Source organism: Ovis aries, chromosome 3 (genome assembly GCF_016772045.2).
Source record: "Ovis aries strain OAR_USU_Benz2616 breed Rambouillet chromosome 3, ARS-UI_Ramb_v3.0, whole genome shotgun sequence".
Classification (NCBI taxonomy): domain Eukaryota; kingdom Metazoa; phylum Chordata; class Mammalia; order Artiodactyla; family Bovidae; genus Ovis; species Ovis aries.
Genome location: NC_056056.1, coordinates 92069596 through 92213774, shown reverse-complemented (window position 1 = coordinate 92213774; position 144179 = coordinate 92069596). Strand labels below are relative to the sequence as shown.

General features: G+C 40.9%; 2 protein-coding genes across 5 annotated transcripts; one reads left to right on the top strand and one right to left on the bottom strand.

Moving 5' to 3' along the window:
* The first annotated feature begins 23082 nt into the window (after nucleotides 1-23082).
* Nucleotides 23083-23843, top strand: LOC114113944 (elongation factor 1-beta). Its single transcript, XM_027966968.3, has one exon. The coding sequence runs from the start codon at nucleotides 23163-23165 to the stop codon at nucleotides 23838-23840; it is 678 nt and encodes a 225-aa protein (XP_027822769.1). The 5' UTR covers nucleotides 23083-23162; the 3' UTR covers nucleotides 23841-23843.
* A 10133-nt stretch (nucleotides 23844-33976) lies between these two features.
* Nucleotides 33977-84625, bottom strand: SRD5A2 (steroid 5 alpha-reductase 2). 4 transcript variants are annotated; one of them, XR_009600170.1, is made up of 6 exons: nucleotides 84308-84625; nucleotides 55105-55268; nucleotides 45698-45799; nucleotides 41904-42054; nucleotides 36032-36186; nucleotides 33977-34833 (listed from the first exon to the last, which is right to left on the bottom strand). XR_009600170.1 is itself a non-coding variant. In XM_042246313.2 (6 exons), the coding sequence occupies exons 1-5, from the start codon at nucleotides 84586-84588 to the stop codon at nucleotides 36050-36052; spliced, it is 723 nt and encodes a 240-aa protein (XP_042102247.1). In that variant the 5' UTR covers nucleotides 84589-84625; the 3' UTR covers nucleotides 33977-34833; nucleotides 36032-36049. The 4 variants fall into 4 exon arrangements, 3 of the variants coding, with proteins under 3 accessions (XP_042102247.1, XP_060269889.1, XP_060269890.1); XM_042246313.2 differs by having other exon boundaries at nucleotides 42016-42054; XM_060413906.1 differs by having other exon boundaries at nucleotides 33977-36186.
* Between the last annotated feature and the right edge of the window lie 59554 nt (nucleotides 84626-144179).

Sequence of the window (144179 nt, the reverse complement as noted above, 5' to 3'; positions counted from 1 at the left end):
AGGGGAAGTTCAATGCAATCAAGTACTTATTTTACAAAAGGTTTTCTGCTAGTCACAAGAAGCTGATATCAACATGAAGGGATTTAGTGCTTTTCTAGATATGAGGAGATACAAGGATTGGGATCATGAAATCAGTTCCTGACATCATCTATCTGAAGACCTGTTTCACCAGTTTTCCTGGAGCACAGAGTGCCTCCTTCTCCACCCCGAACCCCTTTTGGGGCATGTCAAAGGTCAACAGCTGCTGCAGCACAAGATGCAATCTACACAGAGAAAGTCGGCAAATGTCCTTGGCAATCACCAATTTGGAATTGACAAGGGCGTGAGTCACCGGACTCCTTGCATGGCCCTGCAACAGAAACTTTTCTGCTCCAAACTCTGACATTTCGGTTTGTTTGGCCTCACTGTGGATCAAGCACACAAACTTGCTCTAAGAGCATCTCTGGGTCAACACTTCCCAGCTCTGTCTTGGAAGTCCAGTTACATTTTCTCATTAAGCATGGACTTCTAAGATTTGCTGGTTGAGGACCTTCACCTCTCTACCTAAGGCAAGATTAAGATGCCAGAAAAAAAAATGCTAATATTCATATCTTCAAAATACATAGGAGTGACTTGAAAAACAGATGCAGTGCTAAAAACCAAGTCTAGAAATTACAGAGAATTGTTACTCTTTTGGTGGAGGCTGCAGGATTAAAATCCCACAAGGTAATTTCCAAAAGAATTTTCTTACTGACTCATCTGGGCTCCTCTCCCTGCTTTCTGCAGCTCTTTCACATTTACAGTAAATTCCACCTGATTGGCAGGCAGTCTGTATCAGCAGAGAGAAAACATCCTCTGCTCCAACAGGACTTCAGCTATACTTGTTAGCACTAACCTCTTGATTTCAGAATCCTTTTGAACTAACTTACGACAACTGCCCGTGCTTCCCTGTATTCGTACTATCTAGAGCTCCCAAGGGCTTCCTGGGTGGCTCAGTGGTAAAGAATCTCCCTGCCAATGCAGGAGTCAAGGGTTTGATCCCTAGGTCTGGAAGATCCCCTGGAGTAGGGAATGGCAACCAACTCCAGTATTCTTGCCTGAAAACGTCGTGTACAGAGGAGCCTGGCAGACTACATTCCATGGGCTCACAAAAAGTCCGTCGTCACTGAGCATGCACACGTGCAGAACTCCCAAACTTGCTGCTTGTTCTCAACCTAGAACTTCTCTCATCTGCCTAGAACCCATAGGCAATGTCTAAATGCTCATCCAGTGTTTTGACAGTTCTTTTTTTGGCTGTGTTGGGTCTTCATTGCTGCACAGGCTTTTCTCTAGTTGTGTTGCACAGGCTCACAGGTTTTGTTGCTACAGGGTATGTGGGATTTTCCCCCATCTGGGATGGAACCCATGTTTCCTGCATCAGCAGGCAGATTCTTTACCACTGAGCCACCAGAGAACCCTGGCAGTTCTTATTTGATATGCAGTTCTGATTAGACTTAGTACCTGATTTGTAACACATTAGTATTAGATTATGGTAGGTTGTGATTTGATCATGAAAAGCAAAGAGAAACTAAAGAGCCTTTTGATGAGGGTGAAAGAGGAGAGGGGAAAAGCTGGCTGAAAACTCAGTGTTAAAAAAACTAAGATCATGGCATCTAGTTCCATCACTTCATGGCAAATAGAGGGGTAGGGTGGGGAAAGGTGGAGGCAGTAACAGATTTCCTCTTCTTGGGCTCTAAAATCACTGCAGATGGTGGCTGCACCCATGAAATTAGAAGATGATTGCTTCTTGGAAGGGAAGCTATGGCAAATCTAGACAGTGTGTTAAAAAGCAAAGACATCACTTTGCTGACAATGGTCCACATAGTCAAAGCTATGGTCTTTCCAGTAGTCATGTGTGGATGTGAGAATTGGACCATAATGAAGGCAGACACCCCATAAGTGTGTGGGAGATAGTCAAGACAGTGGAGGACAGAGGAGCCTGGCGTGCTGCAGTCCATGGGGTCACAAAGGGTCAGACACAACTTAGGGACAGAACAACAACAAGTAAGTGAGTCTCCAGCCTCTGATGTCTTCTTTGCCCCCTGCTTCTGAGACTTAACCTGTAGAAGTGTTCTTAGCCATCTCACTCCCTGCAAGTTCCCTGCAGCCTCTGTGAAGTTTACAAACTGATTTCAGCTCAAGCCTCTGGATATGTGTTATTTACCTATGCCTGCTTAGAATGGCTGGCCTTCCATGCTCATGAGAATCTGACTGGCCCCCCTTTTGCCCTGTCTGCGTGTGTGCATGCCAAGTCACTTCAGTCGTGCCTGACTTTTTGGGACCTGTGAACTGTAGCCTGCCAGACTCTTCTGTCCACGGATTCCCCAGGTAAAAATACTGGAGTGGGACACCTTGCCCTCCTCCAGGGAATCTTCCCGACCCAGGGCTCAAGCCCATGTCTCTTTTGTCTAACCTACATTGGTAGACAGGTTCTTTACCACTAGCACCATCTGGAAGCCCCTTTTCCCTGTTTGAGGGTCACCTGCTAGCCTGGATAATATCAATAGTATCTAATAAATGAGATCAGAGATAGGCAGAGGCCAGATTTATCTACTTTGTGAGCCATGGTAAGGAGTTATATTTTATTGTAAAAAAATTCTGTGTGTGTGTTCATGGGGATGTGGAAATTAAAATATGGAAACCAGTTAAAAAGCTATTGCACTGATCCTGGTAAGAAATAATTGTGCATGTAGTGGGTTGAATGGTCTTCTCTAACACCGCAGTTCAAAAGCATCAATTCTTCGGTGCTCAGATTTCTTTATAGTCCAACTCTCACATCCATACATGACTGCTGGAAAAACCATAGCTTGACTAGATGGAACTTTATTGGCAAAGTAATGTCTCTGCTTCTGAATATGCTATCTAGGTTGGTCATAACTTTTCTTCCAAGGAGTAAGTGTCTTTTAATTTCATGGCTGTAGTCACCATCTGCAATGATTTTGGAGCCCCAAAAAAGTCTGACACTGTTTCCATTGTTTCCCCATCTATTTGCCATGAAGTGATGGAACCAGATGCCATGATCTTCGTTTTCTGAATGTTGAGCTTTAAGCCAACTTTTTCACTCTCCTCTTTCACTTTCATCAAGAGGCTCTTTAGGTCTTCTTCACTTTGTGCTATAAGGGTGGTGTCATCTGCATATCTGAGGTTATTGATATTTCTCCTGGCAATCTTGATTCCAGCTTGTTCTTTATCCAGTCCCGCGTTTCTCATGATGTACTCTGCATAGAAGTTAAATAAGCAGGGTGACAATATACAACCAGTTTTTTGTTCCATGTCCAGTTCTAATTATTGCTTCTTGACCTGCATACAGATCTCTCAGAAGGCAGGTAAGGTGGTCTGGTATTCCCATCTCTCTCAGAATTTTCCACAGTTTATTGAGATCCACACAGTCAAAGGCTTTGGCATAGTCAATAAAGCAGAAGTAGATGTTTTCTTGGAATTCTCTTGCTTTTTCGATGATTCAACGGATGTTGGCAATTTGATCTCTGGTTCCTCTGCCTTTTCTAAAACCAGCTTGAACATCTGGAAGTTCACGGTTAACATACTGTTGAAGCCTGGCTTGGAGAATTTCGACCATTACTTTGCTAGTGAGTGAGATGAGTGCAATTGTGCGGTAGTTTGAGCATTCTTTGGCATTGCCTTTCTTCGGGGTTGGAATGAAAACTGACCTTTTCCAGTCCTGTGGCCACTGCTGAGTTTTCCAAATTTGCTGGCACATGTTTTATCAGAACTCTCCACCATGGCCCATTCGTTTTAGGTGGCCCCACATAGCATAGTTCATAGTTTCATAGACAAGGCTGCATGAGTTATTTTATGACAGAAGAATTAGAGAAAGCTCAAAAGGTGATGCCACATTTCCTACCACCTCCTAGAATCCTTTTTGGGTTCCATCTTGGCTGAGTAATGCATGCACCACCAGGAAGGACCCCGAGTCAGAGTAATTGGCCAGAGACAACCTGGAAACTGATCCCATTACCACAAAACCTGAGACTTCGAGCCACGGAAGTGTTCAGAACAGTTCTCCTGGGTTCCTTTACCCTCCTGATCTCTACCTGGTTGCCCCTTCCCAATAAAGTCTCTTGCTTTGTCAGCACCTGTGTCTCCTCAGACAATTCATTTCCAAGTGTTAGACAAGAGCCCCTTTTCAGGCCCTGGAAGTGGTCCCCCTTCATGCAACAAAATCTGCCAGCACTTTGATCTTGGGCTTCCCAGCCTCTAGAACTATGAGAAATAATTGTTTGCTGGTTAAACCAATCAGTCTGTGGTATTTTTTTGTTATAGCAGCCTGAATGCATAGGCAGAATATAAGTGATATTTTAAATTATGCCATTATTTGAGATCACCTGTTAAATGAGCAGAAAAACAATCTTAAGGTTGAGCGCTAGGGAATTCCAGGATTTAAGGTTTGGAATGTGAAGTCAAGTGGGCCTTAGAAAGCATCACTACGAACAAAGCTAGTGGAGGTGATGGAATTCCAATTGAGCTGTTTCAAATCCTGAAAGATGATGCTGTGAAAGTGCTGCACTCAATATGCCAGCAAATTTGGAAAACTCAGCAGTGGCCACAGGACTGGAAAAGGTCAGTTTTCATTCCAATTCCAAAGAAAGGCAATGCCAAAGAATGCTCAAACTACCACACAACTGCACTCATCTCACATGCTGGTAAAGTAGTGCTCAAAATTCTCCAAGCCAGGCTTCAGCAATACGTGAACCGTGAACTCCCTGATGTTCAAGCTGGTTTTAGAAAAGGCAGAGGAACCAGAGACCAAATTGCCAATATCTGCTGGATCATGGAAAAAGCAAGAGAGTTCCAGGAAAACATCTATTTCTGCTTTATTGACTATGCCAAAGCCTTTGACTGTGTGGATCACAATCAACTGTGGAAAATTCTGAGAGAGATGGGAATACCAGATTACCTGACCTGCCTCTTGAGAAATCTGTATGCAGGTCAGGAAGCAACAGTTAGAACTGGACATGGAACAACAGACTGGTTCCAAATAGGAAAAGGAGTACGTCAAGGCTGTATATTGTCACCCTGCTTATTTAATTTCTATGCAGAGTACATCATGAGAAACGCTGGACTGGAAGAAACACAAGCTGGAATCAAGATTGCCAGGAGAAATATCAATAACCTCAGATATGCAGATGACACCACCCTGATGGCAGAAAGTGAAGAGGAGCTAAAAAGCCTCTTGATGAAAGTGAAAGAGGAGAGTGAAAAAGTTGGCTTAAAGCTCAACATTCAGAAAACGAAGATCATGGCATCCAGTCCCATCACTTCATGGCAAATCAATGGGGAAACAGTGGAAACAGTGTCAGACTTTATTTTTGGGGGGTCCAGAATCACTGCAGATGGTGATTGCAGCCATGAAATGAAAAGACGCTTACTCCTTGGAAGAAAAGTTATGAGCAGCCTAGATAGCATATTCAAAAGCAGAGACATTACTTTGCCGACTAAGGTCCGTCTAGTCAAGGCTATGGTTTTTCCTGTGGTCATATATGGATGTGAGAGTTGGACTGTGAAGAAGGCTGAGTGCCAAAGAATTGATGCTTTTGAACTGTGGTGTTGGAGAAGACTCTTGAGAGTCCCTTGGACTGCAAGGAAATCCAGCCAGTCATTCTGAAGGAGATCAGCCCTGGGATTTCTTTAGAAGGACTGATGCTAAAGCTGAAACTCCAGTACTTTGGCCACCTCATGCGAAGAGTTGACTCATTGGAAAAAACTCTGATGCTGGGAGGGATTGGGGGCTGAAGGAGAAGGGGACGACAGAGGATGAGATGGCTAGATGGCATCACGGATTCAACGGACGTGAGTCTGAGTGAACTCCGGCAGTTGGTGATGGACAGGGAGGCCTGGAGTGCTGCGATTCATGGGGTCGCAAAGAGTAGGACACGACTGAGCGACTGAACTGAACTGAACTGAACTGAAGGTTAGAGTCAGCAGAAGCCAGACAGGAGATGAAGAAGGAATGGCTGGAAAGCTGGAAGAGAAACCAGTAGAGCGTGGTATCCCAGAACCAAGTGAAGACAGGGTTTTGAGAAGGATTAGTGAAAACTTATTTCAAATATTGTTGAGAATCTGAGTCAGATAAGGAAAGAGAACTGAATATTGACAAAACAAGATGAAAGTCTTTGTTGGCCTTCAGAAGAGTGGTTTCAGTGGAGGGATGGACTGGAGATGGATGAGGAGAGAATGGGAGGAGAAAAACAGAGAAAAGTCTTTCAAAGAGTGCTGATATAAGAGGTCAGTAGCCGAAGTTGGTGTGGAACCATGGAGGGTTTTTTGAAAGAGGAGTCTTAGAGAGAAGCAAGAGTTGTTTACACACAGACATAGAAGGGAGAGTATTTTCTCACTGAAATAAGAAGTAATGTCATAAGTGGATGAAGAGCAAGGGCTTGGGGGTTGAAAGTTCACAGAAGGGAGGAAATGTGGACAAGCTGACTCAAGTAAAAGACCAATTGATAAGGGAAATACGGTTAAGATGACCAGGGAGCCATTTGTAATGTGTGCTCCTCAATTTAGAGCGAGACCAGGCTGCAGGCTGCTGTGGAGGCCCAGATAAAGCAGAGAGATTTCCCTAGAACTGGGGTTTGCCAGATATGTAATGGGCTGGGGGAGGGCATAGCAAGAAAATCACCAGTGTGAGTAAGGAGCTAGTTATTGTGTTAATGACAATCAGCGGAACCAGGTGGGATATGGAGGGAAGTAAGGCTATGAGTGGGGATGAGAGAAAGTAAAAGGTGATAGAGTCCATGGTTCTTAACATGGTTGAAGAATTGTTCTAATGGAACTTCTGAGGTAGGTCAGAAGTAAGATTTGGGAAGAAATGAATTCTTCTGATGACAGAACATGTTTGACTGAAGATACTCTAGAACAGTGGTCAGGAAACCATGGCATTTGTCCAAGGGAGTAAAATACTGAAGTTCTATAAGAGTCTAAGTTTTATTCCAGGACATCACCAAAATGTGAAGATCTATGTAAGAGTGAAAGCGTCCAGGAGAATAAGACATTAAAGACTCTGTGTTGGCTGAGATTTAGAATCAACTGGAACTGGCTTGGGCAGATTGGAAAGGAAGCTCATGCTACATAGATGCCGCATCTAAGTGCTTAATTACTCTGATTCATTGACCAAGAAACCCACCAGTTTGCCAGATTATTCAGCCAAAAGCAAGAGAAGCCTCTGAAATTAGTCCAATTAATGAAAGCTCCCAGCCACTTGGGCCTTGTAACTCAGAAGATCCTGGGATGAGCACAGTGTCTGCAGCAGATAAGGATACTACACAGAATTTCTGTCCAGCCCCAGAATCATCCAGAACCCAAAGGTATTGGAGCAAAGTCATGTTCTTCTCATCAAATGTCTATTTTCCTATAAGAAGCAGTATCTGGCCAACTAATGAGCCCTAACTGAGACTGAATGCCTGACCATGGAACCCAAACTAAAATTTCATCATGGCTGTTCATTAAGAGCTGAGGATTATCCGAATCCAAGTTTACAGCACTGGGCACGCACAACACCATGCTGTAATTGAGCTGAAATGGTTCTAAAACATAAGGAAGTTGGAAGAACAGGTGGCTCAGTCTTCCAAGGTACCTACTCCAGCTATATTGGCACTACAGTTGGAATCACATCTGATTAACTTTCCAAAAATACACAGTCATTCTCCAAGACCCATCTGCCTTATGGCTAGACCAACAGACAAATTAAGTGAGGATACGGAAGGAATCACCATTTCTGTGTCTTTCAAGCCTTCGATGGTGGTACCAACTATTGCAGTTCACCCAGGATTGGTAGGGAAAAGAAGTCCCAGGGTCTTCTGCTTGGATCTCCCTACCTTATTAGCCTTCAGTCCACAAGTGAAGGTGGTGATTCTGCCAGTTACCAGTGGGCCTATTTCAATCATGCATTCAAGAACTTAGGGAGAACTCAGGTTGGGATAGAAAAACTATCATATCTAGTGGTTATTCAAGTGAAATTATTGGGAAGACAGATGAACGCACAAGTTTGAAGACACTGTATATGATTTGGATATCAGGGCTGGAGGTATGTACAGCAATGAGTTGTTGTTTTTCAGTTACTAAGTCATGTCCGACTCTTTGCAACCCCAGGGACTGCTACACACCAGGCTTCCCTGTCCTTCACTATCTCCCACAGTTTGCTCAAATTCATGTCGAGTCTGTGATGCCATCTAACCGTCTCATCCTCTGCTCTCTTCTGCTTTGGCCTTCAATCTTTCCCAGTATCGGGGTCTTTACCACTGAGGTAAATTTAGAGACTTCGGTCCACTGTAAGGCTGATTTAGACTAAAATTTTGCTTATCACCCAACCTCCATGGCCCCCACTCTGACAGGCTATGGATGTATTTCAGGTTCACAGGGATTAGCATTTTCTGCTCCTTCTATAATCCCTTGGGAAACACGCCCAATCTTACAAATTTAAATGCCATACATTTCTGTATGTATGACAAACCTAGACAGGGTATTAAAAAGCAAAGACCTCACTTTGCCAATAAAGGTCCATATAATCAAAGCTATGGTTTTTCCAGTAGTCACGTATGGATGTGAGAGTTGGACCATAAAGAAGGCTGAGTGCAGAAGAATTGATGCTTTCGAATTGTGATGCTGGAGAAGACTTTCGAGAGTCCCCTAGACAGCAAGGAGATCAAACCAGTTAATCCTAAAGGAAATCAACCCTGAATATTCACTGGAAGGACTGATGCTGAATCTAAAACTCTAATACTTCGGCTACCTGATATGAAGAGCCAACTCACTGGAAAATACCCCAATACTGGGAAAGATTGAAGGCCAAAGCAGAAGAGAGCAGAGGATGAGACGGTTAGATGGCATCACAGACTCGACATGAATTTGAGAAAACTGTGGGAGATAGTGAAGGACAGGGAAGCCGGGTATGTAGCTGTCCATGGGGTTGCAAAGAGTCGGACATGACTTAGTAACTGAAAAACAACTCATTGCTGTACATACCTCCAGCCCTGATATCCAAATCATATACAGTGTCTTCAAACTTGTGCGTTTTCCCAATAATTTCACTTGAATAACCACTAGATATGATAGTTTTTCTACTCCAACCTGGACTCAATTCCTCCTCTACCTTTTTTTAAAATTAATTTTTATTGGAATGTAGTTACTGAATCAAATATATATATATGTAAATGTGTGTGTGTATATATATATAATATATATAGTATATATCCTCTTTTTTTTTATTTCCTTCCCATTCAGTTCACCACAGAGCACTAAGTATAGTTCCTTGTGCTTACAGTGAAAGGAAAGTGAAAGTGAAGTCACTCAGTCGTGTCCGACTCTTCGCGACCCCATAGACTGTAGCCCAGGCTCCTCCATCCATGGGATTCTCCAGGCAAGAATACTGGAGTGGGTTGCCATTTCCTTCTCCAGGGGATCTTCCCAACCCAGGGATCAAACCCTGGTCTCCTGCATTGCAGGCAGACGCTTTAACCTCTGAGCCACCAGGGACTCTGCTTATAGCAGGTTCTCATTTATCTATGTTATACATCAATCCCAATCTCCCAATCCATACCACCCACCCCCTCTCCCCCCTTGGTGTCCATATGTCTGCTCTCTACATCTGTGTCTCTATTTGCTTTGCAAAAAAAATCATCTGTACCATTTTTCTAGATTCTACATATATTTGTTAATATACATTTAATTGCTCAGGTCAAAAAAATATCCCAGCATTATCCCTGACTTCTCTCCTTGTCTCACATATTACCTCTGATCCATCAGCCATGATATTGGCTCTACCTTGAAGATATAATGTAAATTCAACCACTTTTCACTCTCTCCATCGCTACCACTCTGGTTCTTGCCATCACCATATCTCAGCTAGACTACTTCCCTAACCCTTAGGCTGTTTGCTTTTTTTTTTGTAATTTGAGTCCTTATTGTCCATTCTCCACAAAGTAAGCAGATTTACTTTTTTAATACTTAGCTCATGTCTGGCACTTGTCCGACTCCTGCTCCTTATTGAATAGAACACACTGCCTTCTTCATCACTCCCCATTCACTGAGGTTAAGTCAAAGAACCACAGGATTCTTCCAAACACTCTAAAACCATCAAAATGTAAGTCTAGGCTTCAGGAGGTTTGCCAGACCTTGTATCTGAACCTTGTATGTGATTCTCAGCCTTTTAAAATGATGCTTCCTAAGCTTTCATTCTCACCTAAGCCCTTCAGTTGAGTTCAACACCTCTCTTGCACCAATTTCTCAACAAACCCCTGAGGTGAATGGGTTATAATCTTTCAAACTTGTTTCTTCTCACGTTTTTATTATTCTCCAAGTAGTAATAGAAAGAAAATGGATTTGGTAGTCAACCAGGCAGTCTTTCAAATCTTGTATCTTTCATCAGTAGTATGGACACAATACCAATTTATCAGGATTTTATGACATAAAAAGGGACAAAATATACAAAATGCCTGGCTATAGTCAGATCTCAATAAATGCTTCCTTTACCCTAATATCTGCTTAGTTTCCCTTCTTTTTCTTTATCCTGCTTTCTTCTTGAATCAAAAGTCAACTTTGTATACACTCAGCCAAAGGAAATCTGCCAAGATAAAATGGAAATTGAGCAGATGGCCAAGCTGCTTTGACATTCTCAAACCCAGCTTTTAATGATGGGAAGTAAGATTTTCAAGTGAAAGCAGCAAATGGTGCCATTTGAGACTAACTTAATTCTTTGGCTTCACTTGATTTGAGGAGACCAGGTTTTACTCCCCAACCTGTCCAGCCTGAAATACTGTAAAAAGGACCCGTTTCTTCTGGTGCCAAAAGTAATAAGATCTCAGAAATACAGTGGCTCAGAGAAGGGAATTCAATGTGGAGTTGACTTCATTTGATAAGATAGTTAAACCTCAGTGCCTGCAGAGAAACTCTGTTTTGCTGAAATATGAGTGTATTTGGCTCACACCATGTTTTCATTTATATACTATACCGTAGTCTAGTAAAAAAGAAAAAAAAACAATTTCTTTTCAAAGAAACCTGTTCTTAAAATGTGTCCCCCATTTTATGACAGGAAACAGGGGAGTGGTATATATACTGCTGGAGAGTTCTGAAAAAAATAGGCTCCTGGAGATCTTTATATGTGGGGAAAATATGATCATAAATACAGCCAGCAGTCTGCAGGCAGACAAGGTGATTTGTCTTTCAGTTTAGCAGCGCACATCTCTGATTACACCTGCAAAATGTTGCCAGGGAACTGGAACCAACCAGAGCATCTATCACTTTGGAGCAGATTTCTTTGCTCATAAGCTATTCCTTGTTGCTGTTTAGTCACTGAGTTGTGTCCAACTCTTGGAGACCCCATGGACTGCTGCCTGCCAGGCTACTCTGTCCACCAGATCTCCTAGGCAAGAATACTGGAGTGGGTTGCCATTTCCTTCCCTGGGGGAATCTTCCCAATCCGGGGATCAAATCCATGTCTCCTGCCTGAAGACTTTATCACTGAGTCACCTGGGAAGCTCCTATCTATTCCTACATGTTAATTATCCCTGATTAAAAATAAAGTAAATTCTTGTTTGGAGTGTCTAACAGCATTATTTTTTGTTTCATTTATAGAGAAACAGTTGTTGCAGCTCAACGGGCCCTTGAGAACCCTGTTGCATGGAACTGAGGCTGCTAACCCACCACCAGTGTTTCCATAGCTGACACACTCTACTACCTGGAAACACAGCTCAGAAAAGAGCTAGATCTCAGGAAAGGGTGAGTGACTGCCCCGCCCTTCCTGAGCACTTGATTCCACCTCCTCTGGAATAAATCTGTGGCATAGAAAAGTGACACATAGCTTCTATCAAAACGGATGAACTGGAGAGCTGTATTCAGCAACCACCCAAGCAACTCAAGTAAGTGGGTCCAACCAAGAGAGCAGAAATCACTGAGCAAACTTGAGTGGCTTGTTCATTGAGCTCAGGTGAGATCTTACTGCAGTCTTTGGACTAAATATGCTGGTTGTTGTTCAGTTGCTCAGTCCTGTCCAGCTCCTTGTGACCCATGGACTGCAGCACGCCATGTTTCCCTGTCCTTCACCATCTCCCAGAGCTTGCTCAAACTCATGTCCATTGAATCAGTAATACAATCCAGCTATCTTGTCCTCTGTCATCCCCTTCTCCTCCTGCCTTCAACCTTTCTCTGCCTTCAGTCTTTCCCAGGAAATAAGTATGCTGGATCAGGCAGCTTATGTGCCATGTTTCATTAACAACATAAGTGAAAACAGCAGGGGCAGAGAGCAGCTACCACAGGTACTAAAAGGAACCAATGTTCACTCATCATCTCAGTTCAGTGGCTCAGTCGTGTCCGACTCTTTGCGACCCCATGGACTGCAGCACACCATGCCTCCCTGTCCATCACCAATTCCCGGAGTTTACCCAAACTCATGTCCATTGATTCGGTGATGCCATCCAACCATCTCATCCTCTGTCATCCCCTTCTCCTCCCACCTTCAATCTTTCCCTGCATCAGGGGCTTTTCCAATGAGTCAGTTCTTCGCATCAGGTGGCCAGAATATTGGAGTTTCAGCTTCAGCATCAGTCCTTCCAATGAATATTCAGGACTGATCTCCTTTAGGATGGACTGGTTGGATCTCCTTGCAGTCCCAGGGGCTCTTAAGAGTCTTCTCCAACACCATAGTTTAAAAGCATCCAATTCTTTGGTGCTCAGATTTCTTTATAGTCCAACTCTCACATCCACACATAACTACTGGAAAAACCATAGCTTTGACTAGATGAACCTTTGTTGGCAAAGTAATGTCTCTGCTTTTTAATAAGCTGTCTAAGTTGGTCATAACTTTTCTTCCAAGGAGCAAGTGTCTTTTAATTTCATGGCTGCTGTCACCATCCGCAGTGATTTTGGAGACCAAGAAAATAAAGTCTGTCACTGTTTAATTTATTTCCCTTCACTTAGAGGTTAAGTTGGAGCCATGGTAAAGCCCAACATTCCCTATACTAGTGCAATAGTGTCTATATTTTTTCCATATGCAATAAATAATTCTGCAAAAGCACCATCAAGTTTCCACGCAAATCTATGACACACCTTACTACAAGGTCTGTGCAAATAATAATTTTTTAAAAATCAAAAGAAAAGAAAAAAAGGAAAGTATCTTGTTGGAGATCAGTAGACACTAGCGGGGACCCTGACAAATTACATAGCATGTTGAATGGCATGTGCTTAGAATAAAAGGGGTGGCTGCCAATCGGTTCCCACTTACTGTTGTCATATGGAAATTCAGGTTAAGGATAAATGGATTTTTGTTATTTTTCATTTATTTCAAACCCTATTTAGTTTAAACAACCAAAATATTCCCGAGGCTCCATAATTTGCAAACTCCAATTCAGCCAATCACTCTGACTTGGCAGAGACCCTTAATGTGGGGGGAGCCGCTGAGGTCCCAGGGCAGTCCTGACATGGTGACCAAGAAAGGCAGGGTACGAAAGGAAGATTATGAGTTCAGCATGGGGCCACCAGGCTTGGGAGAGGACGCCAGAGGCTTGAGGGCATTTTCCTGGGAGCCCACCAGAGCTCAGGAAGCATGAGAAGGAGGAGTGGGGCCTGAGAATTAACCACGCAAGAAGTGGGAGGGAAGCCAACGCAGGGGTCAGTCACAAATGTAAGGAGGGAGTGGACACTTGAGAGAGACCCTGCACAGGGTAAAATCCTTTATTTGGTGTGTTAGTCCGTTTGGGCTGCTGTCACAAAAATGCCATAGTCCTGGTGGCTTAAACAACAGAAACCTTCTTCTCACAGTTGCGGAGATTGGGAAGTCCAGGATTAAAGGGCCAACCTATTCGGTTCCTGGTGAGAAGTCTTCCTGGTTGTGTCCTCAGATGGGAGAGTGAGAAAGGAAGCAAGCTGCCTTGTTTCTCTTCTTAAGGGGGAACTAATTCCATCATGAGGGCTCCATCCTCATGACATAATCACCTCCCAAAGGCCCCACTTCCTACTACCATCACAATGGAGACTAGGGCTTCAACATATGAATTTTGGAGGGACACGAATATGCAGTCCACAGTACTTGGAAAGGACAGTTAAATGCTTGCTGTATCTGGCCAGTACGAGGTCCTTAGCAGTGCTCTTAGTGAGTGTGGTGAACAGACTAAAAGATGGACCCACAAACCACACCTGCTGGTATTCACACCCAGTGTGATCCCTCTCACATTGTGCTAGGGTGGTCTGTGTGTCAGAAGGAAAGATGAATGTATGGGTGAATAAACGGATGTGTGGGCTGACTGACAAAGAAAACAGCTCTGGCAATTTGGTCTGTCCTTGGAGCACCCCATAAGTAGAATGCTGTATCCCTTAGGATTATCTTACTTCACTTCTGTGTATCTGTGGGGAACATGTGAGACAATCACATTAAAGGTCATTTTCAGATCTGATAGCCGGCTGTCACTCGTTGGGTACTAGTTGAAGGTCATCCTGATACAAACATCTAATATTTCTGCAGTTCCAGTTCTTGGTTTCAGAGGCCCTCATGGCTGCGTGTTTTCCACTGCAAACCTGCCAAAATGAGAACAAGTCCCATGAATCAACTGCTGCTGAAGAGGCCAGAATCTATCAGCATTCAGAGAAGGCTTTCCTTCTCATCACGATTTGTTTTCATAGCTACTGTGTGAGATCAGTTAGGTAAGTGTTAACCCCACTACACAATAGAGCTGTGATTAAATTCCACTCTGCCAAAATAGCTGTACTCATTATGCTAGTAGCTTTTCACTTTTCTTAGGGACACAGTCACATGCGTTAGTGGTGTTATTCTTATTTGAGCAGAATTCTGCTTCTCCTGGCTTTAAAGTAAGGGGGGAAATCTGGAGGTGCATGGAAGGTCTCAAACAAAAAGGAAGAGAGTGTATTTTTTGTTTAACATACTTTGCATAACATTCCATAACTATGTTTTTGAGATTTCTCTTTGTTTATATTTTCAGCTCTGATTTATTTAACTCTGTACTGTATAGGATTTCATTTCATTTCATGGAGACAAATTAGTCATAGTCATATTAATTAACATAGAGGTTATTTCTAAATTTGTCTTTGCAAGCAATGCTACTACAAGCATTCTTGTACATACCTTCTCAAGTGGATGTATGGGAATTTTCCTAGACCAGCACTGTCTAGTAGAAATATAATGCAAGAAACATTGTAATTTAAAATTTTCCAGTAGCCACATTTTAAAAATTAAAAGTAACAGGTTAAATTTTAATTCAAACAATATATTTTATTTTACCAATATATCCAAAGTATTATCATTCCAATAAGTAATCATCATATATAAAATTATGAATTAGATACTGTACATGCTTTTTCTTATACTGTCTTTTCAATCTGTAGTTTATTTTACACTTATTTTTGTTGTTGTTTAGTCGCTAAGTATTGTCCAACATTTTTGCAACCCCACTGACTGTAGCCTGTCAGGCTCCTTCGTCCATGGGATTTTCCAGGCAAGAATACTGGAGTGGGTTGCCATTTCCTTCTCCAGGGAATCTTCTCAACCGAGGAACTGAACTTGAGTCTCTTGCATTGAAAGCAGATTATTTTTTACTGCTAAGCCACTAGGAATTTCATTTCACACTTAGATTACATCTCAATTTTTCAAGTGCTCAAATAGCTACATGTGGCTAGAGATTACTGTAACAGAGGGTGAAACTATAGTCACCACGCCGAAAAGTAGAATTGGTGAATTGTATGGACATCACCAGATGGTCAACACTGAAATCAGATTGATTATATTCTTTGCAGCCAAAGATGAAGACCAGGAGCTGACTGTGGCTTGGATCATGAACTCCTTATTACCAAATTCAGACTTAGATTGAAGAAAGTAGGGAAAACTGCTAGACCATTCAGGTACAACCTAAATCAAATCCCTTATGATTATACAGTGGAAGTGAGAAATAGATTTAAGGGCCTAGACCTGATAGATAGAGTGCCTGATGAACTATGGAATGAGATTCGTGACATTGTACAGGAGACAGGGATCAAGACCATCCCCATGGAAAAGAAATGCAAAAAAGCAAAATGGCTGTCTGGGGAAGCCTTACAAATAGCTGTGAAAAGAAGAGAAGTGAAAAGCAAAGGAGAAAAGGAAAGATATAGGCATCTGAATGCAGAGTTCCAGAGAATAGCAAGAAGAGAAAAGAAAGCCTTCTTCAGTGATCAATGCAAAGAACTAGAGGAAAAGAACAGAATGAGAAAGACTAGAGATCTCTTCAAGAAAATTAGAGATACCAAGGGAACATTTCATGCAAAGATGGGCTTGATAAAGGACAGAAATGGTATGGACCTAACAGAAGCAGAAGATATTAAGAAGAGGTGGCAAGAATACGCAGAAGAACTGTACAAAAAAGATCTTCACAACCCGGATAATCACGATGGTGGGATCACCAATCTAGAGCCAGACAGCCTGGAATGTGAAGTCAAGTGGGCCTTAGAAAGCATCACTACAAACAAAGCTAGTGAAGGTGATGGAATTCCATTTGAGCTATTTTAAATCCTGAAAGATGACGCTGTGAAAGTGTTGCACTCAATATGCCAGCACATTTGGAAAACTCAGCAGTGGCCACAGGACTGGAAAAGGTCAGTTTTCATTCCAATCCCAAAGAAAGGCAATGCCAAAGAATGCTCAAACTACTACACAATTGCACTCATCTCACACGCTAGTAAAGTAATGCTCAAAATTCTCCAAGCCAGGCTTCAGCAATATGTGAACCATGAACTTCCTGATGTTCAAGCTGGTTTTAGAAAAGGCAGGGGAACCAGAGATCAAATTGCCAACGTCCGCTGGATCATGGAAAAAGCAAGAGAGTTCCAGAAAAACATCGATTTCTGCTTTCTTGACTATGCCAAAGCCTTTGACTGTGTGGATCACAATCAACTGTGGAAAATTCTGAGAGAGATGGGAATACCAGACTACCTGACCTGCCTCTTGAGAAACCTATATGCAGGTCAGGAAGCAACAGTTAGAACTGGACATGGAACAACAGACTGGTTCCAAATAGGAAAAGGAGTACGTCAAGGCTGTATATTGTCACCCTGCTTATTTAACTTCTATGCAGAGTACATCATGAGAAATGCTGGACTGGAAGAAACACAAGCTGGAATCAAGATTGCTGGGACAAATATCAATCACCTCAGATATGCAGATGACACCACCCTTATGGCAGAAAGTGAAGAGGAACTAAAAAGCCTCTTGATGAAAGTGAAAGAGGAGAGTGAAAAAGTTGGCTTAAAGCTCAACATTCAGAAAACGAAGATCATGGCATCCGGTCCCATCACTTCATGGGAAATAGGTGGGGAAACAGTGGAAACATTGTCAGACTTTATTTTTTTGGGCTCCAAAACCACTGCAGATGGTGACTGCAGCCATGAAATGAAAAGATGCTTACTCCTTGGAAGAAAAGTTATGAGCAACCTAGATAGCATATTCAAAAGCAGAGACATTACTTTGCTGACTAAGGTCCATCTAGTCAAGGCTATGGCTTTTCCTGTGGTCATGTATGGATGTGAGAATGGACTGTGAAGAAGGCTGAGCACCAAAGAATTGATGCTTTTGAACTGTGGTGTTGGAGAAGACTCTTGAGAGTCCCTTGGACTGCAAGGAGATCCAACCAGTCCATTCTGAAGGAGATCAGCCCTTGGATTTCTTTGGAAGGAATGATGCTAAAGCTGAAACTCCAGTACTTTGGCCACCTCATGCAAAAAGTTGACTCATTCCAAAAGACTCTGATGGTGGGAGGGATTGGGGGCAGAAGGAGAAGGGGACGACAGAGGATGAGATGGCTAGATGGCATCACTGACTCAATGGACGTGAGTCTGAGTGAACTCTGGGAGTTGGTGATGGACATGGAGGCCTGGCGTGCTGCGATTCATGGGGTCGCAAAGAGTCGGACACGACTGAGCGACTGAACTGAACTGAATATAAGCAAAGTAACCTAACCAAGTACTGCAATATCACCCTTTGAAGTGATTGTCCCAACTTCACTCCCAGCAAGAATGTACGAAAGTTTCCATATTTCCACATCCTTGCCAACAATTCAGTTTTGAATTTGTTTTAGTGTTTGAAAACTTGATAATTGCAAAGTATCTCATTTTTGTTTGTTTTTCCCTGATCAGTAATGAAGTTGAACCTCTAGCTTTCTTCTTCCATGAACTGCCTGTTTAAGTTCTTTGTCACTGGGGAGTATTGATTTGTGAAACTAGTGCATACATTCCTGATCAGATATATTCACTGCAAATATGTTCTTCCAAGCTATGGCTTATCTTTTTACTTTCTCTATGTTATCTTTATTTTGAAGAAGTTGACGGGTATTTTTAAAAAGCTAAGAAGTTATCGATTGTTTTATTTCTTATACTTTTGGGGGGATTTTTTAAAGAAATTTCTTTCTAAAAAAAAAGAAATTTCTTTGTATCTCAAATTCATAAATATATTATTCTATTGTTGTTCATTCGCTCAGTCATGTCTGACTCTTTGCAACCACATGGACTGCAGCACACTAGGTTTCCCTGTCCTTCACTATCTCCCACAGTTTGCTCAAACTCACATCCATTGAGTCATTGATGCTATCCAGCCATCTCATCCTTTGTCGTCCCCTTCTCCTCTTGCCTTCAATCTTTCCCAGCATCAGGGTCTTTTCCAATGAATCAATTATTTGCATCAGGTGGCCAAAGTATAGGAGTTCCAGCTTCAGCATCAGTCCTTCCAATGAATATTCAGGACTGATTTCCTCTAGGATGGACTGGTTGGATCTCTTTGCAGTCCAAGCGACTCTCAAGAGTCTTCTCCAACACCACAGTTCAAAAGCATCAATCCTTCGGCGCTCAGCTTTCTTTATAGTCCAACTCTCACATCCGTACATGACTGCTGGATGCTTACCTTAGTATCACTACCTTCAAAATAACTTTTATTTCTGCGTAGGAAAGGCTTCTAAACATGTTCTTCAAAACTGTCTTTCCTTCAATTCTGGTATCCTCAGTGTGTATGGCCAGCAGTGGGATTGCTGGGTCCAAGTTCGATGCATGAAACAGGGCTCTCAAAGTCAGTGCATTGGGAGAACCCAGAGGGATGGGATGGGGAGAGAGGTTGGGGGAGGGGGTTGGGACAGGGGGACACATGTACCCCCATGGCTGATTCACGTCACTGTATGGCAAAACCACCACAATATTGTAAAGTAATTAGCCTCCAATTATAATAAACAATTAAATTGTCTTCCCTTATATTGGCCTTTTCTTGTTTGTTTCCTTTGAATTTTAGAATCATTCCATAAAGCTCCATGAAACACCATGGAAATTATTATTTTATAATTTCTTCTAAAACTTACCTTTCCCACATTTAGACTTTAAATCCATGTGTAATGTTTTTGTATGAAGTGAATTAGGAATCCATTTTTTTCCCAAATGGGCAATTACTCGATTGTCCTAGAAAAGTATTTTATTTTATTTTTTTAATTTTAAAATCACTTTATTTACATTTTAAACTTCATTTGTACTTTCAATATATTTGGTTTCTTTAAGCCATTGTGATTATCAAATATAATAACTAGATACTTATTTTAAAGAGCTCATCTTTCCCCCATGTATAAGAACTGCCATTTCTGATTTTATATATATATATAAATGGCATCATCACCACCACCACCATCATCATCATGAATTTATGTTTCAGGGTCCACATCCTATACCAGTAACCTAGTTGTTTCTCCCCAACTCTGTGCATGCTTACCTTAATAGATGTACCTTCAAAATAAGTTTTATTTCTGCTTAGGAAAGTCTCCTAAACTCTTTCTTCAAAATTGTCTTCCCTCATATTGGTCTTTTCTTGTTTGTTTCCTATAAATTGTAGAATCATTCCATAAACCTTCATGAAAAATCATTCTAAAAACCTCCTGTTGCCATTTTTACCAAAAATGCCCTGAATTTGTGAAGTGATAGGTAGACACGTGCACAGGGAGGCCTGGCATGCTGCGATTCATGGGGTCGCAAAGAGTCGGACACGCCTGAGCGACTGACCTGAGCTGAATGCAGACACTTGACATGTTCATACATTTTAGTCTTCTTATCTAGGAACACAGTATATCTCTGTGTCTGCTCAGATATAATTTGGCCTTCAATTTGTTTTTTAATATTTTCTATACAGGGCTCATACATCTTTCATTTTTAATGAGAGTTATCTCTAAATGCCTTTAGAGTTTTGTTATTACTATCAATGCCTTTTTCTTCTATTAAATATTGATTATGCCTAGTGTAAATAAAAGCTATTAATTTCTGTATGTAAATCTTTTAACCAACAAATTTGCTTAATTCTCTTTTTTGTTTCTACTCATTGTATTTAAATTCTTTTGAATTCTATGTGAACAATAATATATCTGTAAATAAAGATGGCTTTGTGCTTTCCATTTCAGTTCTTACATCTTACGTTTTTTCCTATTTTACATTACTGGCTATAACCTCTAATACTACATTGAATTGTAAAAGCAAGCACACTTCTCTTCTTCCTGAGTCTTAGCTCTTAAGTCTGACGTTTTCTGTAGTATTCAAAAGGCATTATTTGTCAAATTGGGGCTTCACAGGTGGAGCTAGTGGTAAAGAACCCACCTGCCAATGCAGGAGACTTAAGAGGTTCAATGCCTGGTTTGATGCCTGGGTCAGGAAGATCCCCTGGAGGAGGGCATGGCAACCCATTCCAGTATTCTTGCCTTGAGAATCTCATGGACAGAGGAGCCTGGTAGGCTACAGTCCATAGGGTCACAAAGAGTTGAATATGACTGAAACTACTTAACACGCACTCAAGCTCATTTGTCAAATTAAGAGAGAGTTTCCTTTTATTAGTTTGTTAAGAGTTTATTTTTAATCATGGATGAATGTTGACTTCTCAAATGTCTTTCATGCACTTATTTATATCATCATAAAGCATTTCCCTTCATCTGTTAATGTAAAGAATTATGTTAGTAGATTTGGATGTTGAACCATCCTTGTATTTGTGGAATAATCCCTCTTCTTGTGATGTATGATATAAATAAATATATGATATGCAAACATTTTCTTTGAGATTTTTGTATCTATACTTACAGATACAATTTATAATTTTGATAGCAAGGTTACTCTAGCCTCATAAAATGAGATGTATAGCTTTCCATTTGATACAATTTTATGAGATAGAAATAATCTGCAATTTTTTTAAAAGAAAGAGAAAAAAAAGAATTCACCTGTCCCTTCAAAGTTCAAAAACCTGATTGTTAATCTCTCTGGGTACATTTTGAGTATGGCAATGTTCAACGTGGTCCGTGAGATCAGATTGGTTAGTTGTCTGTGATTTCAGTGTCTGCCCTCTGATGCCCTCTCTCAGCACCTACCATCTTACTTGGGTTTCTCTTACCTTGGACGTGGGGTACCTCCTCATGGCCACTCCAGCAAAGCGCAGCCGCCGCTCCTTACCTTGGATGTGGGGTAACTCCTCTAGCCGCTGCCCCTGACCTTGGATCTGGGGTAGCTCCTCTTGGCCATGCTTGTGCACCATCACAGCCATGAAAAAGTTGGCTTAAAGCTCAACATTCAGAAAACTAAGATCATGGCATCCAGTCTCATCAGTTCATGGGAAATAGATGGGGAAACAGTGGAAACAGTGGCTGACTTTATTTTTCTGGGCTCCAAAATCACTGCGGATGGTGATTGCAGCCATGAAATTAAAAGACACTTGCTCCTTGGAAGGAAAGTTATGACCAACCTAGACAGCATATTAAAAAGCAGAGACATTATTTTGCCAACAAAGGTCCATCTAGTCAAGGCTATGGTTTTTCCAGTAGTCATGTATAGATGTGAGAGTCGGACCATAAAGAAATCTGAGCACTGAAGAACGGATGCTTTTGAACTGTGGTGTTGGAGAAGACTCTTGAGAGTCCCTTGGACTGCAAGGAGATCAAACCTGTCAATCCCAAAGGAAATCAGTCCTGAATATTCATTGGAAGACTGATGCTGAAGCTGAAACTCCAATACTTTGGCCACCTGATGCGAAGAACTGACTCATTTGAAAAGACCCTGATGCTGGGAAAGATTGAAGGCAGGATGAGAAGGGGACAACAGAGGATGAGATGGTTGGATGGTATCACCGACTCAATGAATATGAGTTTAAGCAAGCTCCGGGAGTTGGTGATGGACAAGGAGGCCTGGCGTGCTACCATCCACGGGGTTTCAAAGAGTCGCACACGACTAAGTGACTGAACTGAACTGATGGCACTGGTACAAAAACAGACACACAGATCAGAGGACAGAATTGAGAGCCCTAAATAAACCCATACATATATAAAATTAATATATGACAAAGATCAAAGAACATTTAATAAGGAAAGGATAGTCTCTTCAATAAATGGTGTTGAGAAAAACAGACAGCCACATGCAAAAGAATGAAAGAAGGCAACTATATTACACTGTACACAAAAATTAATTCAAAATGAATAATTAAGCTAAGATCTGAAACTACAGATGTTTGAAAACTATGTTTTCAGAAGAAAACATAAGCATAGACATCCATCTCTCTGATATTTTTGACTCCAAAGGCAAGGAAGACAAAAGCACTAATAAACAAATGGAACTATATCAAACTAGAAATTTCTGCACAGAGGAGGAAACCATTGTCAAAAAAAGAAAAGTGAACTTACTGAATGGGAGAAGATATTTGCAAATCATATATCCAATAAGGAGTTCATATCAAAACATATAAAGAACTCAGTCATATAACTCAACACAAACAACCAGATTTAAAAATGAGTAGAGAATCTAAACAGACACTTCTCCAAAGAAGACATGCATATGGCCAACAGGTATATGAAAAGATGTTCAACATCACTAATTATTAGAAAAATGCAAATCAAAACCACAGTGATATGTGGCCTCCCACCTGTCAGAGTAGCTATTAGTATTATTGAAAAAACAAGAAATAACAAATGTTGGATAGGATATGGAGAAAAGAGAACCCTCATCCACTGCTGTTTGTACTGTAAATTGTTGTAGCCACTATGGAAAACAGTGTGGAGGTTCCTCAAAAAATCAAGAAGAGCTTTTTTTTTTCCTCTTAGCGCTGGGCGCTGACCGGTTGCGCGCCTCTTTCTTCGCTGCCTCCCAGTTCGAGATTAGCCGTCGCCATGGGTTTTGGAGACTTGAAAAGCCCCGCTGGCCTCCAGGTGCTCAACGACTACTTGGCGGACAAGAGTTACATAGAGGGGTATGTGCCATCACAAGCAGATGTGGCAGTATTTGAAGCTGTCTCCGGCCCACCACCTGCCGACTTGTGTCATGCCCTCCGTTGGTATAATCACATCAAATCTTATGAGAAGGAAAAGGCCAGCCTGCCAGGAGTGAAGAAAGCTTTGGGCAAATATGGCCCTGCTAATGTGGAAGACACCACAGAAAGTGGAGCTACAGATAGTAAAGATGATGATGACATTGATCTCTTTGGATCTGATGATGAGGAGGAAAGTGAAGAAGCCAAGAGGCTAAGAGAAGAACGCCTTGCCCAGTATGAGTCAAAGAAAGCCAAAAAACCGGCACTTGTCGCCAAGTCTTCCATCTTACTAGACGTGAAACCTTGGGATGATGAGACCGACATGGCAAAACTAGAGGAGTGCGTCAGAAGCATTCAAGCAGACGGCTTGGTCTGGGGCTCTTCTAAACTAGTTCCGGTTGGGTATGGCATTAAGAAACTTCAAATACAGTGTGTAGTTGAAGACGACAAAGTTGGGACAGACATGCTGGAGGAGCAGATCACTGCTTTCGATGAGTATGTACAGTCTATGGATGTGGCTGCATTCAACAAGATCTAAAATCCATCATGGATCAGTGCCCTTAAATAAAAGTTTGAAAGACAAAAAAAAAAAAAAAAAAAAAAAATCAAGAAGAGAGCTACCAGCGATTCCACTTCTGAAGAACAGAAATAGGTATGTATTTATCTGAAGAACACGAAAGCAGCAATTCAAAGAGACGCATGCACCCTTATGTCCGCTGCCGCGTTATTTACAATAGCCACAATACAGATACAACATAGGTGTCCATCAACAGGTGAACGGATAAAGAAAATGTGGAATGCATAGACAGTGGACTCAGCCATAAAAGAAGAATGAAGTTCTACCATCTGCAACAACATGAATGGACCCTTGGAGATAAAACGTGAAGAGAAATAAGTCAAACAGAGAAAGACACGTACTTTATGACTCCACCCATATATGGAATCTAAAACAAACAAATGAATAAACAAAATAAATAAAAACTAAGGTAGATAAAGCGAACAGATTCGTGGTTACTGGAAGACAAGGGGGGGTTAGAGGGTGGGCAAAATGAGTGAAGGGGGTCAGCTGTACGGTGACAGATGGTAACTGGATTTGTGGTGGTGACCCCTCTGTAGTGCACCCAGATATCAAACTATAATCCTCTCTACCTGAAACTCAGATAAAGAAAAAGATCAGAGAGTTAAGAGAAGAAGAGTGCATTGAGGGAATTCTGAAGCAGTCTATCACCATATCAGTTACTGAGACCTGTACAGCTTCACATAGTGCTTTGTGCTAAAAGGATCCTGAAGTGTGAGACACAGGCTCTGGACCTCAGAGGGGACAAGACTCGCATCCATGAAATGGTCAAGAAACCATCCTAGACGGGACATAAATCATGACCAGGCTGCGTGGGACCACTGGGAAATGCATGAACAGAAAGCAGCAAAGGGAGGGAGTCTGGGGAACTCGAAAGAAGGGAGTGAGACTGGGGCAGGATTTGGAAGAAGAGTTGGGTTAGCTGAGGAGTATGAATGCCGTGGGGGAGGTATTCTCAGTTTGGACGGGAAAGAAACAAAAAGGAACAAAAACTCTGAGAGGTAACTGAGTGCTGAATGTCCATGTGACCAGAGGAGGTAAAGTACAGAAAAAGAGGATAAGGGGTTCATAGGAGGAGCTGTTAGAAAATCTTGTAAACTGAGAAGTCCGTTTGAGTCCACATTTGGGGAAATACAAAGCCTTGTTAGCAAATGGTAAATAGAAATCTATCAATTCAGCTGCTATTGGCCCCAGGACTAGAGTGAAGCAAATGAGGTGAAACAGGCATTTGCTTTTCTATTGTAAAATTTAAGAGGGCACGAAAAAACTCAGCAATGAATATAAATAATATTCTGGGCAACTAAGAACATTTAAAGGGCATTTAAAGAACAAAGCAATGTACAAAAATTTATTGTGAACAAAATATCGAGGTTTTAAACAAAGGCAGAATCAGTGATGGTGGCACACTAAGCCATATTAAAGCTTGAGACAAAAGCAAGAATAAGTAATATCTTGTCCTCTTTTTGAAAACACAGAATATGTATTAACATATTAAAGGCTTTGAAAAATACTGCAGGAAAGAACCCTATTCAACTTTGTTTAATCCTACAGATTCTACATATATTTAACCACACAACCTTTTTGCAAGGAACATTTCTTTTCTCCGTAGGATACTTTTCAGGGCAGACCAGGATAGTCTAACTTTTAAAAAAAACTGATAATGAAGCCAAGGCATCGAGAGTCTAGTTAAGTAGGAGTAAAATCAGTGAAAATGATTTGAGTTCTTTGAAATTTGAGTTCTTGAAAATGCATGAGATCTTTTCTTCATTAACAAGTGTGATATAAGGAATAGTTTTAAATCTTTAACTGTTTTTACAGACCTTAGGTCATTATTATTATTATTAGTTCATTGAGAGCCATCTGTGAAAATGATTGTATAAATTGTGAGTGGTTGGGTTAAACCCATGCTAACTTCAAGGTAAAATACTACCTTTAGTTTCTGCTTACTGTATTGCAAAATGACCCGAAAACCTGAACTTGCTGAAATAAGAGTTGTAAAGTCTGGACAAAATATAAAAACAACTGCCTGAGACTCTAGAGATGTAACAAAAGCAGGCAAGTTTTGGGGGAGAGTTGAAATCTGTTGCAAGGAACGCAATGGAAAACAATAACGTCCCCTTTTTTGTGACTTTCTTCTGAAGGCTGTAATTTAAAGATGGATCAATAGAAAGTATACAATCTAAACAACAGGGAAAAAATCAACACAGCTTCTTGGATATATGGAACAATTTCAAAAGGTCGATATATGTGTAAATGCTAAAGAAGGGAGAGAAAAGGGAGCAGAAAAAAGTATTTGAAGAAATAACAGCCCAAACTTCCAAAATTTAGTTAATAATTTAAATTTAAAAATTCTGTAGTTTCACGAACCTCAAACAGGATAAAGTTGAAGAGAACCACACCTAGATACATCATTTCTCAAACAGTTGAAAACCAAAGATAAAGAGAAAATCAGGAAGTATGATCTCTAAAAAACAAAAAAATGACACATAAACATAGCATTCAACAATTATTTGAACGATCACAACTTCTCATCAGGAAAGGTCAATATACAGTGAAAAACATCTTTACAGCACTGACAATTAAAAAAAAAACTGTTTACTAAGAATTCTATATACCACAAAAATGCTTTTCAAGAATGAAGATGAAATAAAGATGCTTCCAAACAGTGGAATGGTCCTCATCTCTGCTGATCCACACAAGCACTTGGATGAGTCTCATGGCTGCCTTGTGATGCCCAGTGAAGAAATCAGCACATAGCAGAGTGCATCCTGTAGGGTTCCATTCAGATACAATGCAAATGACAAAGAGGTGGACGCAACTCAGCACACAGGCAGGCAGTCTCAGAAGGATGGGCTTACTTGCTGTCATCCAACCGGTCTGGTGACTCTGACAGTAAAGAATCGATCTGCCTGCAATGCAGGAGACCCGGGTTTGATTCCTAGGTCAGAAAGATACCCAGGAGAAGGAACTGGCAACCCCCTCCAGTACTCTTGCCTGAATAATCCCATGGGGAGCCTGCGGAGCTACAGTCTGTGGGGCTACACAGAGTTGGACACGACTTAGAGACTAAAGAACAAAACTATGGTGAAGAAAATCACTTCGGTGGTTGTCTGTGACTAGGGTTGGAGGGGAGAGTGGACTACAAAGCGGCATAAGGAATCTTTAGGATGAGGAAAGATTCCGTACCTTGATTGGAGTTGCAGTTTCATTGATGTATAGCAAACTCATCATACCTATACTCAGAACAGAGGCAGTTCTTTGTAAATAAATGATTCCTTATCAAGTTGATAAGGAAAAAACATCTCTAATACCATTTTGCTTTCTTATGTTTTTCTTTCTCCTAAAAATGTATGAAAAAGAAAAATTTGTCTAATAAAGTGATTAACATAATCAAGTCACCCATATTTTTCTTAGTTGCTTCTCCTCTATCACAGTTTCTCCATTCTTTTCTCCACTGGTTCCTTTAAACGCAAGTAGTGCAAGTGTTTGGGAGCACTAACCCCACTTCTGTAGGCAGAACGTCTGAAGCTGTTGCCCAGAATTTGGTGCTCCAGAAGATAAGGCTGTCCCTGGAACTGGGGTAAACTCCTTGAGCCCTGCATTTTCCCATCCACTCACATCCAGGTGTTAGACTCAAAGCCCAGTGCAACTGAATTGTTGATGCCTTGAGAGCTACTAGGTGGAGCTAGATTGATTTCCTAAGGTACCAGTTGGGACCGTAGGCCAGGTTAGCCCAGCAAAATTTGTCAACCAGGAATTGTGTCTTCAATGCCTAGCACTTCGGAGAAGGCAACGGCAACCCACTCCAGTACTGGAAAATCCCATGGATGGAGGAGCCTGGTAGGCTGCAGTCCATGGGTCGCTAAGAGTCGGACATGACTGAACGGCTTCACTTTCACTTTTCACTTTCATGCCCTGGAGAAGGAAATGGTAACTCACTCCAGTGTTCTTGCCTGGAGAATCCCAGGGATGGGGGAGCCTGGTGGGCTGCCGTCTATGGGGTCGCACAGAGTCGGACACGACTGAAGCGACTTAGCAGCAGGAGCAGCCTAGCACTTAGAGTCGTAAACTCTGAAGAGGGCTTAGAGAATATTAGTCGAAACCCTAGCTTCTGTTCAACCTGACCTTCCCCCAAATTATCTTCCATTCTCTTCCTAAACACTCCAGCGATGGGGAACTCACAGCCAGGTTCTTTGTCTTCCTATAGCTAGTCAAATCTCTCTCCCTTAAGATTTACCCCTTGCTCCTTTTCTGGCCTCTCTTCCCAGGCCAGGGGTGCCCTAATTCTCTTCCCAGTCCCCAGGTGCCCACAGCACCTATTGCACTTCTAAACAGTCCCCACCAGAGGGCACTCCAAGCACTGCTCAGTCTTTCCTCTCTTTGGGTTCCTCCTCTACAACCCTGTGGAAAGGGTTCAGTCAAACTAATTCCTGCCAAAAGGTATTTAATCAGTTGTCTTTTCGGGTTACTTGCTGCTTTAACCCAACTAAAAGAAGGTAAATACCTAACAATAGAATTTCTGAATTATTAGGTAACCTATCTTTAACATTTTCAGGAACATTTCTGGAACCACCAAACTGTTTTCCAAAGATGCTGCACCATTTTATCTTTCCACCAGCAAATGTTTAAGGGCTCTGATTTATTACCTTTTTTATTATCATCATTCTAGTGGGTGTGAAAAGCATCTAATTGTGATTGTGATTGCATTTCTCTAATGACTAATAATGTTGAGCTTCTCTTTATGTCCTTTTTGGGCATTTGAATATCTTTTCTAAAGAAATGTCTTTTCAAATCCTTTGTCCATTTTTAATTAGGTTATCTGTCCTTTTATTATTGAGCTGTAAGAGGTTTTTATATTCTGGATATAAGCCCCTTATTAGATACATGACTGACAACCCAGTCTGTGGGTTGCCTTTTTACTTTTTGGTGGTGTTCTTTGAAAGAAAAACTGAGCTGAAGAATTGATGCTTTTGAACTATGGTGCTGGAGAAGACTCTTAAGAGTCCCTGGGACTGCAAGGAGCTCCAACCAGTCCATCTTAAAGGAAATCAGTCCTGAATATTCATTGGAAGGACTGATGCTGAAGCTGAAACTCCAATACTTTGGCCACCTGATGCAAAGAACTGACTCATTGGAAAAGACCCTGATGCTGAGAATGATTGAAGGCAGGAGGAGAAGGGGACGACAGAGGATGAGATGGTTGGATGGCATCACCGACTCAATGGACATGAGCTTGAGTAAGCTCCGGGAATTGGTAATGGACAGGGAGGCCTGGCGTGCTGCAATCTGTGGGGTCCCAAAGAGTCAGACACAACTGAGCGACTGAATTGAACTTGAGGTACAAAAGATTTTGATTGTGATGAAGTTCAGGTGCCAATCTTCTCTAATATCCCTTGTGCTTTTGGCATCATATCTAAGAAATCACTGCCTAATCCAACATCATAAAGATTTATTCCTGTGTTTGCTTCTATGGGGTTTTATAATTTAATCTCTTACATTTAGCTTTATGATTCACTTGGAGTTAATTTTTGTTTGTTGTACAAGGTAAGGATTCAAATCCCTTCTCCTGCATGTAGATATCCAGTTTTCTCAGTATAAATTTGCTTAATGAATGAAAAATTTGCTATGATGCGTCTTCAGCAATCACCAGGCATTTGGGTTTTCCTTACAGTGCTTACAGGCTAAAGCAAGATAATGAATCTATCAAGGCAGATTTGTCACAGGACAGAACAAATCTTTTACCTAACGTATTTCTATGGCTTTTAGGATGGAGGAGAGTATATTAGAACAGTTGACAAAGTGTGGTGGTGTTTCAGCTACATTAGGCTCTGCTGGTAATCCTGCTAGTTGCCAAGTTAGGGGGTGGAGAGTTAGAGCATTCCTAGCACCTACAAATTTCAGAATAGGAATGCATCATATGTCAGTGAAGAGTTGACTTCAGTTGCATGTAAGACCAGATAAGGATTAGGTAGAGCCCCTAGAGTCCAAATGACTACTATACAGAAGGCTACAGGACTTGTTTTCTTCTTTTACATTTTTCTATCTCAAATTTTCAATAAAATATGTTGAGGGTTTTGCCCATATTTAAAGTTCATCTCTAGTTTCATAATGTGACATGGTGAGGGCTCAGTTGATGTGACAGCCCCTCCGAACCCTTCTCAGGCTCCCTGCAAATACCATCTCACGATCTGCTATTTTTCCCTTCTGGTTTTTTTTTTTCCTTTGTTTTCATTTCTTCTACTTTTCCTGTGTTATTTGGGGATTAAGGATTAACTGTTTTTTGTGATTGCTTTTCATCTTTTCTATTAGTTTATTATTTATATCTCTTTGTTAAATTGTTGCCCTAGAGCTTGTGCAATATGTATCTTTAACTTAACACAGGTTATGTCTATACCTCTATAGTGTAAGAATCTTACATTAAAGAATTAATTAACAAAATGAATTACTGGATTAATGAATTAATAAAATTTGACTGATTTTTATGGTACTTGCTTTCTGCTAAGTCACTTCAGTCGTGTCCGACTCTGTGCGACCCCGGAGACGGCAGCCCACCAGACTCCCCCGTCCCTGGGATTCTCCAGGCAAGAACACTGGAGTGGGTTGCCGTTTCCTTCTCCAATGCCTGAAACTGAAAAGTGAAGTGAAGTCGCTCAGTCGTGTCCGACCTCAGCGACCCCATGGACTCCTCCGTCCATGGGATTTTCCAGGCAAGAGTCCTGGAGTGGGGTGCCACTGCCTTCTCTGACTTGCTTTCTAGTCAGTGCTGAAAAATGCACCACAAAAGGATCGTCTTCTTCGGGGCCTCTGGAGTAAAGGAAAACAAAGACGGTGCCGAAGGGAAGCCTGCCCACTCCGGTTCCCCTGGCTGCTGTCCTCTCCCCGCACTGGCCTCCCAGAACTTGGATGCTGCCGCGCGCTTCTCGGAACACTTCCCTCACCTCTTTCTGACAAGTGACACTGCTCCGCAGACTTAAAACCATCTTTATGAGGTGAGCGGACAGAAATACAATTAAACTATTTATCTCAAGGCACAGCCATATGGCTTATGTTTTAAGAAACTCAGCTTCTTCCCCTATAAAAAAGGAGCTCTGAGAAGGGCTTACTTTCTCTCTCAGAGGGAATTTGTTTTCCCCTGGGAGGGTAAGGCAAGGATCTGGATTATACAGACCTGGACACCAGGGAAGGGAGGAAACCATTCTGTCAGAAGGCCCCACTCCCAGGACCATTTGCCCCACTTCCAGCCCACTCCTCCCAGGAAACCCTACCTTCTCCACCCCTCCTTCGCTTTGTCTCTCTGTTCTCCCCTCCTCCCAGCCAGCCTGCCAGGTGGAGAGGATAATGGAAATCCTTCACCTGGACTCCGACTACACTGAGCAAAGCTGAGCCCTGTACCCACGAAGGTTAGGACAAAAGGCATTAATATGGTATAGTACATACTCTGGCCTTTTCGCAAAGAATATTTCACTCATCCAGACCCTAAGCTGTGGGGAGAAAGAGGACACGATACAAATGACATAGAACCTTTTAAGATCACAGCTCAGTGGACTTATAGAGAAAAAGAGTGAATCTCTTGTTTAGAAATTAAATCTACTCAATGGCTATTAAATCACCCAAGCACCTACTTGACTGTCTGGCACCATACCTCCTTTATCATGGGAGAGTATAGATGCTATAAAACAATCAGCAACCTTCTCTAGAAGGTTTTGCTTTACATGTATTGTTACCCTGTGTATTTGCCATGCCTGGACCTCAGCCCACAGCTTAGTAGATAATCAAAAAGCTGGGCAAGAAAGGAAATGACTCCTCACAAATCCATCCCTTCACAAGCCAAGAGTTTTCGCCCTTGCTTCTTGGCGAGTTGTCGTGAGGTTACCACGAGAAGTCAAGACAGTGATTGCAAAACTGTGGGACAGTAAAATCATAGGTTTATTAATTGGTTTTTGAAAGAGTTTAAACCACCTAAATCACTATTTAATCGCAAACTTCTCATTAGCAGTCCTTTCTTCTTCTGAACAAGGCAGAGCCGATGTTGCTCCATGTGAAGGCAAGTGTAGGGAGCGGAGAAAGTTGTGACATTTACTGAACACACGTGTCCTCTCTCCTGCACCTTCATTTTATCAAATAGGTTCAAGATAAGGGCAGCAGCTGGATCCTCCCCACAGAGTGAGGAGAACAGTTTCCCCCAAAGCCCATAACAATCTGTGCATCTGAACTGCGGCACTGCAGTTAAGCTCTGGCTATTTCTCTCCTGCAGTAGCTCTTCAGAAATCAGCCCGTAAAGGGCAAGAATAATGTCTAATTCAACACTATGTCCCCACTTCTCACCATTTTCACATCATAAGCATCGATAAACGATCGCCGAGTATGTTCAGGCCTTAAATCCACACCTATCTAGGAAGGCTCTGCTGGGTCTCTCTTATAAAAGCCTGCTGTGCTTAACGAAGAGAAAAAGACTTCTGACCCTTAAACGGACAAGATAAAACCACCTTGGAAGGCATTTAACACTGGGTCTTAGTGTCTCCATCTGTAACACGAAGGGGTGGGACTAGCTGATGTCCTAAATGTGCTTTATCTCTTTAACTCAGAAAGCAAACAAAATATTACAACACCTCCTACAGGTCAGTAGGAAAACATTGCCTCCATGAACGTTTCAGGAAGAGCAAGACAGAGTAGCTGGTTAACTAAGCCAGTCCTATTTTAGCCCTGATTTGAAAAGAAAAAACACTCCACCTAAAATAACCATATTTTTGCTGCACTTCAGTGTTAGGAGAGAAGGGGAATATGTTTAGGGATGAGCATACCTTCAGACTTCATTGTATTCCTTCTGTATGCAAATCCTAGACCTAAAGAGAGAAAGCGAGTTGAAAGCAATAGCCCTAGAGCACTGAGAATACCTCGGCTATCAAGAGAATATTTAAAATTACAAGAAGCTGGGACTTCCCTGGGGGCCCAGCGGTTAAGACTTCCCCTCCCAGTGCCGGGGGTGCTAGTTCAATTCCTGGTCAGGGAGCTAAGAGCCAACATGCCTTGAAGCCAAAAACACCAAAGCAGGAGAAACAGTGACAACAGCAACAACAAAACCAAAGCATACGCTGGAAGCAATATTGTAATGAATTCAATAAAGACTCTGAAAATTGTCCACATCAAAAAAAATCTAAAAACAAATAAAATTATATGAAGTTAATTCTACTCTATATTTAAATTAAGAAATCATTGTAAGCTGTAATTATAAGTTTCTTAAATTTCAAACATGTGAATTAGACCGAAGTATAATAAGAGTTGTCCTAAATAAAATTCTAAAGAACACCCTCTAGTGGCAAGAACATGAAACTGCTGAACAGCAGTTTCATCCTGAGATTGCACACACTGAGCAAATAATAGCTACCATTTATTGAGCATTCAGGAGAAGGCAATGGCACCCCACTCCAGTACTCTAGCCTGGAAAATCCCATGGACGGAAGAGCCTGGTAGGCTGTAGTCCATGGGGTCTCGAAGGGTCAGACACGACTGAGCGACTTCACTTTCACTCTTCACTTTAATGCACCGGAGAAGGAAATGGCAACCCACTCCAGTGTTCTTGCCTGGAGAATCCCAGGGATGGCGGAACCTGGTGGGCTGCCGTCTATGGTGTCACACAGAGTCGGACACGATTGAAGCGACTTAGCAGCGGCAGCATTGAGCATTTATTACAAATCAAGGACTGGTCTGGGTATATATATATATATAGTGATAAGATAAAGGATCTCATAAAGGCAGTTTTAAGTGTCACAGAGAGAACCAGAAGTCATTTCACAGAGGCCAAGCTACACCTTAAGACTGACTTCACTGAGTGTGTTTTCCCCACTCCTCTGTGTATTCCTGAACACCTGGAGGGGCATCCAGCCTTAGTACATTCTCCTGCACCTTTATTGTACCCGCTTGGAGTTCTCAGCTGTAGTTGACAAGCTCTATAAGTCATATTTCTCTTTTATTTTCAGCTCAGGGCCCTGAATTTCAATTTGGCAAAATAGAGAAGGAAAGAAAGGAAGCAACACTCGGGGGGCGGGGGGGAAAAAAACACAGAATAAAAGGGAACAAACACAGCTCAACGCCTTAAATATTTATAAGTTTGGGGGTCTTTTAATTTTAAAAAATTACTTATCCATAATTCAAGAGTCATTTAAACAGCAAAACATGTATGTAAATGATTACAATTTATATTTTTCAGTCATATACATTTTCAGATCTTTTGAGTGTCCTATGTATTTTATCTAGTGAATTTCTGCACTTAGCACTACATCTGATGAAACTGGTGCTCACTTCTCAAAGAGATTTGCTAAAGATTACCAATGCTGGACACAAACCTAGACCTACAGAGACAGATATCATCATGCATTCTGATTAGGAGGGTTCAGTCCCTTCCTTACAGAGCCCAAAGTTTCAGCATCCACTTGAGGGTGACCCCCCTCCACTGAGGTTGCAAATTCTGATGTCTACCAGCTGACCAGTCCCAGTTCTTGGCAGGCTCCACAGGCCCAGATTCTCCAATGTTCTAAAAGAAACTGGAAAATGAAAAACCTCCTAATTTTTAAATTTTTGAAAATTTAATGTAAAAAGAAAAAGAAAACCAAACTATGTTAAAACATTGTTGGGGCCAAACAAAGCAGGTTGTCTGCCTAGAGGTGTCCCTCTGGTCGTGATTTCCAGCCTCGTCTCCCAGGACTTCTAAAGACTGAGGTTCAAGGCGCCTCTTGGGGATTCCTTCTTGAACAGATCCTGGGGACTGTGGTGCAGAAACTCCAGAAGGGAAGAGATGCTGGGTGCTTCTGAGATGCTTCACCATCACTGTACACGTCTGGTCAGGGGAAACAGCGTACACTCTAATTCAGTACTTTCCATTGTCTGACACTCATTATTTGGCTATTTCCACCAGTTTCCAGGGCTTCTCTGGTGGCTCAGATGGTAAAGAATCCGCCTGCAATGCAGGAGACCTGGGTTCAGTTCCTCGGTTGGGAAGATCCCCTGGAGAAGGGTATGGCAACCCACTCCAGTATTCTTGCCTGAAGAATCCCCATGGACAGAGGACTCTGGCGGGCTATAGTCCATGGGGTCACAAAGAGACAGACACGACTGAGCAGCTAAGCACATACACACATCAGTTTCCAAACACATGAGAGTTTGCAGTCTATATGCAAAATACTTTCTCCCTCTGTGGTCAACCAGAGCCATCTCTTCTTCTTTGTGGTCATTAAAACCTGACCTTTGATAAAATCCACATCAGTTATCTGTGTTAGCCTATGCACGATATCTCTAATGGGGACTGTGAAATCTTCAGGAAGACAGAGGCACTAAGACAGCATACAAATTTGAAATGAGGTTAATGTATTGTTGCATTTTCAGCAGAAGAATGAAGAGACGGTTCCTCTGCTCAAAGTCTACTTAATCATTTCACATCTTTCATAACTAACGAAAAGGGAGAGGTGAGTAGGTTTTCATTTGGGAGGAGAATTGCTCTGGGTCTGTGCAGTTTCAGAATTTAAATTGCTGTTAATTTGTACAGGAGTTAAATGTGTGCTCCTGCTGCTGCCGCTAAGTCACTTCAGTCGTGTCCGACTCTGTGAGACCCCATAGAGGGCAACCCACCAGGCTCCCCCGTCCCTGGGATTCTCCAGGCAAGAACACTGGAGTGGGTTGCCATCCTTCTCCAATGCATGAAAGTGAAAAGTGGAAGTGAAGTTGCTCAGTCGTGTCCCACTCTTAGCGACCCCATGGACTGCAGCCTACCAGGCTCCTCCGTCCATGGGATTTGCCAGGCAAGAGTACCGGAGTGGGGTGCCATTGCCTTCTCCGAGTCAAATGTGCACCTTTAATAAATTCTATAAGCAATGCCCTCAATTCAAAGCTTTCTCGACAGCAGAAAGTCTTAACACTGATATAGAGTAGGTATAAAGCCACATGTACTTGGGTCATTCAAAGAAAAAAACACATTGGAAAGTCTGTACTTTCTAGGAGGGATAGCTAAGAAGCAGATATCTCTGCATTAAAACGTGGGGCCTTATTCTTCAACAGGAGAGCAGCACAGAGACCCCCAGGGGGTTGGGAGGACACACCAGGGGGGCCCATGCAGACTCCTCAGGCCAGCTGCCAGGACACCACACTACTATTACACATACATGGTGCGAATTTAAGAGTTACAGGTTCAGCAGCTTGATGCTTTTCAACAGGATCGTGGGAGCTTTGTTCCCTTGTTCTTTGGTTTCTTTAAAAGATGAATGGAATGAGGGCTCTTCGAGACTTGGGGTAGTCATCAAACATCTTGAGGTAGAATCTAAAAGACAAAAGAGGAATAATTATAAATACAATCAAGCAGTGGTCACTGGATGAGGTTTGATCTGTTTGAAGTCCCTGTTACAAGTCAGCCTGCAGTTATTCGGGGCCTAACTTTTCCATCTGTCTATTTTCTTCCTCCCTCCAGCATGCCTATCTCTGGCAAATGTTGAAGCTTCTCATGTTGGGAAATAAAAAACAGGAGCCAGAAATCAGCAGTAGTGGCTGTACCACATGGTGAGCCTACCTGATGCCACTGAGTTATAGATTTCATATGGTTAAAATGGGAAATTTTGTTATGTATATTTTACCCAGTAAAGAATATATAATAGCCAGAAAGAAGTACTCGGTGGATTCAACTGAGGCATACAGGAGCAAGAGATCCCAAAGAGCATGGTCAAGGTTAACTCTAGAGAACTGGTCAGGTTCCCAGGTAAAATATCCCTTCACAAGGCCTGGGGGAATGCCAAAAGAAAAAAAAAAAATGTTACCTTGTATTGTCTATTGAATTGTGTGTCCCCTAAAACATAGGCTGAAGTTCGAACTTCCAGTACCTGAGAAGGTGACCTTATTTTGAAAATAGGGTCATTGCAGATATAATTTATTAAGATAAGGTCCTACTGGAGCAAGGGGGCCCCTTAATCCAATATGACTGGTGTTCTCATGAGAAGGGGAAGAAGACACACAGAGACAGACACACAGTGGGGGAAAGCCTTGTGAAGACAGAGGCAGGGATGACAGGGATGCAGCAACAAGCCACGAACACCAAGGAATGCCTGTCCCTGCCAGAAGCTGGGAAGAGACAAGGAAGGACTCTGCCCTCGAGCCTTCAGAGAGAGTGCAGTCCTCCCACACCTTGATTTCAGACTTCTGCCTCCAGAACTGCGAGAGAATACATTTCTGTTCTTTAAGCCACTCAGTTAGTTCCTCTTTGGGCAGTCGAGGGAGACTAATACATCTTGTAAAAATGCTTTCTCTTTAAGTGACCAGGCTGTTCTCTTAACTAGTTGAAGCTGGTAGCTCATAAGCTATAACTAAACTAATACACTCTGTTCAAATATCATAGTTTGAAATGGCAGACAAACAGTGTTAATATGTCACAGGAGGTGGCTGGTTTTCCATGCAGTGATGTGGGGTCTGCTGACAAATCCCAGTTGGCCTTATAAAAATGACGCCCTCCAGCCTTCCCTCTGAAGCAGTCAACACAGCAGGACAGGGCTTCAGTTTGGATTTTGTTGCTGCACTAACTAGAACCCTCTGGTAGAACTGCCACCTCCCCTGACCAGGCCCAGCACAGTCCATACTTATCAGTCTTCTACTGACTGCTGCCCTGTCCTTCCAGGGTGGGCAACAGGCCTACCTGAATGGGGCAGGATTATTTCACTGACCCCCTTCCAGGCTGAGGACCCCACCTGTGCCCTTCTCTACCAAGCCCAGGAGGGGGTAGAAATAAGTCATGAGGAGAGTTGCTGTTTCATTCATTTCTAGAAGGTTTCTGCATAAATCCCATTCCAAGGAAAAGAACCCATTCCTAGTTAAGCCTTCAAGACTATGAAATTGATCATTAGCTGGACCAAAATGCCTATGCAGGAGCCTAAAGGTTTCCTTCAGGGTCCTGATTCCAAGCCCGTTCTCCCTCTGGGCATCCTCCCCACTCCCTGCCCCACTATGTGTCCAGGAACAACAGGCTTTCTCTTTTCTCTAGCCCCATTCCAGAAAAGGGACCTGAAACTTGTCTTTAAAGCCTGATAGCAATTTTGTGTGTATTCCTTTCACTTTCAGTGATGCTTAACTTTTTGTCCCCACCCTATTGCAGGTGCAAGGATTCGGAGGGAGGTGGAAGCTGGTAAAGCTTTAGGCTAGACCGGTAGGTGAATGCTAAGTCTCTTCAGTCATGTCCAATTCTTTGTGACCCTATGAACTATAGCCTGCCAGGCTCCTCTGTCCACAGAAGGGTCTAGCTCCTGCAGTTCCCAGAATTCCCCAGCAGATGAGACAGTCCTGCAAGTGTCCCACACAGGTATCACACCAAATGGTTGACCCTACCTTCCCAGGAGAAATAAACACAGAAAGAATGAAGAGACAAAGCCAAAGCAAAAACATCACCCAGTTGTGCATGTGACCGGTGATGGAAGTAAAGTCTGATGCTGTAAAGAACAACATTGCATAGGAACCTGGAATGTTAGGTTCGTGAATCAAGGTAAATTGGAAGTGGTCAAACGGGAGATGGCAAGAGTGAACATTGACAGTTTAGGAATCAGTGAACTAAAATGGACTGGAATGGGTGAATTTAACTCAGATGACGATTATATCTATTACTGTGAGCAAGTATCCCTTAGAAGAAACAGAGTAGCCCTCATAGACAACAAAAGAGCCTGAAATGCAGTTCTTGGGTACAATCTCAAAAATGACAGAATGATCTCTGTTAATTTCCAAGGCAAACCATTCAGTATCACAGCAATCCAAGTCTATGCCCCAACAAGCAATGGTGAGGAAGTTGAAGTTGAACAGTTCTATGAAGACCTACAAGACTTTCTAGAACTAACACCCCCAAAAAGATGTTCTTTTCATTATAGGGGACTGGAATGCAAAAGTAGGAAGTAAAAAAATACCTGGAGTAACAGGCAAATTTGGCCTTGGAATACAGAATGAAGCAGGGCAAAGACTAATAGAGTTTTGCAAGTGAACGCACTGGTCATAACAAACACCTTCTTCCAACAGCACAAGAGAAGACTCTACACATAGACATCACCAGATGGTCAATACCAAAATCAGATTGATTATATTCTTTGCAGCCAAAGATGGAGAAGCTCTATACAGTCAGCAAAACAAGACCCGGAGCTGACTGTGACTCAGATCATGAACTCCTTACTGAAAAATTCAGACTTAAATTGAAGAAAGTAGGGAAAACCACTAGACCATTCAGGTATGATCTCAGTCAAATTCGTTATGATTATACAGTGGACGTGACAAATAGATTAAAGGGATTAGATCTGATAGAGTGCCTGAAGAACTATGGATGGAGGTTTGTGACATGGTACAAGAGGCAGAGATCAAGACCATCCCCAAGAAAAAGAAATGCATGAAGGCAAAATGGTTGTCTGAGGAGGCCTTACAAATAGCTGAGAAAAGAAGAGAAGCTAAAGGCGAAGGGGAAAAGGAAAGATATACCCATTTGAATGCAGAGTTCCAAAGAAATGCAAGGAGAGATAAGAAAGCCTTCCTCAGTGATCAATGCAAAGAAATAGAGGAAAACAACAGAATGGAAATGACCAGAGATCTCTTCAAGAAAACTAGAGATACCAAGGGAACATTTCATGCAAAGATGGGCTCAATAAGGGACAGAAATGGTACAGACCTAACAGAAGCAGAAGATATTAAGAAGAGGTGGCAAGAATATACAGAAGAACTATACAAAAAAGATCTTCATGACCCAGATAACCACGATGGTGGATTCACTCATCTAGAGCCAGACATTCTGGAATGTGAAGTCAAGTGGGCCTTAGGAAGCATCACTATGAACAAAGCTAGTGGAGGTGATGGAATTCCAGTTGACCTCTTTCAAATCCTAAAAGATGATGCTTTGGAAGTGCTTCACTCAATATGTCAGCAAATTCGGGAAACTCAGCAGTGGACACAGGACTGGAAAAGGTCAGTTTTCATTCCAATCCCAAAGAAAGGCAATGCCAAAGAATGCTCAAACTACCACACAATTGCACTCATGTCACACAATAGCAAACTAATGCCCCAAATTCTCCAAGCCAGGCTTCAACAGTATGTGAACCGTGAACTTCCAGATGTTCAAGCTGGATTTAGAAATGTCAGAGGAACTGGAGATCAAATTGCCAACATCCATTGGATCATGGAAAAAGCAAGAGAGTTCCAGAAAAACATCTACTTCTGTTTTATTGACTATGCCAAAGCCTTTGACTGTGTGGATCACAACAAACTGTGGAAAATTCTGAAAGAGATGGGAACACCAGACCGCCTTATCTGCCTCCTGAGAAATCTGTATGCAGGTCAGGAACCAACAGTTAGATCTGGACATGGAACAACAGACTGGTTCCAAATCAGGAAAGAAGTACATATATCATCACTGTGCTTATTTAACTTATATGCAGAGTACACCATGTGAAATGTCAGGCTGGACAAGGCACAAGCTGGAATCAATATTGCCAGGAGAAATATCAATAATCTCAGATATGGAGATGACACCATCCTTTTGATAGAAAGAGAACTAAAGAGGCTCTTGATGAAAGTGAAAAAGTTGGCTTAAAACTCAGCATTCAGAAAACTAAGATCATGGCATATGGTCCCACCACTTCATGGCAAATACATGGGGAAACAATGGAAAACAGTGAGAGATTTTATTTTCTTGGGCTCCAAAATCACTGCAGATGGTGACTGTAGCCATAAAATTAAAAGACGCTTGCTCCTTAGAAGAAAAGGTATGACCAACCTAGGCAGCATATTAAAAGGCAGAGACATTACTTTGCCAACAAAGGTTCTTATAGTCAAAGCTATGGTTTTTCCAATAGTCATGTATGGATGTGAGAGTTGGACTATAAAGAAAACTGAGCACCAAAGAACTGAGCACCAAAGAATTGATGCTTTTGAACTGTGGTATTGGAGAAGACACTTGAGAGTCCCTTGGACTGCAAGGGGATCCAACCAGTCATTCCTAAAATTCTGAATATTCATTGGAAGGACTGATGCTGAAGATGAACTCCAATACTTTGGCCTGATGGGAAGAACTGACTCATTGGAAAAGACCCTCATGTTGGGAAAGATTGAAGGCAGGAGGAGAAGGGGACGACAGAGGATGAGATGGTTGGATGGCATCACTGACTCAACGGACATGAGTTTGAGCAAGCTCCAGGAGCTGGTGATGGACAGGGAGGCCTGGCATGTGGCAGTTCATTGGGTCACAAAGAATCAGACATGACTGAGCAACTGAACTGAACTGAACTGATCTTCCCAGGAAGCCAGCAATGACCTGGGTTATGATCTATAGAAGGTAGGGGCAGGGGAAGGAGGAGAGTACCAGAATAAACCCTGGTGTATTCACAGACTCCAAGAAAAGAATTCTCAAGTTTCCAGTGTTCTGCGGTTACCTGAACTGTTAACACCAAACCTAGAATTAAAAATAGCAGCCACACACGGCTCAGAGCTAGTGCTTTTCCCCATTGACTCTCCATCCAAACTGTGCCTCAGAACTGCCTGGGAAGCTCTGGAAAGTGCGACCTCGTGTCCCAGCCATGGAACACACTTGGAGAGTGTGGCCACGGTGAACTGAAGCACCTCTTGTACCTCCTGACTCTTACCTGTAGCCCACAGCCAAACAGCAGCCATCGCCAGATAAGCCTGATAGGCAGCCACAGAGCCCGGTCAACTACCTCCCGGGGAAACCAAGTGCTTCTGTCTGGGAAGCCTTCTTCAGCAGGCACGTGGCTTCGCAAGTCGCCTCTGTGCCTTGTCCTTGTGGAATTGTGTTTGTTCCCAGGAAGGTAAAAAGTGTCACTGCTGCTGCCACCCAGCTAAATTCCAACGTCAGTGAAAACCTGAGACGTCAGAATTGACCCATCTGGGTTATTGTGTCAACCTTACCTTGTTAAAAAATAAATCTTTTCGGTTTCTACATCTGACTCCGTGTTTTAAGAAAAGCCTGTTTGGAGAAGAAAGCTATGTGGATGCTGCCGCCTTAATTGAAAATTTTACCTATGATGATGAAAAGCTCGCAGCCCAAGGAAACAAAGTGAGAAAAACGCAAATGCAAGCGCTGGGAGGGACCAAGAGGCCAGGGCATAGCCGATCCATTCAATGATCTCACCGAGGAAATTGGCTCCAGAAACGTACGTGAACAAGCCACCTGCGTGCGGAAGAATCAAGTCAGTCACCTGCGCTTCATTATTGCCGTGTTAGAACCCCTCTGCTTGGTTCCAAAACACATAAGGGCACCTAGGTCAAAGGCGGGGCTGGAGACCGCCTGCAGGGTCGGGGGAGTTTGGTGGAATCCTCTTGGGGAGAAGGGAAGACAGTGTCGGCATCCTGTAGTCCTCAGAACATCCTGGAAGGATGAGGAGTGACCCGAATCACTGGACGGGCTCCATCCGGACCTCCGGCAACTGCTGGACCACTGGCTTGGGGAAGGATGAGAAAGGAGGAGGGATGAGGTGCAGGAGGTCGGGGTTTGTTTCATTCTATTAAGTAACATTTCCGACCACCTCTGACCTCAGTCCTTCCCGGGGCACCCACGCTGCCTCAGCCCACAGCAGGTCCACCATCACACAAAGTGAAACAGCACACTGTGAAAATAATAAAAGCCTGGATTGAAGTGAGCGGCAGCCCGATTCTCCTTTGGTGTTTGCCCTCCCACTTTTGCAAAGCAGTACACTCCGTTCAAGTTTAAGTTCAGAGTGGGAGCTGCGGGGTTTTTCCCTCCTGGAGACTGGTGAAGTCTGTTTCTATTGATTGTAAAGGTTTCCTTTTCTATCCAACCACTATTTCTGATCTCTAAACTGTATGTATAAATCAACACGTTTCTAATGATAGGAAATACATTTGCATTCAATATTTCTGCCCCACACTAACCTGGGAAAGCTTCACCCAAAACGATTTTTTTCCCCATACTTATACAAAGAATATTTTGTTTTTAAACCATTATCTAATGTAAATTAATATTGGGTTGGCCAAAAGTTCACTCAGGTTTTTTGTAAGATGCTACAGGAAAATTCAAATGAACTTTTTGGCCAACCCAATTGTTGGAAACTAATCTTGACAATCTAGCTTTCAAGAATTTTTTCTGCTCTTCTCTATTTGTCTAGTTACTGAGTGAAGACTTAAAAAATAAAAGACCCTTAAAATTATCTTCCTTAAGGATGATACTGCATCAGCGGTTCCTGGCCTATAACTCCCCAGGCCCCAGGAAGAACAACTGGCTGATTGCAAAGGGTCTATAAATAGTCTGTGAATATAGCAAATAGTATACTTCAGCCTACAGTATTGTTTTTGTTGGATGTAGGTACTGAAGGGATGTTGCTGCTGCTAAGTCGTTTCAGTCATGTCCAACTCTGTGCGACCCCATAGATGGAGCCCACAAGGCTCCCCCGTCCCTGGGATTCTCCAGGCAAGAACACTGGAGTGGGTTACCATTTCCTTCTCCAATGCATGAAAGTGAAAAGTGAAAGTGAAGTCGCTCAGTCGTGTCTGACTCGTAGTGATCCCATGGACTGCAGCCTACCAGGCTCCTCCGTCATGGGATTTTCCAGGCAAGAGTACTACAGTGGGGTGCCATTGTCTTCTCTGGAAAGGATGTTCAGTTCAGTTCAGTCGCTCAGTCGTGTCCAACTCTTTGTGACCCCATGAATCACAGCACGCCAGGCCTCTCTGTCCATCACCAACTCCCGGAGTTCACTCAGACTTGCGTCCATCGAGTCAGTGATGCCATCCAGCCATCTCATCTTCTGTCGTCCCCTTCTCCTCCTGCCCCCAATCCCCCCCAGCATCAAAGTCTTTTCCAATGAGTTAACTCTTTGCAAGAGGTAGCCAAAGTACTGGAGTTTCAGCTTTAGCATCATTCCTTCCAAAGAAATCCCAGGGTTGATCTCTTTCAGAATGGACTGGTTGGATCTCCTTGCAGTCCAAGAGACTCTCAAGAGTCTTATCCAACACCACAGTTCAAAAGCATTAGCCACAGTCAAATTCATTTAAGTGTTGCTGAATTCAAAGTTAGCTTTGTCATTATTTTTAATCATAGATTAATCAGTGGGTATTAGTATGTGCTAACATTATGTTATAATTCAGTAATTTTTAAATGTAAATAAAGCATTGTGTTTCAGAGAAGGCAATGGCACCCCATTCCAGTACTTTTGCCTGGAAAATCCCATGGACGGAGGAGCCTGATTGGCTGCAGTCCATGGGGTTGAAAGTGAACAACTTCACTTTCACTTTTCACTTTCATGCATTGGAGAAGGAAATGGCAACCCACTCCAGTGTTCTTGCCTGGAGAATCCCAGGGATGGGGGAACCTGGTGGGCTGCCGTCTATGGGGTCACACAGAGTCGGACACAACCAAAGCGACTTAGTAGCAAAGGGTTGTGTTTACATCAAAAAGGGTAGGAGCCACTGACCTACACAAATATTCACCTAAAAAGTTGGAGAATCACTTGGGTGAATTCACTCCCATCTGCTTATATGTCAGTCTCACACCCTGGTTACTTGGGAACAGTTAGACCTTCAAATATTCTGCACTTTTATCTCTGAAAATGCACTTGTAAGGCTTCCCATCCTAAGTTTTGATGAAGTAAATATGGTTCTCTACATCTTTAAGAATACACAAGTGGCAGGAAATAAACAAATGCTACCCCCTGACTACTCACTAGTTAAGTCTAGTGAGACTTCTTGAAGAGGACAAATGTGTTGGTTGTGCATGATATGGCTTTATTTGCTAACCTAGGAAAGATCTGCACTCTACATACAAATGATTGTTAATTTCTTGTGTCATCTTGACTGGGCCTTGTGGTGCCCAGATACTTGATTGATCATTATTTCTGGGTATGTCCGTGACAGTGTCTGGATCAAATTAACAGTTGAGTCAACAGACTGAGTAAAGCAGATTGTCTCCCCACGCCACGCCCAGACCCCAGATTGAGAGGCATCAATCCTCTGGAGGCTTGAACAAAACAAAAATCGGCTGAGGGAGAATTCGATCTCTGGTTTTGAGCTGAACATTGGTTTCCTGCACTCAGACTGGAATTTACACAGAAGCTCTCCTAGTTCTCAGGCCTTGAGAATTAGAAATTACACTACCTATTCCCTGGGGACTCCACGTTGGCGATGGCAGATTCTGGGATTTCTCAACCTCCACAGCCATGTGAGCCACTTTCTCATAATAAATCTTTCTTTATCCGTTGTGTGTGTGTGTGTGTGTGTGTGTGTGTGTGTGTGTGTGTGTGTGTGTGTTTAGTCATGTCCGACTCTTTTGCAACCTCATGACTATAGCCCACCAGGGTCCTCTGTCTGTGAAATTTTTCCAGGCAAGAATACTGGAGTAGGTTGCCATTGCCTCATCAAGGAGGTTGCCATTTCCTCCTTCCAGGCCTAGGAATTAAACCCCTGTCCTCCTGTGACTCCTACATTGGCAGGTGGATTCTTTATCACTGAGCCACCTGGGAAGCCTATATTCACTTGGTTCTACTTCTCTGGAGAACACTAATACAGCACACGATAAACAGCAACTAAGTAACTGCCTACTTCCCCTGACCCCAAACCCCACACTCCCCACACTGAGGGTATCATGATCATGAACCTTCCTGGGGGCTCTTCTCTTGCTCTTTCAGGTTCAGACCAGGAACACAAATGTACTGTGGGGCAGGAGGGGACATGGGGGAGAAGTCAGGGACCTGCTGGGATAGACTGCATCATCTGTGCCCTCTCTTTTGTTACTCATAGTGAAATTCCTGGGACAGGCTCTCAAGGAAGAGTGAGAATCTGGAGGGCAGGGGAGACATTACCTTGTGGAATCCTATAGGTGATTTCTCCAGGCTTCCTGAGCTGGCGCAATATATAGTCACTGTGAATGTTGATTCCCATTCCCAAAATGAATAAGAAGACACCTTGGCAAAGAAGAGAGGGAGAAGTTAACCATGTGTGCTGTTTTTGGTGTTTTCTCACAATCAAAGTGTTTTGTGGTTTGTTTGTTTTTTTTCGTTTGTTTGGTTTGGTTGTTTTCTAAAAAGTGAAGGGAAGGGCATTTGACCTCATATTCTAAGAATGCTACTACAGCAAGAAAAGAGGGAGGGAGCAACGTACTCTGGTCCCAAATTTGAATGAAAGAGCTATGCTGTTTCATAAGCCAAAAGACTGAAAATGTCAGGTGATAGAGATGAGTGAGAGAGGAGAGGGAGCCCCCACCATCATCCAACATTTAAACAAACAAGTACCTAAGCAAATAAATGAATGAATAAACAGCAAGCCTTCAGCTCATTCAAAAACAATCAAACAATGGTCAGCAAACTTAACCACCAATTCGAATCCCTCCTCCTTGGCCACCCCTACTCTAGAGGCTGGAAGGCTGAGAAGAGGTCTTGTGACCTAGTTCCGCTGAGACGGTGTAAAGGAAAGATTTCTGGTGGTTTCCTTGGAACTCTTTTGCTTTTCTGATAAAGGGGGCAGGTGGGACCAGTGCCTCGACTGCCTTCCTCTTTCTTCGTTGCTAGGTGTGATGCCTGGAGCTACAGGAAATGTCTTGCAACCATGTAGTGACTGTCACGAGGACATGAGATAAATATGTTCAGAACAGTGGAGCAGAAAGTGCCTGGGATCTTAGTGACACCAGGAAGCAGCTGAAGGAATGCAGAAACCACCTACCTTTGGACAATCTTGTTATGTGAGAAATATAAATTCTTGATTATTTAAGTTACTAAGAGTTGGTTTAAAGCTCAACATTCAGAAAACTAAGATCATGGCATCCAGTCCCATCATGGCAAATAGATGGGAAAACAGAGGAAACAATGGCTGACTTTATTTTGAGGGGCTCCAGAATCACTGCAGATGGTGATTGCAGCCATGAAATTAAAAGATGCTTACTCCTTGGAAGGAAAGTTATGACCAACCTAGACAGCATATTAAAAAGCAGAGACATTACTTTGCTGACAAAGGTCCATATAGTCAAGGCTATGGTTTTCTCAGTGGTCATGTATGGATGTGAGAGAAAGCTGAGCGCCAAAGAATTGATGCTTTTGAACTGTGGTGTTGGAGAAGACTCTTGAGAGTCCCTTGGAATGCAAGGAGATCCAACCAGTCCATCCTAAAGGAGATCAGTCCTGGGTGTTCATTGGAGGCACTGATGTTGAAGTTGAAACTCCAATACTTTGGCCACCTGATGTGAAGAGCTGACTCATTTGAAAAGACCTTGATGCTGAGAAAGATTGAGGGCAGGAGGAGAAGGGGACAACAGAGGATGAGATGGTTGGATGGGCTCACCGACTCAATGAACATGAGTTTGGGTGAACTCCAAGAGTTGGTGATGGACAGGGAGGCTTGGTGTGCTGCAATTCATGGGGTTGGAAAGAGTCGGACACGACTGAGCAACTGAACTGAACTGAAGAGTTGATTTTCTGTGGCTTATTGCTCAGAGTACTACTGACTGATATATCTACTCTTGTGGAAGTAGTTAGAGAGGTTGGCACCTAGCAAACCGATTTTCACACTGCACACTCCTTTTCCCCATTCACAGGCACAGAAAAGTCTGAGATGAGGAGAGCCAGGACTGTGTATGTTAGGTCTTATGCCATAGATCCCCAAGCCCAGCTCTCAGCCAAGTGTATGTGTGCTGATCAAATTACAACAGGCAAAAAGCAAGAACATTTGAATTAAAAGCAGTCACATCTACTCTCACCACACTTGCTATGATATGAAACAATCATTTTCAATCTTGTCTAGTCAAAAGATTATTATCCTGGAGGGAAGGGACACCAGTGGAGGGAGCGCAGAGGATGGGATAGGGGCGGAATAGCACACACAGCAATGAAAAAGCAGGCACCTTCGATCTGATGTCTGTGTGTCCCTGGACAAGTCACTTAACTTCTCTGAGCCTCAGCTTTCTTATCTGTAAAATGTAGATTCTAATAGCACCTATCTTAAAGGATAATATGAGATTCATTCACATGTTTACTCTTTCATTCATTTATTCAAATAACATTTGCTGAGTTCTTATTAGGTACCAAGCACTGTCTTAAAACACAAGGGATGTAGTAGTAAGAAAAGCAGTCAAGGTGTCTGTTCTCATAGAGATTACATTTCAGTGGGGAAACACAGAAATGAATTAAAATAATGAAAAAATTTAAATCACATATCACTACAAAGCAGAAAACCAAAGTAGGATGATGAAACAGAGAGTGAATTGGGGTGGGGAGGAGGTGTCTCTACTTTAGATGAGGTCAATATGGAAAGCTTTTCTGAAGATTTGGCATCTGCCCTATTGTTTGAATAATGAGAATACAAAGATCAGTATTTGCAGGGAGAGCTTTCTGGTAGAGGAACTAACAGATGCAAAGGTCCTAAGGATAGTATAGGTTTAGTATGTCTAAGAAACAGAAGGAAGGTGCTGAAGTTAATGTTTTAAGTTAGATGGCGGGAGGTGGGGGATGAGGAGATGAGAATAGGGTGATAATTTCAAAATTTCATTGGGCTCTATGGGCCATGGTGAGAAGTTCAGATTTTTAAGAGCAACAGGAAGCCACTGGCAGGTTTTAAGCAGGGGAGAATAGGATCTGATGTCAGTTTATTACAAAAGAAGTACATATGTCTTTTGGAAGATGAAATGCTTGTTAGCAAAGATAAGAAAAACAAGACACTTTGTTCCTACCGCCAATAAACACCTTGGTGCATATCCTTGAGATCTTCATCTTATGTAATACCTCAGCATATTTCAGTTTCCATGATATCCCCAGAACTCTGCTTCTAGCTGATTCGTGTAAACCAAAGTTCAAAATAGGCACACATCTAACATCTGGTCATTACATCCTTTAAGGACATTTATATTTAGCCCAGATCCCTACCTTTTATTTTTTTTCAGGACACTGACTTCTTAAAAAGACTGAACAGTTCAGATCAGTTGCTTAGTCCTGCCGATACTTTGCGACCCATAGACTGCAGCATGCCAGGCTCCCCTGTCCATCACAAGGTCCCAGAGCATGCTCAAACTCGAGTAGGTGATGCCATCCAACCATCTCATCCTCTGTCGTCCCCTTCTCCTCCTGCCCTCAATCTTTCCCAGCATCAGGGTCTTCTCCAAGGAGTCAGCTCTTCGCGTCAGGTGGCCAAAGTACTGGCGTTTCAGCTTCATCATCAGCCCTTCCAATGAATATTCAGGACTGATTTCCTTTAGGACGGACAAGTTGGATCTCCTTGCAGTCCAAGGGACTCTCAAGAGTCTTCTCCAACACTGCAGTTCAAAAGCATCAATTTCTCAGTGCTTAACTGTGGAAAATTCTGAAAGAGATGGGAATACCAGACCACCTAACCTGTCTCTTGAGAAATCAGTATTCAGATCAAGAACCAACAGTTAGAACTGGACATGGAACAACAGACTGGTTCCAAGTAGGAAAAGGAGTATGTCAAGGCTGTGTATTGTCACCCTGCTTATTTAACTTCTATGCAGAGTACATCATGAGAAATGCTGGACTGGAAGAAACACAAGATGGAATCAAGATTGCCAGGAGAAATATCAATAACCTCAGATATGCAGATGACACCACTCTTATGGCAGAAAGTGAAGAGGAGCTAAAAAGCCTCTTGATGAAAGTGAAAGAGGAGAGCGAAAAAGTTGGCTTAAAGCTCAACATTCAGAAAACGAAGATCATGGTATCCGGTCCCATCACTTCATGGGAAATAGATGGGGAAACAGTGGAAACAGTGTCAGACTTTATTTTTTGGTATCCAAAATCACTGCAGATGGTGACTGTAGCCATGAAATTAAAAGATGCTTACTCCTTGGAAGAAAAGTTATGAGCAACCTAGATAGTATATTTAAAAGCAGAGACATTACTTTGCCGACTAAGGTCCGTCTAGTCAAGGCTATGGTTTTTCCTGTGGTCATGTATGGATGTGAGAGTTGGACTGTGAAGAAGGCTGAGTGCCGAAGAATTGATGCTTTTGAACCGTGGGGTTGGAGAAGACTCTTGAGCGTCCCTTGGACTGCAAGGAGATCCAACCAGTCCTTTCTGAAGGAGATCAACCCTGGGATTTCTTTGGAAGGAATGATGCTAAAGCTGAAGCTCCAGTACTTTGGCCACCTCATGCGAAGAGTTGATTCATTGGAAAAGACTTTGATGCTGGGAGGGATTGGAGGCAGGAGGAGACCGGGATGACAGAGGATGAGATGGCTGGATGGCATCACGGACTCGATGGACGTTAGTCTGAGTGAACTCCAGGAAATGGTGATAGACAGGGAGGCCTGGCGTGCTGCGATTCATGGGGTCGCAAGGAGTTGGACACGACTGATTGACTGAACTGAACTGAACTGAACTTTATAATCCAACTCTCACATCCATACATGACTACTGGAAAAACCATAGCTTTGACTAGATGAACATTTGTTGGCAAAGTAATGTCTCTGCTTTTGAATATGCTGTCTAGGTTAGTCATAGCTTTTCTTCCAAGGAGCAAGCATCTTTTAATTTTATGGCTGCAGTCACCATCTGCAGTGATTTTGGAGCCCAAGAAAATAAAGTCTCTCACTGTTTTCCATTGTTTCCCCATCTATTTGCCATGAAGTGATGGGACCATAGGCCATGATCTTAGTTTTCTGAATGCTGAGTTTTAAGCCAACTTTTTCACTCTCCTCTTTCACTTTCATCAAGAGGGTCTTTAGTTCTTCTTCTCTTTCTGACATAAGGGTGGTGTCATCTGTGTATTGAGGTTATTGATATTTCCCCTGGCAATCTTGATTTCAGCCTGTGCCTTGTCCAGCCTGACATTTCACATAATGTACTCTGAATAAGTTAAATAAGCAGGGTGACAATATACGTACTTCTTTGTCGATTTGGAACCAGTCTGCTGTTCCACGTTCAGTTCTAACTGTTGCTTCTTGACCTGCATACAGATTTCTCAGGAGGCAGGAAAGGTGGTCTGGAGTTCCCATCTCTTTCAGAATTTTCCAGTTTGTTATGATCCACACAGTCAAAGGCTTTGGCATAGTCAATAAAGCAGAAGTAGATGTTTTTCTGGAACTCTCTTGCTTTTTTGATGATCCAGCAGATGTCGGCAATTTGGTCTCTGGTTCCTCTGACATTTCTAAATCCAACTTGAACATCTGGAAGTTCACAGTTCACATACTGTTGAAGCCTGGCTTGGAGAATTTTGAGCATTACTTTGCTAGCGTGTGACATGAGTGCAATTGTGTGGTAGTTTGAGCACTCTTTGGCATTGCCTTTCTTTGGGATTGGAATGAAAACACCTTTTCCAGTCCTGTGGCCTCTGCTGAGTTTCCCGAATTTGCTGGCATATTGAGTGCAGCACTTTCACAGCATCACCTTTTAGGATTCGAAAGAGGTCAACTGGAATTCCATCACCTCCACTAGCTTTGTTCATTGTGATACTTCCTAAGGCCCACTTGACTTTGCATTCCAGAATGTCTGGCTCTAGGTGACTGATCACACCATTGTGGTTATCTGGGTCATGAAGGACTTTTTTGTATAGTTCTGTATATTCTTGCCACCTCATCTTAATATCTTCTGCTTCTGTTAGGTCCATACCATTTCTGTCCTTTATTGTGCCCATCTTTGCATGAAATGTCCCCTTGATATCTCTAATTTTCTTGAAGAGATCTCTGGTCATTCCCATTCTACTGTTTTCCTCTATTTCTTTGCACTCATCACTGAGGAAGGCTTTCTTATCTCTCCTTGCTATTCTTTGGAACTCTACATTCAGATGGGTATATCTTTCCTTTTCTCCTTTGCCTTTAGCTTCTCTTCTTTTCTCAGCTATTTGTAAGGCCTCCTCAGACAATCATTTTGCCTTCTTGCATTTCTTTTCCTTCGGGATGGTCTTGATCTCTGCCTCTTGTACAATGTCACAAACCTCCATCCATAGTTCTTCAGGCACTCTATCAGATCTAATCCCTTTAATCTATTTGTCACGTCCACTGTATAAGGTTATGCCTGAATGGTCTACTGGTTTTCCCTGCTTTCTTCAATTTAAGTCTGAATTTTTCAGTAAAGAATTCGTGATCTGAGTCACAGTCAGCTCCGGGTCTTGTTTTGCTGACTGTATAGAATGTCTCCATCTTTGGCTGCAAAGAATATAATCAATCTGATTTTGGTATTGACCATCTGGTGATGTTCACATGTAGAGTTTTCTCTTGTGCTGTTGGAAGAGGGTGTTTGCTATGACCAGTGCGTTCACTTTTGCAAACTCTGTTAGCCTTTGCCCTGCTTCATTTTGTAGTAAGGCCAAAGTAGCCTGTTACTCCAGGTATTTCTTGACTTCCTACTTTTGCATTCCAGTCCCCTATGATGAAAAGGACACTTTTTAGTTGTTAGTTCTAGAAGGTCTTGTAGCTCTTCATAGAACTGTTCAACTTCAACTTCTTCACCATTGCTTGTTGGGGCATAGACTTGGATTACTGTGATATTGAATGGTTTGCCTTGGAAACAAACAGAGACATTCTGTCATTTTAAGATTGTATCCAGAACTGCATTTCGGGCTCTTTTGTTGACTATGATGGCTAGTCCTTTTCCTCTAAGGGATTCTTCACAATAGTAGATATAATGGTCATCTGAATTAAATTCACCCATTCCAGTCCATTTTAGTTCACTGATTCCTAAAATGTCGATGCTCACTCTTGCCATCTCCTGTTTGACCACTTCCAATATACCTTGATTCATAGACGTAACATTCCAGGTTCCTATGCAATATTGTTCCTTACAGCATCGGACTGTTGTTTCCCATCACCAGTCACATCCACAACTGGGCTTTTTTTTCTTTCATTTGGCTCCATATCTTAATTCTTTCTGGAGTTACTTCTCCACTCTTCTCCAGTAGCATATTGGGCACATACCAATGTGGGGAGTTCATCTTTCAGTGTCCTATCTTTTACCTTTTCATACTGTTCATGGGGTTCTCAAGGCAAGAATACTGAAGTGGTTTCCCATTCTCTTCTCCAGTGGGCCACGTTTTGTCAGAACTCTCCACCATGACCCGTCCGTCTTGGATGGCCTTGTAGGGATGGATCATAGTTTCATTGAGTTAGACAGGGTTGTTGTCCATGTGATCAGTTTGATTAGTTTTCTGTGATATTGGTCTTCATTCTGACTGCCCTCTAATCGATAAGGATAAGAGACTTATGGAAGCTTCCTGATGGGAGAGACTGACTGTGGGGGAAACTGGGTCTCATTCTGATGGGCAGGGCCATGCTCAGTAAATCTTTAATCCAATTTTCTATTGATGGGTGGGGCTCTGTTCCCTACCTGTTGTTTGACCTGAAACCAAAGTATGGTGGAGGTAATGAAGATAATGGTGACCTCCTTCAAAAGGTCCCGTGCAAGCACTGCCACATTCAGTGCCCCTGACACTGCTGCAGGCCACCCTGACCCACACCTCTGCTGGAGATTGCTGGACACTCACAGGCAAGGCTGGGTCAGTCTCTTGTGGGGTCACTGCTCCTTTCTTCTGGGTCCTGGTGCACACAAGGTTTTGTTTGAGCCCTCCAAGTGTCTCTGGTGGATATGGGGTTTGATTCTAAATGCAATTTCACCCTTCCTACCATCTTTCTGGGGCTTCTCCTTTGCCCTTGGACGTGGGGTATCTTTTTTTGGTGGGATCCAACATTCTCCTGTCCATGGTTGCTCAGCCGCAAGTTTTAATTTTGGAGTTCTCGCAGGAGAAGATGAGTGCATGTCTTTCTACCCCACTATCTTGGATAAACTCCTCAAAGACTGGACAGTGGTCCCTCAAATGTCCTCCTTTCTAAATAAGACTGGCTTATTTCCTCATGGTGGCATTTAACTTATTTCTTTATTCTCTATATTTCCTACAAATTGGCATAAATCACTTCCCTGTGTGGTCATGGTACTAGTTTAATAACCATACAATTAGGTACATTTATTTATTTATTTGTTCTCAATGTTGAGGAACTTCATGTGGATTTTTAATTAAGTTACGAAGTTTCATGATTTAAAGGACAAAGCTATCTTAAAAGAAGATTTCTGCCCACCATCCCATTCTCTTTACTCTAAACCCTAGAGATACTCTTTTAAAAAAATAGTTTCTTTTTTTTATCAATCCAATATTTCCTCTTCCACTTTTAAATACACAAAAACAGTGTCCTATTTCTACACAAAAAGCAGCATGGTGTATACACTATACACACTTTATTTTTACTTAACCATGTGTTCTAGAGATGTCTCCACATGAAAAAGAGACATTCTTTGCTTTCGTTTTGCTTTGGTTATTTTTCTGAGGCTTCAGAATATTCCATTGTGTGCAATACCAGTATTCATACAACCAATGCTCTGGCTATCCGTGTGTTCAAATGTTCGCTCTGACTGCTGTGTGGAGGAGGGGCTACTGAAGGCCAGGACTTGAAGTAGGAAGGTTAACTTAAAGGTCACTGTGGCAGTCCAGGCAAGAGGTCATCCTTGTTCAGACCAGGATGAAGTTAGTGTGGTCATGGAGAACTGAGCTCAGTTGACACATGTTTTAGGACTAGAGGGAGCTGTTCTAAGCTAATGGAGAGAAGATGCGTGATGTAAAGAGAAGGACTAAAGATAATCTCTGCCTTTTTTCCTTTGAGCAAGAATAATGCACAAACAGTTGAACCTTTACTTTATTTAAAAAAAAAACAACTTTAGTTCCTCTTGCAGATAATGAAAAATATTCAAGGATCATTGTTTTCTACTATTTTAGATAGGTGGTCAAGAAAGTCTCAATGAAGAGATGTGAACTGACAGAGACCTAAATAAAAGGAAGGACAAGTTCCCCAAGTATATAGGGGTTGAGCATTTCAGACAGAGGGTGTAGTCTATAGAGCAGCTCTGGGCCAGGACAAACCTGACCATTTCAGGTCCAGCAGGAAGTGAACAAGATGGATGGAGATAGGAAACGAAGTCAGGCCAGGATCAAGAACATTTGGGTTTCACAGGCAGTGGTAAGGAATTTGTATTTTATCTTGAGAGTAACAGAAATGCATTGGAGGATTTTGAGATGGGGAATGCCATAGTGTTTTTAAAAGATCTCTCTGGCTTCTGTACAGAGAAAAGACCAGTGTGGAGATGGTTGTGGTAGGGGAAGGGGAATAGAATCCTTGAGTGTTTATTATAACAGGATGGGGAGAAGTGATGGTGATATAGCCTGTAGAAAGAGGCATTAACTAGGGTGTTAACTAGGGTGTGGGTTAGAAGCAGTCAGGTTTACTTACCCAGGCTAAACCGTATGTCTGTGTACCACTCAGCAGGGTATTCAGCACAGTAAACCAGATAGTAGCCTTGGAGGAGTCCATTTCCCATGCAGAAGACAAAGCCTCTGAAAAGGAATACAACTGGAAACGGCCTCCCTCTAGTGAGCAGTGAATAAACAAATGTCCTGGGGTATACGGGGGAGAAAGGTCAGGATCCATTGTTAAAAAGATATCAAGCAATGAGATGAAACAACAGGCAATCACATTAAACCCATTTTTAAAAACCATTTCCCTTAAATGTATGCAATGAGAGACATTACTATTAATATCTAGTTCTGTGTGTGTTAGTAGCTCAGATGTGTCCAACTTTTTGTGATCCCATAGACTGTAGCCCACGAGGCTCCTCAGTCCATGGATTTCTCCAGGCAAGAATACTGGAGTGGTTGTCATTCCCTTCTCCAAGTGATCTTCCCAACCATGGATGGAACCCAGGTCTTCCACATTGCAGGCAGATTCTTTACCATGTAAGCCACCAGGACTTGTAATAGCTGGTTCTAGAGCAATCATCTATGCTATGATTTGTCTTGTTTCATTAAAATTCATAGTAGCCATCATTACAACAGCTTTGAAAGGCAAATTTCATCTTTATAAATTAATAAATTCAATCCTGTAAACCCAGAACTGGAAATCATCTTGTATAGATCTAGAAGTGAAATCCAGATTGTATCAGAGGAGGATAGAGCCAGGCTTATCCCATGCAGCAGTGCAATGGAATTTTTATAGCAGCCATACAATCATACGGCTTTCCATATGTCTCTCTAGTATTATTTAACTCCTGGTATTATAGCATTCCCCAGAAAGTGGGATGCAGATCCTCTAGAGAAAAATAAATAAGAGATTCCTCTAAATGCTAGGAACTGTGAATATAGGGGAATCCAGGAGGACATTAAAAAATAAAAATAACTTCAAAATTAAAATTTGCCCAAGATATAATGCTAAATACCAAACATCAAACTACATCATGCTTTTTATTTTTCTCCCTTGATGGTGCAATATAACCATCATAGAGTTTATAAACCTATGTTAATAGATTAATGAATTACTATCAAATATACACCCATAAAGTCATTAACCAAGTCAAGAAATGGAACATGGCCATCACCCAGAAGCCTCCTATAGGTCCTTCGTGTTAACAGTACCACCATCACACAAGAGGTAACCACCACCCTGATTCCTGTAATAATCATGTCTTTTGCTTCTTTATAATTTTGCCTCATTTGCATGCACCCCTAAAAATATACTTTGCTCACATTTAATTCCATATGAAAGGAAACACATCATTACGTTTCCAAGACTGAAGCATGTCATTGTGTGTAGCTATAGTTAATTAATTTTCATTGTTGTATATTATTGTCATGTGTGTGAATATATCACATGTATTTATCTATTTTACTTTGATGCATATGTGGGTTGCTTGCATAGTGTTTTATGTATTCAAAGATTATTTTCCCATTATTTTAATGATTTTTCACTTTATGTTTAAACCTTTGGAATTTATTTTGTTGCAAGAAGTTAGATAAGAATCAAATGCAGTTTTTTCCTCTAATGCTAGTAAATATACTAAATATCTCTTTCCCACTGACACACGTTGCCATTGGTTGTGTCACACATTGCCATTGTTGTTCAGTCGCTAAATTGTGTCTGACTCTTTGTGACCCTATAGACTGCAGCACAGCAGGCTCGCCTGTCCTTCACTATCTCCCAGAGTTTGCAAAACTCATGTCCATTCTGTCTGATGATACCATCCAACCATCTCATCCTCTGTCACCCCCGTCTCCTCACGCCCTCCATCTTTCCTAGCATCAAGGTCTTTTCCAGTGAGTCAATTCTTCGCATCAAGTGGCCAAAGTACTGGAGCTTCAGCTTCAGCATTAGTCCTTCCAATGAATATTCAGGGTTTGATTTCCTTTAGGATTGACTGGTTTGATCTCCTTCTTGTCCAAGAGACTTTCAGGAACTCTTCTCCAGCACAACAGTTCAAAAGCATCAATTCTTTAGTGCTCAGCTTTCTTTATGATCCAACATGCACATCTGAACATGACTACTGGAAAAACCATAGCTTTGACTATTATGGACTTTTATCAGCAAGGTGATATCTCTTCTTTTTATTATGCTGTCAAGGTTTGTCATAGCTTTTCTTCCAAGGAACAAGCATCTTTTAATTTCATGGCTGCAGTCACTGTTTGCTGTGATTTTGGAGCCTAAGAAAATATATTCTGCCACTGTTCCCATTTTTCCCCATCTATCTGCTATGAAGTGATGTCCCATCACTGGGGAAATAGTGGCTGACTTTATTTTTTGGGGCTCCAACATCACTGCAGATGGTGATTGCAGCCATGAAATTAAAAGACGCTTACTCCTTGGAAGGAAAGTTATGACCAGCCTAGACAGCATATTAAAAAGCAGAGACATTACTTTGCCAACAAAGGTCCATCTAGTCAAAGCTATGGTTTTTCCAGTAGTCATGTATGAATGTGAGAGTTGGATTATAAAGAAAGCTGAGCACCAAAGAATTGATGCTTTTGAACTGTGGTGTTGGAGAAGACTCTTGAGAGTCCCTTGGACTGCAAGGAGATCCAACCAGTCCATCCTAAAGGAAATCAGTCCTGAATATTCATTGGAAGGACTGATGCTAAAGCTGAAACTCCAACACTCTGGCCACCTGATGTGAAGAGCTGACTCACTGGAAAAAGACTCTGATGCTGGGAAAGATTGAGGGCAGGAGGAGAAGGGGACGACAGAAGATGAGATGGTTGGATGGCATCACCAACTCAATGGACATGAGTTTGAGTAAACTCTGGGAGTTGGTGATGGACAGGGTGGCCTGGCGTGCTGCGGTCCATGGGGTCACAAAGAATCAGACACTACTGAGCGACTGAACTGAACTGAACTGAACTGATGGGACTGGATGCCATGATCTTAGTTTTCTGAATGCTGAGTTTTAAGTCAGCTTTTTCACTCGCCTCTTCCACCTTTATCAACAGGCTCTTTAGTTCCTCTTCACTTTCTGCCGTTAGGGTAATATCATCTGCATGTCTGAAGTTATTGATATTTCTCCTGGTAATCTTGATTCCAACTTGTGATTCACCTAGCCTGGCATTTCACATGATGTACTCTACATAGAAGTTTAATAAACAGAGTGACAGTATACAGACTTGACATTCTCCTTTCCCAATTCGGAACCAGTCCATTGTTCCATGTCTGGTTCTAACTGTTGCTTCTTGACCTGCATACAGGTTTCTCAGAAGGCAGTCAGGTGGTCTGGTGTCCCCATCTCTTGAAGAATTTTCCATAGTTTGTTGTGATCCACATAGTCAAAGGCTTTAGAGTAGTCAATAAAGCAGAAATAGATGTTTTCTGTAATTCTCTTGATTTTTCTATGACCCCACAGATGTTGGCAATTTGATCTCTGGTTCCTCTGCCTTTTCTAAATCCAGCTTGAACATCTGGAAGTTCTCAATTCACATACTGTTGAAGCCTGGCTTGAAGAATTTTGAGCATTATTTTGCTAGCAAGTGAAATGAGTGCAATTGTGTGGTAGTTTGAACATTCTTTGGCATTGCCTTTCTTTGAGATTGGAATGAAAACCAACCTCTTCCAGTCCTGTGGCCACTGCTGAGTTTTCCAAATTTGTTGGCATATTGAGTGCATCACTTAAAAAGAATCATCCTTTAGGCTTTGAAATAGCTCAGCTGGAATTTCATCACCTCCAGTAGCTTTGTTTGTAGTGATGCTTCCTAAGGCCCACTTGACTTCACATTCCAGGATGTCTGGCTCTAAGTGAGTGACCACAATGTCATGGTTATTTGGGTCATTAAGACCTTTTTTGTACTATTCTTCTGTGTATTCTTACCACTTTTTCTTAATATCTTCTGCATCTTTAGGTCCATACCATTTCTTCCCTGTATTGAGCCCATCTTTGCATGAAATATTCCCTTTGTCTCTAATTTTCTTGAAGGGATCTTTAGTCTTTCCCATTCTATTGTTTTGCTCTGTTTATTTGCTTTGTTCACTTAAGAAGGCTTTCTTATTTCTCCTTGCTGTTTTCTGGAACACTGCATCCAGTTGGGTATATCTTTCCCTTTCTCCTTTGCCTTTCACTTCTCTTCTTTTCTCAGGTATTTGTAAGCCTTCGTCAGACTACAGTTTTGCCTTCTTGCATTTCTTTTTCTTTGAGATGATTTTGGTCACCACCTCCTGTACAATGTTAATTTTTTTCCTAATGCTAGTAAATATACTAAATATCTCTTTCTCACAGACACGCACTGTCATTGGTACTATACACGAATTTATCATACACATTGGTCCCTCTTCTAGACTCATGTTTCTGTTCTATTGATTTATCTATAGTCAGTACTATACTTTTAATAATTGTACTTTTAAAATTTGTGTTGGACTTCCCTGGTGGTTTTGTGGTTAAGAATCCACCTGCCAATGCAGGGGAAAGTGAAAGTCAAAGTGTTAGTTCCTCAGTCAAGTCCAACTCTTTGTGACCCCATGGACAGTATGGACAGTAGCCCACCAGGCTCCTCTGTCCATGGAATTCTCCAGGCAAGAATACTGGAGAGGGTAGCCATTCCCTTCTCCAGCAGATCTTCCCAACCCAAGGATGGAACCTGGGTCTTCTGCATTGCAGGCAGATTCTTTACCATCTGAGGCACCAGGAAAGCCCACCAATGCAGGGGACACAGGTTCAATCCTTGGTCTGAGAAGATCCCACACGTGCCAAAGAGCAACTAAGCCTGTGTGCCACAGTTACTGAAGCCCACACACCTAGGGCCCATGCTCCATGACAAGAGAAGCCACCACAATGAGAAGGCCACACACCACAACGAAGAGTAGCCCTTGCTGGCCGCAACTAGAGAAAGCCTATCTACAGCAGCAAAGACCCAGTGCAGCCACAAATAAATAAATAAATTTTTAAAAAAATAAAATATATTTTAATACTGGCTGGGGCTATTCTTATACCATTACTCTTCCTGAGGAGTTTCAAGATGCCCTTCATTGTTTATTCTCCATGTGAACTTTAAAACCAACTTGTTAAACGCACACTCCCAAATGTAAGAAATACCGTTGACCTTTGAACAATGGGGGTGGGAACTGCCTGGGTCAACTCAAATTTTTTTCACTAGTAAATCCTACAGTACTACACTATGTAAGGTTGGTTGAATTCATGGATGCAGTACCTCAGATAAGGAGGAATGGCATATACTGGGGAACCGTGGACATGGAGGACTGCCTATGAGTTATGCATGGATTTTCAATTGCTTGGAGGATCAGTGCCCCTAACAGCCACACTGTTCAAGAGCTCTGGGTACCAACCAAGGCTTGCAGCAACACAGGGAGCATTTAAGTAAGAAAAAGATTGAATCTCTGGAAGGATAACAAGCTTTGTGGTATTTTTAACTGACCTTAATCCCATCTTCCCCTTTCCAGCTCTGCACAGCCTTGAAAAGTAACAGCATCCATCCCTGGGTTTGGAGGCAGCAAAACAGGGCTTGAGGTCTTTCAAAGCCTCATTTCCAAAGAGAAGTCATTATCTTACTTGTTTGGTGGTTCCCTGGTGAAGAATCCACTTAAAAGACTTATCTTTAGTCCCCCTCCCTCAGACTTACCCAGTGCTAAAAGTTTCTGGATTTGGGGAGTGTTTTTAAAAATATTTTAGCACCACAGTGGCCTGAGGCAGTGGATAACAGGTGGGACAATATTAGACTAATCAAAAAGCTAAAAGGAAAGACTGAGAAATAAGCCCATAGAAGCTTTGATAATATCATACATTATCATGCATATGCTTAAAAGAAGACTTGGGGTTTCCTTGATGGTTCAGTGGTTGAGAATCCAACTGCCAATGCAGAGGAAACTGGTTTGATCCCTGATTAGGGAAGATTCTACATGCCACGTGGCAATGAAGCCCACAACTGCTGAGCCCATGCTCTGCAACAAGAGAAGCCACTGCAAGCAACCCTTGCTCACTGCAACTCGAGAGGGCACACGTGCAGCAGTGAAGACCCAGCACAGCCACAGATAAATAAATAAATATCTTTTAAAAGACCTGAAAATTTCCTAAGCTCTCACTTCTGATTGACTTTGAGGTCTGAGCAAGTGCTAAGTGAAGCCAAAGCAGAATTGTAAACTACATGGGTGGTTGTTAGAGGACTTCTCTAAGATGCACACAGAGGACCTTGACAAAGACTGGGAGACTTTGGTTTCAGGTGTTTTAGGAAATCTCTGATCATTAACTAGTCACTAAGAAAACCAAGTAGTGACTTCAGCCACATCAACAAAGACAAAGGCGTCAAAGAATAAGTTCAGAAAAGCTACTAGGCAAACGGTAACAACAAAAAACCTTAGGAGGCAGAGAGAATCTGATTTCCAGAGTAGTTACACAGTATTATAGTTTTCAACAATAAACGATGGAACATTCAAAGAAACAAGAGACTATGAGCCATTCATAGGGGAAAATGCAACCAACTAACATTGTCTCTGAGAAGACCAGACACTGGATTTACTAGGCAAAATTTTTAAATTAATTGTTTTAAAAATGTTCAAGGAGCTAAAAGAAACCATGTCTAAAGACTTAAATGAATTTATAAGTATGAGAGACTATCAAATAGAGAATACCAATAGAGATAGAAATTATAAAATGGAACCAAATAAAAACCTGAACTTGAAAAGTATAACAACTGAAATGAAAAATTCACTAGAGGGACTTAGCAGTAGACTTGAGCAGGCAGAAGAAAGAATCGATGAAGTTGAAGACAGTTTAATTGAATTATTCCAGTTTGAGGAATAGAGAAAAATAAACAGAGGTTCAGAAATCTGTAGGACACAGAGAGAATAATGACAAAGGGGCAGAAAGAATATTTGAAGAAGTAATGTCCAAAAACTTTTGAATTTGATGATAAACATTAATCAACACATCCAAGAAGTTCAGTGAATGCCACTGAACAGGTATCAAAATTTATGTGTATCACGGTTAAACTGATGAAAGCCAAAGATAAAGAGAGAATCTTGAAAACAGCAATAGAGAAGAAACTCATCACATTCAATAGAATAATCATGAAGGCAAGCAGGCAATGGAAAGACATATTCAGTAGTCTGACAAAAAAAAAAAAAAACCTGTCAATTTTTTACCAGGGAAAATGATCCTTCAAAAGCCAAGAAGGGAAAAAATATATGTATTGGACTTCATCAAAACCGTAATGATACATGTGTATGTATAGTGGTTCTAAAGGCTAAAGAAAGGCTATTGAAAAAAAAAGTTGTTGGCCTCCCAGTGTGGCACTGTAAGTGCCATCAGTACTCCCAAAACAGGCCCAAAGGCAAAGTCCTTGCCTTTTGAAAACCCAGCACATAGTGCATGCAGCCATTTTCCAAGTTAAACCATGTATCCACTCTTTAAACCATGTATTCCCCCTTCTGAACTTTCTAAGAATCTGAACGGAAAGTCAATACTCAATCACATTTCATCCAAAGGAGTATATATTACTCAGGACAGGCTCACTACTATAATAAACAACTCCCCAGAGGTTCCACATATTAAAAGCTCATTCCTTGCTTGTGTCATAGCACAGTGCTGTTCACAATGCTTTGCTCCATAATCACTGAAGATCCAGGCTCTTTCAGCAGCAGACAAAAACAGCATGGAGGATTGTGTAAAGGTTTTCTTAAGGGCCAGGCTGCAGACTGTAGCATATATTACTCCCACTTTCATCCCTTTGGCGCCACCCAACTGCAACAGTGACTGATAAATGTGACCTAGCTGCACGGGCAAAATGCTCTGGAAAGCCGGGAGTCCTGGAGAACAAATCAAATCATTCTGATTGGAAAAACTTTGCTCTTGGAAAGCTGGGAACAGTCTAAAATGAGAGTTTCAGTGCAGAAAGTGGTAAGCACAACGAAGAGGGGAGGAGAGAACACCCAGGAGGCTGAGTATTAGTGCTGTGGAGGTTTGCAGGGGGGTTATACCTTCAGATCCCAGCATAGTCTGAGACTCAGTTTCCCTGGGGTTTGGAACCTTTTCACTTTAATTCCCTCCTACACTTTTTATTGTAAATTTTCATTCCTCTGTGTTTGTTCTGAATCAAAGTCTGATAAGCACTATGTAAATATAAAGTTTTCTATCACTGCTAAGTAAATATTCATTTGGGGGGATGCTTATTGGAAAGGGTTAACTGAAATTCCACATCCAAATTAAACTAAAGAAAAAAACTTTAAAATTATACATCTTGCATAGACCATCTCATATTTGACTAAGTCTTCTTCAAACATAAATGCTATTGCTGAGATTATCAAGTCTATTGAAGACTTTTCACTTATGAAATTTTAGATTTCATTGTCAATCAAAATGAATTCAAATTCTATATATAAAATACAAGGCTTCCATGTATATATTTACTTGTTATGTATAGTAATAACTCCATCCTCACCTCCATCTCCCCCTTTTTCCACTACCCCATTTTCCTGCTTTCTTTTATAGGAAAACTCCTCAAAAGAGTTGTCTATACTTGCCATGTCTATGTCTGTTCCTCCTTTTGTCTTTCCTCTCCCCAACAGAAACTGATCTTGGTGAGACCTCCAGAGACCTCCATATTTTCAATTCTAAGAGCCAATTTTCAGCTCTCTTATTTGACAAGTTGATCACTCCATCCTTCTGTAAACACTGTCTTCGTTCAGCTTCCAGCACACCACTTTCTCTTGATTCTTCTCCTTTCTCACTGACTTCTCTTCATTTTCTTTTGCTGGTTTCTCTTCATTCCCTTGACTTTTAATTCGTGGAGTGCCCCAGGGCTAAGGACTCTTTCTGTCTTTATTTATAGCCCTGTAGATATGATCACATCTAGACTCATATCGGTTATTAATATTATCATCTATAATATGACAATTCCCAAATACATGCCTCCAGGCAGGATGTCTGCAGTCCTTGAACTCAGATTCATATAGCCAACTCCCTACTAGACATTCAGTTGAAAAGATTTCACAAATTTAATACACCCAAACCCCTGATTCCCCACTCATCCCCAAACCTGCATACCCCTGAACCTGTCCCATCTCAGTTCATTCTTCCACTTGCTTGGACTGAAGACATTGAATCATCATTGACTTCTTCCCCTTCTCTCTCTCTTTTTCTCTCTCATAATCCACATAGAACCTATTAGCAAATTCTACTAGCTCTACCCCAAAATATTTCCAGAATTTGGCCACGTCTCATCAGTGCTCTCAGAAAATTGTGTAGTACTAAATACATACAATGGAAAATAGGAAAGGTCTCAAAACCCCTACTTTAAAATCCTAGAAAAAAAGAGCATGATAAATCCAAAGGAAGGTAATAATAAAGATAAGAGCAAAAAATCAATAAAATTCAAAATAGTAAAACAGCAATAAAATGAATTCTTTGAAAATATGAGTAAAATTTACCTTTAAAGAGACTAATAAAGAAAAAAGAGAAAACATAATCAGGAAAGAAACAGAACCTGCAAACATCAAAAGGATATTAATGAAATACTATGAATAATTATGTGAAAGTGAAAGTTCCTCAGTCTTGTCTGACTCTTTACAACCCCATGGACTATACAGTCCTTGGAATTCTCCAGGCCAGAATACTGGAGAGAGCAGCCTTTCCTTTCTCCAGGGGATCTTCCCAACCCAAGGATTGAACCCAGGTCTTCCACATTGCAGGCTGATTCTTCACCAGCTGAGCACAGCGGAAGCCCAAGAATACTGGAGTGGGTAGCCTATTCCTTCTCCAACCGATCTTCCTGACCCAGGAATCAAACCAGGGTCTCCTGCATTGCAGGCAGATTCTTTACCAACTGAGCTATCAGGGAAGCCATGATACATGCATAAATTTGACAGTTTAGATGAAATGGATTAAATCCCTGAAAGATACAAGCTATCTAAACTTGCCCTAATGAAATAGACCATTTGACTAGCCCTATAGCTATTAAGGAAATTTAATTCATAACTTTAAAACTCCTCAAAAAAAACCCTCCAGGCCCAGAAAGTTTCACTAGAGAATTCTACCAAACATTTAAAAATAATTTAATGCTAATTCTGCTCAATCTTCTCACTTTATAAGGCTAATGTTACTCTACCACAAAAACCAGACAAACACAGTACAAAGAAAAAAGTATTACGAGCTACTAAAACCCATGATTACAGACACGAAAATTTTTAACAAACTATTAAGGAATAGAACTCAACAATGTATAAAAATAATTATACAACATGATCAAGCAAGTAAGATTTATCCCAGGGATGCAAGACTGGTTCAATATTCAAAATCAACCAATGCAATTCAACTTTTTAACAGAAAAATAAAAGGAATATTATGATCATATCAATCATTGTAAAAAAAAGTTGATGAAAGTCAACCCTTACTAATGATAAAAACACTGAGAAATAGGAATAAAGAGAAACTTGCTGAACTTGATAAAGTCCATCTACAGCTAACATTGTACTTAGTGATCAATGACTAAATGTTTTCCCTCTGAGATCATAAAGAAGACAAAATGTCTTATCTCTCTACTCCCATTTAACAAAGTGCTGGAAATTCTAATCAGAGCAATAAGGCAAGAAAAAAGTTAAAAGCATACAGATCAGAAGGGAAGAAATAAAATTGTTCTTGTTTGAAAATGACACGATTGTCTCTATCAGTTTGGTTCAGTTCAGTCACTCAGTCGTGTCCAACTCTTTGCAACCCCATGAACCGCAGCATGCCAGGCCTCCCTGTCCATCACCAACTCCCGGAGTTCACTCAGACTCACGTCCATCAACTGTCTCTATAGAACATCTCAAAGAACTATCCATAAAAGTAAAAATTCATAAACTGGACTTCACCAAAAAGTTTTGGTTTTCATAAGACCCTGTTAAGAGAATGAAAAGATAAATTACACAATTGGGGGAAATATCTGCAAACCACATATCTTACAAAGAACTAGAATTTAGAATACATAAAGAACTCTCTCTTTGGTACCAACTTTTAAAGGAAGTCACATCAAAAAAATTTAGAGATATATTTTTTCAACTACCACAATGATCTTGGCAACTTAACTCCTCTGAAGCTCAGTTTCCCATTTATAAAAGGATAATAACAACCAAACTCAGAAAGTTGTTGAAAGAATTAAACAGTATGATTAATGTAACTGGCACTTATTAGAATTTAACGGTTAAGTGTTTCTTTCCAAACCAAGGAAATATATCATTAGAGTGTCTCTGTATAAAGCCAAGGGCCAGCCTAAGACAATGTGAAAATGATCTTTGAGCCCTAGTCTTTGTTTGCTCATAATATATCCCCTGTGGGTCCCTCTCCTGCTGCTTCCCTATTTCTCCTCCCCCATTCTCAGGATTCCAGACATGCATGACACAGACATACGTGGCCATATCCCAAAAGATTTATTTTTCCTGCAAATCCCCCAGTCTCAAATCTTTTCTTTCCAGTTCTTTTATTGAAACCTCCCATTTTTTTTGTCCCACTTTCTCAGGGTGCTCTACTTCCTATTATCTTCTAAGTGACACCTAAAACCTATGGGCAATAATCTCTCAGAAGTGGGAGTTAGCATCTGTTATGAGAACATTTGCAACCAATTCTAGGTGACTAGGAAAAAGACCCAAGTATCCTTCTCAAAAACTCTTATACCAAAATAGAAGATGAAATATCAGTATTATCCCTGAAAGAAAGTTGAGCCTGTCCCTCATTCATGCTTTTCATAAATACTTTAACAAATAGTAATCAGATGCCACTCACCCTACCTAACATCAGCTCCAGTGTGAAAATGAGAATTGCAATTATGGAGAAGAGAGGGCATTTCACAACCTGAGACACTTGGGGAAAGGAGAATTCTAGATAGAGATTTTCCTTGTGGAGGTTCCCTATGGCATTGGGTATCCCTAGAGAACATGAAGGCCCTGCCTGAGTGAAAGGAGAAATAGTGAGGCAAGAATCCTAAAATAGATGTGGAAGGACAGAGAAAGCATTTTTCTCAAGGTCTTAATGATTGCCTCGCAAGTAGTAACAAAAATCATCTCACAGGTGGCTTTCTATGGCTCATCCCCTCTTTAGTTCAGTTCAGTCGCTCAGTCGTATCCAACTGTTTGCGACCCCGTGAACTGCAGCACGCCAGGCCTCCCTGTCCGTCACAAACTCCCGGAGTTCACTCAGATTCACGTCCATCGAGTCAGTGACGCCATCCAGCGATCTCATCCTCTGTTGTCCCCTTCTCTTCCTGCCCGCAATCCCTCCCAGCATCAAAGTCTTTTCCAATGAGTCAACTCTTCACATGAGGTGGCCAAAGTACTGGAGTTTCAGCTTTAGCATCATTCTTTCCAAAGAAATCCCAGGGCTGTGCAGAAGCTTTTAATTTTAATTAGATCCCATTTGTTTATTTTTGCTTTTATTTCCAGAATTCTGGGAGGTGGATCATAGAGGATCCTGCTGTGATTTATGTCTGAGAGTGTTTTGCCTATGTTCTCCTCTAGGAGTTTTATAGTTTCTGATCTTACATTTAGATCTTTAATCCATTTTGAGTTTATTTTTGTGTGCGGTGTTAGAAAGTGATCTAGTTTCATTCTTTTACAAGTGGTTGACCAGTTTTCCCAGCACCACTTGTTAAAGAGATTGTCTTTACTCCATTGTATATTCTTGCCTCCTTTGTCAAAGATAAGGTGTCCATATGTGTGTGGATTTATCTCTGGGCTTTCTATTTTGTTCCATTGATCTATATGTCTGTCTTTGTGCCAGTACCATACTGTCTTGATGACTGTGGCTTTGTAGTAGAGCCTGAAGTCAGGCAAGTTGATTCCTCCAGTTCCATTCTTCTTTCTCAAGATTGCTTTGGCTATTCGAGGTTTTTTGTATTTCCATACAAATCTTGAAATGATTTGTTCTAGTTCTGTGAAAAATGTGGCTGGTAGCTTGATAGGGATTGCATTGAATTTGTAAATTGCTTTGGGTAGTATACTCATTTTCACTATATTGATTCTTCCAATCCATGAACATGGTATATTTCTCCATCTATTAGTGTCCTCTTTGATTTCTTTCATCAGTGTTTTATAGTTTTCTATATAAAGGAAAATATAAGCAAGGTGAAAAGACAGCCTTCTGAATGGGAGAAAATAATAGCAAATGAAGCAACTGACAAACAACTAATCTCAAAAATATACAAGCAACTTATGCAGCTCAACTCCAGAAAAATAAACGACCCAATCAAAAAATGGGCCAAAGAACTAAATAGACATTTCTCCAAAGAAGACATACGGATGGCTAACAAACACATGAAAAGATGCTCAACATCACTCATTATTAGAGAAATGCAAATCAAAACCACAATGAGGTACCACTTCACACCAGTCAGAATGGCTGCGATCCAAAAATCTGCAAGCAATAAATGCTGGCGAGGGTGTGGAGAAAAGGGAACCCTCCTACACTGTTGGTGGGAATGCAAACTAGTACAGCCACTATGGAAAACAGTGTGGAGATTCCTTAAAAAATTGCAAATAGATCTACCTTATGACCCAGCAATCCCACTGCTGGGCATACACACCGAGGAAACCAGAATTGAAAGAGACACATGTACCCCAATGTTCATCGCAGCACTGTTTATAATAGCCAGGACATGGAAACAACCTAGATGTCCATCAGCAGATGAATGGATAAGAAAGCTGTGGTACATATACACAATGGAGTATTACTCAGCCGTTAAAAAGAATTCATTTGAATCAGTTCTGATGAGATGGATGAAACTGGAGCCGATTATACAGAGTGAAGTAAGCCAGAAAGAAAAACACCAATACAGTATACTAACACATATATATGGAATTTAGGAAGATGGCAATGACGACCCTGTATGCAAGACAGGGAAAGAGACACAGATGTGTATAACGGACTTTTGGACTCAGAGGGAGAGGGAGAGGGTGGGATGATTTGGGAGAATGACATTCTAACATGTATACTATCATGTGAATTGAATCGCCAGTCTATGTCTGACGCAGGATGCAGCATGCTTGGGGCTGGTGCATGGGGATGACCCAGAAAGATGTTATGGGGAGGGAGGTGGGAGGGGGGTTCATGTTTGGGAATGCATGTAAGAATTAAAGATTTTAAAATTTAAAAAAAATAAATAAATAAATAAATAAAAAAAAAAAAGAAATCCCAGGGCTGATCTCCTTCAGAATGGACTGGTTGGATCTCCTTGCAGTCCAAGGGACTCTCAAGAGTCTTCTCCAACACCACAGTTCAAAAGCATCAATTCTTCGGTGCTCAGCCTCCTTCACAGTCCAACTCTCACATCCATACATGACTACTGAACCTTAGTCGGCAAAGTAATGTCTCTACTTTCGAATATGTTATCTAGGTTGGTCATAACTTTTCTTCCAAGGAGTAAGCATCTTTTAATTTCATGGCTGCAGTCACCATCTGCAGTGGCAGATAAAGAGTAGTCAGTGACTCAAGATTTCCTGTTACCTTTCCTTGGAATTTTTGAAAATTGCTTGGAATTCTTTACCTAGCTCTCTGGAGATACACTGCTTTAAACCAAAGAAAATACTTGAATGATAGGATTTCAGGCATATTTCAAGGCTGCAGAAAGAATTATTGGGGCAGATGTGTTTTTGATACCAATCAGATTGTGTTTACATAGGCTTATTCTGTCAATGCACCCTGATGTCCTGAGAAGAAGGTATTTATTCTGAGTGTGTGTGTGTGTGTGTGTGTGTGTGTGTGTGTGTTACTATTGTTAGGCCAGTGAGGAATACGAAGCTTACAGAGGTGTGGTAGTTTTCCTAAGGCCACACAGTTACAAAGGGACAGCAGAAATGAGATTTAAAAGAAGGTCTTCTGCTTCAAAACAACTCGCTCATTTCTAACTGGAAAGGAAAATTAAGATCAAAATATCCAATTGGAAAAAAATTCCACATGCCCTTCAAAAGAATCCATGTTTGGTTTTTTAGTCATTTTAGTCCAACGATCTTGTTGCGTCTCTGGTAGTCATTCGTTGGCGTCTGTCACCCAACATTCATTCTTCCTCCTTAGGTAACTACCCTGGTTCTCCACCAGGGACCCACTTCCTTCCCATCTTACTCTGTGAAAAGGTTCATTCTCAGCCAATCAGAACAAGGATAACCCTACTACACTGGCGATATCAGAGACGGGCATATAAACTCCAATAAGGTTTGGCTTATGATTTTTCTAAAACTCTTCTTTTCCACATGCCCTGGATCTGAGAGGATGTGCTTAGTCGCTCAGTCATGTCCAACTCTTTGTGACCCCATGGAGGATATACACTCTTAGATGCTGCAGTTGTCTTGTTACCACCAAATGACAGCCTTTCTGAAAACAGAGCCAGTAAAAGAAGTAGAACCAACAGCTGCAGAGAGAAACCAGATCGTGATGGTATCTTTGGAACCACTAAATCAATCTGGACCTGAAGTTAGAATTTTCCAGTCATGAAAGATAATTAATTCAGATTTTACTTAAACCTACTTGAATTTTCTGTCACTTGAAACTGAGAGTCCTGATTAATACAACACCACACTGTTCTCTTGTAAAATAAGCATCGAACTTTTCCATATTTAAAGCCAGAATTGGTGAAGGTTTTGAGTTGCATTTGATCATAAAACAGAGTTTCCCCAAAGTTATTTTCTTGGAGCAGAACTCACCAAGAGGCCTTTCCTTGTAGGAGCCTTTCTGAACGCCAAAGAGCATTAGGCCAACCAGTCCTCTGAGCCCTTGGCCTACTTCCCCAAGTGCTTCCCAAGAAATGATGAACAGTCACTTGTCTATAGACTCAGATGATACCTATTAATGTGAGTAATGGTTTTGGACATCTTAGAGAGTGGGAAGTACAGGTCAAATGCAAAAGTGACTAAATTCAGAATGAGTCCGTGGTGCATGCCATCCAAGCTTACGTTTAATTATGGACCTTGAGTTGTGGTTTGAATGCTGGCCCCCAAAATATGTTTATGCCGTACTCCCCAGAATTTGTGACTATTACTTCATTATAGCAAAAGCGTGAATATTCCTACATGGCAAACGATGAGATTAAATTAAGGATCTTGAGAAGATGAAGCTATCCTGGATAATCTGAATAGACGCTAAATGCTGTCACACGTATCCTTACACAAGAAAGGAGCAGAAGAGAGGAAAGATACACAGAGAAAAAGGCAATGGGAAGATAGAACATAGATAAGCCAAGAAATGTAGGCAACTGCTGAAGCTTAACGAGCCAAGGAAGGATCTCCCTTTAGAGATTCCACAGGGAACCCAGCTGACGCCTTCTGGCCTCCAAAAGGACAAGAGAGAAAAATTTCAGACTTCTGGCCTCCAGAATGATGACAGAAAAAATTTCTGTTGTTTTAAGCCATCCAGTTTGTGGTAATTTATTATAGCAACTACAGGGAACTAGTCACCTTGTTAGATGACTAATTTCAGTTCAGACATCCTATAAGGGAACTGCCAGCAAAGAACCACATACAACTAATATTTATACAGCACTTACTATGCTCCAGGTACTATTCTAAGTACTTTGCACATATTAATTCACTTAATCTTTACAGCAACACTAGGAGATAAGTAATATTGTAATTATCCTCTGTGCAGATGAAGAAACTAAGGCACAGTGAGATTAAATTAGCCCCAATTGGTACAGCTATGAAATATCACAGTTGAGATCCAAGTTCAGAGGGAACTATTTTCAGAGTTTATGTTCTTGAGCACTTTGCTCTATTGCATTCACTGTACGAAAAAATGCCAGTTTCACGGGGATTTGTCTACATTGGAGGCTCTCACCTTTGGTTGCATATTCAAATCACCCAATGCTAAAGGTGAAGAGGCACATTGAAGATAAATAACTCAGGATCAAGGGCATAGGATTGGGAGCCTCAGCAGCACTTAAGAATCGCCCCAGATGACTCCAACATATAGCCAGGGTTAAAAACCACTGAGTTCATACCTCCAATGGCAAATTTAACAAACTTTTCAAATTGGCAGTGACCAGATGTTTGGTTTCTCCAAATGTACACATAGAGAAATTAGAGTGTTTTTTAAGGGCCTCAATTCAATAAAACTACTTTTTTCCCCCTGCAGTAGAATGGTTGATCATTTTTCATAAGGGTTGTACCATGGAAAAATTCCAGAACAGATAGATTCCATTGTCAACCTCTTGCAAATGTCATCTGGTGTGAATTATCTGGTGGTCATGATCCAATAGATATATTAAAATTATGAAAAATGTTGAGATGACCAGCTCATGAAGACCTAAAACAGTATACCATTTTTAAGTTTCCTGTTTATATTGTCTGTTAATATTTTTGTCCTGGGTAGTATTGAGAGAACTTGGAATTGCTCATTCATTCAATTTTCCTCTTTCTTTCTGCCTCTACATCAAAATAGAAGTTCAGTCTGAATAGCCAATTAATTACCAAAGTTTTAAGAAACTGAGGATTCTTCTGAGTGATGGAATGAGTAATCATCATTGAGGTACAACCTCCTACAAGAGACAGGCTACAGACCACTGACCCTATTCATTTATTTGTTTGTTTGTTCCTAAGATCAAGATCTTAGTGTACTAATAGACCCAGATGGATCTCTTGACCTGAGTAACTAATCAATTAATTTGAATAACTAGTTTATCTCTTCTTTTTAAGTTGACAGGTTTGGTGTGTGTTTTGGCATTGTGTAAACACACCTGCTCAGCCACTCATGATAAATGACCATGACCAAAATAACAAATTGTAAATTGTGACATTGGGTGGTTTTCACCTTGAAGTACAAAGTTCAGCAAGCTTACCAAGTTAAGCTAAGGACAAGACATGTTCACTGTCGGACACAAATACATCATTTCTCTAAGCTACAACTTTGTATCCTATATTTCTCGTTGTTTGCAAAAACAAAACTGTGGTTTTCTAATTCTAGTTGTTTGACTTTACACTGTAGCCCAGTTTTATAGGGATTCTGATGTCATTCCGAATGGTCCAGCAATAGAGCCCATCACCACCAGCCAGAATGAAAAGATACATGGGACACTGGGTAGAGTACTCAACAAGGCCTTGGATCAGAGGAGAGAATTAATTAGCTCTTGCACTAGCACTCTTCTAGAAGTACCTAGAAAATCAGATCAAGATCTGAAAGGGCCAAATTACTTCAAAGGAACTTAACTGCACCCCAGAACAAAGCTCAAGAATATTTATAGGAATACAAAAATATGCAATAGCCAGCAAGGTACAATGTGCCGAGCTGTACTTAGTTGCTCAGTCATGACTCTTTCTGACTCAGTGCACCAAGCTCCTCTGTCCAGATTACCAGGCATGCAAAGAAGCAGGAAAACGCAGATGTTAGAATTACCAGACAATGACATTAAAACTGCTATTATAATTGTATTTCATATGTATGTAAAATTAAGTAAAGACATAGAAAATAGCAAAAAAGGCCAAAATCGAACTCCTAAACATGGAAACTGCAATGTCTGAGATTGGAAACAGGATTAACAATACATAAGATATCACAGAATAAAAGACTGTACACGTGAAGAAATAGCAACAGAAACTATCCAAAAGAAACACACCGAAAAAAAATCTTAAAAAATGATAAAAGCATCAGTGATCTGTAAGACAGTTTCATAAAAGAGGAAAACGATCAGGGAAAAGACAGGTTTCTTTTTGGAAATGATGTAAGCAAGATAACAGTGGAACAACATATTTACAGTACTGAAAGTAAATAGCTGCAATCTAGAATGTTATATCTAGAATTATATACCTTCAGAAATAAAGGAGATATAAAGACATTTTCAGATATTCAAAATATGAAAAAAACTGTCCTAAAAAATTAAATTCTTCAGGCAAAAGAAAAAATAAGATAGAAATATAGATCAACATTCAAAAGTAAAGAACATCAGAAATGGCAAATACGTGATTTTATCATTTAAATACCTTTAAAAGATAATTGACTGTTTAAACAAAAATAAGAGCAATATGTTGAAGATTCTTATGGCGTGTGTGGAAGTAAAACAAATACAACAGCATAAAGGTCAACAGGGGAGAAATGGAAGTATATTATTTCATATTCCTATACATGAAGTAGTGTAATATCACTTGAAAGTAAATGGTGATATAAAATGGAATAAAATAACACTCAATTCAAAAGATGGAAGATAGAGGGAAAATATGAACAAATAACAGAGAGACAAATAGAAACAAATATCAATATGATGGATTTCAACCAAACTACAAAAATCTCTGCTTTTAATTGGAAGGACTGATGCTGAAGTTGAAGCTCCAATACTTTGGCCACCTGATATGAAGAGCCGACTCATTAGAAAATTCCTGATGCTGGGAAAGACTGAAGGCAGGAGGAGAAGGGGATGACAGAGGACAAGATGGTTGGATGACATCACCAACTCACTGGATATGAGTTTGAGCAAGCTCCAGGAGATGGTGAAGGACAGGGAAGCCTGGTGTGCTGCAGTCCATGGGGTCACAAAGAGTCAGACACAGTTGAACGACTGAGCAATAGAACAACAACTTTAAACACAACTCCATTTTAAGGAATCTTCAATACCCTAACTCAAAGGGTCAAAATGAAAGATGACAATTTTAGAAGTTAGTGATGTCATAGTGGCTTAGTGGGGGAGATCACGTAGTGGTGACTTTCCCCTCAAAGCAATGCTTATTTGTAGAAAGATCTTTCCTTTTGATTTATCATTTTATCAAAGCATAGTTGATTTAGAGTGTTGTGTTAATTTCTGCTGTACCACAAAATGACTCAGTTATACACATATATATTCTTTTCCATTATGGTTTATCACAAGATATTGCTTATATTAATAGTTTCTTGTGCTATACAGTAGGACCTTGTGTTTATCCATTCTTGTAGAAATGTCTTGATCTCTATTGGCATTTAACTATATAGCTAGCAAGGTAACTTAAAATCTCATGATGTCAGTATTATTCCTTCTATTCGGTATAGTTCTGCTGCTGCTGCTAAGTCGCTTCAGTCGTGTCCGACTCTGTGTGATGCCATAGATGGCAGCCCACCAGGCTCCCCCATCCCTGGGATTCTCCAGGCAAGAACACTGGAGTGGGTTGCCATTTCCTTCTCCAGTGCATGAAAGTGAAAAGTGAAAGTGAAGTAGCTCAGTCGTGTCTGACTCTCAGTGACCCCATGGACTGCAGCCTTCCAGGTTCCTCCGTCCATGGGATTTTCCAGGCAAGAGTACTGGAGTGGGGTGCCATTGCCTTCTCCGATTACATATTAGGTATAGTGAGAGTTATACCATTAAACACTTTGAAAATATTACATACAAATCTATAAACCAAAATTATCAGCTATTCATATCACTTTAATTAATATATTAATTCATAAGTGTTGATAGGGATTTCTCAGAGCATATTCATTTTGCACTATTTCTTCACTAAATGACCTTATACATTATACTTATTTTCATCAGACACAGATCCAAGACACAGATTTGAAGTATACATAATATTCAATCATATTAGTTACAATCAGCCCTTGATAGTACAGCATTTAAGTAACTTCCAGTATTCTACAGTTGTGAACCATAACACCATAATTTTATGTAAATTGTTTCTTTCTTTTGGACTATTTCCCTTGAGTATCCTCCCCAAGTGAAATTTCTGGGGGAAGAAAGTGAACAGCTATTCAGCTACTGTTAAACATTGCCTCACAGAAAGTCTAAACAATTGTCAGTGACACAAAACCACACATACACACAGTTTTTTCATAGGTCTACTTATAGTTTTTTTAATCTTCATTGAGATATAATTAACAATCAACTGCACATATTTAGAGCATGCAGTTTGATAAATTTTAAAACAGTCATGACATCAAAATAATGAACATATCATCTCCACCAAAATTTTGTTCATCCTCCTCGTAATCTCACCCTTCTGTCTCTCCCTTTGTCCCCAGGAAATCACTGATGTCCTTCATGTTCCGTAGATGAGTTTGGATTTCACAGAGTTGTATACAAATGGAGTCATAAAGCATACACTCTCTTTTTGCTTGGCTTCTTTACCCATAATAATTATTCTGAGCTTCATCCTTGTAGCTCACATCAATAGTTCATTCATTTTTATGATGGAGTACTATTCGATTATTTGGCTATACCAGTTTGTTTACTCATTTACTTTTTGATGGACGTTTGGGTGGTTTCCAGTTTTTGGCTACTACAAATAAAGCTGCTAGAAACATTTGTATACAAGTCTTTGTGTCAACATATGCTTCTATGTTGCTTGGAAAAAGAGCTAGCAATGGAATGGGCAGGTCACATGGTATGTTTATATTTAACTGTTTAAGAGACTTCAAAATGTTTTCCAAAGAGATTGCCATTTCACATTCCTATCAACAATGTATAAGTGTTCTAGTCTTCCACATCCTCAGTAGCACTTGGTACATTTAGTCTTTTTAATGTAGCCATTCTAATGGAAACATACTGGTATCCCATTGTAGTTTGATTAGCATTTCCCTAATGACTAATGTCATGTGACATCACATGTGATGTGAGATGTGAGATTGTATGTGTATGTGTATGTGTATGTATGTGAGAGTTGGACCATAAAGAAAGCTGAGCACTGAAGAATTGATGCTTTTGAACTGTGGTGTCAGAGAAGACTCTTGAGAGTCCCTTGGACTGCAAGGAGATCCAACCAGTCCATCCTAAAGGAAATCAGTCCTAAATATTCATTGGAAGGACTGATACTAAAGCTGAAACTCCAATATTTTGGCCTCCTGATGCAAAGAACTGAATCACTGGAAAAGACCCTGATGCTGGGAAAGATTGAAGGCAGGAGGAAAAGGGGATGACAGAGGACAAGATGGGTGGATGGCATCACCAACTCAAAGGACATGAGTTTGAGTAAACTCCGGCAGCTAGCGATGGACAGGGAGGCCTGGTGTGCTGCAGTCCATGGGGTTGCAAAGAATCAGACACGACTGAGTGACTGAACTGAACTGAACTGAATGACTAATGATGTTGAGCATCTTTCCCTGTTTGTATTTGCCGTTCATATGTTTTCTTTAGCAGAGTATTTGTTCATATCATGAGGTGCAGGAGCAATTTCATTAGAGAAAGAAAAGTATTTTTAACAATTGGTACTGGAACAATCGGCTATCCATATGCAAAAGAAAGAACTTTGATTCATATTTCTAACCCTATATAAAAATTAACTCAAAATAGGTCATAGACAAAAATGTAGAACCTGAAGCAATAAATCTTTTGTAAGAAAATAAGAGAAAATCTATGTGACCTTAGACTAGATAAAGGTTTCTTAGATCTAATTGCATGAAAAGAAATAGAAAAACTGGACTTCATCAAAATTAAGAACCTCTGTTTTTCAAAAGATACAGTTAAGAGAATGAAAAAAGAAAAGTCATGCAGACCAGGAGAAACTAATTTCAAAGCACATATTTGGTAAAGAACTTATATCTAGAATATATAAGAATTTTCAAAATTCAATAACAAGAAAACAAAGGACCTAACACACTAGGATTTAGATTTGTTTATCAGATAGGGAACTTTTAGTAAGTAAAGAACATTCACTGGGAGACTGAAGTGAGACCAAGCAGTGCTGTTGAAAGAGGATAGATAGAGGCAGGAGCAAGAAACAAAGAATGCACACAGAAAAGGATTTGGGATTTTTCACTGTCAAATAGGAAAACTGTCAAAAGTAAATGGCCTTACTTTCTTCACAGTAACTTTTAGGATCAGCCTTGACAACATGAAGTAAGTATAACGGGAGAATCTTGAAAATAGTCCAGAACTGATTTAAGGCTTGGATAGTAGGATCAGATATTATGGCATGATAAAAGACAGATTTGATATTAAAAAGAGGAGACGTATTCTAAGCTGGAGCACACATGGCACATAGGGCAATTTTAAGTCCTAGGTTACCAAACAGCCCCCTTTCCCTGACTGAACGTCTCATTCCCACTCACAAACCTGGGAATAGACCATCCTTTAAGGACCAGCTAAGTGCTTGCTCATCACTCCCCTTCACTCCCACCAATCACCACAATCAGGCAGAGCACAATTATTTGTGAAACCACATTAATAACAGCAATTGTCTCAAGGACAAAATGAGATAACTGATATAAAACACATAACATAATTCCAGGAACACCCGGAGCTCAATAAATGTTGGTTTCTCCTTCCTTTATCCCCCTTCCATAACCAAATGGAAGGCAAATTGCACTGCTGGCCCCGGTTCAGAGGGTTTTAAAATTTAGAGCTCCTATGCTAAGCTGAGTCTCCTCAAAGGCTGTTGGGTTGAGCACAGCAACTTTTTAAACATCTTGAATCCAGCCTTTGATATCCCCATTGCCATATGTGGCAAGGAGTCAAAAAGCAAGATGGGAAGGGCCCCAGGTTCCAGAACCAACTTGCCAGGCTCTGGCAAAAATCAATAGGCAGACAATTTTCGTGGTCTACCTGGTAACAGAAAACACTCATGTTCCCCCTCATGCTTACTGAGGGCCCTTCAGTTGAGTATCCCTCCTGGCCTTTCCACTCCCCCTCACGTATTTCCTCTCAGGAAAGGAGGAATAAATGATAAATTTGAAAGCAGGACCTCTCAAGGAATGTTTGCAGCTCAGGCCTTCTCTCATTCTGCTGTCTTTCCAGAACAGGCACTCCTGCGTAAGGCCTGTGGTAGTTAGCCATCGTTGTTGCTGAGTATTTCTGAGGGGCGGTGTTAAGATCCAAAATGGAAACCATGTTGCCCCAAACCAGCTTTACCACTAAATGGTAAATTTGTCTCTAGTGGTAATTTGTCTCTAGTTGCCTAATTCCTGGGTCTCTTAGTTGACTATGAACCTAGGTGGGGAAGAGGGGTGTCATTATTTATTGGGCTTCCTCAAAACCCACCCACCTATCTGCACACTGAGACAGGCATCAGAGACCTCAGCACGTTCAGCAGCATGACCACATGTCCCTCAATTTGCATTTTCCCACCCGTCCTGGACCTCTCACACTGACACTGCCACCACCAAGCTTTCACACCAGATGGAGTGTCAGACACACTACGATGCATTTTCCTGCCTTCCTACTGGAGGGCAAGGACCAGCTAGTGTACTTCTTTTGTGTGTTCCCCCTAGGGCCCAGCACAGTTCTGAGCTAGTGGAACTCTGAAAAAGAATTTGGAGACCCAGGTTCAAGCCCCTCTCTGCCCCTTCCTCACCATGTAACTTCATACACATCACTTCACCAACAAGGATCGCTGTTTCCTTATCATGATTGTTCTTTTAAGTGACATTAAATTGACTTAAAACGAGTAAGAAGTTGGTCCCTTCTTCAATGTGATAAAAGTGGTCACGATCTCTAAACCTTGTTTACATCTCTGGCAAACATGGCTGTATATGTTTCAGATGTGCTTATGATGTCACCCCATTTAGAATGTAAACTCCAAGGCTCCTACTATTTCCCACAAAGGTTCAAATAAAGGACTCAGAACCCAGGAATCCTCAGAAAATGAGATTTACTACCAAATTCCGATTAAAAGGTAGCAGAATTTTCCTAGACTCTGTCCACTGCTTTTATACAGGATTTAACACAATTTTATGATATAATTTAACAGAGAACTAAATGTAAAGCTATGCTACTCATGATTTTCTTAAGGAAGGACTGGCAAAATACGACCCACAGGCCAAATACAGCCCACTACCTGTTTTTGTAAATGAAGTTTTACTGGCACATTACCACAGTCACTTCTCTACATACTGTCTGTGTTTTCATGCTACAATAGCAGAGTTGAGTACCTACTGTAGCAGAGATTTTATGACTGCAAAGCCTCAAATAGCTACCATCTAGCTTTTCTACAGAAAAAGCTTGCTGACCCCCATTTTAAAGAATCTCTCAGTTAATCTTAATTGATCCAAATTATGCCTCATGAATGTCCTTAACACACGATTAAGTGACCACAAGAATTCAGTTTATTCCATGCAGGCCTCTCTTCTCAGTGTGTAAAAGGACAGATTTGTTAAGATGGTTTCCAATGTCCACATTAATCATCATTCTGATTTTCAGCCAATAACTAATTTCCTTCACGAGGTTTGATTACTTCTGGATATTTGAGACGTGTCCAGGTCATGAGATTGGAGAGGCACTGACAGGGCACAGGAGACTCAAGTCCCAGTCCCTTCTTTGCCCCTAACTGACTAAACTCTGTGGTCCTCTGCTTCTATGAAATGAGGAGCCTGGACAAACGTGACATTTCTTTAAAACAGAGAATTAGGATCAAGTGTGTGAAGTGCCTCAGGGAAGGCCACCCTGGCTGCTGTGAAAGCCCAAGAAATGGTACCACATCTTGATTTACAAAAGGAGAAAGGACTCAGAGAAGGCTTCTTGGAGGAAGGGATGATTTGAGTCTTGAAGGATGGAGGATTCATGCCCTGGAGGATGAACTGAACAATCAAGCAAAAAGACCTTTTATTGAAGCCCTCATTGTACTTGGCTGAATAGAAAACATCATTAGTTTCAGCATCTAAACTACAGAAAAGTTCTCTCCAAATTCAAATAGATTCTAATGTGTGCATTACCCTCTGCTTCTGGACATGCCTCATGGAAGGTCAAATTGCCATCAACTTTTTACAAAATAGTCACCTTTTTTTGAAAAGAGATTTTTCTTTTTCATCTAAGCACCAAGCTCACACCCAAGTCTTGAAAAAACTTCAGCTTCCCCCAGGCTTAGGTGGTATGATGACTATTGCATGAAACACCATGGCAAGTTGAGAAAATGATCAATCAGGGATTAGGGGTAAAGTATCGTTTCAGGCTATAATCAAGGTCAACAAGAGGTGAGAAAATTCTGACTTTAAACAACTTTAGACGTGGGATTAGGCAACATGCTTACACAGCAGTCATTTTCATGTAGCTAAACCATCCAAATATCTACAACAATAGATTCTGAAGGGAAGAGAATGATCTGAGTTGACCTGGCCATGCAATCTCAGCAATGATTCCTAAGTAATTGCTAGCTCTCCCACATTTCTGACTGCCTTTACTGATGTCAGAAGAGTTCATTCATGCATTCAACAAATTTTAGTGACTACCAGCTACGTACCAGCACTTTCTACACGAAGACACAGCCATGAACAAACGAGACAAACACCTATGCCCTCGTGAAATTCACATTATAGTATGTCATCCTTGTATGGAGAAAGGTACAAAGAGTTTCACCTTCTATCCTATGGGACATATTGCTTTCTGAATAGTCCCCAAAGGACATTTTGCAGAAGAGTCTAAGCCACAGATAATCCAGCCTTCTTGTGAACACTTTTTCCTCCATCATATTCTCTGTATCATAGCTATGCAAAGGACAGGATAAAACCAAGACAGCCTGGAGCTTTTTTTTTTAATGTGCCCCCACTGTCAACCCAAATGACTTTTAAAACTTAAAGCCAAAATACTCATATCTTTGAACCACTTCTGGGAATCCTGGCTAAAAGAATGGTCCTGACTTCTGAAAAAATATTAGGTGCCAAAATGTACATCATAGCCTTATTTAACCTAGCCTAAACAAAAAGACAAATTGTCCCATTTAATAAAATGTTTATGTAAAAATTATTTACATTATTTTAAAAACTATAAATTAATGGATAGATAAATGATTGTTTTTAGGATAAGTGAAGTAACAAGCAACCACTAAGATGATATTTATAAAGATTCTGTGATAATGTGGGAAATTTTTATTATGGACAGTACTCAGGTAGAACTAAAATCTATATATATTCAATATAGCAAGCATGCATAAAAATCTACCAAGAAAAATTAAAGCCTTGATGGAAATGTCCCAAAACATTACAATTAATGTACTCAGGTGCTGAAATTATTGAAATTTTTCTACTTTTGTACTTTTCATAATTTCTATTCATTACTTTTATAACTTAAAAACTAACTTTAAACCTAAATATAGTTTTTTAAAAGGCAAGAACAAGACAGCAAGAACAAATATAAAACAGTTTATTGTGGTAGCTAAGAGCCTGAGCTCTGGATTCAAACTCCATGGACCTAAATCCTAGCTCCCTGGTTACTGTGTGACCTTGGGCAAGTTATTTAATCATTTTTTGGCCCCAGTTTCCCACCTGCAGAATGGAGGTGATAATAGAACTTCCTTAATGGGCTGGCATGAGGACTATAGATAACTCAAATAGTGCTTGGAGAAACCCCTTGTAAGCACTCAAAATGATAACAGATTCAATAGTCCAGTGGATTCAAACAAAGAGTTCACACAAGGGGAATGATGTACACATCATTCACATCTTCATTCCTTAGGGACAACTCATTCACCCAGAGTTGTGTTTTCAGTGGGAATTTTCCTGCAGGCAGACTTAGTCCCCAGATCCTTTACTTACATTTTAAATTTCCCCTGAATAAGATGAACAGTATGTCGATATTCATCTTATGAGTAATTACTTCCTTGGTTCTTTTAATGTACTTGTCATAATTTATTAAGGAAAAGTACTTTTTGGCTTTAAAAACAAGTCTAAAATTCTTTGTTAAAAGGATTGTCGAAAACACTAAGCTTTACTGCAAGATGAAACGAATTCATAAAAATATTGTTTATGGTGCTAAAAGTAACTTTCTGATAAAAATCACATTTTTTCTGTTAAATATGCTTTCAGAAAACAAGCGAAATAAAAAACTGGTCTCTAACCTTCTGCATCTAATGTCTTTCTTTCTGTGCAAATTAAACCACTTAAATCTGGGTAAAATAAAATCCAAAAAGGACAACCATTTATAAAATGGTTGCTTGGCAATAATTATTAAAAGAGTGAGAATTCAGTTAAAATTGCATAAATATTAAATCTGGTTAAGATCCAGAGGATAAGAAGAGGTTATAAGAAAAGACAGTTTAAAACTTGTTCTTCTTCACTTCCTTTTCCCAAAATGAGGCATCACTTTTCCCTTATGATCCATTACGAAAGAGGACGATGCCTTTCAGCTTTGAGACAAATTGTTTACCCTAATGCCTAACCTAGATTTCCTTGATTTTTTGATCCCATAAATTCTCTATTCAAAAAAGGCTGTGCTTCTTGTTCCAGTTCTTGGTTTGGTTTGGCAACTTTTCTCCGTCTATGAATTCTGTTTTCTCCTTGCAGAGTATCTACCCGTTAAACATGGTGGGAAGGTCTTGAGCCACGGAGTTTCGCAGGCTATTTTAAATTGGCTGGGCACTAGCTGTGTCATGTTCATTCAGCCACTTAACCTTAAACAGCCTCAGTTTCTTTGTCTATAAAATGGGCACAGTAAATGCATATCTCACAAGGTTACAACGGGGCTCAATGGGACTGCAGGTGGCAAATGACTAGGCATGGTGGGCAGCTGAATCAAGAGCTTGTTCCTTTCCCTATGAGTCTCTTTTGAGCAGTCATTCGTCAAATCCGGAAATCCCTTGGTTTCTTTCCTTCTTTCCGTCTCAGACCAGAAGGTAAATTTCTCCTGAACTTGGGGGTTTTTTTCATTCAGAAGAACATTAAGTTAACTTCAACTCATTAACACTTATGTACCAGGGGAACATGAAGCGAGTTGGTGGTGAGCGCGCTCCCTTTTCCGTGGGCCCGGAGAAGTGGGACTCCTCAGGCCCGGGGGTTCCCATTGCATCCTCTTTCCCACCATTTAAGTCTGGCTCTGCCCGTCTCCCTGCCGAGATAAGTTGATCCAGAGCCTCTGAGCTACATTTCCTTCCGGAAATGCCAATACTTGGGCTCCCTCAAGACCTCAAGACCAGCCCGCCCGCACCCTGTAAAGGAAAGGCGAAGAAGGGATGAGAAGGGGAGATGGGCAAGACGCCACAGGTAACACGGGATCGCGCGGAATCGGAGAGGTTACCGCTGGGCCAACAGCTCTGCCCAGCTTGAGCTTTCCAGGTCGCCTCCCGCCCCGCTCTTCCCCCAGCGCAGTCGAAGGATACGAAGCAGACCTGAGAAGCGCTCGGAGCGGTGGAGAGCGGAGGCGGCGTCTGCCCGCGATCGCTTCTCCCCCAGCCCGCGTCCGGCCCGCAGCCCCTGCTCTGTCAGACGCTCCCCCGGCCGCGCACTCCTTACAGCCGCCCGCACCCCCCCTCTGCGATCCTCCAGGCGCCCCGCGCGCTGTGCTCCTGGACGCCGGGAGCCTGGCGGTGCGCTCCACTCCGCGCTCTCAAAGGAAAACGCTACCTGTGGAAGTAATGCGCGCAGAAGAGGCCCAGAAGCACAGACGCAGGCGGACCCAAAAGAGAGCTGGGCTGCCCTGCGAGTATCCCCGCGGGCACCGCGAAGGAGGGCAGCTCCTGCAGGAACCAGGCGGCGCGGGCGGGCAGACGGATAGCCACCGGCATCAGGTTCTCCGAGTACTTCCCGTAGCCAGAGGGCTCCGCGAGGTACAGGACCAGTGCCCCCAGGGCGGCCAAAGTGGCACTCCCTGCCAGCACCGGACTCTGCTGGCAGCGAACAGACATTGCTCCGTGTTCCCTGCCGGTGGCGGCTAGCAGCGCAGAAGAGAGTGAGGCCCCCACGGTCCCTTTATGGAGAGCTAGACGCCACCCCGCGTCCGCCCCTTCGGCCTTGGCTCACGCCCCTGCGTCCTACCTCCCATCCCGGTGCGGTCAGCCCTGGCCAGGCTCGCAGCGATGCCCCTTTCGCAAGACTGGCACTTTGGGAAGCAGCCAGGCGGAGAATGGACGAAGGCTTTCGTGGAGCCATCGTCGTGTCCTGGGCCCTTCTATTAGCCCATTTTAGCGCCTTCGCCCTCTAGCGCGCCCTCTCATCGTCTGCCACCCTTCTCAGCTTCTAGGTGCCCTTTGAAGATTTGTTCTTCACCCATCAACTTCTGAAGTTGCAACTTCTGAGAGTAGGAAATAAGAGAAAAACACAGGTACGAGTTAGCCAGGGTGATTCTGTGGCCGTAACACACACTGTGTGGTCGCCACGCAACCCCCACCCACTGACCATCAGCAGCAGGGTCTCCCCAGCTCCTCCGGTTCTGTGTGCTCCTTCGTTCTGCTTCCGCTCAGCCCGGCACCCTTCCCTCGACCCTGGGCCCAGCATCCGGTACGTCCTGCATCCCCCAGGCTTTCTGTGTCTCGGAGCCACGTTCCTCGGTTAGTGACCCCTCCGCACCGCCTTGCCCCCAGATAGTTACCAGCCTCTCCCCATCTCTACTGCCTCCGCGGTCTTTCTGCATTAAAGAGGCCAGTCTCTCATCTAATGTGGATGAATCGAGTTCCACATAATGTTGCCATTCGAAGGGCAACTGCGCTCTGAACTCCTAAGACGCATTTCTTTCTCTCTCTCCCTTCTGTCTGCCGCGCTTCTCTCATCCTTCACCCTTTCCTTCACTATCTGTTTCTTCTTCCCTTTTCTGAGAATTTCCTGGTGGTCCAGTGGTTAGGGCTGTGCACTTGCATTGCAGGGGGCAGCGGTTTGATCCCTGGTCGGGAAAGTAAATCAGCATGCCACTGGGCATGGTCAATATATATATATATCTTTTTCCCATCTCTGATTCCAGACCCAGGCTTCCTTGACTGCATTCTTCATATGCTTTGTGCTCCCTTTTTCCTCTTCTTTCTTTAACCCAGTTTCCTCCACCCAGGGTGGCCTCCTCTTCCCACCTACTGTTTATCTTCTTGTCTTCTTGTCCCACCTGCCTTGTTTGCTTCATCCCTATTAATTTTCTCCTCTTGTCCCTACTTCAGTCTCCACCCCAATCTTTCTCTTTCCCTCCACCCACTTTCTTGGGTGCTTTCTTCCTCCTCCTCCCTTTGCTCCCACTAACTGCCTCTCAGGAGCCCCATTCATGTTTCTCCATCCACTCCTGCCATTTCCTAACAGGTATTCCAATGAAAGGCACACAGTGTTTCAACTGTTCAGCTTGAGGCTATTTCCTGATTCCTGGTGTATGGTAATGCTTTAATGTGACAGGGAGCCCTCTGCTTGCTGAAGAGGTATTTATCTCTTTCCTGTTAGGTTAAAAAGTAAATTGTGATTATGCTGCAGTTTCAGTTGATCACCATGTAGGACCTGTCCATGGAGTGACCAGACGTCAGCTCTCACAGCTACCTAGAGTTGTGTCTGCATTGGCTTTCCAGATCCAGTTCCAGATTCCTCATTTACTACCTTCTAGCTGAGAACTCTCAAATCTAGATCTCCAGCAAAGACTGGAGCTTCTCATCTGCATTTCCTCCTTGCTGGACAACTCCACTTGGATTTCCTTCAGAGACCTCAAATTCCACCCTACCCCAAAATAAACTCATTTATCTTCCCTCCACTCTCCTCCATCCACACCCAGATCCTCCCTGTGTGTTCCCAGTTTCCTCTTGTCTGTTTAGTACAGCCAGAGCCTCCCTGGAGGCTGGCTTGCAGACTGGGAAACTAGATTTCTTGGTACCATACCATATCACGATAATAGGTAATGTGACATTTCAAGCCCAATTTGATGGAATAATTTTTTTAATGAAATTTCTCCGGTCTCAATTCTTCCTTCTTATAACTTTGCCCAATTTTGGTTCTCATCAACTTTTTTCCACTACTGTGTCAGTCAGCTTTTGCTGCATAACAAACTGTTGTAGAAGTCAGTTATCTTCAGATCATGCATCTGGGAATCAGATAGAGGTCAGGAGTTCTTGGCTAAGCTAGGCTGATCTTAACTATGCTCACTCATTCATCTGTGTTGCAACTGAGAGAGGCCTGCTCCAAGCTGGGTTTGGATGGAGAACCTTAGCTGAGACAGCTCTGTTCCACATGGCTCTCATCCTAGCATAAGTGAGCTAGCCCCATCACATCTATACAATGTCAATAACAGAAGCAAAGAAGGACAATGTCCCAGCAATCCCACTGCCGGGCATACACACCAAGGAAACCAGAAGTGAAAGAGACACGTGTACCCCAGTGTTCATCACAGCACTGTTTACAATAGCCAGGACATGGAAGCAACCTAGATGTCCATCAGCAGACAAATGGATAAGAAATCTGTGGTATACATACACAATGGAGTATTACTCAGCCATTAAAAAGAATGTATTTGAATCAGTTCTAATGAGGTGGATGAAACTGGAGCTGATTATACAGAGTGAAGTAAGCCAGAAAGAAAAACACCAATACAGTATACTAATGCATATATATGGAATTTAGAAAGATGGTAATGATAATCCTGTATGCGAGACAGCAAAAGAGACACAGATGTAAAGAACAGACTTTTGGACTCTGTGGGAGAGGGAGAGGGTGGGATGATTTGGGAGAATGGCATTGAAACATGTATACTACCATGTAAGAAATGAATCGCTAGTCTAGGTTTGATACAGGATACAGGATGCTTGGGGCTGGTGCACTGGGATGACCCAGAGAGATGACATGGGGAGGGTGGTGGGAGAGGGGTTCAGGATTGGGAACTCATACACACCCGTGGCGGATTCATGTCAATGTATGGCAAAACCAATACAGTATTGTGAAGTAAAATAAATAAACAAAGAGAAAAAAAAAAAGGACAAGAAACACAGAAGACCTCTTGAGGCTCAGGCCAAAAGCTAGTGCACTGTTACTTTCTATTTGTTCTATTGTCCAGATCAAGTCACATGATGGATTCCAAGTCAGAGTAGGAGAGCATTGCAGTTATACTGCAAAGGACAGGGATGTGGGGAGAGGCAGAGTGGAACCAACAATGTAACTGCTCCATATTACATGCACAAAGAAAGTGCCCAAATTCGAAACAGACAACTTGATTGATTGGCACAACCTGAATACATTCTTGCAACCAGCACCTAAATCAGGAAATTGATTACTAGCATAACAGAAGCTCCTGTCCGGCCTCCTCACGTCCCCTCTCAGAATAACTACCACCCTGACTTGTAACACCATAATTATTTATGCCAGCTTTTGAAACTTACATAAATATAATCATACAGCATTTACTTTTTGTGTGTTTTAGTGGTACTGAAGGTTTGTTTTAATCTGGCAGACACGGAAATGACCATCATGAAGGAAGTTTATACTCACCAATCCCTAGAAACGGGAGACACAGCAAGCCACACAACACCATACAGGGAAGACTCAGGATCAGTCAGGAGGCAGAGGGAGTAAGAGGAAAATGTGCACAAGATCTTTTATTGAGGTTTCTTCAGGAGGACAGGACAGGGTTAGGGAAGCAGGTTTAGGATTGGCTAGTTTGAATATTTTCCATGTGCTCTTGATTGTAGGGGCTAATTCTATTTGTCTGGTACCTGGCACTGGGGTGATTAGGACAGGGGAATAATGGTCCAGAGTATGAGAGCTTGATGTAAGAGGCAATTGGGGTATGGCTGGTGTGTGTGTCAGAGAAAGAAAGAGAAATCACCTGGAAAATTCAGCAGTGATCCCAGAAGGTCATGCTTTAGTGATAGAATTAATTTATTTTTAAAGTGAAGATCACATTCCTAACAAAATGTTAAATCAATTCCCCCAAAAGATCAAGATGAGTAACAAGTAATTTAACAAGGTCCAACCCTCTTTAAAGGAAGATAGTTAAAACAGACAAGTGACAATGTAGACTTCACAATATTCAGCATCCCCCAAGTTGCTAGACATGTTGTGTTGACTTCCAATTCCAACTACTCAAGTTGAGCCAAACTTCATAGGTTTAGGACACAGTCCTCCACAAGACTGCCCTCACTTCAGACACAAGTAAGTTCAGGGGTCTGCAGACCACAATACTTCTGAACAACTCACCACAATGCGGGGGTTCCCACTAATCCTTCAGGTTCAATAATTCACAAGAGCAACTCACAGAACTCAGGAAAGCACTATATTGATGATTACAGCTTTATTGTAGCAAGAAGACATAAATCAGAACCAGTCAAAAGAAGAGATTATGTCAGGGGGAGGGGGTCTCAACATGAAGTTTTCTTGTCCTCTCCCCATGGACTCAGGATCTACTGCCTTCTCAGTACATCAATGTGTAACAATATGCAGTGTCTTGCCTACCAAGAAAGCTTATCCAAGCTTTGGTGTCCGTATTTTTCAGTAAGGTTTCATTCGCAATCAGTTGAATCATTGGCCAGGTGACTGAACTCAATTTCCAGCCCACTTGGCTCCTCAGAGGTCACGCTGATATTATGTGGCTCAAAATGCTAACCTTCTAATCACACTGTTGGTCATTCTGGCATGGCCAGCCCTCATTCTGAGTCATCTACTTAGTATAAACTATTAGGGCCTCCATTAATAGCAAAATACTCCTATTACTCAGGAAACTCCAAGGATTTAGAGGCCACTTTACAAAACGGGGAAAGACCAACCAAATTCTTCATCCCAAGGGTTTAGAGGTTATCCACAAGTGGCTAGCATAAACACTAGATCACTCTTTGGATAAATTTAATTCTTCACCACACGTATGTCAAACAAAGGCAATGCCAAAGAATGCTCAAACTACTGCACAATTGCACTCATCTCACACACTAGTAAAGTAATGCTCAAAATTCTCCAAGCCAGGCTTCAGCAATATGTGAACCATGAACTTCCTGATGTTCAAGCTGGTTTTAGAAAAGGCAGAGGAACCAGAGATCAAATGGCCAACATCTGCTGGATCATCGAAAAAGCAAGAGAGTTCCAGAAAAACATCTACTTCTGCTTTATTGACTATACCAAAGCCTTTGACTATGTGGATCACAATCAACTGTGGAAAATTCTGAAAGAGATGGGAATCCCAGACCACCTGACCTGCTTCTTGAGAAACCTGTATGCAGGTCAGGAAGCAACAGTTAGAACTGGACATGGAACAACAGACTGGTTCCAAATAGGAAAAGCAGTATGTCAAGGCTGTATATTGTCACCCTGCTTATTTAACTTCTATGCAGAGTACATCATGAGAAATGCTGGGCTGGAGGAAGCACAAGCTGGAATCAAGATTGCTGGGGGAAATATCAATAACCTCAGATATGCAGATGACATCACCCTTATGGAAGAAAGTGAAGAGGAGCTAAAAGCCTCTTGATGAAAGTAGAAGAGGAGAGTGAAGAAGTTGGCTTAAACCTCAACGTTCAGAAAACGAAGATCATGGCATCTGGTCCCATCACTTCATGGCAAATCGATGGTGAAACAGTGTCAGACTTCATCTTTTTGGGCTCCAAAATCACTGCCGATGGTGACTGCAGCCATGAAATTAAAAGATGCTTACTCCTTGGCATATTGAAAAGCAGAGACATTACTTTGCCAACAACGATCCATCTTGTCAAGGCTATGGTTTTCCAGTGGTCATGTATGGATGTGAGAGTTGGACTGTGAAGAAAGCTGAGTGCCAAAGCATTGATGCTTTTAAATTGTGGTGTTGGAGAAGACTCTTGAGAGTCCCTTGGACTGCAAGGAGGTCCAACAGGTCCATTCTGAAGGAGATCAGTCCTGGGTGTTCTTTGGAAGGACTGATGCTAAAGCTGAAACTCCAGTACTTTGGCCACCTCATGTGAAGAGTTGACTCATTGGAAAAGATTCTGATGCTGGGAGGGATTGGGGGCAGGAGGGAAAGGGGATGACAGAGGATGAGATGGCTGGATGGCATCACCAAGTCGATGGACGTGAGTTTGAGTGAACTCCGGGAGTTGGTGATGGACAGGGTGGCCTGGTGTGCTGCAATTCATGGGGTTGCAAAGAGTCGGACACGACTGAGCTACTGAACTGAACTGAACACATATGTCAAGAAGCAAAAAGAGTGCATCACATAACCAAGAAGAAAACCAATCAATAGAAACAGACCTACTAATGGGAGATATAGGATTAACAGACAAATACTCTAAAATACCTATTTTAAGTATATTCAATATGTATTTAAGGATTTCTTAAATGAGCATAATGAGATAAATGGAAGATATAAGAATGGAATTTATATTAATAACAATGAAAAAAGTTGGAAGTGAAAAATTCCCTGGGTGTGATTAATCATAGGTTAGACATTTCACAACAAAAGATTAACGAATTTGAAGACTTTGTAATAAAAACTATCTAAAAGAAAGCACACAGAGAAAACTATATTGGGGTTGTAGGGGGAGGAGGAAATAAATGGAGATTCGGTGGCCTGTGGGACGATATCAAAAAGTCTAACATATATGTAATAGAATCCCATAAAAAGAAGAGAGATGGAAAATAAATTGAGGAAACAATATTTGAAGACTTTCCATATTTGATTAGAACTCCATCTTACAGGTTCAAGAACCTTGATAAACCTCAACCAAGATGAACACATGCACTCAAATTACACAAGGTATATTATAACCAAATTTCTGAGAACCAGTCATATAGGGGAAACTCTTAAAAGTAGCCAGAAGAAAAGACATATAGGAACAAAGGCAGTAAGTACAACAGATTTCTCAGAAAATATGCAGGCCAGAAGACAATGAAATATTTAGTGCTGAAAGAAAATTTTTTTAATCAAGAATTTCATATCCAACGAAAATATCCTTCAAAAATGAAGATAGGGCGATTTGCTGCCAGACATCATGATGGACTAATATTCACATGCACACACACGCACAGCAGAAAGCAATGATAAAAATCTAAGAGGAAAAACTACCTGAAGGTACTGGAGAATAAAGAGCAGCAGATACTGATGGGGCATTTGCGTTCACATGGAAGGGGGATGTGGACAGCTATAGGCATAAGTGCCTCTTCTGATGCTCTTAGCCTGGACTAAGTGCAATTTGACTAGTCTACACAGCAGCAACAAGGACATGTGGGGAAAAAACCTACCATATTCCTGGGAAGCAAAGAGCCAGAGAAGGAATTCACAAATTCTGTCTACTGCATCTGCTCACATGAAGAACAGACTCAAAGCAATTCAGCTGAAGACAAAAGTTCTGAATGGAGACAGGAGAAACGAAATTTGAAGTTCAAGCCCAGCCAAGGAAATTATCATCTAAAACAAAGGGAATGATATTCATAAGAGAAAAATAATAGAACCCATAATCTCTACAATGTAACAGACAAGGACAAGAGAGACAGATGGGGACATTAAAAGTAGGCAAAGAAATCATGGCTGATATATTTCCAAATTTGATAAAACAGAAATAATGCTGTAAAAATCATAGGAGTGCAGATAACTTTTTGATATCCAGTTTTCATACTTTTAGTATATATACCCCAAAGTGGGAGTGCTAGATCTTATGACAGTTCCATTTTTAAGTTTTGAGGACCCTCCATACAGTTTTCCATAGTCGCTAAACTAATTTACATTCCCAGTAACAGTGTACAAGGGTTCCCTTTTCTCCTCATATTTGCCAACACTTATTATCTCTTTTCTTCTTGATGATAACCATTCTAGCAGGTGTGAGGTTATATCTCATCATGGTTTTGATTTTCTTTTCCTTGATGGTTAGTGATGTTAAGCATATTCTCATTTGTCTATTAGCCATTTGTATTTCTTTTTGCAAAAATTTCTATTTGGTTGCTCTGTCCATTCTTTAATTGAGTTGTCTGATTTATATAAAGAACTCACAGATGTGTGAGTTCTTTGTATATTTTGGATATTACCCTTTGGTCCAATATATGAGCTGCATATATTTTCTCCATTCCATATGTTGCCTTCATTTTGTTGATTGGTCCTTTTGCTGTGCAGAAGACTTTTTGTTTGATATAGTCCCATTTGTTAATTTTTTTTCTTTGTTGCTTGTGCTTTGGATGTCATATCAAAAAAAAAAAAATAATTACCAAGATTCATGTCAAGAAGCTTCTTCCCTGTTTTCTTTTAGGAATTATGGCATCAGGTCCTATGTTATAGTCCTTAACCCACTGCAAGTTAATTTTTGAGTAGTATAATAAAGGTGTCCAATTTAATTTTTCTGCATTTCCAGCTTTCCCAGCACCACTTATTAAAGAGACTGTCCCTTCCCAATTGAGTGCTGTCTCTCTTGTTAAATATCAGTTGATTGTATATGCAGAAGATTATTTCTGGGCCTGCTGTTGCATTCCACAGGTCTGTCTATTTTAATACCCATACATACTGTTTCAAATATTGTATATTTGTAGTATAGTTTGATTTTCAACAAAAGTTACCAAAGCTATTCAATAGAGAAAATGGTGCTGGAAAGTTGGATCTTTCTATGGAAAAAATAAACCTCAACTCTTCCCTTATATTATATAGAAAATCAACTTTTAAAATAGATTATAGATCTAAATGTTTGAGTTAAAACTAATAAAATTCTAGATGAGAACACAGCATAAAATCTTTGTGACATTGAGTTAGATAAAGATTTCTTAAACAAGACACTCTGAAAAGTGAAGTATAAAAGAAAAATTATAAATATCAACTTCATCAAGTTTAAAAACTTTTTCCTTTTTCCAAGGATGCAGTTAAGAAGACTAAATGGCAAGCCATACACTTGGAAAACATTTTTACCATACATATATTTAACAAAGGAATTGTTTATCCAGAGTACATAAATAACTTTTACAATTCAATCATTAGATGACATACAGCACAATTAAAATGGGCAAAATATTTTAATAGACATTTCACAAAGATCTACAAATATCCAATAAACACATGAAAATATGCTCAACATTATTAGTCATCAGAAAGATGTAAGCTAAAACACAATGTGATACTACTACATTCCCACAAGAGTATTTACAATTTAAAAGAGTGAAAATTCCAAGTGTTGACAAGGATATGTAACAACTTGAAATCTCATACACTGAGGTGTAAAATAGTACAACCACTTTGGGAAACAGTTTATGGTATCTTATAAAGTTAAACACACATTTATCATGTGATCCAGTAATTCCTCGCATTTAAGTATTTACCCAAGAAGAAAGGAAACACGTGTCCACACAAAACATGTAATTGAGTGTTTAAAGCAACATTGTTCATTATAGTCCAAAACTGGATGCAACTCAAATGTTCATCAACAGGTGAATGAATTAGGGCGAATCTCAAAAACATTAGCCAAAAAGTCACACAAATGTTAGGTATCTGGTAGGGAGGAGTGTGAGATTTGGGGAAGGGTAAACGCACGTGCAGTCTGGGGTCCTGCCCCTTGTCTTCACATCAGCCCTCACTGTAACACTAGCAATCTTTTCTCTTCTAAGTGTTGCTTATAGAGACAAGCTCTGGCACTGTAATTGAAAGAGGGAAGACTAAGTACTTTTGCTCCCCCGCTTTATTCTGGGTAAGCCAGTTCAATCCAAGAGAAAAGTATTAGTTAGTCTAATAACCTGTAACCCTAATAGGGTTACAGGTCTAATAGGGTTACTAATAGGGTTACAGGTCAAGGTTGTGTTCTCCAAGGAAACTTTACCAATGAAACTAATATTTTGATTTTTGTTGTTATTATAGAGCTTTATGAGAAATGTACACCCTTGGTGGATTCATGTCAATGTATGGCAAAACCAATACAGTATTGTAAAGTAAAATAAAGTAAAAATAAAAAATAAAATAAGATTTTTAAAAAAAGGCAGATTATACAATTAAGTGAATGGCATAAATATCTAAATTTTTATTTATTTATTTATTTCAGAGGTTGTGCATTTTATTTATTTTTTTCCCCTGCAACTAACTTTTACTTTTTTATTAAATTTATTTGTTTTAATTGGAGGCTAATTACTGTACAATATTGTAATGGTTTTGCCATACATTGACATGAATCCGCCATGGGTGTACACATGTTCCCCATCCTGAACCCCTCTCCCACCTCCCTCCCCGTACCATCCCTCTGGGTCATCCCAGTGCACCAGGATACAAGCATCCTGTATCATGCATCGAACCTGGACTGGCGATTCATTTCACATATGATATTATACATGTTTCAATGCCATTCTCCCAAATCATCCCACCCTTGCCCTCTCCCACAGAGTCCAAAAGATTGTTCTATACATCTGTGTCTCTTTGGCTGTCTCACATACAGGGTTATCGTTACCACCTTTCTAAACTCCATATATATGTGTTAGTATACTGTATTGGTGTTTTTCTTTCTGGCTTACTTCACTCTGTATAATCGGCTCCAGTTTCATCCACATCATTAGAATTGATTTAAATGTATTCTTTTTAATGGCTGAGTAATATTCCATTGTGTATATGTACCACAGCTTTCTTATCCATTTGTCTGCTGATGGACATCTAGGTTGCTTCCATGTTCTGGCTATTATAAACAGTGCTGCAAGGAACATTGGGGTACACGTGTCTCTTTCAATTCTGATTTCCTTGGTGTGTATGCCCAGCAGTGGGATTGCTGGGTCATAATAGAAGAGCTAAAACAAACAGACGGAACTGCCTCAGAAGTATCTAAATTTTTAGATTCAGGAATTCTTATTTATGTAACACCAAAATTCATCTTATCTGCTTGGGAAATTCCTAAGCATCCTTCCAAACCTAGCTCACACTGACCTTTCCTATCTTTTCCAGAAAGAATTAATTTCTCTCTCTTCCATGTGTTCATGGTACTTTCTGCATCTGTACTAAATCACTTGCCACAGTTCTCACAAGTTTCTGTTCACATGGCCATTTTTTCTGTTATAATGTGAGCTCCTTAAAAGCAGTACAGCATAACTGTTAAGATAATAGACTTTCAACTAAACATGAGTTCTTTCCCCTACCATAATATTGAGTTGTGTTACTTTGAGCCTCTGATAACCTTTCTGAGACTGATTTTCTGCATTAGTAAAATAGGTATGATAATACTATAATCAGCAGTAGTTTTTAAGATATAAGTGACAGAAACCAATCTCAAACTAGCTTAAGCAAGACATATATATATATACATATATATATATATATATATTATATTTATATTCATATTGGAAAGTCCAAAAGGTAGCTTCAAGCAAAGGGAGCTTCAAGCAAAGGTAGCTTCAGCCCTGGATCCAGGGTTCCAAACATCATCACTAGACTCTCCCACTCATCATCTAATAGCTTTGCTTTCTTCTGCTTCATTCACAGGCAGGATATTCCAGCAGCTCCAGATTTAGCTATGCCTTAGTTCTTGCAATGGCAACCCACTCCAGTACTCTTGCCTGGAAAATCCCATGGATGGAGGAGCCTGGTAGGCTGCAGTCCATGGGTCACAGAGTCGGACACAACTAAGTGACTTCACTTTCACTTTTCACTTTCTTGCATTGGAGAAGGAAATGGCAACCCACTCCAGTGTTCTTGCCTGGAGAATCCCAGGGATGGGGGAGCCTGGTGGGCTGCCATCTATGGGGTTGCACAGAGTTGGACACGACTGAAGCGACTTAGCAGCAGCAGCAGCAGCAGTTCTTGCAATATAAGAAGTAGATTCCTCTATGAAGGGATCATTCCCCTAAAAGAATTCAACCACTGATTAAGTCATGTTCCTAGAAGAAACACTCTCCAAAGGTACATCATGTACCCTTCACGGAGTACATCATGTGACCATGCTGTGGCCAGGAAGCTTTCATGATAATCCTACAAGAAGTAAAGTTTACATGGGGTGTGCGTATGTGCATGCACTTGCTGGGATGGAAGTTAGTCACAGTTTAGTGCAGAAAATAGAAACTACTTGAATTATTTCTAGCAGAAAGATTTGTCACGCAGGGAATTAAAAAATTGTTGGAAGGGGCTGGAGTAAATTCAAGACATTGCTACTAGGCTTCAAAATCACCTCACTACTGACTTCATAGTCATACCACTGCAACCGAGATGCAGAAGACTAGAAACCACCATCAGCATTTTAACATGTCCCATGAAGCTGGTGAACACACAGTGGAAAGTAGGTTCTGGCAGCTACTAAGGCTTGCTTTGCAGAGCCCTCACATGGCCACCACCAGGACAAGTAGGCTGACCATCTCCCTTTCATATTCTAAGCCTCAGGGGAGTGTCTCTCACTGGAAGAACCTAAATCATGTCCAGAACCCTAACAGCAAGGGAATGTTCTTCAGGCCAGTCCAGGAAAGGAGATCAGAGAAGGGAGGGATTTGGATGTTGACCACCAACAAACAATACTGAACACTGGCAACCAAAACTAATAGATCAGATAACTGGTTTTAAATTTCTATTTAATACACACTTTGCGATTTTACACTTGACCAACTAATATATATAAATTATAACTCACAATTTTTTCTGTGTATAACTAACTTCTTTTTTTTTCAGGTTTTTTTTCTTACTCGTGTCTGTTGATTTTTTTAAAATTGGAGGATAATTGCTTTACAATGTTGTGTTGGTTTCTGCTGTACAATAGTCTGAATCAGTTGTGGTTATATAACTTCATGTATTTGCAGTGCAGGGGAAGAGTTCACTTCTTAGTTCTAACGATTATTGTTATATAGTAGCTAAATCATTATAAACAAAAATATCAGGACATCTATCTATCACCTGTGCTTAGCTGCTCAGTCGTGTCTGATTCTTTGTGACCCCATGGACTGTAGCTCTCCAGACTTCTTTGTCCATGGGGATTCTCCAGGCAAAAATACTGGAGTGGGTTGCCATGCCCTCCTCAAGGGGATCTTCCTGACCCAGAGACCAAATCCAGGTCTCCCACATCACAGGAGGATTTTTTTAGTGTCTGAGCCACCAAGGAAGCCCATGAATACTGGAGTGGGTAGCCTATCCCTTCTCCAGGGGATCTTTCCAACCCAGGAATCAAACCAGGGTCTCCTGCATTGCAGTGGATTCTATCATCTAACAACTTTAACTCATTCTTCAAAAGCCTACTAACTGAAAAGATGTTAAATGGGTAAACACTCCATTAATTTCAATGAGAAAAATCAGGATACACTTCAAGCCAAAATACACAAATAATTTCACCAAAAAAGTGTCAATTCATATTGAAGTAACATTATATACACAATATACAGCATTAAAAAAATTTTTTGGCCATGCCATGAAGCTTGCAGGATCTTAGTTCCCCAGTCAGGAATTGAACCCATGCCTCCTGCAGGGGAAGCAAGGAGTCCTATCCACTGGACCACCAGGGAGTTCCCAATATTTAATGATTTTTAAAAGAATAAATAAAATGTGTAATGCAATGCAATTTAAAGAAGGTTTATTGTACTCACTAAAGAAGGAAAAGAAAAACTGACAATAAGTGGTAGCTGGTGTAGCTTGGAAGGCAGAGTTTTCTTTCTGCATCATTACGTTCATAAATATTTTAACAATTGATGGAATGTGGATATCTTACATTCAAAATGTACTCAACAATGAAAAGAAAAATATAATTGGAACAAAATAAAATAAAAACTAAGTATAAGAACATTTTGAAACGTATGGAACCATACACATATACAGGAGACTAGAGAATCATGCTGCTTCTTCACCCTTCTTGCTTAGCATATGTGCATGCATGCATGCTCGGTTGCTTCATTCGTGACTGTGGCCTGCCAAGCTCCTCTGTTCATGGGATTTCCCTGCAAAAATACTAGAGGGGGTTGCCATGCTCTTAGGGGATCTGCCTAACCCAGGGATCAAACCCATGTCTCCTTCATCTCCTGCATTGCAGGTGGATTCTTTTACCACTGAGACACTGGGGTAACCCTTAGCATATGTACATAAGGCAAAATGTTTGGGGCTCTTCCAAATAAGTTGTGCAAATCTGTTCCATGTGCAATTTTCTGATTACAAACTGTTCTGTCAAGTAAATTGATGAGTCTTCGCCTAAAATCATAATGAAGTATTATTTCTTTATGGCATTTACTTAATGTGTTTCATGGTGAAAAGAATCATTGAGGGGAGGGCTCTATATGGTAATGTAAGAAGATCCTGAACTCACCTCTTCCCATGGACCCAGCCAATCTACAACTACATTTGGAATAATTCCCTTGGAAAGAGACCTGGAAACTAGATGAACAGAGCCTCTACAAGAAAGTGTAAAAAGACAGAATTGAGACACATTGAAGAGGCAGAGGGATGATCTTGCCAAGGGAAAGGCTTATCCCAACTGTGGTGATTCACAATCAAAAATGATCACTCCTCAGAGATCTCTTCTCTGAGGACTGAGGGATTCAAACTCCATATCAGGCACCCCAACCTCTAGATCATACACAGGAGAGATAAGCCTCCAAAACAATTGGCTTTGAAAACCAATGAGGAATACACTCAGAAAAGTTAGAAAATTACAGGGATTAGAAAAACCCACTCTTAAATGCCTCCTGTGCAAATTCACCCAACCGCTAAAACCAGTATCAGTTCAGTTCGGTTCACTTCAGTTCAGTACAGTCGCTCAGTCATGTCCGACTCTTTGTGACCCCATGAATTGCAGCACACCAAGCCTCCATGTCCATCACCAACTCCCAGAGTTCACTCAAACTAACATCCATTGACTTGGTGATGCCATCCAGCCTTCTCATTCTCTGTCGTCCCCTTCTCCTCCTGCCCCTAATCCCTCCCAGAATCAGGGTCTTTGCCAATGAGTCAACTCTTTGCATGAGGTGGCCAAAGTGCTGGAGTTTCAGCTTCAGCATCAGTCCTTCCAAAGAACACCCAGGACTGATCTCCTTTAGAATGGACTAGTTGGATCTCCTTGAAGTCCAAGGGAATCTCAAGAGTCTTCTCCAACACCACAGTTCAAAAGCATCAATTCTTTGGCATTCAGCTTTCTTCACAGTCCAACTCTCACATCCATACATGACTACTGGAAAAACCATAGCCTTGACTAAACGGACCTTTGTTGGCAAAGCAATGTCTCTGCTTTTGAATATGCTATCTAGGTTGGTCATAACTTTCCTTCCAAGGAGTAAGCGTCTTTTAATTTCATGGCTGCAATCACCATCTGCAGTGATTTTGAAGCCCCCAAAAATAAAGTCTGACACTGTTTCCCATCTATTTCCCATGAAGTGATGGGACCAGATGCCATGATCTTCCTTTTCTGAATGTTGAGCTTTAAGCCAACTTTTTCATTCTCCACTTTCACTTTCATCAAGAGGCTTTTTATCTCCTCTTCACTTTCTGCCATAAGGGTGGTGTCATCTGCATATCTGAAGTTATTGATATTTCTCCCAGTAATCTTGATTCCATCTCTTGCTTCCTCCAGCCCAGCATTTCTCATGATGTACTCTGCATAGAAGTTAAATAAGCAGGGTGACAATATACAGCCTTGACGTACTCCTTTTCCTATTTGGAACCAATCTGTTGTTTCAAGTCCAGTTCTAACTGTTCCTTCCTGACCTGCATACAGGTTTCTCAAGAGGCAGGTCAGGTGGTTTGGTATTCCTATCTCCCTCAGAATTTTCCACAGTTTATTGTGATCCACACAGTCAAAGGCTTTGGCATAGTCAATAAAGCAGAAATAGATGTTTTTCTGGAACTCTCTTGCTTTTCCATGATCCAGCAGATGTTGGCAATTTGATCTCTGGTTCCTCTGCCTTTTCTAAAACCAGCTTGAACATCAGGAAGTTCACGGTTCACGTATTGCTGAAGCCTGGCTTGGAGAATTTTAAACATTACTTTGCTAGCATGTGAGATGAGTGCAATTGTGTGGTAGTTTGAGCATTCTTTGGCATTGCCTTTCTTTGGGATTGGAATGAAAACACATTTTCCAATCCTGTGACCACCACTGAATTTTCCAAATGTGCTGGCATATTGAGTGTAGCACTGTCACAGCATTGTCTTTCAGGATAGAAACACCATGTTGAAAAGCACATGGACCAAAGGTAAAGGACACCCACTTAGTAATCTCAAAACATCAGCCAGAGGTAGAAACCAGTTGAAATGATTCCTGGAGACTGAGACACTGGCAGGACCATTTTTGCCATCTCAGGCTACCTTGCTAAAAATAGAAACATCTTATATCATTTTGAAATTCTCCCTTTAACCTCTTAGTGTGAGTGGATGTACCCCACTGAGAGTCCTGCCCACTTCTGGGCCCTGGTTACATGTTACAGCAGCTCAATTGATGGGCCCACCAGCATACACAGTAGGCAAGTGCAGGCCCCCAGCCAATTCAGGGGCTAACCCCACCCCTCAGCAAATTCAGGGTCTAACCCCACCCACCAGCACAATGCAGCAGCCATGATTGAGTCCTGCAACTGGTCCAGGGGGAAGCTCCACCCACCAGTACATCCCAACAGCTGTGACTTGGCCCCCACAGCCATTCTGGGATCAATCCCATATCCCAGTGCACCACAGCAGCAGCCACAGCCCCAAAACAGCACAAACGCACATGCAGCACGCATGGGGGACACTCCTTGAGCAGCTGGCTCTGGTGGCCAGGCAAGATTGCACCTCTGACCCCCACAGTGCATCTCCTAAATAAGGCTACTGCTTTAAGACTGAGAGAAAAGCTGATATACCTAATACATGGAAGCAGAAAATCTGGTAAAATGAGAATAGAGGGACATATGTCCAATTCAAAAGATTAAGACAAAACCTCAGAAAAAGGGCTAAATAAAATGGAGATTAAAAAAAACTACCTGCTAAAGAGTACTTCATAAACCACTCATTTTGTTCTAAAGAATTGATGAACAGCAACAAAAAAAAGTTAATGAACATAGTGATAATTTCAATAAAGAGAGAAAATACAAGAAAAAGGCTAAACAGAAGTTGTAACTGAACTGAAAAATACTATAGAAGGGTTTAACAGCAGACCAGATGTGGTAGAAGAATAAATCAGTGAGCTGGAAAACAAAACAAAGGAGCCCACCCAAAACAGAGCAAAAACATGGAAAAAAAAAGTTTAAGTGGAGATATTTTAAGGGACTTTGGGGACATCATCAAGTGGAATAATATTCACATTATGGGGATTCCAGCAGGAAATGATAAAGGAGAACCAGAATATTTCCTTGAAGAAATAGTGGCTGAAATCTCCCTAATCTAGGGAAGGAAACAAAAATCCACATTGAGGAAGCCCAGAGAGTTCAGAAAAAGATGAACTCAAAAAGACACACATCAAGACACACTGTATTGGGGTTCTAGAAGGAGAATAGAGAAAGAAGAATGTCGAAATGTATTTGAAGAAATTATGGCTGAAAATGTCCCAAACCTAAAGAAGGAAACAGATATCCAGAAACAGGAAGCTCAGAGGGTCCCAAGCAAGATGACTCAAAACAGACCCATGTCAAGTCATATCATAATTAAAATGGCAAAAGTTAAAGAGAATTCTAAAGGCAGCAAGAGTAAAACAAAGAGTCACATACAAGGGAACCTCCATAAGGCTATCAGCTGATAACTTGCAGAAACTTTGCAGGCGAGAAAGGAGAGGCATGATACATTCAAAGTCCTGACAGGGAAAAACCTGCAAACTAGGACAATCCTGTTGTTCAGTCGCTAAGTCGTGTCCAACACTTTGTGACCCTATGGACTGCAGCACACCAGGCTTCCAAATGAGTTTGAGCAAACTATCTCCTGAAGCTTGCTCAAATTCATGTCTATTCAGTCAGTGATGCTATCTAACCATCTCATCCTCTGCCTCCCTCTCCTCCTTTTGCTTTCAGTCTTTCCCAGCATCAGGGTCTTTTCCAATGAGTCAGCTCTTTGCCAAAGAGATGGTAGCCAAAGTATTGGAGCTTCAGCATCAGCCCTTCCAATGAATATTCAGGGTTGGTTTCCTTTAGGATTGACGGGTTTGATCGCCTTGCAGTCCAGGGGACTCTCAAAAGTCTTTTCCAGAACCATAATTTGAAAGCATCAATTCTTCAGTGCTCAGCCTTCTTTATGGTCCAAATCTCATACATGACTACTAGAAAAACCATAGTTTTGATTGTTTGGACCTTTGTTGGCAAAGAGATGTCTGTCTACGTTTGTCATGGCTTTCCTTCCAAATGCCATGTTTTGTCAGAACTCTTCTCTAAGACCTGTCCATTTTGGGTGGCCCTGCACAGTATAGCTCATAGCTTCATTGAGTTCTGAGCCCCTTCACCATGACAAAGCTGGACCCATGAAGGGGTAGAACACTCTACCCAGCAAAATTATCAGTCAGAATAGAAGGAGAAATAAATATTTTTCAGACAAGCAAAAACCTAAAGAATTCAGCAATACCAAACTAAAAGAAATGTTGAAGGGTCTTCTCTAAATGAAAACGAAGCAATAATCTGCAAGAAAGGGAAAATTCCAATAGAAAAGGCAAATATATTTATTAATCTATGTGTAAAATCAACTATAACTACAATAAACAATAAAGGGATAAGCATGAAAATGTAAAATATAACATAAAATAACACAAAATGTGGGGGAGGATAGTAAAAAATGTAGATCTTATAAAATGTGTTTGAAGTTAACTGATTATCAGTTTAAAGTAGATATAATTATAGGTCAACATATATGAACCCCACGGTAACCACAAATCAAAAACATAAAACAGACAGGATGTCCTATCTTGCCCCTTCTATTTGACATTGTATTGAAAGTTCTAGCCACAGCCATCAGACAAGAAAGAGGAATAAAATGTATACAAGTTGGAAGAAAAGAGGTAAAACTATCACTATACACAAATAACATGATATTCTATATAGATACCCTAAAGTCTCCACCCACAAACTACTATATCTAATAAATGAATTCAGCAAAGTTGCAGAATACAAGATAATATATAGAAATCTGTTGTATTTCTATATACTAATAATGAAATATCAAAGAAAGTTTAAAAAATCCCATTTAAAATCATATCAAAAAGTAAATAAAATGCCTAGAGATAAATTTAACCAGAGGTAAAATATCTATACTCTGAAAACTATAAAACATTGGTGAAGGAAACTGAAGATGCTTCAAAGAAATGGAATTTCTTGGATTCCCAGGTGGCTCAGTGGTAAAGAACCCACCTGCCAATGCAGGAGACATGAGTTCAATCCTTGGGCCTGGAAGATCCCCTGGAGGAGGAAGTGGAAACCCATTCTAGTATGTTAGCCTGGAAAATCCCATGGACGGAGGAGCCTGGTGGGCTATAGTCCATGGGGTCACAAAAAGTCAGACGTGACCGAGCACAAACACACCATCTTGGATTAGAAGAAAAACAAAGACTAGGACCAGACAGCTTCACTAGCAAATTCTGTAAGATCTTCAAAAATTTAACACTATCCTTATCAAACTCTCACAAAAAGGAAGAGGAGGGAAACCTTCCAAACACATTTTACAAATCAACATCACTCTGATACCAAAACTAGACAAGGACACCACCAAAAAAGATAGTCACAGAAATCCTCAGTTAAATATTGGCAAGAAAAATCCAACATCATATTGAAAGGATTATACACCATGGTCAAATGGGATTTATCCCTGTGATGCAAAGATGGTTCAAAATCTGAAATATTATCAACATGACACATCACAATAGCAAAATGAAGGATAAAATCATATTATTATCTTAATAAATGTAGGAAAACATTCAACATCTATTTATGAAAAAATTGTCAAGAAAGTGAATGTAGACAAATGTACCTCAACATATTAAAGGCCGTATATGACAAACCCACAGCTAGCAGCTTATTCTCAATGGTGAAAAGCTAAAAGCATTTCCTCTACAAAATCAGAAACAAGATAAGGAAGCCCACTTTTGCCACTTTCACTCAACATAATATTGGAAGGCCTAGCCACTGCAGTCAAGCAAGATTAAGAAATAAAAGGTACCAAATTGGGAGGGAATAAATATGACTGTCTTCATAACATAATACTATACATAGAAAACACCAAAGATTCAAAAGCCTGTTATAACTAGTCAAGATATTCAGTAAAGTCACAGGCTACAAAATCCATATCCTGAATCTGTGCAATTTCTATACTATTATAAAGAACTATCAGAAAAAATAGGTAAATAATCCCATTACAATTGCATCAAAAAAGTAAAATACCTAGGAATAAAATTAACCAAAGAGGTAAAAGACCTGTACATTGAAAACTATAAGACACTGATGAAAGAAATTTAATAAGACCCAAATTATTCATGGATTAGAGGAATTCACATATTATTAAAACCTTCATACTACCCAAAGAAATTTATGAATTCAATGCAATCCCTATCAAATTTCTAACAAATAATTTGTTCCAGCAAATAATTCTAAAATTTATATAGAACCACAAAAGATTTTGAATAGTCAAAACAATCTTAAGAAAGAGGAACAAAGCTGGAGGTATCATGCTTCCTGATTTTGAACTTTACTACAAAGCTAAAGTAATTAAAGCGGTATGGTACTATGAAAGTAAAAGTCACTCAGTCATGTCCAACTCTTTGTGACCCCATGGAGTGTAGCCTGCCAGGCTTCTCTGTCCATGGAATTCTCCAGGCAAGAATACTAGAGTGGGTAGCTGTTCTCTTCTCCAGTGGATCTTCCCAACCCAGGGACTGAACCCAGCTTTCCCATACTGAAGGTGGATTCTCTACCATCTGAGCCACCAGGGAAGTCCAATAAAACTGGAGTGGGTAGCCTATCCCTTCTCTAGGGGATCTTCCCGACCCAGGGATTGAACCGGGTCTCCTGCATTGCAGGCATATTCTTTACCAGCTGAGCTACCAGAGAAGCCCAGTATGTTACTGGAACATCAAAAGAGAAAGAAAGAAAGCACAAATCAATGGAACAGAATTTTATAATCCAGAAATGAACCCAAACATGTATGGACAATTAATTTACAACTAAAGAGCCTCTTGATGAAAGTGAAAGTGGAGAGTGAAAAAGTTGGCTTAAAACTCAACATTCAAAAATGAAGATCATCGCATCCAGTCTCATCACTTCATCACAAATAGATGGGGGGAAAATGGGAATAGTGGCCGAATATATTTTCTTGGGCTCCAAAATCACTGCACATAGTGACTGCAGCCATGAAATTAAAAGATGCTTGTTCCTTGGAAGAAAAGGTATGACAAATCTTGACAGAATATTAAAAAGAGACATTACTTTGCCGACAAAGGTCCATATACTTAAGCTCATGGTTTTCCCAGTAGTCATGTATGGATGTGAGAGTTGGACCATAAAGAAAGCTGAGCACCAAAGAATAGATGCTTTTGAACTGTGGTATTGGAGAAGACTCTTGAGAGTCCCTTGAACTGCAAGGAAACCAAATCAGTCAATCCTAAAGGAAATCAACTCTGAATACTCATTGAAAGGGCTGAGGCTGAAGCTGAAGCTCCAATACTTCGACTACCTGATGCGAAGAGCCGACTCATTGGAAAAGACGCTGATGTGCTGGGAAAGAGTGAAGGCAGGTGGCAAAGGGGGCAACAAAGGATGAGACGGTTAGATGGCATCATCTAATCAATGGACATGAGTTTGAGAAAACTCTGGGAGATATTGAAGGACAAGGAAATTTGGTGTGCTGCAGTCAATAGGGTCACAAAGAGTCAGAGATGACTTAGCAACTGAACAACAACAACAATTTGCAACAAATGAGCAAAAAAATTAAATGGAGAAAGAATAGTTTCTCAAAAAAAATGGAGTTTAGAAAACTGAACAGTTGCATGCAAAAGAATAAAACTAGGCCAACATCTTACAGCAAACACAAAAACAAACTAAAAATGAATAAAAGGCTAGAATGAAAGACTTGATACCATAAAATTCTTTGAAGAAAACATCAGTGATAACTTCAATTACATCATTCTTAGCAATATCTTTTAGATCTGACTCACAGGTAAGGGAAACAAAAGCAACAATTAAAAAAATTAGAACCATATAAAGTAAAAGGTTTCTACACAGCAAAGGAGACAATAATCAAAATGAAAAAGGAACCATGTCCATTGACAAATGAATGGATAAAGAAGATGTGGTATTTATATACAATGGAATATTACACAGCCATAAAAATGAATAAAATAATGCCATTTGCAGCAACATGGATGGACCTAGAGATTATCATACTAAATGAAGTCAGGCAGAGAAAGACAAATATATGATATTGCTTATATTTGGAACCTAAAAAAATGAAACAGATTAACTTATTTACAAAATAGAAATAGTTATACATATAGAAAACAAACATATAGTCACCAGGGGGGAAAGAGAGGGAGGGATAAACTGAGTGATTGAGATTGACATATGCACATTACTATATATGGAGAAGGAAATGGCAACCCGCTCCAGTGTTCTTGCCTGGAGAATCCCAGGGACGGAGGAGCCTGGTGGGCTGCCGTCTGTCGGGTCACACAGAGTCGGACACAACTGAAGTGACTTAGCAGTAGCAGCAGTATATATGAAATAGATAATTAATAAGGCTTCACAGGTGGCGCTAGTGGTAAAGAACCCCCCTGCCAATGCAGGTGACATAAGAAATATGGGTGTGGAACTTCCTGGTGGTCCAGTGGCTAAAACTTCTCACTCTCATTACAGGGAACCTGGGTTTGATCCCTGGTCAGGGAACTAGATCCCACATGCCCCAGCTAAGAATTCGCATGCTGCAACTAAAGCCTGGTGCAGCCAAATAAATATTAAAGAAAAAAAGTGAGAGATAGGGAGACATGGGTTTGATCCTTGGATCAGGAAGATCCCCTGGAGAAGGAAATGGCAAGCCACTCCCATATTCTTGCCTGGAGAATCCACATGGACAGAGGAGCCTGGTGGGCTACAGTCCATAGGGTTGCAAAGAGTCAGACACAACTGAAACGACGACTTAGCATGCAGGCAAGAACCTACTGGACAGCACAGGGAACTCTACTCAATACTCTGTAATGACCTATATGGAAAAAGAATCTAAGAAAGAATGGACATATGTATAACTGATCCACTTTGCTGTATAGCAGAAACTGACACAACGTTTTAAAGCAAATATACTCCAATAAAAAAATTTTAAGGAAAAAAGCAAAAAACAAAGACAGCAACCTACTGACTGGGAGAAGATATATGCAAACCATATATCCAATAGCAGTTAAAATGCAAAATATATAAAGACCTTGAACAACTAAATAACAACAACAAGAAAAAGTAGCCAATTAAAAACTGGGCAGAGGATCTGAATGGTCATTTTTTCAAAGAAAACATATGACGTGGCCAACAAGCACATGAAAGGATGTTCAGCATCATTATCCATCAAGGAAATACAGGATAAAACCACAATGAGACTTCATTTCATACCTGTTTGAATGGTTATTATAAAAAACACAAGAACTAACAAATGTTGGAGAGAATAGCAAATGTTGGACAGAAGGGAATCCCTGTACACTATTGGTAGGAATGTAAACTGATGCAGCCACTATGGAAAGCATATGAAAATTCTTCAAAATATTAAGAATTGAACTGCTTTATAACCAAGCTGTTTCACCCGTGGTTATTTATCCAAAGAACACAAAAACATCAGTTTGAAAGGATAGATATATTCATTGCAGCATTATTTACAATAGCTAAGCTATGGAAGACCTTTTAGAACTAACACCCCAAAAGATGTCCTTTTCATTATGGGGGACTGGAATGCAAAAGTAGGAAGTCAAGAAACACCTAGAGTAACAGGCATATTTGGCCTTAGAATATGGAATGAAGCAGGGCAAAGGCTAATAGAGTTTTGCCAAGAGAATGCACTGGTCATAGTAAACACCCTCTTCCAACAACACAAGAGAAGACTCTACACATGGACATCACCAGATGGTCAACACCAATATCAGACTGATTATATTCTTTGCAGCCAAAGATGGAGAAGCTCTATACAGTCAACAAAAACAAGACTGGGAGTGGACTATGGCTCAGATCATGAACTCTTATTGCCACATTCAAACTTAAATTGAAGAAAGTAGGGAAAACCACTAGACTATTCAAGTATGACCTAAATCAAATCCCTTGTGATTATATAGTGGAAGTGAGAAATAGATTTAAGGGCCTAGATCTGATAGATAGAGTGCCTGATGATCTATGGACAGAGGTTTGTGACATTGTACAGGAGACAGGGATCAAGACCATCCCCATGGAAAAGAAATGCAAAAAAGCAAAATGGCTGTCTGGGGAGGCCTTACAAATAGCTGTAAAAAGAAGAGAAGTGAAAAGCAAAGGAGAAAAGGAAAGATATAAGCATCTGAATGTAGAGTTCCAAAGAATAGCAAGGAGAGATAAGATAGCCTCCTCAGCGATCAATGCAAAGAAATAGAGGAAAAGAACAGAATGGGAAAGACTAGAGAGCTCTTCAAGAAAATTAGAGATACCAAGGGAACATTTCATGCAAAGATGGGCTCGATAAAGGACAGAAATGGTATGGACCTAACAGAAGCAGAAGATATTAAGAAGAGGTGGCAAGAATACATGGAAGAACTGTACAAAATAGATCTTCACGACCCAGATAATCATGATGGTGTGATCACTCATCTAGAGCCAGACAGCCTGGAATGTGAAGTCAAGTGGGCCTTAGAAAGCATCACTACGAACAAAGCTAGTGGAGGTGATGGAATTCCGGTTGAGCTATTTCAAATCCTGAAAGATGATGCTGTGAAAGTGCTGCACTCAATATGCCAGCAAATTTGTAAAACTCAGCAGTGGCCACAGGACTGGAAAAGGTTAGTTTTCATTCCAATCCCAAAGAAAGGCAATGCCAAAGAATGCTCAAACTACCGCACAATTGCACTCATCTCACACACTAGTAAAGTAATGCTCAAAATTCTCCAAGCCAGGCTTTAGCAATATATGAACTGTGAACTTCCAGATGTTCAAGCTGGTTTTAGAAAAGGCAGAGGAACCAGAGATCAAATTGCCAACATCCGCTGGATCATGGAAAAAGCAAGAGAGTTCCAGAAAAACATCTACTTTTGCTTTATTGACTATGCCAAAGCCTTTGACTGTGTGGATCACAATCAACTGTGGAAAATTCTGAAAGAGATGGGAATACCAGACCACCTGACCTGCCTCTTGAGAAACCTGTATGCAGGTCAGGAAGCAACAGTTAGAACTGGACATGGAACAACAGACTGGTTCCAAATAGGAAAAGGAGTACATCAAGGCTATATATTGTTATTCTGCTTATTTAACTTCTATGCAGAGTACATCATGAGAAACAGTGGGCTGGAAGAAGCACAAGCTGGAATCAAGATTGCCGGGAGAAATATCAATAACCTCAGATATGCAGAGGACACCACCCTTATGGCACACAGTGAAGAGGAACTCAAAAGCCTCTTGATGAACGTGAAAGAGGAGAGTGAAAAAGTTGGCTTAAAGCTCAACATTCAGAAAATGAAGATCAGGGCATCTGGTCCCATCACTTCATGGGAAATAGATGGGAAAACAGTGGAAACAATGTCAGATTTTATTTTGGGGGGCTCCAAAATATCTACAGATGGTGATTGCAGCCATGAAATTAAAAGATGCTTACTCCTTGGAAGAAAAATTATGACCAACCTAGACAGCATATTCAAAAGCAGAGACATTACTTTGCCAACAAAGGTCCGTTTAGTCAAGGCTATGGTTTTTCCACTGGTCATGTATGGATGTGACAGTTGGACTGTGAAGAAGGCAGAGCGCCAAAGAATTGATGCTTTTGAACTGTGGTGTTGGAGAAGACTCTTGAGAGTCCCTTGAACTGCAAGGAGATCCAACCAGTCCAATCTAAAATAGATCAGTCCTGGGTGTTCTTTGGAAGGACTGATGCTAAAGCTGAAACTCCAGTACTTTGGCCACCCCATGAGAAGAGTTGACTCATTGGAAAAGCCTCTGATGCTGGAGGGATTGGGGACAGGAGGAGAAGGGGACGACAGAGAATGAGATGGCTGGATGGCATCATCGACTTGATGGACGTGAGTCTGAGTGAACTCTGGGAGTTGGTGATGGACAGGGAGGCCTGGCGTGCTGCGATTCATGGGGTCGCAAAGAGTTGGACACGACTGAGCGACTGAACTGATCTGAACTGAACTGAAGATATGGCAACACCTAAGTGTTCACTGAAAGATGGATGGGTAAAGAAAATATGGTACACATATACAATGAAGTATTATTCAGCCATAAAAAGAAGGAAAACTTGCAATAACATGGATGGATGTGAAAGCATAATGGTAAGTGAAATAAGTCAGAGAAAGAGAAATGACATTTAATCTTACTTATATATGGATTTTTTTCCAAAAAGGAGTTCATAGATTCAGAGAATAGATTGGTGGTTGCCAGAAGCTAGGTGTGTGGGATTGGCAAAATGGGTCAAAGTGTCAAAAGGCACAAACTTTCAGTTATAGATAATTCCTGTGAATGTAGAGTTCAGCATAGTGACTATAGTTAATAATACTTTATTATATATTCAAAAGTTGCTAAGAGAGTAGATTTTTTCAATCTTTCAAGAAAAAAACTATAGCTGTATTTGAGATGGATATTAACTTGACTTATTGCGATAATTTCACAATACATACAAATATATTGCATCCTTATGTTGTAGGCCTGAAGTTGTTTCATATAAACAAATTTGTTACGTGTCAATTATATCTCAGTTTTTTTTAAAAAGAAGGCAGAGTGTTGCCTTATTCAACCTCAGTTGGAAATATGCACTTTGGGCAACTTTAAATTTTCACAGCTCTAAATATGTGAATGACCATGACATTGCTGAAATACTGATTTTGGGGTTACGAATAAATTTTAGTGAGGAGGCAAATTTGAAAACCCAGAATCCACAGATAATAAAGATCAACTCTGTATTTTTCAAGCTAGAAAGACAGACTATCTTATTTAATAGTTCATTGGCTCGATTTATAACTTTTAAATATTTAGACATATGGTATCGGGGCTTCAGTTTGACTCTTACCCAGCTTCACAGCCTCCACACCCTAAGAGCTAGCCCTGGACAGAATTGTGAAGTAGGCCAGATTTTGTGGCTAATGCCTTTAATACATACATTTTGACACATGTAATATCTTATTTTAGATCCTGTCCTTCTGTTCAGAAATTACATTGCCTCCTTGTGTTTAGACACACACACACACTCCGTGATTTTTTTCAGCAACTTCCTGTACCCAGAATGGAAACGAAAGCTACTGAGAAGGGAACACTCTAATGTAAATTGCATCTCATTCCTACATGGAAAACTACCTGCCACTATCTCATCCCCTCAGGATCTTTTAATATGATTGATGAGATAATAAAGATGATCAAATAAATTCTTTTATGATAGAGGGCTATTTGACTCTGTTAAGCCATGCCAGTGGGCTACCATTCCCAGGTGATATCAAGCCTCAACTAAAATTTTTCTTTTCTGGAAACCCTTGAATAATAACTTAGGATTTTTAGAGGATGGTTATAGATCCTTCTGGAAGATATCTGAGGATTGCACAGTGCTATTGAATCATATCACCAAATTAGAATCTGTTCCATGGGACACATTAAGTATTAATGTGATCCTTCTCCCTAGTGCTCAGCCAGAAATATCATTAGGAAGAACAGGAGACATCCCTTCTGTGTCCTGAAGGAGAATGGACAGGCCATTAGTCAGGCGGAAGTGCAAACATCAAAGGACATAAGCTATGAGGGTGGACACAGACCACAGCTCTGCTGGGCCAAGTTCACTGTGTTCTTGGAGAAGCAGGTTCACACAAGAGGGAAACTGGGTCAATCTAAGGGCAGATGAGGTCTAAAGAGAAACAGTGCATGTGGGAAGTAAGAGCTGAATGAATCCAGAAGCAAGGAGCTTTAAACACACCTCTTCTAAACAACATTTCTTCCCAGTCCCAGGCTTCTGGGAAATCTATCTTTCCTTGGAACACCAAAAAAAGTGGTTCCTACACTTTGAAATTTCACCAATTACACTCAATTTTTGAAAATCAAGGCCCAAGAATTGCCTTTTACTTTGCTGATTGAATACAGTATTTTTAAACTAATATTTGCCATTACTATATATATATTTTTTTAACTTTACAATATTGTATTGGTTTTGCCACACATCAACATGAATCTACCACAGGTGTACACATGTTCCCAATCTCGAACCCGCCTTCTCCCTCCCCCCCACCCACCGACACCATCCCTCTGGGTCATCCCAGTACACCAGCCCCAAGCATCCTGCACCCTGCATTGAACCTAGACTGGCGATTCATTTCTTATATGATATTTTATGTGTTTCAATGCCATTCTCCCAAATCATCCCACCCTCTCCCTCTCCCACAGAGTCCAAAAGACTGTTCTATACATCTGTGTCTCTTTGCTGTCTCACATACAGGGTTATCGTTACCATCTTTCTAAATTCCATATATATACATTAGTATACTGTATTGGTATTTTTCTTTCTGGCTTATTTCACTCTATATAATAGGCTCCAGTTTCACCAATCTCATTAGAACTGATTCAAATGTATTCTTTTTAATGGCTTAGTAATACTCCATTGTGTATATGTACCACAGCTTTCTTATCCATTCATCTGCTGATGGACATCTAGGTTGTTTCCATGTCCTGGCTATTATAAACAGTGCTGCGATGAACACTGGGGTACACATATCTCTTTCAATTCTGGTTTCCTCAGTGTGTATGCCCAGCAGTGGGATTGCTGGGTCATAAGGTTTATACAAGAAAATATTATGAAATCAAAATAATAGATAGATATAATCACAAAATAAAAGCAAGTATTTCCCATTCTACAAAGAACAGTTAATGACCCAACACCGACACCACATGAACCCCAGTGAAAACGTTGTTGTGGGCTGGCGGAATCCTAGAAGTAAGTGGCTTGAACCAAATCAAGTTCAAGCTCTAGGCTCATAGTCCCAGGCCCATGTCAGACATCAGAAATCTGGACAAGCTTTCTCATCAGAAAAGGTCGTTATGACTTCTTCAACAAAAGCCTGTGGCTATTTGGGGCCCTGATAGTGGGCCTTGTTGTTTCTCCAATAAACCTTTCCTTGAACCTCCTTTCTACCTTTGATGTTGATCAGAACTTGTGGTGCTGAGTTCAAACCTCAAGCAGAACTTGACAGAGAAGGGCTTGATGTCAGATGGTTCTTGTCTAGAAAGTAACTCACACTCTTCTGTGTCTAAAGACAGAGCCTGGCTTGGACCCAGGGAAAATGCACGTTCAAAGCACAAAGGCAGCTACTGTTTCATAATGTGGGTCTTTCAAAAAACAAGATTTCTAACCAAAGCCAGTAGACTGGTGGCAGAGATGAGTCAGGAAGAGCATACACGGAGGATAAAAGCTGATGCTGGGTTTCAAACACCCTTTGGCATCTCATTGTACCTGATGTCAGGCCAACGGAGATTTCAGCACACCTGAGAGGCCAGGGGGACTATGGTACTGAGTGCCAGGATGCTGAGGGGACCCACTGTAGAGCCATAGTCAAGATGTTTTACCTCTTTCTCACATGCTTAGTTAAGTTTACATGGGTCTCCTTTAGCCCTCATCTTGGTTTTCCTGACTATTAATTAACCATGAGAAATCCTAACCTATTTCCATCTTCTGGGAATGTAGTTTGGAGCCAAAAAGATGCTAGGATACGTTTCCAAATTCCAGTGTGAGCTCCTCCACCAATTTATGATATATTGGGTATTATCACCTTCTACCATCTCACCTCACTTCACATCCATGTGCCTCAAGTCAGGAGTAATGACCCTAGACGCCCACTTGCAGCTTAGCTATTGTTCCAAGGGCATATGCCATTATATGTGCCTTCTATGGATAGTCTTACTCCACATCAGTCAGTTCAGCCACTCAGTCGTGTCCGAATCTTTGCAACCCCATGGACTGCAGCACACCAGGCTTCCCTGTCCTTCACTAATTCCCAGAGTTTTCTCAAACTCATGTCCATTGAGTTGATGATGACATCCAACCATCTCATCTTCTCTTGCCCCTTCTTCTCCTGCCCTCAATCTCTCCCAGCATCAAGGCCTTTTCCAATGAGTCAACTCTTTGCATCTGGTGGCCAAAGTATTGGAGTTTCAGCTTCAGCATTATTCCTTCCAAGGAACACCCAGGACTGATCTCCTTTAGAATCGACTGGTTGGATCTCCTTGCAGTCCAAGGGACTCTCAAGAGTCTTTTTCAACACCACAGTTCAAAAGCATCAATTCTTTGGTGCTCAGCTTTCTTTACAGTCCAACTCTTGCATCCGTACGTGACCACTGGAAAAACCATAGCCTTGACTAGATGGGCCTTTGTTGGCAAAGTAATATCTCTGCTTTTCAACATACTATCTAGTTTGGTCATAACTTTCCTTCCAAGGAGTAAGCGTCTTTTAATTTCATGGCTGATGGCAACTAAGTTACCATCTAGAAGTTGAACTAGGGAAAGTCTCATGAAATGAATGATGTCTTTACCTTGATGAATGCTTGATCAAAGAAGGAAGAATGAATTAGGAATCCAATCAAGGTAATAGTAAGCTGAAGGGGGAAAGAAAACCTGTTATCTAATCAATTGTAATAACATATGTGAACAAAAGGAACTGAAGAACAAGCTTTGGAAAATGTTAATTTCACCTATGGAGAAGGAAATGGCAACCCACTCCAGTATTCTTGCCTGGAGAATCCCATGGATGGAGGAGCCTGGCAGGCTACAGTCCATGGGGTCGCAAGAGTTGGACACGACTTAGCGACTAGAGAGAGAGGGAGAGAGAATCCTACCTGATACAAAGGAGATAAGTGAAGACACTGAACTGGCTGGGTGGGTGGATACTTTGATCCCATTAAGGTAATCTTCACTCCCATACCCAACATCCTTTTCTCTGATTCAAAATTCACCAGGCAAAATGCTTGGATGGCTTTGATTCTCTGTCCTTCAGGGAGAGGATGTCCCCCAATACAGACACAAATATTTGGGTCTGTGGACAAGCATGTCCTTCTCTGAAAGTTAAAAAAAAAAAAAATGCATCCTGGTTTTCCAGAAGTCTCTTGTGAATTTCACTTGGGTGAATTGGGCCTGGAAAGTCTCGCGCTTTCTGGAAACACAGACAAAACCAGTTTCTTGCACCCGAATACTGACTACAATGTGAGGATCCCACCAAGAAACTACCTGAAGGCTCAGCCAGCCTCAGCTTTTCTCAGAAGCATCCTCTCATATCAGCAGTCATAACCATTTGCTCTCTGCATATGCTGCCCCATGTAACTGTTTAATGCTGTAACAACCCCCACTTTCCAAGTAAAACACAGTCTTGTCCTTTAAATGTTTTTTGAAGCAGGCTGCACAGTGGGTAGTGTGAAAACATCTAAAAAATTTCTTGTAGCACCAGGGAAGGATCCGGATGAAGGCAAAGAATTTGTAGCAACTGAATAGAATGTATGATAAGTTGAAAAGAATTTACAAAATGGATCACTGACTTAAACATAAGACCTGATACCCAGACTTCCCTGGTGATCCAGTGGTTAAGAATCCACTTTGAAATGCAAGGGACATAGGTTCAATCCCCGGTCAGGGAACTAAGATCCCACATGCCTCAGAGCAACATGCCACAACTAAGTTCCAATGCATCCAAATAAATAATTCTTAAAAAAAAAAAAAAGACTTGATACCATAAGATTCCTAGAAAAAAACATAGGCAAGAAGCCTATTGATATTGGTCTTGGCAAGAATTTTTTGGACAAGACACTAAAGGCACAGACAAAAGCAAAAATCATGTGCCAAGAGGCACATGAAAAGATTCTCAACATCTCTAATCATCATGGAAATGCAAGTCAAAATCACAATGAGGTATCACCTCACACCCATTAGCATGGGTATCAGCAAGAAGATAAGAGACAACAAGTGCTAGTGAGGATGTTGTGCAAAGGAAACCTTTATCCACTGTTGATGGGAATATAAATTAGTTCACCATAGTTTTACTTTGGAAAACAATATAGAGATCCCTCAAAAAATTAAAAATAGGTGTAATACACAATATAGCAATTCCACTTCTGGGTATATGCCCTAAGGAAATAAAAACAGGATTTCAACAAGATATATGTATGCCCATGTTCATTGTAGCTTTATTCACAATAACTATGATATGGAATCAACCCAAATGTCCATCAATGGATGAATAGATTAAAAAGATGTGATATAGATACATACATACACAATAGAATATTATTCTGTCATGGGAAAAGAAAATATCCTGCCATTTGCAGCAACATAGATGAACTTGAGCATGTTATGTAGGTGAGATAAGTCAGACAGAAAAAGACAAGTACTATAGACATCACTTATGTATGGCTCCAAAAAAATTAAACCTGTTAAAAAACAAACAGTGGTGGTTATCTGGGGATGGAAGTGTGGGGGATAAGACTGACAGTGTTTAAGGGTACAAACTAGTAATAAATAGTAAATAAACCATAGCACAGTATAATGAATATAGACAGTAATACTGTGCTCTAATGATGTGATAAATACTGCTTCAGTGGCAATCATATTACAATATCTAAATGTGTTAAAGTAGCACACTGTACACCTTAAACGTATAAGCTATAACATGTCAAATTTATCAAATTAAAATACATTAAAAAGCAGAAGAGTATGAACTCAGAATGATGAGACCTAGACTCTATAGTGAATCTGTATTTTAAAACTGAAGTCAAAAACTAGAATATTAACTATTTAAATACCTGTTTCTCTATTTCCCTGAAATTTGGTGTCAAGGAGAGACAGAATGATTCAGGTCTGGAAGGAGCTTCATGTCTTCTCTTTAGCCCCAAGTTTCTAGTGGGCCAGAGGCACAAATACATGTGGATAAATGATTCTCAGAGACAGAGGTAGCGGACCAATACTTGATCCCAACTGAACTTCCCTAATGGGTATTAGGGGAGACCCAAGATCATAGTAAGTCAATCTGAATGACTGCTCCCCTGCTTAAAGGACTGTCCAGGACAGTTTGACCCCTAGTAAGACAGAACTCTTGATGAAAGTGAAAGAGGAGAGTGAAAAAGTTGACTTAAAGCTCAACATTCAGAAAACGAAGATCATGGCATCTGGTCCCATCACTTCATGGCAAATCGATGGGGAAACAGTGGAAACAGTGTCAGACTTTATTTTGGGGGGCTCCAAAATCACTGCAGATGGTGATTGCAGCCATGAAATTAAAAGACGTTTACTCCTTGGAAGGAAAGTTATGACCGACCTAGATAGCATATTACAAAGCAGAGACATTACTTTGCCAACAAAGGTCCATCTAGTCAAGGCTATGGTTTTTCCTGTGGTCATGTATGGATGTGAGAGTTGGACTGTGAAGAAAGCTGAGTGGCAAAGAATTGATGCTTTTGAAGTGTGGTATTAGAGGAGACTCTTGAGAGTCCCTTGGACTGCAAGGAGATCCAACCAGTCCATTCTAAAGGAGATCAGTCCTGGGTATTCCTTGGAAGGAATGATGCTGAAGCTGAAACTCCAGTACTTTGGCCACCTCATGCGAAGAGTTGACTCATCGGAAAAGACTCTGATGCTGGGAGGGATTGGGGGCAGGAGGAGAAGGGGACGACAGAGAATGAGATGGGTGGATGGCATCACCAACTCAATGGATGTTAGTTTGAGTGAACTCTGGGAGTTGGTGATGGACATGGAGGCCTGGCATGCTGCAACTCACGGGGTCGCAAAGAGGACACGACTGAGCCACTGAACTGAACTGAAGACAGAACTCAAAGCCTCAGGACAGAATAGAATTGAGGAAGAAGCCCTCAGACTATGTGTCACACCCTGTGATCTGCATCCTGGCCAGTTTTCCTCTTGGTCACTTTCCAACCTTGTGATTAAAGGCCTCAAAGCACACCACACTGATGGAACAATCCCATCACTCTAACCATTAACTTCCAGTTTCCTCCCCACTCATATCAAAGACAAACCAGCAGCAACACAAAGACAGCCAGATGTTTCATTTGTCAAACATCTTTAGAATGTTTTTTATTATTGAGAATTTCAAACATATGGAAGAGCAGAAAAAGAAAATTGTATCATGAACACTCATATCCACCACCTAGATTTTTTCATTGCTAATATTTTGCCATATTTGCTTCAGTTTTCTCATGCTAAAGTATTCCAAAGTAAATACCAGACATTATAATATCTCACCCCTATATATTTTAGGATGTACTTCTGAAAAGCAGGGCTTCCCTGGTGGCTAAAAAGGGTAAAGAATCTACCTGCAGTGCAAGAGACCTGGGTTTGATCCCTGGGTCAGGAAGATCCCCTGGAGGAGGGAATGGCAACCCACTCCAGTATTCTTGCCTGGAAAATTCCATTGGCAGGGAACCCTTGTGGGCTACAGTCCATGGGGTAGCAAAGAGTCAGACATGACTAAGAGACTAATACTTTCACTTTCTGAAAAGTAAGGACCTGTTTCTTCTATGTGAGCATAATAGTATTTTTCACACCTAACAAAATTCATGATAATTGTCTAGAATGACTGAATATCTAATCTGTATTTGAATTTCCTAGTTACTCCCTCCCCCAAAATACCTTTTATAGCTGGTCTATTCAAATCAGTCTACAATTGAGTCTCATACCCTACATTTGGCAAATGTGTCTCTGAAATCTTTTCTAAGTGAGAATAGCCGCATTCTGGGTATGTCTAGTTGCTGGTTTTAATTTTTTTCCTGTGTCCTCTGTATTTCTTAGTTAGATCAAATGGCTTAATCAGATTCTGGTTAAACATTTTAAGCAAGAATATTTTATAGGTGATGCTGTGTGTGTCAGCCTGCATCCAGAGATAGCATATGACATCCAGTTATCCCACCACTGGGATATTGATTTGATTATTGGGGTAAGGTGGTGATTACCAGATCCCTCCCCTGTAAATTCTTATTTTTCCCCTGGGGACCAACCCTGGGTCTGGGCAGTGATATATGTGACTATCCAGTTTTCAACTCTTTTTGTTTTTAGGCAGCATTCTTCAGTAGAGCATTTGCTTAAAAACTAAAACAATGTAGTTAAGTCCCACAGGTGTACTTGACTCTTTCCCTTTAATTACTCATATCGAGAGTAATTACTAATATCGAGAGAAAGAAGTTGCTGTAGCAGTTGACCCTCAATAATTAGTAAACAAGGTTTATATTGTTTAGGATTCTGCTCAATATGATTAGAGATTAACTGACTTTTACATGTTTATATGTTTTAATCATTTATAGTAATTCTTTTTTTTAATGCTCAGGTTATCCCAAATTTAGCCAGTGGAAGCCCTCCAAGCTTGTTCCTGAGTCCTTTAGACATGATCCCACTCCTCTTTGGGTGCTTACTTGCTTTCTACAAAACAAGTTATTCTGGGATCATCTTACATATTCTGTTGCCCAGACTTGAAACCAGGAATCTCTCAAGATTTGTTACCTAACCAGGTTCATTTTGCTAAATGCACAGCAAGCCAAAAGACTGAGATACCAAGGTTTGCATCAAAAAAAGGATTTATTTGCAAGGCAGCTAACTGGGTACACAGGACAATGAATCTCAAGTCTACTTCTAAAGACAGACAAGTAGAGGTATTTATGGGATAACAGGATAAGTGGGGTGGTCTGAGGTGTGGGAAGTGTGGGAAAGGTGATTGGAAAAAGGTGACATAATTAACATTCTTTGCAGGTGTAACTAAGCTGCAGGCCTCTGAATATTCAAAGGGTGATCAATCAGACACTCACACTAGTCCAGCTGAAGAGTTGGTGGTCCCATCCAGTCTTAACCAGCTCAGCTGCACTAGACACAGCTGACTCCAAGTTTCCAAAAAACAACTTGGGCAAACATTGTTTAGGCTATGTCACACTTAGAGGACATGCAAGTCTTAAAACAACTTTGATTAGTGAAGACAGATGAAGTAGGCATAACCCAGTTTTAGGTGTCCTATTCCTTTCTATGAAAAATGGTATTGATAAACCAAAATCTGGCTACTGAGGGTACTCTGCTACTAGGATGTCATTATATCAGTTCAGTTCAGTCTCTCAGTCTTGTCTGACTCTTTGCAACCCCATGGACTGCAGTACACCAGGCCTCCCTGTCCATCACCAACTCCCATAGTTTACTCAAACTCATGTCCATTGGGTCAGTGATGCCATCCAACTGTCTCATCCTCTGTTGTCCCCTTCTCCTCCTGCCTTCAATCCTTCCCAGCATCAGAGTCTTTTCCAATGAGTCCATTCTTTGCATAGGTGGCCAAAGTATTTGAGTTTCATCTTCAGCATCAGTCCTTCCAATGAATATTCAGGACTGATTTCCTTTAAGATGGACTGGTTGGATCTCCTTGCAGTCCAAGAGACTCTCAAGAGTCTTCTCCAACACCACAGTTCAAAAGCATCAGTTCTTTGGCACTCAGCTTTCTTTATAGTTCAACTCTAACATCTATACATGAATACTGGAAAAACCATAGCTTTGACTAAACAGAACTTTGTTGGCAAAGTAATGTCTATGCTTTGTAATATGCTGTCTAGACTGGTCATAACTTTTCTTCCAAGGAGCAAGTGTTTTTTAATTTCATGGCTGCAATCACCATCTGCAGTGATTTTGGAGCCCAGAAAAATAAAGTCAGCCACTGTTTCCACTGTTTCCCCATCGATTTGCCATGAAGTGATGGGACCAGATGCTATGATCTTCATTTTCTGAATGTTGAGCTTTAAGCCAACTTTTTCACTCTCCTCTTTCACTTTCATCAAGAGGCTTTTTAGTTCCTCTTCACTTTGTGCCATAAGGGTGGTGTCATCTGCATATCTGAGGTTATTGATATTTCTCCCAGCAATCTTGATCCCAGCCTGTGCTTCTTCCAGCCCAGCATTTCTCATGATGTACTCTGCATAGGAGTTAAATAAGCAGGGTGACTAGAGATAGTTATAGTAGAAAAATTTCCCCAAAATCATGGTGTTCCTTTCAACAGCTAAATGTGTTTCCTTTTATTTCAGAAGATTTTTCTTGAATTATAATTTTTACATATTAGTTTTGCTTTTCTGCTTCGATTTTTGGTTTCCTTTTTCAGGGTCTCCAATTCTATAGAAGTTGGATCGTCTTTGTTTTTCTTGTAAATATATCACTTTCTGTCTCTCTTAAGCTCGCCCTACACTTCCAGAGGGCCTCTCAGGTAGTGCTAGTGATAGAGAACACACTTGCCAATGCAAGAGATCCAAGAGAGCTGGTTCAATCTCTCATTTGGGAGAATCCCCTGGAGGAGGGCATGGTGACCCACTCCGGTATTCTTGCTTGGAAAATCCCATGGAGAGAGGAGCCTGGTAGGTTATGGTCCAGAGGGTCACAGAGTCAGAGATGACTGAATGACTTAGCATGCACACACCCTTCCAGAGCCTCCCAAACTTTTTTTTCTCTCTGCAGAGGTTGCTTTTCTAGGACTGCTCCATAATTATCTTTTGGGACTTCCCATTAGTGCTGTTCTAAAATGGATCCTCTAGTTCCTGGATACTATATATTTTCCTCTTTCTTGGTTTATTCCCTTGTTTCAGTGAAGCAGCACATTCTCTGGTAAGTTACTAATAAAATGTACATACGTGTGCATGTACTAAGTCACTTCAGTCGTGTCCAACTCTTTGACACTATGAACGGTAGCCTGCCAGGCTCCTCTGTCCATGGAGATTCTCCAGGCAAGAATACTGGAGTGTATTGCCATTTCCTCCTCCAAGGGATCTTCCAAACCCAGGGATGGAACCTCTGTCTCCTATGGCTCCTGCATTGCAGGTGGATTCTTTACTGCTGCTGCTGCTAAGTCACTTCAGTCATGTCTGACTCTGTGCGACCCCATAGATGGCAGCCCACCAGGCTCCCCCACCCCTGGGATTCTCCAGGCAAGAACACTGGAGCGGGTTGCTGTTTCCTTCTCCAGTGCATGAAAGTAAAAAGTGAAAGGGAAGTCGCTCAGTTGTGTCCGACCCTTAGCATGGACTGCAGCCTACCAGGATCCTCCATCCATGGGATTTTACTGCTGAGACACTGGGAAAGCCCCAAAATGTACATGGTAAATAAAATTTTTGAGAACTGGCATATAAAATTAAATTTAAAAATTAAATTTAAAACATTTTAATTTCAGTCTAGCCTCACACGTTGATCAAATAGAAAATTCTGTTTTCATTCAAATCTTCATTTTTCCAAATGTTGAGGTTAAGAAACAGAATAAGAGGTTAAGAATAAAATTCTTATTCTTATTCATTGTCTCTTGCTTGTGACTGTTTATATTCTCTGGAAAGTTTTTAGAATCATCACCTAGAGTGATACTCTAAAACTTCAAACTGATGTTTCTCAAGGTCCATCATTTTTATTGCTTGCAGGGACATCTAGTCATTTAAATCTGGACACATATTCCTCAATTGTTACAGTTTTTCTCACATTTTAAAATAATTTCTTCTCCCTCAACTTAATTTAGAAGTTCATTTTCTTCCACTTGTATGTCAGATGTTGGACCTCATAATTTAATCCTCTAATTTCCTTGTTTTTTCTATCTTGTTTTTCTCCTCTGTCTCATTTTTCTATCTCTGTGATAGTTCCTCAGTCTTATCCTCCAATCTTTTCACTGAACGTTTTATTTTAGTTATCCTATTTTTATCTTCCAGGAGTTATTCATGATTTCTGATTATGCTTTTATGTAGCACCCTGTTATTGTTTATTACTGCAACAAATTCTGGTACCTCTTTAATAATATTTATTACAGTTTCTTTGAAGTTTGACTGTGTCCCTTGCATTATCGCTTTTCCTCTAGGTCCTTTTTCTGCTCATTATTTCTGTTGTTGTTGCTTTCATGTTTTGATTTCCTTTATAGTAAGGTCTTTTTTTTAATGTCTAGTGATTCTTTTATTTCCATTTATACATGAAAAAGGCACAGTATAAAACGTAAGTAAGAGTTCTTGGGTGCATGAGCAGTACATGATTGTTGGAAAGCTTCCTGGTGAAGTGATCATGTAACTAGCCCACTATTTCACTGAAAACGAACCAGTAGTAGTTGATATTGCCTCTGAAAATGTTAATACTTCCAGAGAGGTCTCTTCAAAACTCCTGCCTAAGAGATGCTTTCTGTGAGCCAACTTAAAAAAAAAAAAAGGTAACGTTGGTCTCATCATAGGAATCAGATACTCATTATTCATCCTTCTTTCTGTTTGGCATTTCCACTTTGCCATACATCTTCAAGTAGAAAGACTCTCTGATTCAATTTTTCCAGAGATTAGAGCTTTTTACTCTTGTGGGGTGGGAGATAATCTACCAAGAGTGAAATAAGATGTCAGAGAAATAGTGGTATAAGTGCTCCTTTTGCAAATTAAAAAAAAAAAATTACCTTGTGAACTTGGGCTGAGGTATAGCTACTGGGAAAATCATTCTCTGATGACCAGAGTCTAGCCCTACAGTCAGGCTGGGGAGAAGCAACAGCTCTAAGACTGTACGATAGTCACGTTAACTCCTGGGAGGATAAGAATTAAACATCATCTTATGCAGAAAAAGCTTTTGACAAAATTCAACATCCATTCATGATAAAAAACCCTCCAGAAAGCAGGCATAGAAGGAACATACCTCAACATAATAAAAGCCATATATGATAAACCCACAGGAAATATTATCCTCAATGGTGAAAAATTGAAAGCATTTCCCTAAAGTCAGGAACAGGACGATGATGCCCACTCTCACCACTACTATTCAACATAGTTTTGGAAATTTTAGCCACAGCAATCAGAGAATAAAAAGAAATAAAAGGAATCCAGATTGGAAAAGAAGAAGTAAAACACTCACTGTTTACAGATGACATGATCCTCTACATAGAAAACCCTAAAGACTCCATCAGAAAATTACTAGAGCTTATCAATGAATATAGTAAAGTTGCAGGATATAAAATTAACACACAAAAATCCCTTGCATTCCTATACACTAACAATGAGAAAACAGAAAGAGAAATTAAGGAAACAATTTCATTCATCATTGCAATGAAAAGAATAAAATACTTAGTAATAAATCTACCTAAAGAAACAAAAGACCTATATATAGAGAAAACTATGAAACACTGATGAAAGAAATCAAAGAGGACACAAATAGATGGAGAAATATACCATGTTCATGGATTGGAAGAATCAATATAGTGAAAATGAGTATACTACCCAAAGCAATCTATAGATTCAATGCAATCCCTATCAAGCTACCAAGAATATTTTTCAGAGAACTAGAACAGATAATTTCATAATTTGTATGGAAATACAAAAAAACCTCGAATAGCCAAAGCAATCTTGAGAAAGAAGAATGGAACTGGAAGAATCAACCTGCCTAACTTCAGACTATACTACAAAGCCATAGTCATCAAGACAGTATGGTACTGGCACAAAGACAGAAACATAGATCAATGGAACAAAATAGAAAGCCCAGAGATAAATCCACACACCTATGGACACCTTATCTTTGACAAAGGAGGCAAGAATATACAATGTAGAAAAGACACTCTCTTTAACAAGTGGTGCTGGGAAAACTGGTCAACCACTTGTAAAAGAATGAATCTAGAACATTTTCTAACACCATACACAAAGACAAACTCAAAATGGGTTAAAGATCTAAACGTAAGACCAGAAACTATACAACTCCTAGAGGAAAACATAGGCAAATAACTCTCTGACATAAACCACAGCAGGATCCTCTATGACCCACCTCCCAGAATACTGGAAATAAAAGCAAAAAAACAAATGGGACCTAATTAAACTTAAAAGCTTCTGCACAACAAAGGAAACTATAAGCAAGGTGAAAAGACAGAGAGCCTTCACAATGGGAGAAAATAATAGCAAATGAAGCAACTGACAAAGAATCTCAAAAATACACAAGCAACTCCTGCAGCTCAATTCCAGAAAAATAAATGACCCAATCAAAAAATGGGCCAAAGAACTTCTCCAAAGAAGATATACAGATGGTTAACACACACATGAAAAGATGCTCAACATCACTCATTATCAGAGAAATGCAAATCAAAACCACAATGAGGTACCATCTCACACTGGTCAGAATGGCTGCTATCCAAAAGTCTATAAACAATAAATGCTGGAGAGGGTGTGGAGAAAAGGGAACCCTCTTACACTGTTGTGGGAATGCAAACTAGTACAGCTACTATAGAGAACAGTGTGGAGATTCCTTAAAACAGTTGAACTAGAACTGCCATACGACCCAGCAATCCCACTGCTGGGCATACACACCGAGGAAACCAGAATTGAAAGAAACACGTGTACCCCAATGTTCATCGCAGCACTGTTTACAATAGCCAGGACATGGAAGCAACCTAGATGTCCATTGGCAGACAAATGGATAAGAAAGCTGTGATACATATACACAATGGAATATTACTTGGCTATTAGAAAGAATGCATTTGAATCAGTTCTAATGAGGTGGGTGAAACTGGAGCCTATTATACAGAGCAAAGTTAGTCAGAAAGAAAAACACCAATACAGTATATTAATGCATATATATGGAATTTAGAAAGATGGTAACGATGACCCTATATGCGAGACAGTGAAAGAGACACAGATGTAAAGAACAGACTTTTGGACTCTGTGGGAGAAGGTGAGGGTGGGATGATTTGAGAGAATAGCATTGAAACATGTATATTATCATATGTGAAATAGATCACCAGTCCAGGTTCAATGCAAGAGACAGGGTGCTCAGGGCTGGTGCACTTGGATAACCCTGAGGGAAGGGATGGGGAGGGAGGTGGGAAGGAGGGTCAGGATGGGGAACACATGTACACCCATGGCTGATTCATGTCAATGTATGGCAAAAACCACCACAATATTGTAAAGTAATTAACTTTCAATTAAAATAAATTTTTAAAAAAGTATTAAACATCATCTTAAAATTTCTTATCTGGTGATAAATAGAGCCTCAATAAAAATATGTAATCAAAATAATACCATATTCTATAGCTCTGGACAGTAAGTATCAAATTACTATAATTTTCAAATTTTCCCCAAATCTGATACAAATCCCCTGAACAATTTAAAAGGATTGAATCTCTGTGGCGTTGATAACAAAGTTTGCTCTAGCCATACTTTGGTTTGCTATGATAGACTTGGGGTCTCTGTGGTTGCTAAGGAATATAGGAAGGAAGTGGATACCACATGGGGCCTCTCTTCATTGAATAGGCATGTCAGGAATATTCATTTTTTTTAGAACTAAGTCTGGCCCCTTTCAAGTTTTGACCCAGAAGCTCAGATGATTCCTCAAGCTATGAGCTTAGCATGTGCCTTGTGCCTAGAGAGGCCAAATGCTAACAAATCCCCAGTTCACATATATTGTCCTGGAATGATGATTGAGAGGACTTTTGTTAACTCTCAAAACTGGTTCTGATGACAGATCACACAGTAATTCTATGTATATCATAATGTCTTAAGAAGACAGAGTCAGAGGAAAGGGGAAAAACCCTGAGCCCCATTCCCTCATTAAGAGAGTGCTGTGGGAGAATCTGACTTTAAAGTTTCATTTTGGAAATTCTCAAAAAGAGTGGGAGAAGAGGTTGGAGAGGCAGCTGAAGTTGTAGTCTTTACCCTCCAGGAGTGGAGAGCAGTGTCAGAAACATCCACAGGCCCCAAGCCATTGAGAAAGTAGTCTAAGACTTCCATTTGCAAGATTAATGATTTAATAGGAGACATCAAAGAACATGGGTTTCCCTGGTGGCTCATCTGGTAAAGAATCCACCTGCAATGTGGGAGACCTGAGTTTGATCCCTGGGTTGGGATGATCCCCTGGAGAAGGGAACAGCTGCCCACTCCAGTATCCTGGCTTGGATAATCCCATGGACTGTACTGTTCATAGGGTCGCAAAGAGTGGGACACGACTGAGAAACTTTCATTTCAACTTTCATCAAAAAACTGGTTGTCAGTGGCATGATCTCTGAATCCCACAGCCCACATAATTCCCCTCTTTTTATCACGAAACTCTAAAAAATAGAAATTCATAGAATTCTTGATTCTAAATAGATGTGCTAAATTAAACCAACACTACATGTTTGTGCACAGGATGCCTAGTGGAGTATCAGATGTCTTTAACTCTGAATTTGAGAGAGCACACATTCATATTCCTTTGGCTGAAACAGAAAATGTATTTTATCTGTCCAGTGTGGTTGTACTAACGTGAACAAATGTATATAGGCATTCTGTGAGCACATAACATTCAAGAGGCTAATGAAAGAAATGACAGAGACACAAATTACCTGAAGGTACTAGTTTATCTGGATGACAGAGTTGTATCATGGAAGACCTTGAAGAAGCACAAATAAGAGCTTCTTAAATTTGGGGGTCATTCAAAAAACATAAGCCAGAAACTATTTTTAAAATATAAATGTATTTATTTTAATTGGAGGTTAATTACTTTATAATATTATATTGGTTTTGCCATACATCAACATGATGCGGAAACTATTTCTTAACAAAAGGCAATTACCTCAATCCTCAGTAAAACATACTAAATAGACAATATTGTAATAGAGGATATGCACAGATCTTGAAAAAATCTCTACTTGTGTAAACTGGCTAATTCCCCCCAATTTTAGAATATTAGAGAAATTCTTGGTATTTCAGAATAGTAAACTCCTTCAATGATATGGGCCCTTCTGTGATATAGGCAGAAACCAGGACATTCCTTAGGAAAAGCTAGCAGTTCAAGTGTCCCAAGAACAAAATATTGGCCCAGGCCCCACAACTTTCTGACTTTATTATGACCAGTAAGGAGAAGTGCAAAGAAGCACTCACAGCATTGGACTGCTTATATTGCATTTCTATGCCAGCAATTCCTGCCTCTGATAAGCTCTGTTTTAAAGTTATATGCCACTTTTCAGGAAAATAAAGGTATATGAAACCAGGGAAATGACGCCTATATCTTTTAATTCTTAAATTAGAATTTCTGGAGCTAAAGTGAATAAAGTCCAAGAACTTCCCTGGTGGTCCAGTGACCAAGATTCCATGCTCCCAGTGCAGGGGTCCCAGGTTCAATCCCTGGTCAGGGAACTAGACCCACATGCCACATCTAAGAGTTTGCATGCTTCAACTGAAGATCCCAAATGCCACAACTAAGACCCGGAGCAACCAAATAAATAAATAAATATTTTAAAAGTCAAATTAAAATTAAAAAAATAAAACTTCTGTGAATAGGGTAAGTTTTCAGGTGTAAATGGAAAAGAACCAACTTACCAATGAGTTTTCTACAGTCAATCTAGGTGAAGCTTAGAAGAGGCACATATCAGTTCATAAAACTAACACTTCCTTACTAACTAAGATTTGAATCTGTAGGGTTTAAAATTTAGAGAGAAATAAAGTATGTGACAACAACAATGCAAAAGCAGGAAGGGGTTATATCAAAGTAAGTATTTCAAGACTATGTTTTTTGAGGAAATGGTAAAAGTAATCACTTATATTAGAGTGCAATAACTCAAAGATATGTATTATAATCTCTATGGTAACCACTAAAAGAATAGTAAGAGAACTCAAAACAAGTTAATAAAGACGATGGGGGTGAAATAATAATTTTTTTATTAATCCAAAAGATAAGAAAGGAAATAAAGAACATACAAACAGATAGATCAAATATAAAACAAATAGTGAAATGATAGACATAAACCCAAATTTTCCCATTATGCCATTATCTGAAAATTGACTAAATTTCTAATTAAAAGACCAAAAAAAGATCACATTGGAGTTTTTTAAAAAATTTACATGCTACTTGTAGGAGACATTTCTTAAATATAGGGTGACAGAAAGATTGAAAGTGGAAGGTTGGAAAAAGATACATACGTAAGCACTCAGTATACATATATCAGATGCAATATACTAGAAGGCAAAAAAATATAAGTCGAGAAAAAAAGGAACACTTAGCAATGAAAGGAGAGCAATTAATCAAGAAGATAGAACAGTCTTAAATATATATGTATGCAATAACATAGCATAAAATATATGAGGCAAAATTTTGCAGAATTACAGAAGCCCACAGATTTAAAATCATAAAGAGATATTTCAACATACCTCTTTTGCTAACTGGAGAAGGCAATGGCAACCCACTCCAGGACTCTTGCCTGGAAAATCCCATGGACAGGAGAGCCTGGTAGGCTGCAGTCCATGGGGTCGCTAAGAGTCAGACATGACTGAGCGATTTCACTTTCACTTTTCACTTTCATGCATTGAAGGAAATGGCAACCCACTCCAGTGTTCTTGCCTTGAGAATCCCAGGGACAGGGGAGCCTGGTGGGTTGCCATCTATGGGGTTGCACGGAGTAGAACAAGACTGAAGCGACTTAGCAGCAGCAGCAGTAGCAGCTCTTGCTAACTGACAGAATAAGCATACAAGAAATCAATAAGGTTATAAAAGACTCATATAACATAATTAACAAATTTAACCTCACTAATATACAGGACATTACACCCAACAATGGCATTAAAATTTTTTCAAGTATACATGGAATACTTGGCAAAATTGAACATTTGCTGAACTGTGAAGCAAGTATATTATTTTTCTAGAGCTGCTATAACAAAATATCACAAACTGGATGACTTAAACAACGGAAATTTACTATCTCACAGTTGTGGAGGCTAGAAGTCTGAGACCAGAAAAAGGTGTTGGCAGGATTGATTCCTTACATGATCGATGTGGGAGAATTTGTTCCATCTCCCTCTCCTAGCTTTGGTGGTTTGCTGGCCATCTTTTGTGTTTATTGGCTTGTAGATGCATTACCCCAACCTCTGCCTTCATCTCCACATGGGATTGTGCTGGTATGTTTCTGTGTCTGTGTTCAAATTTCCCCTTTTTATAAAGACACAGTCATATTGGATTAGGGCCCCCCAGTGACCTCATATTAACTTGGCAATCTGCTAAGATGGTATTTCCAAATAAAGTCACATTCATAGGTACTGAGGATTAGGACTTAAAAATCTTTCAATTCAGTTCAGTTCAGTCACTCAGTCGTTTGCGACTCTTTACGACCCCATGAATTGCAGCATGCCAGGCTCCCTGTCCATCACCAACTCTCGGAGTTCACTCAAACTCACGTCCATCGAGTTGGTGATGCGATCCAGCCATCTCATCCTCTGTCGTCCCCTTCTCCTCCTGCCCCCAATCCCTCCCACCATCAGAGGCTTTTCCAGTGAGTCAACTCTTTGCATGAGGTGGCCAAAGTATTAGAGTTTCAGTTTTAGCAACAGTCCTTCCAAAGAGCTTCCCTGGTGGCTCAGAGGGTAAAGAGTCTGCCTGCAATGCAGAAGACCTGGGATTGATCCCTGAGTCAGGGAGATCCCCTGGAGAAGGAAATGGCAACCCACTCCAGCACTCTTGCCTGGAAAATCCCATGGACAGAGAAGCCTGGTAGACTACAGTCCGTGGGATCGCAAAGAGTCGGACACGACTGAGCAACTTCACCTTCACCTTCACCTTCACCTTCGGAAGAACACCCAGGACTGATCTCCTTTAGAATGGACTGGTTGGATCTCCTTGCAGTCCAAGGGACTCTCAAGAGTCTTCTCCAACACCACACTTCAAAAGCATCAATTCTTTGGCGCTCAGCTTTCTTCACAGCCCAACTCTCACGTCCATACATGACCACTGGAAAAACCATAGCCTTGACTAGACAAACCTTTGTTGGCAAAGTAATGTCTCTGCTTTTGAATATACTATCTAGGTTGGTCATAACTTTTCTTCCAAGGAGTAAGCGTCTTTTAATTTCATGGCTGCAGTCACCATCTGCAGTGATTTTGGAGCCCAAAAAAATAAAGTCAGCCACTGTTTCCACTGTTTCCCCATCTATTTCCCATGAAGTGATGGAACCAGATGCCATGATCTTCGTTTTCTGAATGCTGAGCTTTAAGCCAACTTTTTCACTCTCCTCTTTCACTTTCATCAAGAGGCTTTTTAGTTCCTCTTCACTTTCTGCCATAAGAGTGGTGTCCTCTGCATATCTGAGGTTATTGATATTTCTTCTGGCAATCTTGATTCTAGCCTGTGCTTCTTCCAGCCCAGCGTTTCTCATGATGTACTCTGCATAGAAGTTAAATAAGCAGGGTGACAATACACAGTCTTGACATACTCCTTTTCCTATTTGGAACCAGTCTGTTCTGTATCCAGTTCTAACTGTTGCTTTCTGACCTGCATATAGGTTTCTCAAGAGGCAGGTCAAGTGGTCTGGTATTCCTATCTCTTTCAGAATTTTCCACAGTTTATTGTGATCCACACAGTCAAAGGCTTTGGCATAGTCAATAAAGCAGATATAGATGTTTTTTCTGGAATTCTCTTGTTTTTTCCATGATCCAGTGGGTGTTGGCAATTTGATGTCTGGTTCCTCTGCCTTTTCTAAAACCAGCTTGAACATCTGGAAGTTCATGGTTCGTGTATTGCTGAAGCCTGGCTTGGAGAATTTTGGGAATTACTTTACTAGCGTGTGAGATGAGTGCACTCAAAATCTTTGGGGAGGCACAATTCAACGCATAACAGCAAGCCTTAACAAATTTGAAAGGGAAGAAATTACCTGGCACTCTAGTCAAAGTAAAATTAAACTAGAAAATCTCCAAATGCTTGAAATTTAAGCAGCAATACTTTGAATGACCCATGGGTGAAAGGGGAAATCACAAGTGAAATTAGAAAGTATTTTGAGTTTCACAGTACCATCAAAACTTGCAAATATAGCTAAAGCAGAGCAAACTTAAACCAAAAGAATAACAAGAAATTTCCCCAAATAAGACTAGATATTAATAAAATACAATCTTTAAAATCTACTGGATTTTATAAATGTTTTTGCAAGAAACATTTTAAAAGAAATTTAATAAAATTTATAGACCTCTAGCAACTTGGGGGAAAAATACACAAATTACCAATATCATGACTATAAAAGGAGATATCACTGAAGTTCCTACAAATATCAAAATAATAGTAGGAGGGTATTATAAATAAGCTTATATCAACAATTTAAATTTTTAGATGGCATGAAAAACTCCTAGGGGGTGGTTTTTCTTGCTCTCCCAAGGGAAGGGTCCTGGGTTCGATCCCTGGTCAGTGAGCTAGATCCCACATGTCATAACTAAGACCTGGCACAGCCAAATAAATAAATATTTTAAAAAGAAAAACTCCTAGAAAAGCAAATTGAAAGTTTTTACTACAATTGAAACAGGGAGAAAAAAAAATCTGGTATCTCTTAAAGAAATTGAACTGTTAATTTCAAACCTCACCACAAAGAAATCTCTAGGACAAGATAACCTTGCTGGTAAATTCTTCCAAATATTTCAGAAATAATACCAATCTTAGACACAATCAGTTCCAGAAAAAAAGAGGGAGATATTTTCCAACTTGTGACTTGTGAAATCTAATATGGTCACTACAATAACAACCAGAGAAGGAAATGGCACCCTACTCCAGGACTCTTACCTGGAAAATCCCATGGACAGAGGAGCCTGGTAGGTTGCAGTCCATGGGGTCGCTAAGAGTCAGACACGACTGAGCGATTTCACTTTCACTTTTCACTTTCATGCATTGGAGGAGGAAACGGCAACCCACTCCAGTGTTCTTGCCTTGAGAATCCCAGGGACAGGGGAGCCTGGTGGGCTGCCATCTATGGGGTTGCACAGAGTTGGACACGACTGAAGCAACTTAGCAGCAACAATAACAATAATGAAACCTACAAGCCAATCTCTCATATACATAAATGCAAAAAATCCCCTTTAAAAATGTTAGCAAATCAAAGACAACCGTGTGTATGTGTATGTGTGTGTGAGAGAGAGAATAAACAGTGCTCATTTTGCCCAATAGTATAGGCCGTTAAAAATTGCTATGCAAGCTGAAACCAAGCAACATGATTTTAATAATCAATGGGAAAATTAAAATTGTTCCAGAGGCTTTAAACAATGTCAAAATATTAAAATTCTTTACTGTTGGTTATAACTGTATAAGAAAATGAAACATAGTAACACTAATATTTATTTAGTACACTTTAACACATTATAAATTTTGAGAGGTAAAACTCTGTTTAAAAAAGGTTATCAGTGTGAGAACGTCACCCTCACTGTGGCCCTCTGCAATGTGGTACCCACAACATCCCCCTGCACAGGTTCATACTCAACTCATACATCTAGAAATAGCACATGAATGCCTGTTTCCCTCGAGTGAAAAGTGGGAAAAAAAAAAAAAACCTTTGCCAATTAGAATGGTTTCCCATTCAATCTGGACATCTAGGCATGGATACATGTGGATGCCTCATGTGCCTCCTGCCTCATGTGGATACATGTGGTTATTTTTGTCTAAATTAAGCAACCATGGTAGCAACTAACTAGGACTCTTGTTCTGCAAAAGTAAAATAAATGTTCAATGTGTTTTAAAAATAAGTTATCAAGAGTAATTCAAATAGTGCTTGCCTTCCTGTTGAATGACTTTGATACAGAGCAAGATTCTTTTCTATGCCTTGGTGAAGACATAACTTATATCCAGAAGGAATGGTGGTAGTGTCAACAGCCCCAGTCAGCTATTTCTTCTAGAACTCTGTTTATATTTCATTCAAATTTCACTTCCAGTGTTAACTCTTCTTGCTTCTTTTTGGCATTTTCATCTTTGTTGGACAATTGTGTCTTTCAGTTTTCATTCAAGTCCATTTCAATTGCTAATATTTTTCAATTAAAAAAAATTTAATGTTGCAGGGGTTTATTACTGGGAACAACTACAGAAGGCTCTCCTGTCCTTGCACAACCTGAGTGACAGGTGCCCAGTGACCAATCTTTGACAGAATTTTAAAGAAGTGACGTGACTGGTCAGTGCTCCTAACGGGCATTTGTTATCTACGTAATGATTTCAGGATTGTCAGCTTAGCCCAGAAGTTTGTAATTTATGTAATTACTCTCAGTTACTATACTATACTGAAATTGGAACTCTTGTTTGGAAGTTGCTGTTATTTAATTAAATCACTTTCAGGGAAATTTGTGCCTCCCAGAGCCACGCACAGGGAGGAGTACCTGTATAATATTGTACTAATTCTACACATCTGATAGAAATAGAGAAAGAAAACTCCAGGGAGGGTGCCATGCTATACTGGCACACCCCCATCAGTTAGTTTCCTTACATTTGTGGTTGTTGTTTAGTCACTAAGTGATGTCCTACTTTTTTGCTACGCCAGGGACTGTAGCCTGCAAGGCTCCTCTGCCCATGGAATTTTCCAGACAAGAACACTGGAGTGGGTTGCCATTTCCTTCTCCAGGGATATTCCTCACCCAGGGATCAAACCCGTGTCTCCTGCATCGGCAGGCTGATTCTTTACTGCTGAGCCACCAAGAAAGCCCTTCCTTAGGTATGCAGGTCCAATTATTCCTTCTTTTCACGGCATTCTCCAGGATGCCAAGAAAGGCACCATGGGAGCACTAGGGAGTCAGGCCACCAGTTTCTAACACTATGTGTTTGTTCCATTCATCATCAAATGCATAGGCTGTGACTTCCAGTTATCATAGCTAGCTTATCAAGACATATTTTCCCTTCTCGTGTCTGATTTTTGCCATTCCCTCCTCCAAGGGATATTCCCGACCCAGGGATTGAACCCACATCTCTTATATCTCCTGCATTGGCAGGCAGGTTCTTTACCACTAATGCCACCTGGGAAGCCTGACTAACACTTTAGAAAATGCAGTTTGTACCATTTTAGGATTAGAATTGCCTGTTTTTTTAAAAAAAAGGCATTTTCCTTTTAATTGCTCAAATAAACATGAAAATATTTCTGAATCCAAAAGTTTGCTTTAGGGCTCACTTTTCATCTGCACACCTGTCTCAGATCTAGTAAATTAATAAGACAATCTCATTGATGCCCCACCTCCACCATTACCTCTAGGTTTCACTCCCCACTCACAGGGATAGCTGGGCTTCCCACTTTCCTCCTTCCAGAAGCCTGTGGAAAGCCACGGTCTAATCTGACATTAATCTGAGCTGAGGGGACTGTCACCAATCACCGTGGGGTCTGAGACAAGTGCAGAGCTCTGCCAGGGACTGCTGGGAAAGAAAGCCCAGGCCAGGTCCAACCACTGAAAACCACGGGAAAAGCTCTAACAGAGACCTTAATCCTGATTTGCACCTTCCACTGAGAATTTCAGGTGTTTTGCAGGTACAGAGGTGGGAAAGAATATGGGGGGGCCACAACACACAGTCCTGTCACCAGCAAAGCACATCAGTGGCTAACAGGAAGTAAAAATAGAATCTGGATAATAAAATAAAGTCTAACCTACTTTTTTTCCCTTTGTGCTCAGTCTGGTACCACTTGCTTACAGGGAACCGTGTGCAAAGGCCTGGCACTGACACTTCAGACCCGCACTCCTAGTACAAAATGGCTGCGCCGAAACCTCAGCTCCAAGGGGCAGAAGCGCAGTGAACTATACCTCCCTGCAAGATGGTGTGGGGGTGGGGCGGGTGCCGAGATGCTGCATCGGCTCTGGGATTTGGAGCCTTGAGTACTGCAGCTGCGCCCACCCCAGGAGGGCTCTGCCCCCTCCCCCCACAAAGAGCAGGGGTGCCCAACCTCCGGGATCTAATGCCTGATGATCTGAGGCGGAGCTGATGTAGTAATATTAGAAACAAAGTGTACAATAAATGTGATGCACTTGAATCAACCCAAAACCATTCTCCCTACCCCCACTCCTGGTCCGTGGAAAAACTGTCTTCCACAAAGCCAGTTCCTAGTGCCAGAAAGTTAGAGACATGCCTCTCTAAAGCATGTGTTTGTATCTCTCGATTCTTTGATCAAAGAATACAACTCCTTTCTTCCGAATCAAATATGCCTCCTTCTATTGGCTCTAATGACACTGGGTAGAAGGACCCTTGTTGGGAAGGTCAGTGGCAGTTCCCATTCAAGTCCTCAAGAGACCACCTCATTGCAGCACAGCTGGCCGCCCAGAGACAAGACGCAGACAATCGTGAAGTCACTCCGCTTCCAGTGTGGGTGGTATCCTGCTTCGTCAGTGCGTTTGTCTCCCTCAGTGCTGAGCAGGTGTTTGTCTCCCTCAGTTCTCCCTTCACCAGGCTCTTTCCAGCAATCAGCTGTGCAATCTGCAAGCTGCTTCACGGCTTCGTTAGGAGATCACAGGTGCAAAAACTACTTTAAATTAGGGAAATTCAGAGTTTAGGGTTATAACCATTCTATGGTGTTTCTCTTTTCCAGGTCAGCGTCCCATCTACAGCCATTATGTTCTCATTAGTCCTCTCAGTCTCTTTCCAGTCAAGCCTTTTCTGCCTGGGTCCCAGAGACTCTCTTCGAAGATAAACTCAGTGGTTGAGCCACTTTCCACTCTAAAAATTAGCAAATCTCTGATTACGAGCCTCTAGTTGCAGTTGCTCCAAACTATCCCTTCTCTGAAAACCACTACAGTGTCAGCCCCTTTATCCTAGCCTGCCCCCAAGATGTCTCTTAAATCCCTTCCAGATTCTTCTCAGCCCATTGCCACTATCTCTCCAAAGACCCCATAAAGGCTCTGATGTTCTCAGGGGAGGAGAGCTGGGGAAGCCCCTTTCCCCTCTCCCTGGGGCTTCCTTGTATTACCTTTGCTTCCCCTTCAAGCTCACCAGTTCCCCAACTTCAGGCACAGAAATACACATAAACAGTTTTGCATTCCTCACATGAAGATAACTGCTCTGATATTTTTCAACCCCATTGAAATCCAAGTCCGAGAACCCTGACATCAGCAGAGGACAGAAAATACACTTCCAGAGTTCCAGATGAATCTTCACCAAGAAAGAAATAATTTCATTATGCCCCAACACCCAGCATGTGCTCTAAAATGACCACTAGCTGAAAGGGATCCCCCCACCCCTCCGCCCGCAAGCAGAGGCACAGAAAGAAGGGAAGAAGTTGAGAGCTGTGAGGAAAGTAACAGTGGGATTCTTCCAATAGAAGGCACTCAGAAATTAGGTGGTGGAAGCCCATCCAGGTGTTTGAAGCTCTGTACAGTGTTCTGTAATCATTAATGTTGCCAAGAAAGGCGCTGTGCAAGGCACTGAAGGAGGACAAGATGAAAAAGACAGGATTTCCTGTCCTTATGGATCCTGCAGCAAAAACAGAAATGGAAGTCGTGCAAAACAGGCAACATTTAGAGAACAGTATGCAACGGCAAGCACTGAAGGTCTGAAGTGGCAGAGCATGTGAAGAATGCAAAACTATGTATGAAGGAGGCAGAATTTGAACTTGGCTCTAAAGAAGGGATAGAAATTGATCAGAGAGAAAATCAAGAGCTTTCTGGGTAGAGGGGACTTCTTGACAGAAGATGGGGAAAGAAGAAAGCTCAGAGCATATTATTCCCAGAACACTGAGAGGCTGTGAAACGGGCCAAGGAGGAGGGGGGCAGGGATTATACAGGCCTGTGCTACCCAGCCCCCAACCCCATGTCCTGAGGCCTCTGGGCACAAACTGTGGCCCAGAGGGAGTCGCCTTTGTTTGGCAGGTCAAAGAACACAGCCTGCTGGCCACTGAGTCCTTTGTCACCTGTGGTCACTGCTCCACATTCTCTGTCCCCACCTGGCAACCTTCCCCTCTGCTTTATCAGTGAGTACAAGGTGAGTTTTCACAGGCAACCATTAAAACAGAAAGTCTGCCTTCTATTTCAAGGGAAACTTTTAAAAAAAAAAAACTCATCTGAAAGATCTGACTCTGACAAACATGTGCTTTGCTGTAGTTTTCTTAGTTATTCTCATATAAGGGAAATAGCAAATGAGAGAGAGAGAATTCAAAGGTCTGAGATCTTGGCAGAGAGAGACACAGGCTTGAGTTTGGCTGGTGAACCAGACCCAGAAGTGCATAATACAGTCCAAAGTGCAAGCCTCTTGGTGGGTGGGGGAGAGGGGGCGGCGCGGGGGCCATTTCCGCTGGTTTGAACTCTGTGCTGGAGACACCAGTGTGTCTCACCTTATCCAGGTCTCCGACCACAGTCAGGCACCTGCCTGGCTTCAGAGAAAGGGCCCAAACCAGGACCAAGGGGTTATGGAATACCATCCTGGCTCCACCGTAACTCTCCTTGTGACTTTGAGCACGTTGTCACATGCCTCTCTGTTTCAGTGTCCTCCTCCCCAAAATGAAGTGTCTTGCTGATCTCAAAGGCAATGTGACCTTTCTTTTCCCAAGGAAAGATTAGGTCAAAAAGAGTGTTCAAGTAAATCTTAGCTTTGTCCCTTTTTAATGCATAATTTGGGATAAATTACTTAACCTATGTGAGTTTAGTTTTCTCCTGTAGCAAAGGAATAAAAAGTACCTACCTAAGGTTGCTGTGAGAAAATCAGTCAGATAATACATGTAAAAATGCCCAGCACAGGGCATACACACTGAGGAAACCAGAATTGAAAGAGACACATGTACCCCAATGTTCATCGCAGCACTGTTTATAATAGCCAGGACATGGAAACAACCTAGATATCCATCAGCAGATGAATGGATAAGAAAGCTGTGGTACATATACACAATGGAGTATTACTCAGTCATTAAAAAGAATACATTTGAATCAGTTCTGATGAGATGGATGAAACTGGAGCCAATTATACAGAGTGAAGTAAGCCAGAAAGAAAAACACCAATACAGTATACTAACACATATATATGGAATTTAGGAAGATGGCAATGACGACCCTGTATGCAAGACAGGAAAAAAGATACAGCTGTGTATAATGGACTTTTGGACTCAGAGGGAGAGGGAGAGGGTGGGATGATTTGGGAGAATGGCATTCTATCATGTATACTACCATGTAAGAATTGAATCGCCAGTCTATGTCTGACGCAGGATACAGCATGCTTGGGGCTGGTGCATGGGGATGACCCACAGAGATGTTATGGGGAGGGAGGTGGGTTCATGTTTGGGAACACATGTAAGAATTAAAGATTTTAAAATTAAAAACATAAAAAACTAAAAAAAAATTAAAAAATAATTTTAAAAAATACCCAGCACACTATCTAGAAAATAGTTGGTACTTGATGTCCTGTTCCCTGACTCTTGAAAGGATTCTTTTGTGTTATAACAGTCTATGTTTCCACCCAAAGTAAGGTCTCCACATGTTACCAAAGAGTTTGCAATCATAGCATGGATGGAAATCACCAGACACAAACCGAAGTGAACAATTTCAGCAGAGGGCCAGTAGAGGATTAGGCGAGCAGGCCAAATCCCCTGATTTAGGATGCACTTTCTTCTTTGCCAGTGTTTCCTAAATGTGCTTATTAAAACACCCAAGTCATCAGGAGACTATGAAGTGGAAAGTCTGGAGACCTGGGAATCTGAATATTTGACTAGCACCTACATCCCTACACCCTGGGCAAGTATTTACCCCAAACAGGCAAGAGTGAGAAACAGCACTTGATACAGTTCCTCTTGAATTCCCAACCACCTACTTCTTCATTCCGGCCCTGATGTGACTGCTGGCTGTGCTGCCTGCCGCTGGCCACCTGTGTGCTGCCTGAAATTTGCTCGGTTCTTACATCAATTCTTCTGCTTCTCAGCCAGTTCTGTGTATTTGGGGACTGACACTGCAACCAAGGGTGAAGCACAAAGGCCAATGCGAAGGCTGCTTAACTCTGACTCAGAAGCAAAAACCTCCCACTCATTCCTCTTGATCTCTGTAAACCCACCCCCACACAGGACCAGGAATTTCCTAGTTAGGCTTTCCAGATTGATAATCTTCACCAGGTTTATAGAAGACATGCTCCTCTCTGTTCTTGACTTTTTAAATGATGAATTTTGTAAGACTTGATACACATAAAATGTGTAGAATGTGTGTGCATATGAAACAGTCGTGAGTCCACCATCCAACCTAAGAACTGCAACATAATCCGCTAGATGTATCTTCTGCTCTATGATAAAGTAGTCTTTGAAACTGCTTTCCTTAAATAACTAGCACATACAGTAGAATAACTACAATGAAAAATGATATAATTAGCTTCTCTGTGCCTATCATCCACTCTCAGAAAAACAGCATTCTTACTACCTTTGCAGTCTCCTGTGTGAGTGACTGTGTGCTCTCGGTCATGCCCAACTCTTGTGACTCCCTGGATATAACCCACCAGGCTCCTCTGTCCATGGAATTCTCCAGGCAAGAATACTGGAGCGGGTTGCCATTTCTGCCTCCAAGGAACTTTCCCACCCAGGGATTGAAAACTAGCCTCTTGTATCTCCTACACTGGCAGACTGATTTCTTTACGATTGCACCACCCAGTCCTGTGTGCCCCTCCCTAATTCTGTTCACGACTATTTGCTACCATTGGGGGTGTAATTTTCAGAACTTGTCCCCAGTAAAAGTGTTCAGGATTTAGAACATGTAAAGCATTCTTAATACTTTAGAGACTTACAAGGTGGTCCAGTGGCTAGGACATCACTCTTCTGATGCTCTGGGCCTGGGTTCAGTCCCAGGTCGGGGAACTAGATCTCACATACCGAAACTGAAGAAATGATCCCATACGCCACAGTGAGGATAACAGATCCCATGTGCTACAGCTGAGACTCAGCACGACCAAATAAATTAATTAAAATAAATATTTTTAAAAGAACATTCTTAACACATTATACTTCATAGTGTAACACTTGCTTCAGGTTGAAAATATTAAATCTGTTCCTATTTTTTCCAATTACAAAAAGTTACTACTTTGGGCAAAGAGGAGAGAGTGGGTGATAAAGGAGAGAGAGAGAAAATAACTTGCTTTGACTCGATATTTCGTGGACATCGGGGACTATCTTTCCTTTTCAGGTGTGTCTCTAGGTGTCTAAAGCACAGTAGACTCTCTATAAACATTCCATCCTCTTTCTCAGTAACTCCTCTCTTGTTCTCATTTCTCATATTTTCCATTACTTCAGGTTCTTTCACATCTGCGTTTAAATATCATCCAGTGTCTCCCATCTTTAAGCAAAACAGAACAAACTTCGTGGGCATGTTGAGTTTGTGTCCTTCTGGTTCTCACCTTCCCCTCCCCACCAACACTGTAGAGAGAGTTGTCTACACTCACTGCCTCCATCCTGCCTCCCGCTGTTTCCACAGCCCATGGTCATCTGGCTTCTGTTCCCCTTCTTCTCCACATCTCGACCTTGCAAACTATTTTCAGGAGGGTTGCCAACAACCTCCTTCTCGCTAAACCCAGAAGACATGTGTGTGTCCTCGGGTACTGTTAACCACCCCCTCCTTGAAGCTCTTTCTTCTCTTTTGCTCCAAATCAGTACTCTATGAGTTGTCTCCCCAGCTCTTTGCTGCTGCTTTTCATTGTCTTTTGGGGGGTTCACTGCCTCTGCTCACACTTTAAAGGTTGACATTCTTGGAGATATTTTTTCCTCTACATTTTCTTCTCACTCTATATATCCTCATTAGTGAGCTCATCAATTGCCTTCCCTATCAGTGGATGTTTGGTTTTTTCCCAAGTAGCTGAAGTTGGCATAGTACCAGTTGAGTTTCCAGGGACAGAGCAACTGTGGGATCCAGGGTTCAGAGTAGCCAGCACTGGTGGTACTAAGTGTGATCCAGTGTTCTGAAGGGGTGGTTTCAGAATTTCATTGAGTTATAATCTCTAGTTGGATTATTAATAATAATAGAAGATTAAGAAGAAGATCTAATATGTACTGAGTGACTATTATATACCAGGTGGGAAATAATAGACAATATATATATATATCGGTCTTGTGCCCCATTGCTGCACAGAGCTCCTAAAATCTTTGAAATTTCCTAAATGATTAAAACACTAGGAACGTCTATAGTTCTATTACCCATCTTTCATCCCATCCCTGACACAGGGCTCCCAAAACCCCTGTAAATTCCAAAATGTTAAGAGCAGTAGGAGCATCTTTGGCACTTATGAGCTGACCTGGGTGGGCTCTTGGATGGCTCCTGCCTAGGGGCTGGTCACCAGAGAGACCCAGCCACAGTTAGAAGCTTGGAATTTTGAGCTCCACACTGCCTCCTCCAGAGAGTGGCAAGGGACTGGAAATGGGAGTTAATAATTGATCATGCCCACTCGAAGAAGCCTCTATAACATCCCAATAGTAGGGGTATCAGAGACCTTCCAGGCTGGGCACACAGCCACACCAGTAGGGAGATGCTCCTGAACTCCTCGAGGACAGAAACTCAGGACCCTCTTTATCTGGATTATCATATTCCTTATAAACTGGTAAATGTAAGCATATCCCTGAGTTCTGTGAGCCACTCTAGCAAATTAGTCAAAGCCGAGGAAAGTTCTATAGGTAGTAAATCAGCTCAGGTGATAACCTGAGCTTCTGCGCTTGCAACTGATGTCTGAAGAAGGGTTTCAGGTGAATGGTGGTGGAGGGGGAGGGGTAGTCTTGGAATGAGCCCTTAACCGGTGGGATCTGAAGCTGCCTCCAGGTAGACAGTGTCAGAATTGAGCTAAATTGCAGGACACCCAGCTGCTGTCACAGAGATTTACTTGATGTGGAGACAAACTTCCACATCTCCCACAAACTTCCATACACTTGGTGACCAGAAATGAAGTGTTCCATGTAAAAATAAAGGAGACACACAGTTGGGAAGAGCTGATTTTTTTCCTGCCCTAGAAAGAAAAAAACTGAGTTGCTGGTTGTTTTACAACCAGGCTTCATGCTAAGTTCTAACTTTTCTTTTCTCACTAAGTTTCTCAGTGACCATATAGACAGGGTGGGTACCATTATTATTCCCATTTTCCAGAAGAGGTAACAGAAGTTATAGAATCAAAGAAATGTGCACAAGGTGCCAGAGGAAAAGCTGGTTGGAGGAAAATCTGGTATCCTATTCAGGGGGTTGACTACAGAGCCCACACTCATTCCACCAAACTGCATTGACTCATAGTTTCCTTTTCAGTTTTGAATTCTTATTTCTCTTTACAGAGCTACCCACTGAAACATTAGTCACTCAAGGGCAAGGCTATTCATCTGTTTTGTTTACTACTATAACCTCATACTTGGCTCTGAACCGAGACACTCAATAAAAATTTGTGGAATAAGTAAGTGTTCATTCAACTTCTTTCCATCTCTCTATCAAATAGTCACATCTTTCAGCTGCTTTTTTTGTTGATTGTTGAACTGATTTTTAGAATTAAAATTTTGTTTTTGTTATCTTTTCATTTTGATATATATATGGAAATAAGTTTACCCAGTTAATGTTTTATCTCTTCATTCTTAAATGATTTTTTTATGTACAGAGATTCTTAAATAGCATAGCTTTATTAAAGTCTTTTGTTTGTTAATGATTTTGTATCTTTTCAAAGAAAACCTTTCCTATCCTAAAGTCATATAGCCTCCTGTACCCTGCTATAAGTTTGCCCTTCACATTTAAACTTTCAATCTATTTGGAATTGATTTGTATGAGTAATGTGACATAGGGATTCAATTTCATTTCAATGATTTTTAATATAAGCCATATTTGCTTTCCTTATATATGTGGATATATTCTTAGAGATTATTTGCATTTCTAAACATTTGAAAATAACATGCATTATGTGTTTTAAGTATTTGTGTTAATTTTCTAAAAACAAGAGCCTCCTCCT

What these genes read in the sequence shown, in the direction of transcription:
- LOC114113944 (XM_027966968.3), top strand. Translation starts at nt 23,163, where the DNA reads ATGGGTTTTGGAGACTTGAAAAGCCCCGCTGGCCTCCAGGTGCTCAAC.
- SRD5A2 (XM_060413906.1), bottom strand. Translation starts at nt 84,588, where the DNA reads ATGTCTGTTCGCTGCCAGCAGAGTCCGGTGCTGGCAGGGAGTGCCACT. An exon ending in AGACATACGGTTTAGCCTGG is followed by an intron (nt 45,800 to 55,104) that starts GTAAGTAAACCT and finishes TTCTTTGCCAAG; the next exon opens with GTGTCTTCTTATTCATTTTG. An exon ending in CACCTATAGGATTCCACAAG is followed by an intron (nt 42,055 to 45,697) that starts GTAATGTCTCCC and finishes TTCCGCACGCAG; the next exon opens with GTGGCTTGTTCACGTACGTT.